The 144179-nt window shown below is 37.5% G+C and overlaps 7 protein-coding genes across 11 annotated transcripts in view; 4 read left to right on the top strand and 3 right to left on the bottom strand.

The window, feature by feature from the left end:
- The window catches only part of LOC131431740 (beta-1,4-glucuronyltransferase 1), a 333086-nt gene extending 312212 nt beyond the window's left edge, over window positions 1-20874 (top strand). For all 4 annotated transcript variants that reach the window (XM_058597607.1, XM_058597610.1, XM_058597608.1 and 1 more), the window contains 7 exons: window positions 10038-10387; window positions 10450-10629; window positions 10930-11092; window positions 11151-11416; window positions 11480-11655; window positions 11724-11857; window positions 18352-20874. In XM_058597607.1, the coding sequence (XP_058453590.1) occupies window positions 10038-10387; window positions 10450-10629; window positions 10930-11092; window positions 11151-11416; window positions 11480-11655; window positions 11724-11857; window positions 18352-18549 (1467 nt within the window). In that variant the 3' untranslated portion in view covers window positions 18550-20874. The remainder of the gene's footprint in view (window positions 1-10037; window positions 10388-10449; window positions 10630-10929; window positions 11093-11150; window positions 11417-11479; window positions 11656-11723; window positions 11858-18351) is intronic.
- Window positions 20875-40628: 19754 nt separating this feature from the next.
- Window positions 40629-72125, top strand: LOC131431738 (beta-1,4-glucuronyltransferase 1-like). Of its 2 annotated transcripts, XM_058597605.1 has the most exons (5): window positions 44025-44102; window positions 58670-58935; window positions 58999-59347; window positions 71285-71851; window positions 71931-72125. In XM_058597605.1, the coding sequence occupies exons 1-5, from the start codon at window positions 44040-44042 to the stop codon at window positions 72123-72125; spliced, it is 1440 nt and encodes a 479-aa protein (XP_058453588.1). In that variant the 5' UTR covers window positions 44025-44039. The 2 variants fall into 2 exon arrangements, with proteins under 2 accessions (XP_058453587.1, XP_058453588.1); XM_058597604.1 differs by lacking the exon at window positions 44025-44102 and adding an exon at window positions 40629-40971 and having other exon boundaries at window positions 71285-71938.
- LOC131431737 (uncharacterized) lies at window positions 41072-58442 on the bottom strand. Its single transcript, XM_058597603.1, has 4 exons — window positions 58127-58442; window positions 42172-42363; window positions 41377-42111; window positions 41072-41296 (listed from the first exon to the last, which is right to left on the bottom strand). The coding sequence occupies exons 1-4, from the start codon at window positions 58390-58392 to the stop codon at window positions 41146-41148; spliced, it is 1344 nt and encodes a 447-aa protein (XP_058453586.1). The 5' UTR covers window positions 58393-58442; the 3' UTR covers window positions 41072-41145.
- On the bottom strand, window positions 71865-81057 carry LOC131431739 (protein obstructor-E). Its single transcript, XM_058597606.1, has 3 exons — window positions 80881-81057; window positions 72849-72925; window positions 71865-72780 (listed from the first exon to the last, which is right to left on the bottom strand). Exons 1-3 carry the CDS (start codon window positions 80945-80947, stop codon window positions 72262-72264), a joined length of 663 nt encoding a protein of 220 aa, XP_058453589.1. The 5' UTR covers window positions 80948-81057; the 3' UTR covers window positions 71865-72261.
- Window positions 81058-88521: 7464 nt separating this feature from the next.
- Window positions 88522-91136, bottom strand: LOC131431736 (gastrula zinc finger protein XlCGF57.1-like). Its single transcript, XM_058597601.1, has 3 exons — window positions 90640-91136; window positions 89789-90588; window positions 88522-89729 (listed from the first exon to the last, which is right to left on the bottom strand). The coding sequence occupies exons 1-3, from the start codon at window positions 90811-90813 to the stop codon at window positions 88844-88846; spliced, it is 1860 nt and encodes a 619-aa protein (XP_058453584.1). The 5' UTR covers window positions 90814-91136; the 3' UTR covers window positions 88522-88843.
- Window positions 91137-101103: 9967 nt separating this feature from the next.
- On the top strand, window positions 101104-103715 carry LOC131427928 (1-acyl-sn-glycerol-3-phosphate acyltransferase beta-like). Its single transcript, XM_058591518.1, has 4 exons — window positions 101104-101239; window positions 101295-101499; window positions 101556-101689; window positions 103031-103715. The coding sequence occupies exons 1-4, from the start codon at window positions 101209-101211 to the stop codon at window positions 103588-103590; spliced, it is 930 nt and encodes a 309-aa protein (XP_058447501.1). The 5' UTR covers window positions 101104-101208; the 3' UTR covers window positions 103591-103715.
- Window positions 103716-111493: 7778 nt separating this feature from the next.
- Window positions 111494-139389, top strand: LOC131431734 (1-acyl-sn-glycerol-3-phosphate acyltransferase alpha-like). The gene is made up of 5 exons (XM_058597599.1): window positions 111494-112327; window positions 137915-138087; window positions 138161-138294; window positions 138362-138543; window positions 138601-139389. Exons 1-5 carry the CDS (start codon window positions 112301-112303, stop codon window positions 138913-138915), a joined length of 831 nt encoding a protein of 276 aa, XP_058453582.1. The 5' UTR covers window positions 111494-112300; the 3' UTR covers window positions 138916-139389.
- The last annotated feature ends 4790 nt before the right edge of the window (window positions 139390-144179 follow it).

Raw genomic sequence — 144179 nt, 5'->3', positions numbered from 1 at the left:
ACCACTACATGTGTTCCTAAAACAAGAAGCATTATCTTGTGCATATCGTCTTAGGGTTACAGGGCTTTGGAACAGTAACCCATTAGATTGTGCTACCAGCCACACTCGCTTGTGGTCTCAAATGGTTACGTGGGATGAGTATTTACTCGCTTCTAGTGACCTAACTCTCACATGCAGTTTTCCTTTCAAAACATTCAATGTGAGCTATCCTCTTCTTGAGGAATGATTGTCTGGTTATTTGGAGCGACAACTTGATGAACACATAGTTTGTTATACGGACGGCTCTCTGTTGAATGGTCGTGCTGGTGCTGGTGTCTACTGTCGTGAAATGAGGCTGGAGCAGTCTCATTCACTTGGTAGATACTGTACTGTGTTCCAAGCAGAAATCTACGCGATTCTGTGTGGAGTACAATCGGCACTTCAGCAGAGGATCTGTGGTAAACGAATTTATTTTTGTTCCGACAGTCAGGCAGCCTTAAAAGCAATCAGTTCGAATGACTCACGGTCTAATCTAGTGATCGCATGTCGAACTCAAATCGAGGACCTCAGCATTTCAAATGCTGTTTACTTCTTATGGGTACCCGGCCATTCTGGTATTACTGGAAATGAATGGGCTGATGAGTTGGCTAGAGCTGGTGCAACGAATGATTTCGTTGGTCCTGAACCAGCTTTACCACTTTCAACTAGTTGGATAAAGCACAAGATTCGTTCTTGGGCTGCATTCAAACATGCCAGCTACTGGCGCAGCTTGCAAACTTGCGCTCAGACAAAAGCATTTCTACCAAATTTAAATCTGAAAATGTCAAAGTGTCTACTGCATTTCTCCAAGAATCATTGCAGTATTCTGGTCAGAGCTCTGACTGGACGTTGCAAACTCAATTATCACATGGCTACTATTCAACGTGCTGAGTATTATTCATGTGATTTGTGTGAATGCGATTATGGTACTTCATATCATCTCATATGTAACTGTCCCGCATTGACGCAGCTACGTATCTGGGTTTTTGGTTTTCCATACATGGTTGAGTCTGTGTATGCGGAGCGTAAATTGAAGGATATTCTCTCGTTTCTTACCCAATGTGGTAAGGAGCTATAGTCAGATGGGTTCATCGTTCTTCCTGGAGTGAACGAATCCTTTCTGTATTCACCTTAAATAGGGTTTAGCAGATTGTCTGGCATTCTTTAGGGGTACCGAATTTACTTCTGCTCGTACATACTGCGAATCGTTCTGCATTCTTCCGGGAGTGCAGAATGGTGTCGCTTTTGTAAGACCTCTAAATCCTCTCGGGGGTTGGAGGTTTTATTAACAGCAGACTGTTCGGGACCTCGTAGAGGTTCAGAATTTACTTCTGCTTCCACTAAATGTGATCCTCAGGAGATTGTTCAGCATCCCTTAGGGGTGCAGAATTTACTTCTGCTTTTATGTGTTTTTGTGTCGTCAATTTTTCCCATCCTCCTAGTCCAGCCCTTACCATTTTTTTTCAATACTTCCCTCTTATATATCGGGAAAATGATGCTAAAAACAAATTTTTGGCAAGGCACAAATCTCCAAATGTCATGGGGAACGTGCCATTTGAGCCAATTTGTACTGATTCCTGATTCCTGATTCTACCGCAGGAATGGATGGAAGGAGTGGTATGTCCAGTCTACAAAAAGGGCGATAAGCTAGACTGTTGCAATTACCGCGCAATCACATTGCTCAACGCCGCCTACAAGGTACTCTCCCAAATCCTTTGCCGTCGTCTGTCACCAATAACTAAGGAATTCGTAAAGCCGTACCAAGCGGAATTTACTGGGATTTTAGTCCGTACAACTTTCTGGCTTCGCTGACGATATTGATATTGTGACACGTAACCTTGAGAAGATGACGGAAACCTACATCGGACTGAAAGCTGCAGCTAGGCGTATCGTGTACGGCGTACAATGTAGGGATAATGGCATAGGAACAAATCTCTTCAGTGGGCAATCTAATTCCGCTACGGCTAACACCAACACACCAGAGAATTAAAATTGTCCGTACAGTTCGAACCGGTGTCCACAACAGATTACCTTGGGTAGGGTCTGATTGAGGATCGGATCGATAGACAAATTTTTGTGGTTCTCTCGGCGGTGCTCCAGAACGGATGGACGAAGTTCGATAGCGACTCGGAACGCTGAAACGAACTATACTCGATGGCGACAGGCTCAAAAGCAGCAACAATCGGAATTCTCACTCAAGCAGCGGATACCAAACCTCAAATGGTGTTCTTTCGGTGGCAGAAAAGAAATTCCAGGTTTAACTCTTTAATTTTATTTCGCGATGTTTACTGTACAATGGTTACAACAATAATGAATTTTAGTGCGTGAAACGATTTCTTATATACTATTTTTCAGTTCGGCGTGTGCATTCATTCAGCAAGGATTAAGCCCCACCCTCTTTCAATACAACAACACGAATTGCGTGTTAGCAGAGAATGCTTGTATGGGGAGACTTTCCTGTGCGGACATGAATGGACATGATCAATGCGTGTGAATTTTAGGGATCAGATACAAGCTATTGGATTAAATTTGAGTTCAGTGGGGAATATGGGAACGGGAATGTATGACAAAACAATCATTTTGGGAAAAGACAAGACATGAGTGATTTTTTCCCTGCATTATGCGTTCGGTATCGAACATATCGGACTGGTCATAAATGCGTAGAAATCAAAATACATGAGAGGAAGAGGCTTTAGAGAAGAAACACTACGCCTCCCACCTCGAATATTGATAGACGGTGACGATATCGAGGTGGTTGACGAGTTCGTGTATTTGGGCTCACTGGTGACCGCCGATAATGACACCAGCAGAGAAATTCATAGACGTATTTTGGCAGGGAATCGTGCGTACTTTGGACTCAGAAAAACCCTCCGATCGAGAAAAGTACGCCACCGCACGAAATGGACCATCGACAAAACGCTCATTAGACCGGTTGTTCTCTATGGCCACGAAAGATACTGAGGACCATCTATGGCGGAGTGCAGATGGAAGACGGAATGTGGAGACGGCGTATGAATCACGAATTGCAACAACAGCTAGGAGAACCACCCAGAATATGTTCTGTTGAATTTCTTTCCGTAGATATAGGACTGTAAAAGTGAATGCCGTAGTAACCGAGCACAGCGAAGCATGCTTGGGTTCCGTCTAGTCAATTAGACTGTCTCTTCATGTGTTTTCGTATGCAGGGTAGTTTAATTGGTAAAACAATTTCCCCGGTTAGGAGTTAGCAACGGGTTCGAGTCCCGTCTATGCGATAACATTTTCGTGGTTCTCATTACATTATTGTATTCGTATGTCAGTTTTCCAATCTGTTCTCCCCGTTAGATTCTGATCATATTTAAAACTAGCTCAAGGCGGCTCTACATCTTAACAAAGACTTAACACACAAATCGTTGAACGTCTTACGTTGCTCCAGCGGCACAGTTGTCACATGACACGTTCTTTCGAAAAAACAGGTGGTTACTGTTTTGTTTCCGGCTCATACGTATATATCCATGAGTCGTCACCTGTTACGAGCTTATATACAGGGTGATTTTTTAAGAGCTTGAGAACTTTTTTAAACAATAAAACGCATAAAATTTGCAAAATCTCATCGGTTCTTTATTTTAAACGTTAGATTGGTACATGACATTTACTTTTTGAAGATAATTTCATTTAAATGTTGACCGCGGCTGCGTCTTAGGTGGTCCATTCGGAAAGTCCAATTTTGGGCAACTTTTTCGAGCATTTCGGCCGGAATAGCCCGAATTTCTTCGGAAATGTTGTCTTCCAAAGCTGGAATAGTTACTGGCTTATTTCTGTAGACTTTAGACTTGACGTAGCCCCACAAAAATAGTCTAAAGGCGTCAAATCGCATGATCTTGGTGGCCAACTTACCGGTCCATTTCTTGAGATGAATTGTTCTCCGAAGTTTTCCCTCAAAATGGCCATAGAATCGCGAGCTGTGTGGCATGTAGCGCCATCTTGTTGAAACCACATGTCAACCAAGTTCAGTTCTTCCATTTTTGGCAACAAAAAGTTTGTTAGCATCGAACGATAGCGATCGCCATTCACTGTAACGTTGCGTCCAACAGCATCTTTGAAAAAATACGGTCCAATGATTCCACCAGCGTACAAACCACACCAAACAGTGCATTTTTCGGGATGCATGGGCAGTTCTTGAACGGCTTCTGGTTGCTCTTCACTCCAAATGCGGCAATTTTGCTTATTTACGTAGCCATTCAACCAGAAATGAGCCTCATCGCTGAACAAAATTTGTCGATAAAAAAGCGGACTTTCCGAATGGACCACCTAAGACGCAGCCGCGGTCAACATTTAAATGAAATTATCTTCAAAAAGTAAATGTCATGTACCAATCTAACGTTTAAAATAAAGAACCGATGAGATTTTGCAAATTTTATGCGTTTTATTGTTTAAAAAAGTTCTCAAGCTCTTAAAAAATCACCCTGTACATCGGGTGATACACCGCGATCGTATTTTTTAAACATTTCATTGAACCAATCGACACGAACCCCCTTTTTGAGCGATTGTCAAATTGTGCGTTCCAACAAATGGTGCGGATCCAACGAGAATAAACCTTTTTTACGGCCAGGTGTTCATGCAATATTAAATGCACGCGTCCTGAGTACGGTGTTAAAAAACATCAAACTTTACTTTGGTGTTGCCAAATTTTAGCTATTGACATTAGTGTGGCCAGGTTACCGCTCAATTTTCTCAGGGATGGTTGAATCGATTTCAGCTGTTAGGCGCTTTCTAAACCTACTATTGCGCCATTGACCAATTTTCAAGACCAGATGGCCTTCACTTTGTTAAATATTTATTTTATTACAGCCCACAATAAAATAAAAGAAAACATGATTGCTAGAAAAACGCGTTTATAAACACAATGGAACTTTGTTTTGTGGCCTAACATGCAATCTGCATCTATCGAATTCATCTAAAAATCATAATATGCGGTCCTTTTCAGGCACATCAATTCACTCTGAAACTCACTTATCAACATCAGAATCATATCCGAACGACAATCATTCCAATTGTTTTTGTGATGTAAAATACACATACCAAAAATGTACGAGTGTACTTCGTAATATTTCTTAAAATTTGTCCTTACGCTAATATATATACAGAGTGCAACCTGTTTTCAAGAAATGATGACCGTCTGCAATAGATCTAAACAGAGCCGGTGAAACATGTTAAGCCCAGGTGGGTAATTATTCGTACCGGGGAGAACGACCCACTATTTTGAAGTATTATTTAGTCGACTTTTAAATAATATTTTGTTTCGATATAACTTTGCATGAGACGCGTAAATTCGAAGCTTGAAGTGTTTTCGATAATTTGTTGTAATACTTAAAAATTGCGCATTTAAGGGTTAAATACAATATCAAACTACAAAATTTCTGCCAATATTTGTTTGGAATATTAAGTCACCAGTCTTTTAGGTTCCGTATAAACTTATTTGTGTTTGCAAATTTTTGAAATTATTTCTTTGAGAATTTTTCTCGCATGAATCGAAAGCAATGTCTTGGCATTACATTCCTTCTGTGAAATTTAGCTTTTCTGTTTCAACAGACTTCGCAGCCGATTCTTAACATACAGAATCATTTTATGGCTAGTACTACGATCCTACTGACACTATGAATCATTCCACGTCGGGGCTCGAACATATGACAACTGGTTTAAAAGACCAGCGCCGGATGCATTGAACCGGAAACCCGGGCGAATCGAACGGTGCACAAAATAAATCCACCCGCTGATGTGCATAGCACATTGGTAAAAAAGTCCCGGGACCGACTGAGATGACGTTTGTAATGTCAAACTATCATCATCGTTCAGAAGTTACTTTTTGATTTACGACAACTTGAAAAAAAAAAACGTATTCCGTTTATTGATAAAACATTGCTTCCGATAAGAAAAAAAACCGGGCAAGTCCAGCAATGGTTTAAGAAGTGTTACCCGCACTCAGAAGAAAAGCAAAGATTTGTGGTATTCTGATTTTAACGAACCCAAATTAAGCAGTCATCCGGTAAAAATGTGAGCAAGTTTTGATAATCGTTATGGATGAACACAAAATCAAAGTTCGACTAAACTGGACGTGCTTTTATGATCGTATGCGAAAATCTGAGTATGAAAAAAATCTTTTCCAAATAGGTGCCTCGTTCGCTCACAATCTATCGAAACATGGATCTATCTTTTTGCTCCGGAGTTGTTTCAACATTTAGACGGGGGAAACGCAACAGGTAGCTGCAACAAGTATGACGTCAGTTTTAGGATGCTCGAGGTATAATTAACGTCGACTATCTTGAAAAAAAAGTACCAACAAAAGTTTTTAGTTATTAATGCGTTCTTTAAGTTGAATTTGTTTCTTCAACTTTATTTACATAGACAAACTTCTCGCGTTCATAATAACTCTTTTTCCATTTTTGTTGTAATTTAAACCTTATCAGATTGATCTCCTTGAGTATTGAACTCTCTTCAGCATTAGGAAATTCTTGAATTATATACTGTAAAATGTCCTTATTACTTCTACCAGCAATCATTAAATCCGTTAGCTTTTTGTAAGACAAAGCACTTCCTGAAACCCAAGTAAACCATTAGTTTGTTAAAATGAGTACATTGTATTTATTCTAACCAAAACTCATTGTGCGTCGTTTTCCGGTTGTCACAGGCTATTCGGTACACAAGTGGATGAGAAAAAAGGCGTCTCGGTACGATTTGGATAAAAATATTTGCGTTTCACTAACTTGCATCAGCTTGTTTGAGCTTTGGTTGTCAAGATAATGAAAATTTCTGTTGATAGATTTATCATGGCCAACTGCTTCGGAATAACCATATTACACAGTGTCTCTGTTGCTTATGTAGCGTTTACACTTCTGCTGGCTGCCAGCATGCTGGTGTCAGTGTTCTGCCCTCTTAGGAAAAAAACGTTCAACGGTGGTCCTTCGTTGGTCCAATACGTTCAATCATTGGACCACCGTTTAACGTTTTTTCTTAAGAGGGCAGTACACTGACACCAGCATGCTGGCAACCAGCAGAAGTGTAAACGGGCCATTAAGGTCAACTGAATCAGTTATTTTGGTAATAAATTTATTAAAATTGTTCAGCAAAAAATCTATTTTCGGCTGTAGTTTTTGTGTGTCTCATTTGTCGAATGGACAATGTATGGAACACTTGTAGGGCTAACTTGATACTATTATTTTGCTAAAGGAAGTATGTTGATACGTTAAGGCGTTTAAGAGCTATGCAATGTTTTTGAGTTTTTTCAAGGTATTTTTGAGACTAATTTAAATGAGTTAAATAAAAAACACCCTCCCAATTTTCTCTTAAATGTTTACTTATATTATGAACTTTCAGTGGCCGCATAGGATACATTTTTATCGATCTGCCATCTAATGAATTTTGATATTTGAAGGTTGACTAGTTTTTGATGAAAAAACAATCATAACTTTTTACTGGTAGCTCATATGAAAAAGCTTTAGTCAGCAAAATTATGCGCAATAATTATTTCAACAACTCTTCTGAAGACAAGTTTTTCATAGAACGTTTCACAAAAAAGTTATAACAAAAAAATCGATTTTTCAGGAGCCACCCTACTCTTACCCGGGACAATTGATGTAACTCGGTCAAATGAAAAGCTAGAGAGGTGCTTTTTTCAGCAAAGTTGCTCAATATAAAATTTCCTACAACTTTATTGTACAATAAAATCGTTTTTGAGTTCAATTAAGAAAGTTAGATTTCAGATTTTAATATAAATAAGGACCACCCTAGTAATATTTTATATCAAAAGTAGCGCCGTTTGATAACAAACAACTTTTGTGAAGACACCAACTACAAAAAACTAATATTTAATAGTGAAAATATTTTTGTCACGTTAATTTCCCGTTTCAAACCATAGTGCAATGGTTTGAAAAAAAAACTGGGAGAATTAGACATTGTTCGTGGTTGAGTTGTAGATTTTCAAAACCTAACCACTGTCTATATGGTTTTACTTCTATATTTTGAATTTGTACCTCGGTATAGAAAACAAAGACGCAATCCTACGTCAAAAGATTTTGAGTGATATCATTTATGTGAAGATAAAGAATGGAAAGGCGAGACGTGACAAGGTTGATTTTAACAAGCAGAAACCTTTTACTAACTTAACTTTCGCAAGAGGAGTTGAACTTAAGCATCTCATCAATGCAAATCACTCGAGTCTCTGGTATGCCGGAAAGTACTGATAAAGGTCTTTTACCACTTCCTATCCGAACCGACAAAAGAATAGTTATCAGAAGTTGTTACTTTATACTTGCGGCTGCATTCTCGTACACAATTAATTCTTCACTATCTCTAATAGTGAAAAAGTAAAAATAGCATTATGGGTTTCCATCAGGTAGCGGTGAGTGCAGCGCTACTGAATACCGCTTACAACCTAGGCTAAACAGCCAGCACGCTGTGACTCTGGGCACATAAGCAATAGTTCGAACAAACCTTTCATTCTGATGTTTCAACTAGCTGTATAAAGATTGAGAAAAATAAGAAGAACTCAATGTGTATAAGAATGCTGTCGCAAGTAGAAACTGGCAACTTCTGGTAACTTTTCTTTTACCGGTTCGTATAGTAAATGGTGAAAGAGCTTTTTCGGTACACTCCGGCATACCAAAGACTCGAGTGATTTGCATTGATGAGATGCTTAATTTCGACCCCTTTGGTTGAAGGTAAAAGTTAAGTCACTGAAAGATTTCTGCTTGCTCAAATGACCATTGTCACGCCTCACCTTTTTGTTGTATATCTTCACATCCTTGCTCTACCTTGAGTACTAGCATTTTATAATTCTGATTTTATTTATTATTCTCAGTTACAATAAAACTATTTTTATTGTTATAAATGATACAAATATTACTATTATTTTTCGTTAGAAATTTCAGGTGGGTAATTACCCACCTTTGGAATTTTCTGGTGGGTAGTACTACCCACCGTACCCATCTCTTTCACCGGCCCTGGATCTAAATGACCAATAGAGAACCAGCAATATTGAAGTAGCTCATCTGTGAAAGAATTGCTACCACTGTAGCCGGCATCGTAGCAAGCGAGTAAGGACTATAAACGGGAAGCGGTATTTCATATGGGAAACATAGAACATTTTTGGCATTACTCGATTGGTAGACTGTTCGCAGTAATTTTGTCGGCAGTTGAAAATCCTACGTTTTCCTATAGAAGAAAAATTTGTTTTCTCAATAAATGATTAGACAATAACAAAAATTAACCAGTGGAAATGCTAGCGGAATATTGCACTACCGCAGAATCGCGTTTCAGTAAATGTAGCAATTATTGTTAACAAATAAAATTCGTAGATCATTGAAAACTATGCACGTTCGTGACGTAGAATCAACTTCTTATCTCGATTCTTTATTCATAGAAAAAACCCGACGACAATTTCTCGACTATCTGCTCAATTCGATATTCTAGAATTGTCCTTCTAGGGAATGACCCAGCCAACCTTCAGTCCTCACCAATTATTCATTTCAGAAACAGTTTACGGAGTCAAATTTACTTCCATAAATAACACCGAGAAAAACGGAGCACCGCTTACTATTCGACCAATTTTCATTTAAATATATAGTTCAAACTGGCCTGCTGCGACCGGCTGGCCGACGTTGGTCAATCGAAAGCCCGAACCAATGACGCGTGATGAAGGCAATTTAGTTTAATTCCTGTACCTTTTTGGCCGGCGGATTGGAATTGATGACTGCTGCTGTAATGGGGAGGTGGTTGCGGTGGATGGCAATGGAGATGGTTGGTGACCAATGCCACAACAACAAGCCCACCACCTCCTGTCGAAAGGTTTGTGGTACGAGGGGGGAAGGGGAGCTACGAAATTGATCTTGAATTTAATGCCCCCTGCTAGGTGCATAAGCGCATAATTGATTCATCTGATGCTGACTTATTTGACCTCCGGCATTGATTTAGTAATCCCTTCTGAATTGCATACTAGTTCAAGTTTTGATTGTTTGTTTTTCTTGTTTTCTTTCACATTGCAGATCAGCGTGCAAGAGGTGCCACCGCATCAGCAGCAGCAGCAACAACAACAGCAACAACAACTAAACCAACAGGACCAGCTGCTGCTGGAAGCTGGACGCGATGTAGATAACACTAATAATAACATAAACTTAGATGATAGACGATTCGATGTGCCAACCGAAACTAGTAACAGCAACAACAACAACAACAACAACAACAACATCAACAACAACAGCCCAAGCGGGTCGAACAAGGCTGCCGAAGTTCTGTACCAGGACGGAGTGGCCGCCAATGGCGCCGGAGCTGGTCTCCTCAATGCTAGTGATATCTTCTCGACCACAGCGTCTGTCGATCTCGATATGAAGCTACGGTAGGTAGCGATTCGACGAATGTCTTTATTAGTATTTTTCATGCTCGGTATTCTCGGCACAGGTCGTTGCTGAACTGTCACGATCGTGACTACGAGCCGTACATCGGTCAGCGGGGTGACTTCTGGGTGCTGAAGAACTACATCCGCGCCGAACACGGCGAGCTGCGTTGCCATGAAACCATCACCTACACCACACATGCCGACTATACGTTCCTCGATAATCTGATCCCACTGCTGGAAAGGTAGGTGATGCGGTCAAGATCAAGGTTTTTATTTAGTTGGTCAATCTTCACTTCGGGAAGCACCTCAGCGTTCATTGTCTCAAATGGTGGCCAACGACGATGAGGACGAGAAGTTTGTTATTGTCATTATCAGCCGATCGTTGCTTCCCGTGGTGTTTGGCTGTTTGCAATTGATGTTATCAAGTTTGTTTATAATTTATTCGTAATACGCTATTTACCGGCCAATTTGAATTCCAATCACTGTCACTGTTTGTTTGTATAATTTGGCGAGCAAGTTTATGTACTCATTGCTACTTACAGGTGGAACGCCCCGGTCAGTTTAGCGATGCACGCGCCCGGCACTGACTTTGTGCCCACCTTGAATGCAGTCCGGTATCTGCGAGACTGCCTACCAGAGAGTCATTTAGTTCGTCAGTTTGTCACGTTTCATATTTATTTTAGTAGTAAACATATTCCAAAAAACGTAAGTTCATTGGTTTTAATGATTGAAAATTCCACTAACATCCGTTTTTTTGCGGTAGGTTCCTAAGTACGAGAAAGTATTAGAACTTCCCAGCAACTGTACGGTGCCGCCACCGTACTTCAACGTGTCGAGCTCGCAGCTGTACAAGACGCAGAAGAAGCTGCTGTATCCGGTCAATGTGGGTCGGAACATTGCCCGGGATGCGGCGATGACCCACTTCATCCTAGCTAGTGATATCGAATTGTACCCGAATCCGGGTCTAGTACATAAGTTCTTAGAGATGATAGTTAGAAACGAGCCGGTGCTGCAACGTAAAAATCCCAGGTAATTACCGTTATGTTCAACATTTTCCGTGCTTTTCTAAAATAATGCTCACTCTTCCCGTAGGGTATTCCCACTGTCGATATTCGAGGTGGACAGCAGCTCGCCCGTCCCGAGGGACAAAACCGAGCTGCAGGAGCTTCTGCGCAACGGCAAGGCGATCCCATTCCACAAACGGGTCTGCTCCAGCTGTCACGGAGTGCCTAAATCGAAGGAATGGATTGCGGCCAACGAAACCGACGGTTAGTGGCGTTTCTGGTCGTATATCTAAACTCAACAGATTAATAATAATTCGAAAATTCATTTCTAGACCTGGGTGTGTTCCACATAGGTAAACGTGTGGGTTACTTCGTCCACTGGGAACCGATCTACATCGGTACTCATGCCGATCCCCACTACGACGAACGGTTGAGTTGGGAGGGCAAAAGTGATAAAATGACGCAGGTGAGTTTTACAAAGATCCTATCCTACTGTGTTAACAAGTACAGTTGTGTATAGCATGTATGAGAATTTGAAATACCTAAAAGTCGCTACTAAAAACTACAACAGACAGTTCAAAGGAATTGTTCGACCTATTGACCTTCGTTCGGAACATTCTTGTTATGGAAGAACACATGTTTATAGTGTCTTTTCTAGTATTGCAACTGTTTTCAACTTCAAGAGTAAGGTACCCGAGCAGAGTGTGAGATCAAATAGAAAACTTATTTTGATGTTGTGAGGTTCGCATTTATCGATTACTTAATTTGCTGTTGTTTTGGTTGTTTTAAGTGGCAAAAAATCAAAATCGAGAGCAAAAAGATATTCCAATGATATCAAACAGAAAACTATTTTTGCTAACGGCGAAAGCAAACAGAAATCTAAATAAGATATAGATTTTCTCAAGTTGATAGCAAAACTTGTTCTCAATTTGAAGTTATTGAAATTTGAATACATCATTGGTTTGTGGCATACATCTTTTAGACACATTTTGCGTTCGATGAGTCTTCATATTTTTCATCTTGTAGCAATGAAGAGATTATTCTGGATTGGGATGCTTGTTGGTGTGACGTTTTGGGGTAGCTTTCAGCAACTCAGTCAGTTCAAGGCAGGTGCATGCTCCGAAGCTTCGTTTACACAGGCCATACTTCCAGCAACGTAAAGAAGAGTGCAGTAGAGCTGTAGATGTGAAAAAGATAAAGAGAGCACTAAATTTGAGCATTGATAGATTTTAAGAAGTTGTAGATAAGAGTCATATAAGGAAGATTCCGAGTTGCCAAGACGTCGCGGACTGGTACGAATTCGCGAGCATAAGCTAAAAATAGATTGGGCAAAAGACTCGGTATAGTATACCTTTAAGCGATATTACTTGCAACAACAAAAAAAAAGGCGTCAAGCACCAACCTTTATAGAGAAACTGGGTTTCGAGCCTAGGTGTATTTTGGATTCCGAACTCTATGCGAATGCTATGGACTGTGACGTTGAGCTGTAATCATATCACAAGCAGTGTTGATTCACAAAGCTGTATACAGGTAGTTTTAGCCAATGTACACTCGTTTCGTCGCATCCGTCCCGTAACAATAGTGAATAGCACTGCGGCCATTCCAATGACATCGTAACATCAAATTGAGTTATTTAATTGATCTCACTCTACTCGAATATGTAATCGCCCTTTGAAATACGAATTTCGAGGCTCACAAGACCGAGCGCTCTAGAGTGAAGCCTTTTATAACAAAGGCACACTGAGGACGTGAATTAGGAATCGGGCAATAAGCAGTCCCAGATCATATTTTATTTCGATTCCAAAATAAATATCTTACTTATTTCGACTAATTGGAACAATGAACATAAATCCATTGTTTCAATTAGTAGTCCACGAACAGCATACTGACTAAGCAAGTTTTTAGTTCTTGTGTAGACTAAAAATTTGGGATCATTCGATGAAGATTAATTTCTTAACAAACATTAACATTAAGCAATTCATTTGCTTGCTTCAGATAGAATGGGTTAAACATAGATAATTCATGGAAATCTGATTGTTTGGGAAATAGGGTTTTCAAACTAGTTTTCTAAGTGTTCCAAATATTAATGCACAATCGCTGTACTATAGGAGCCCGTGTGCTAAAACATGATCCACCTCAAAACCAGAAATCTTCAAGGTTTTTTTCTGAGGAAAGTTGTTCGGGATGTCAAGGTCTACATTGTGAAGAATGTATTAGTTGGGAATTCATTTGCCATGCGCTTCTACAGCGCTCGAAAGACATATTACGATATTGTTCAGTAACATGATGATTTAGAACGTCGGTGATTGGAGTGAATAAAATTCTTTCATTTGGTGGCGCTAAAATGTAATTCAATATTCAAACTTTCTGTGACCGAAAATCATACAGATTAAGTAAAACGGTTTCTTTGGAAAAGTTTCTGAAAGTTCTAAGACCTATTATATCAATTAGTCATATAACTTGACGAGAATCGATACGTTTTGAAGACCATAGAAACATTTTGTATACCTTAGATATGACTATACGAGGGGTGGATGTAGCAAGTGCCTTTAAAAAGAGGGGTGTAATGTTTCTAACGGTATAACTCCGAAACTACTGAACGGATTGCTATTAAACTTGGCACAGATACTTCTTGCTCTTCAGAGATGATCATAACGGTATTTTTTATGGGAAGGGGTTCTATCAAGGGTCTTTAACAGGAGATCATGAAAAAGATTATCTCATTGGACGAGTATCGATACTTTTTGAAGACCATACTTAGTTTTTGTAAAACTCAAACATGCAAAGGCAAAATGTTTCGAGATTTACGAAATCGAAATTTTTTGACAGGTACCGATATTTATTACAACTAAGAGATGATCGTTAGGATATTTCTTCGCGTGAAAAGATAGCAAGCGTCTATTGAAGAAGTTCTCAGCTCAATTGTTTGTAAATATCGGAATAATTCCATAACAACTCAGTAAATTATCACCAAACTTGGCAGAGGTACTTTTTGCAATTCAGAGGTGGTAATAAAGCTATTTTTTTCTTGTCGAGATCAGATATTCATTGCACAGATGAACAAAAGGTTAAAGTTTGTAGCAAGTCCCTTTAAAAAAAGGTTTATGGTTAAATTTATCTTATTTGTCGACAAACGAGGCATGCCGGAGGATATAGACTAGGAGAAAAGAGTGTGGGAAATAAATTTTCATCCCCCCCTCTCTTTTTTGATGGGCACACATACTTTTTACACTTCTCAAAGGGCAGAGAGCTGTTGAAAGTTCACTAACAAAAGGGGAGTTCAATGTAAAATTAATTCGACGAGAAACGATACTTCTTGATTAATACAGATACTACCTTCACATCAAAATAGATTAAAGGGTTATTTCAAGGAAGGAGTGTAGCAAACATGGTAAGTATAAAGTGAATTGAACGGATTTCACGAAAAAATCGTACTTCTTGATTAGTACTGCATATTTCTAGCAACTAAGTGAGGGTCTCAAAAATATTCAGAAACGGCAGGGGGAATAAATATTCTTAACCAAGGGAGGTAAAATTGATCTGAATTGACCAAGAAATCATAAAATGAATGTGCATTTTTTTATGAAAATTTAGAAAACTGTCGTACCGAGCTGATGAAAATAAGTTTACAATAACATTTGAATTAACTGAATTGATTTTCTATAGAACGAAAATATTATCTAACGTAGTTATGAACAGCCTTTCGTTATCAAAAAATCATTATCACAATCTTGAGCAACTGTGAGGAAATAAGTTGTGTTTCACTACACTTTGAGTATTTCTATGGTCAGGACAATTTCTAAAAAAAAATTTGCGGCCTTGTCTTCATGAAACATTTTCGAGCAACGCCGGGTAATTCAGATAGTATGATATAAAGATGAGCGTATTAGTCAAAGGACTTGTTAGTCCACAGACAATAACGGTCAAAACTGTTATTTACAGTGTAGTTTAGTACAATCGAAAAGATGTTAATGAACACTTTCAAATTAGCGTATAAACGATCGATGAATCAAATAAATAAACTGGCAACTGGGCTGAACTCGGTCGTGGAGTTCTTTTGAGTAACGTATAAACTTCAGTCATGTGTCGTTTTACTCTACCGAAATCAAGCTATAATCTGTACTCCACGCTTGATTAGGAGCACGAGACTTTTAACAAAGATTCTCTGGATAATTTCCTTCTGCCGTTTTACACCTTTACATATTAAGGGTCTGATAAAAAACAACAACCGAAAATAATAGTCAGAACATTTAACATCTTTTTTCAACTAAACGCGAAAACTGTTAGAGAATCTGACATTGATATTTAATTTCATACCAAGTTCCTGACGAAGGTCAGCGAGATGAGAATGCCCAAGCCGCTATTAGTCCTCGAAAGAGAATGAGGGGTTTTGGCCGGATCTGGTGAAGGTCCAGTATCCCAGGAGATCGCTAAAGGCGATGAACTAGCTTTTTGTATCGGCTAGTGGAATTAATCCTATTTATTCCACAGTTATTAAGTTGTTGCTTTTAAATAATCATTTTGGAGTTTCCCAAAATTTTCGCCTCGCAAGTTTTTTTTATCCAAAAGTAACAGCAAAAGGATAACGTAATGTGATATCAATTGAAAAATTGATGACCTGAGATCAAATTAAGATTTCAATGTGATGTTGCTAACATAATAAGATTTCGATGTGCTCTCGTTTTGATGTTTGACTTTGCTCGGGATAGCTCACACTTAGCTGATCTTATCGAATGCAGATCTAATTTAGTTCTCGTAACGGACCTAATTTGCTTCGCCAGTTACAATGCAATGTAGAAATCCTTTTCGATTTTTTCGTAGCATTTGTAAAAAAGGCAGGTTCTATTAATACTGCTTGGAATTTGCCGAATTCGTCTCCTCCTCCTTTCCACCGTTATGTCGGTTTTCAGTATCTTAGAATCCATTCTTGAAACGATGAAATCACTCACATTCACATTCCCTCAATTAACACTTCAAGTACCGAGCTTTAAAAAAAGTTGGAACCACAATCTCGAGCTGTAATAGCTCAGCTGTTTCTCAACGAGTTTTGAATAAATTTGACACTCTCGAATTCCGTAAAGTTCGTGCATTGATTCAAAAACTTTATGGCTGCCGTTCGGTTAAGAAAATACAATCTTAACGTGCAAAATATGCCCTATCTGCATTCCTTTTTTTTTTGAAATTTGTTTACCTTTGGAAAGGTACTACTTCTAGTGGTCCACATAAAATAGAAGCATTTGTTTCAGAACCAAATATATGAAAAACATTTTTATTTATTTTCATTTCGATTATAATTTATTTTGGTCTATAGAGATATGCTACAGCTAGTTTTTAAAAATGGGGAACGATGGTCGTAACAATTTGATTGTTAGTCAAGCTGTATGGCATGTTGCACCGTCCTGTTGAAACTAGTAGCCGATCAAACCATTTTCACGAACATAGAGCATCAGAAAATCATTTATCATGGCTCGACAACGATCGCCATTAACAGTTTCCGTTGTTCCATCAGGGTCTTAGAACAAATAGGGACCAATCATCATATCCGCACAAACGCCACACCAAACTGTAACTTTTTGGTCCTATAGAGGCTGTTTCTCAACTAATTGAGGGTTTCCGGTGGCATAGAACTGACAGTTTTGCTTATTAACGCAAAAAAGTTATTGGGTTGCTCGATGATGCTACTTTAAATGACCCACCCTTTATATCTAAACTTTGAAAAAGGCATTAAGTTACTTTTTTATTGGAGTCCATTGATTTAAAGTTAATGTAAAAAGATTTTTCAATAAAAAATACAATATCATGAATACAGATGATAAATACATCAATAATAAGGATACAACTTCTGTATGGCAAATACGATTTGAAATTATCTATTCAATAATGAGCCCTGTGATGAATATATTTGATGAATTATGCCATGCTTGTGGAATATGGGTACGGTTTTTTTGTGCCTAAATTGTATGAAAAAATGTTACCATCGACTTCAAGTCGTGGACGGTGACTCAGGAAAACGCCAATGGGTTCCTTGGACATTTGTACTCGTGAAACTTTTTGAGTTTATTGCCATTTATTAACTTTTCTGCTGAATGAACTTTTGTGTAAACCAAACAAAAAAAAATTTTTAATTCACCTAGCGGTGTAATGATGCCTTTCTCATATCAATCATACTATCGTATAAAATATTGTAGTAGTCTTCAAAATAATTTTTGATTAACCGGAATCGGTTTTTTAGGCCGTGTACTGATAATAAGTGCCGATTGGATTTGATTCGACACTCGGCCCTCTGGGCCTGGGTTCAAAAGTCGATTTTCACAAAGATTGCATCAATTTTTCATATCAGAAAGGCAAAAAACAAACTTTTGCGTATTTCACGCTTACAGTTTTTTTGAGTTCTTGAAATCTTCGATCTCCAGCCTTTGGATTTAGGACACTTGGGCTTCTGAGCTCTTGAGCTCTTGTATTCCTGAGTTCTTGAATTCTTTGTATTCAAGAATTCTTGGACTTTTGGACTGTTGGACTTCTGAACTCCTGAACTCTTGAACTCTTGAACTCTCGAACTCTTGAACTCTTGAACTCCTGAACTCTTGAACTCTTGAACTCTCGAACTCTTGAACTCTTGAACTCTTGAACTCTTGAACTCTTGAACTCTTGAACTTTTGAACTTTTGAACTCTTGAACTCTTGAACTCTTGAACTCTTGAACTCTTGAACTCTTGAACTCTTGAACTCTTGAACTCTTGAACTCTTGAACTCTTGAACTCTTGAACTCTTGAACTCTTGAACTCTTGAACTCTTGAACTCTTGAACTCTCGAACTCTCGAACTCTCGAACTCTTGAACTCTTGAACTTTTGAACTCTTGAACTCTTGAACTCTTGAACTCTTGAATTCTTGAAAAAAAAGTTTGAGTTTAAAATTTAAATAAGCGACCAGTTAATTGTGTTTTCTTTCTTTCACTTCCAGGGCTACGCTCTCTGCGTGCTAGACTACGATTTCCACATTCTGGATAATGGGTTCCTGGTGCACAAACCGGGCATCAAGGTGCTCAAGAAGGACCCGAAGCGGGCGATGCTGGCGGCCAAAACGAACCAGCTGATCAAGAAGATCATCTACCCGGAACTGCAGGTCATGTACGGTACCCGGAAAGGCTGTGCTGTATAGTTGAAGGGGAAACCCACGACCCAATAGTATAAGGACCGTAGCGGTAAGCCTGATGAAAGCGGTGGTGGTGGCGGCAATGGCGGCGGCGACTGCGGTGATGTCACGAGTAAGGTGAGCGTCCGCCATAGTATCGGAAGTGGCCACAGCAGTAGCAGGGAGCTCGTTTTTAGTAATTTTGGTGGTGGTTTCGAACCGGATGGGTTGTCCGGGCCTTCGTCGCTGTTCTCGTCCTCACTGGCTACGTCTGGCGGTGGGTTTCTGTTGGGTTCCTTCCGGGAGCGACCACATGTCAGCAGTCGCCGGAAGAAGGGCAAACGGAAGGGGTACGTGCGACGAAGGTAAGAGCGATATTTTTTTTTTTCTACACGTGTAAGTGAATGAAAGTGAGTGTATGACCGCGAGCAGCACTTGTGAAGTGTGTTTTGAATGCAATAATAGTCGTTTTAAGGACACAATCAGAAGCGAACGGGAGGAATACTGCAAGGCTTAGGTTCATAAGCAGAAAAGTGATATAATGTATTGTCGTAACATACTCTTAGGGTTAGGCAAAGAAGATAAGAAGGGCTTTTTTTTCTATCGTCTCTATCGCATTAAAATTGGTGTGGACAAAGTTCATGTTTCGAGTTGGTACACACACTCACACACTCACACACACATTTCAATTAGGATCCAAAGCAAAGACATGTCGTTTGATTGTTGGAATCTTTAGGAAAGAGGCGGAACAACCGAAGCAAGATAGTGTTGGATATTTTTTAATCACTTTTACACTGAGAAGGAAAACAGAAAGATCAATACATTTAGAGAACGAAGACACTAACGCAAACGCAACATGAAAACAACTAAACACGAACACAAAACAGCTAATGACTAATAAAACGAAGTAATTTAAAAAAAACCTAGTGTTACCACTTAGTGATTCTTGTAGCATTACTTCGTAGAAACTAGCAGTCGTAAAAAAATCCTACCCCTAACTCAACTACTTCTTCGTTCCAACGCTAAATTTTCCATTAATTCATGATTCATCGCTCTGATTGTTGTGATACGAACCTCAAGATATTGTAAAACAATTGCATAGAAGCCTCATTATGTTGATAATGTATTGGCATTCGAAATGTTTTACAAGTCAATTCTCTCTCGCTGAAGTATCCAATCGAGTCAGAACGTGAAGCATGATAAATACTTTCGGTTTTCGAAACGCCAAAGTTCCTCTTCCCCTCCAACTATTTTCTTTTTCTCGAAGAGTGCCTTATTGTATTAAACACACAGAAAAAAAAAGATCAAATGAACTAAAAACGAGTGTTAAAACCTAACAAGAGAAAAAAGCATTTTCGTACTAGACCTTAGGAAGCTACCCATCACATTTGTCTCTCACCACTCTGAATGTCATTTAGTATCACTCTACGAAAGCAAATCGTCACAATGTCGGAAAAAAATCGGAATTGAATTCTATTTGTTTTACCTTTTTTTACATTTTATTTGTAAATAGAAACCAAAACGTATCCTCACAGCTCACAACTCTTGAGCGGTTAAGCTTAGATTTAGCATTATATTTTGCCAAGCTGGTGTATGACTAAATTTTGGAACAAGTAGAACATGTGCTCATTTTATTCGTAGGTTTTGTATTATATTATACTAGGTGAATACAATTTCGCTTTAATGAACAATTATCAAACATTATTTCCTCGTATTAGTAGTGCTCACAGGAGTCAATAGAGTTTACCATCACACGTGTTTCGGTGAACTTTTAGAATTTTAGTTAGTTGGAATTATTTTACCTTCCGTCTAGAGTCTCAACCAACACTGGCAACACTGTACATTTACTCTGGTAGGTCGTAAAAGCAAAGTTAGCATGGCAGAAACCGCAAAAACCGAAAATACGAACTATTGTAGTATCGTTTTAACAAAGACAAACCTCTGTAGAATATGTCATATCCTACAAAGTAACACAAACAATATGTTAGCTGAAAAAATTCCATAACTTATTTATTACTTTATCGAACGATGAAAAAACCCCCGGAGCATTTCCGTCATCTCTCTTTCCACGCATGAGAACAAAAATCCACACATCCACAATCGTTACCTAGCGTTAGGCGTCACCCGTATTCGTATTGAAATATTGGATCGTTTACCAATCGCCCGAACAACAACAACAAAAAAATAAAGTATAGGAATAAACCAATATCTGTGAGAATTGTGAGAAAAATCTAAACTCTACTGTTTGATCAACTAAGACCCAAAACGCCCAACTCTTTTTATGTGAGCGACTACCAACCAATCCAACCAACCAATAAATCAACCATGGAGAAATAAATGTATTGAAAAATAGATGCTTTTCGTTGATTATGCTGAAAAGAAAGTATGAGAAATCCATGCGTGTAACGGATCCAGATCGGAACTGCATGAACTGTTGAACACTTGCCAGCTTCTCAGTCCACGGATAGTCTCCGCCTTCTATCCCAACTTTATTTTTATTTTCATATGGGTCTGCAAATTCAGCAGTTTGCTTTCCTAAAAGAAGGGAACTTATTTCTCAAAAATTGTTAGTAAATTTTCCTATTGTTCTGAATTCCGACGGATCCGACTTCCGGTTCCTGATTCACCGTATTATGAGTGTTTGAAATTTCAAACCGTCGCACAGTGGTTCGAATCAATAAAAACGTGGACATAAATAAGTAGCTGCCAAACCGTTCTTTTAATGCATATAGTTGCTTTGAAGGAATTATTTACAAATATATACCGCGTAATTTGATCCTATCATTAATTGTTCATGGGCTACTTTGACAAAAAATGTAACCATAACTTTTTTGTCTGAAGAGATAGAAATTTTTTTTCTTCTACAAAGTTTTAGAACTATTAAAAATTATTTACTTTGTCAAATATACCAAAAGTGTAGGTCGCACCGTTTCGGATATACAAAGCGTTTTTATGGCAACCCCCTTAAAATCAGTTTTTTATTCATAAATTGTTTCGAGTTATTTTGTTATGCATACTTTGTTTGGAATAATTTTAGAATTTATAAAATCGCATATTTTTGTTGAAGGTAGTGCATAGGTTTGTTCTTTCCTGGCAAAGTTATGCAACATTTTACCTTTTTTTTACCTAGGATAAAACCTTGCACCGAAGCGAAATATGCAACTTTATGCAGCTGATTTTTACAAAATTTGTAGGAAAAGATGTGCCCAATATCATAAAAAAAAATCTAAGTGGAACTCGGTGGAACTTTTTTTTTAGGTCTTTTCAAAGTTAGTTTTAATTACTGAATTATGGCAACCCCCTTAAAACTAGTTTTCTAGTCATAACTTGTTTCGAGTTATTTTTTTATGCATACTTCGTTTGGAATAATTGTAGAAAATATAAAATTTCATAATTTTGTAGAAGCTAATGCATAAGTCTATGCTTTTCTGGAAAATTTATGCATAATTTTACTTTTCACCTAGAAAACCTTGTGCCGAAGCGAAATATGCAACTTAATGCCGCAAACTTTTATAATACTTATAGGAGAACATGTACCTTATCCAATTTATTTTCCAATGAGAATATCTTGAGTACTATTCGTGTGATTCATTTTCACTATGGCCATGCTGAAACCATGAATGGTTAAGAAACAGAGGGCGTCACGCGTCTGCTATTTCTGTAACTCACTTATGCAGTGAGCCTCGCCCGATCAACATCTCGTCTTAAAAATCGTGTTGCTTCGCGATAACTCAATTTATTTACACGTTTAAACATGGAATCTCTTCGTAAAGGTTTGTACTTTAACAATACTTTATCATATTTTGTCTAGAAAACATTTTTCCATTTTTTAAATATGTGTTGAAGTTTTGATAATTTTTCGGCCGTGAAAAAACGATGACAGATGTTTTTTGTAGACTCCTAGTAGCGTCTGACCCACTGATTTCGAATATTTATTACTAACCTATCAAAACTAGAAAGAAATTGTCACTGGAAGCAATTGATATGCTAGAACTTACAACAGAACAAGAAATTAGCGATACGGAAAACTCGGACGATAGCGTGACTGATACTGATTGATCGAATGCAATGCGACTAAGTGCCATATTGTAATGATTTATTAGGTAACATTAGTTACCTAGTTGATTGATTAGGTTGTGAAAAGTATTGGGAAAAGTTACTCATTTAAATGCTAACTTTGTAGTAGATACTTAGGTAATAGAGATAAATTCTATGTAGGTAAATCCAAAAAAACTGTTTTTAAAATAAAGCGAATATCTCAAAAAATATTTTTTTACATTATTCAAATCTTCAGCAAAAATACTTGAAATGTTTTTTTCTTTGAAATGAGATAGAAAAAATTAATTTTTCGTCAAAAACAAAAATATTTTTTTTCGAAATCGGTAATACCCCCTTAACAAAAATTAAGGTGCTACTTTCAAAAGAAGCGTTATATAATTTTGTAAAACTTCTTCGAAGACACGTTAACTCTTAAAAATCAGTGAAAGTACAGACTTTTGACCGTATTTTTCCAGTTTTGGACCACTGTGCGCCCTCTGTTTCTTAACCATTCATGGTTTCAGCATGGCCATAGTGAAAATGAATCACACGAATAGTACTCAAGATATTCTCATTGGAAAATAAATTGGATAAGGTACATGTTCTCCTATAAGTATTATAAAAATTTGCTGCATTAAGTTGCATATTTCGCTTCGGCACAAGGTTTTCTAGGTAAAAAGTAAAATTATGCATAAATTTTCCAGAAAAGCATAAACTTATGCATTAGCTTCTACAAAGTTATGAAATTTTATATTTTCTACAATTATTCCAAACGAAGTATGCATAAAAAATAACTCGAAACAAGTTATGACTAGAAAACTAGTTTTAAGGGGGTTGTCATAATTCAGTAATTAAAACTAACTTTGAAAAGACCTAAAAAAAAAGTTCCACCGAGTTCCACTTAGATTTTTTTTTATGATATTGGGCACATCTTTTCCTACAAATTTTGTAAAAATCAGCTGCATAAAGTTGCATATTTCGCTTCGGTGCAAGGTTTTATCCTAGGTAAAAAAAAGGTAAAATGTTGCATAACTTTGCCAGGAAAGAACAAACCTATGCACTACCTTCAACAAAAATATGCGATTTTATAAATTCTAAAATTATTCCAAACAAAGTATGCATAACAAAATAACTCGAAACAATTTATGAATAAAAAACTGATTTTAAGGGGGTTGCCATAAAAACGCTTTGTATATCCGAAACGGTGCGACCTACACTTTTGGTATATTTGACAAAGTAAATAATTTTTAATAGTTCTAAAACTTTGTAGAAGAAAAAAAATTTCTATCTCTTCAGACAAAAAAGTTATGGTTACATTTTTTGTCAAAGTAGCCCATGAACAATTAATGATAGGATCAAATTACGCGGTATATATTTGTAAATAATTCCTTCAAAGCAACTATATGCATTAAAAGAACGGTTTGGCAGCTACTTATTTATGTCCACGTTTTTATTGATTCGAACCACTGTGCGTCGCACAGTGGTCCAAAACTGGAAAAAAGACGGTCAAAAGTCTGTACTGACTTTCACTGATTTTTAAGAGCTAACGTGTCTTCGAAGAAGTTTATATTACGCTTCTTTTGAAAGTGGCACCTTAATTTTTGTTAAGGAGGTAGTACCAATTTCGAAAAAAAAAATATTTTTCGCAAACTTTTTTTTCTCTCATTTGAAGAAAAAAACATTTGAAGATATAAATAATGCAAATAAAATATTTTTTGAGATATATTCACTTTATTTTAAAAACAGTTTTTATCTACGTAGAATCTACCTCTATTATCTAAATATCTACTACAAAGTGCGCGTAAACACGCATAAACAAGCTCATGCTTGCACGCGCAACTTAAGCAAATTGTTGGGATTTTGATTTTGTTTACTTTTTGACAATTAACAATATTATAAAAACGTGTTTAATCCACCTAGCAGTGAGATGATACCTATTTTTATCAATCCGCATGTGTTTTTTGCATGAATATTCTTCGGTGTTTAAGTTTTCATGACATTATTTTAATGACCGTTGTTTTAAGCGACAATTTGAGATTTTAATCACTCATTACTCTGTAATGTCGAAACTGCAAATCGGATCGAATTTGAATCTAATAGTGTGATTATCGATTAAACATACCATGATATATCGAAGTAAGTTCCACTCTAGAGTTTACGGTAATTTAAGGTACTTCCAGAGTCGGTATTCAGGAACCAGCATAACCCAAACCGATTCGTATGGCCATATGACGAATAAATTGCAACAGTTTTGAGTCCAACTTTGAAGCTTTTCGGGATTGTCATCTTCTATATCGGTTTGAATTTTAAAAATTCATCATCATGTAATTCGATAACCGGAAGTCATAATTTTATAAAATTAATTAATTTTTGCATATAAGTATGTTTTAATTTGAATTTTTGTTTCTGAAATTTGATTAGGCTTTTTTGAGAAAACGATTGAGCTTTGAGAAACGATTTTATACTGGAACCGGAATTCGAAAATCGGTATGGCCGAAGTCAGATAAATTCACCTGAGTAGCTATATAGTTTACATTTGTTTCAAAATAATTGAAAATCAGTTAAGATATCTTTGAGATATCATAGCAGGAATTAAATTTTTAGGTGCCTTCTGATCGACAACTGAATACCACTAAAACTGAAAAAAGTTAATTTTTTTATCGACTATCCAAATCTGCTAACCCGATAAACCTGATTAATTTATGTGGAATAGACATTTTTATGCTATCCCCGAAACCGGAAGTTGGATCTGACTGAAGAGCAAGATGTTTTAAAGAATCTTGAAACTTTTCATTTGCATCTTAGACGATTCTTAGATTTCATTTGAATCTTAGATTTGTTCAGCCATCTACGAGAAGAATGAGTTACACAATTTTGATTTCGTTTCATATATCATCCTGTAGTTCCGGAACCAGAGGTCGGAACCAAACATAATTCAGGAACTTTGTTTGGGAGCATACGACTTTTCGTATGAATCTGAATTTGTAGAAAAGAAATTTTCCGAGAAAATTAAGTGAAATTATTTGTCACACACGGATTTGCTGATCTCGACGAACTGATTCGAATGGTATATGGATGTAATGTTGTTCCAGCATTTATTGCTGTAAGTAGCTTAAAACAAAATAATTAAAAAAAATTCTGCCATCATCTGGTTTATATATGTCATATTCGAACGATTATGTTGCCAAAAACGAGCCGTGCTAAAATCGGTCCGAGGCTAAATGTCATGGAAAAGGATGCTGTACACAGTCTTTTTGGTACTTAGAAAGAATTGTATGTAACAGTATAAAAAATCGTGTTTTCCGTTGCTTCCAAGCATTTCTTTGTCATACAGCGCTCAAAACTCCTACTGCCGGAATGGAGGGAAAAGTCGTTTACACAAAAATTTCAATATCTCCGTTAAAAATGGACGGATTTTAACAATCTATGGCTTGTTGAGTAGGTATTATCGAGCGGAATCTAAGTCTGAAAACATATTCTGTTTTCAAGGTCAATTGTGACAGATACTGCCAAAAAACTGAAAATTTTGACATAAAACTTCGAATAACTCAAAAAGTAAACATCCGATCTCAAATCCATTCAATAGCGTTTTGGGTGACGGGGAGACCTTTCATTTGCGACTAGTTTGATCAAAATCGGTCCAGCCATCTCTGAGATCTCGACCTCTTAGTTGACAACACACATACAGACACACACACATACACACACACACACACACAGACATTTGCTCAGTTCGTCGAGCTGAATCGATTGGTATATGTCATTCGGCCCTCCGGGCCTCGGAAAAATTTTCTAAAGTTTGAGCGAATTCTATACCTATTTTTTATATATATATAAAAATAGGTAAAAATCTAAGTGGAACTCGATGCAATTCCTTTAGACCTTTCCAAAGTGAGTTTTAAATATTGAAAATCTGAAAAATTATCAAAAGTTCAACACAAATTAAAAAAATGGAAAAATGTTTTCCAATCAAAATATGAAAAAAGTATTGCAAAAGTACAAACCTTTACGAAGAGATTTCATTTTTAAACGTGTAAATAAATTGAGTTATCGCCAAGCAACACGTTTTTTAAGACGATATGTTGATCGTGCGACACTCACTTAGAGACGTGCGAAGCAGCTCATACCGGTGAGCAGCTCACTAAAGGGAATTGATTCAATGTATCAGCTCATCAGCTCATTAAGTTTCTTACTCCGTTTTTCTTTCATATGCTTGATTGAATTCATTGATGCACAAAGAACAATGCTATGCGAACTAACTTGTCTGCGAATTATTATTATGTCCTATTTGAGAATATCTGCAAAAGTGGCATCCCTGAATGTACCTTAGCCTACTGAGTGAGAGGTAAGATTTCTTATTGACAATAATGGCTAATTCAATCTGTTAAAGAAGAATTGATACACATTTGGAAGAACGAACAAAAACTCATGTACACATTTCTTCCCATTTATAACTCGCTCTTCAAGAGCCAAAGATCCGTTCAGCTCGTAGCTTGTTTTCACCTTACCAGTAGGGATGCGAGGTCATTTTTTCAAAAATCTGTGACCATCCAAAAACTCTCACTATTGCCTATCGCTCTGTAATTTTTGATGCTAAACTGTGATCAATATTAAAAATCTATGATCGATCTCAGAATCTGTGACTATTTTCCGAAATCTTTGAGAATCTGTGCCATTTTTGAAATCCGTGCAAAAGGTTGAAAATCTGTGAAACACAGATTAATCTCTGAACCTGGCATCCCTGTTTACCAGTGCTCTTTTAAAAAGAGCTGTGAGCTATCAGCTCACTTTAAATATTCAATTCAATGGAATAGCTCAGGAGCGAATTGCACATCTCTAAGCTCACTGCAAAAGTGAGTTACAGAAACAGCACACGCGTCTGCTGTTTCTGTAACTCACTTTTGCAGAAACGCCCTCCGTTTCTTAACCATTCATGGTTTCAGCATGACCATAGTGAAAATGAATCACACGAATAGTACTCAGGATATCCTCATTGGAAAATAAATTGTATTAGGAATATATTTTCCTATAAGTATCGTAAAAGTTTGCTGCATTAAGTTGCATATTTCGCTTCGGTACAAGGTTTCCTAGGTAAAAATAGGTAAAATGATGTAATGTAACTTTTACAGAAAAGAATAAACCTATGTATTACCTTCTACAAAATTATGGGATTTTATATTTTCTACAATTATTGAAAAAAAGAATGTATAAAAAACTAACTTTAAACAAGTTATGATAAGAAAACTAATTTTAAGGGGTTTGTCATAATTCAATAACTAAAACTAACTTTGAAAAGGCCTAAAAAAAGTTCCATCGAGTTCCATTTAGATTTTTTTTATAGTATTGAGCATATCTTTTCCTATAAATTTTGTAAAAATCAGCTGCATAAAGCTGCATATTTCGCTTCGGTGTAAGGTTTTATCATAGGTAAAAAAAGGTAAAATGATGTTTAACTTTGCCAGGAAACAAGAAACCTATGCATTACCTTCAACGAAAATATGGGATTTTTTATTTTCTTCGATTATTCCAAAGAAAGTATGTATTAAAAAATAACTCGAAATAAGTTATGAATAAAAAACTGATTTTAAGGGGGTTGCCATGAAAACGCTTTGTATATCCGAAACGGTGCGACCTAGACTTTTGGTATATTTGACAAAGTAAATTATTTTCAATAGTTCTAAAACTTTGTAGAAGAAAAAAATTTCTATCTTTTCAGAAAAAAAAGTTATGGTTATATTTTTTGTCAAAGTAGGCCATGAACAATTAGGGATAGAATCAAATTACGCGAAATATATTTGTAAATAATTTCTTAAAAGCAACTATATGCATTAAAAGAACGGTTTGGCAGCTACTGCTTTATGTCCACGTTTTTAATGATTCGAACCACTGTGCGACGGTGCGAAAAACTCTACGAGGAATATTGGTGGCAACCAAATGGATTTTACGCCGGATCCGGTAGTCTAATACATGCACACGCCGGCAGCTCAGTCATCGCCGACGAGGCAAAAAAAACGTACCAAGTAGCCCCGGACCGCCGCCCCGGCATAGTGCGAATAGACTTTTATCCGTGAGATCTTTGCAAAATCTGTTTGACGCGCAGATTTTGTGTGGAGATTTCACATGCATGCTTGATCCATGTGATTTGTCATTTCGAACACACTTGTGCCAGCGCTTGATCCAAATGGCCAATCTATTTGCAGCTTGCAGTTGTCTTCGTTTCGAAAAACAACCTCTTCGTTTGAATGCTTTTTACTGAATGAAACCCTGCACCTATGTTATCAGAACTAATTGGCTCAAGTGGCATGTTCCCCTAGTTATTTAGAGATTCGTGCCTTGCCGTAGCTTCTCATCAACTTCCTGATAAGAAGGAAAGGATAAAAGGAACATGGACGGGAATTGGGAATTGGGTGAGGTGGGAAAACAGCACAAAACATAAAGAAATAAATCGTCCTGCATTACCGAAAGGGTGATGAACGATCTGCAGGTGCCAAAATGCACGGTTAATAAAACCTCCAACCACCGAGAGGCCTTAGAGATTTTACAAAAGCGACACCATTCTGCATTTCCCGAAGAATGCATAACGATATCTTTCCGAATATGCACTTGAATTAATTTGACACTCTAGAAGACAAAAATACCTTATTTTCATATATAGCTAATAAATGACTTACATGATACGAATATTTTTCAATGAAAAACCCCAATTGTTATGAACATAATTTAAAAAAATTTTAAAAAATATCTTCTCAGCCTTTTTTTATAAACATGCTCGAAAATATTTTCTGTCAAATACAAGAAACAGATTTTTTTTCATTTGCCTCAATGTTAGATATAGCAGTTTAAAAATAACCTGTTTTTGAACTAGTTTTGCTCATAACTTCGGTTCAGAAAACGCTACCTGAATACGCCAGTCATTCAAAATTGGTTTTAACAAACTCTAAAAGATGTTCAAAGATACCTATACTTCCATCTAAAATACTAAAAAAATATATGTCATAAAATATAAAAGTTTTGATTTCATGTTGTTTGGCAAAATTTCGCTTTAATTTTTGAGTTATAAAAAAACATGTGAAAAAAAATGAAAAATTCATATATATTTATAAATTCATCGATTTTTTAAAGTTTTCTTCTGATAGTGCAAGAATGGTAGTTGAGCGAAAATTGTAGCTGGTATCGCTAGCAATCGAATGATGTGTAAAAATATATAAGTCAACGCTTTGAATTTCGAGATATTTACGATCATTGTAAAAAGTCTCATCTTTTCTTAGGTCATCTATCTACAGTTTTCATTACAACTTTGGGTAGACAACCCTATTTTTCGTTTTTTTCAGTGCATTTTTTTTCTGGAAGTATTACCTTTCCAATGGTGAACAAATTTTGAAGATCGGTTGACTAACAACAAAGTTATGACTTGGTAAAGTTGAAGGTCTCAATATCCGATTCGCGATGCAGGTGCCGCATGAATGCAGATAGGGCACATTTTGAGCTTGAAAAAAAAACTTGGAACGGGAAAAATCAGATTTTCATTAGTTTTTCCTAAAACATCATCAATAATGATATACTTAAAATAATCTACAAACTTCACAAAATTCGAGGGTGAAATATTTATCGAAATTGGCCAAGTAACAACTGAGCTATGATAGCTCAAAGTTACAGTTCCAACTTTTTTTTAGGCTTGGTATTAGGAGTGTTAATACGCGTTTCCCACGGCAGCGGAATTCAATTCACATATTGAGTGTTTTGCATTTTATCTAACAGATTCAAAGTCGTTTGCCGTATTAATTAAACATAAGCGCTTGCAACCCACAATTTATCCTACAACTTTTTTGAGACCTAAAAGATTCTGGAAAACTGGATATTTATGGCGAATTAAGCTCTATAATCAAAGTGTAAAAAATAACTTCAATTATCGTTATTATTTGAAAAGCATTTTAATATAATTAAAATTACTAACAGGATTACTATATTTAACTAGCTGACCCGTCGAACTTCGTTTCGCCTGAAATTATTTTTTTTAATTTGTGTTTTCAGACAGCAGAGTTGTCAAACGTTAATGCTTCTTTCCATTATTTTACTGATTCCTTGGCTTACAATAAATGAATTACGACAAATTCATATCCAACACATTAACTTCGTCCCGAAAAAGAAATATCATCAAGAATTATTGTGTTATCTAGAGCAACGAGGATCTACACGGCAGTGCAACGGAGATAGACAACAATTTCAAGGTAGAAGTTTTTTCTTTTCCTTTTGATTGAGTACTGTGTAGTGTTGGTTTCATTTTTTATTTTAAAGTTTGATTAAAAATTTTAATGTGATGGATGAATCCATGGACGTAAATCCTAGCATGAATCCGATACCCCCACGAACGAAAAAATATCAGGAGAGCTCTTCTGGGCCTTGGATAGTCTTTTTTAGACGTATATCAAAGCCATTAAACATTTACCAAATTTCTAAAGGTTTGACATCACGATACTCTTCAATCAAAGAGATCATAAAAGTAAATAACGATAAAATTCGTGTTGTGGTAAATAATTTGAAACACGCGAATGATATTGTCTCTTCGGAACATTTCATTAAAGAGTATAAAGTTTACATACCCTCCAAAGATGTCGAAATTGACGGTGTTGTTACCGAAGCGAGTCTTTCGGTAGATGATTTGCTCAAGCATGGTGTTGGTCGTTTCAAGAACTCTATGCTTGAGGGTGTGAAAATACTGGAGTGCAAACAACTGTACTCAGTAGTTTATGAAGAGGGAAAAAAAGTTTATCGCCCATCAGACTCGTTTCGAGTGACATTTGCCGGATCTGCGTTGCCGTCCCATGTCTATGTCGATAAAATTCGCCTCCCTGTTCGGCTTTTTGTTCCAAATGTAATGAATTGTACGAACTGCAAAAAATTCGGACACACAGCTACTTACTGTAGCAATAAACCAAAATGTATTAAGTGTGAAGGACCTCATAAAGATAATGATTGCAACAAGGAAATTGAAAAATGTATTTATTGTGGGGAAAGTCCTCATGAGGATATTTCAGTATGCACTGCATTTAAAGTGCACAAAGACAAAATTAAGCTTTCTTTAAAAGCACGGTCTAAGCGCACATATGCAGAAATGCTTAAAACGGTCATTGATGTCCCCCCTTTGGAAACCGAAAACGGGTTTTCAAATCTAGAGGAAACAGAGGACTCTGACTCTGACGAAAATAGTGAAGGTAATTCGTTTATCACTACCCAAGGGTCAGTTAAGAGAAAGAAGTCTTCTTCCAAATTACCAAAAAAGACACCTAAAGTTTCATCTTCAAAAAAAGATCCCCGTGTTAAACAAAAAAAGTCAAAACCAAAGACTGTGCCTCCTGGTTTGTCAAATTCACAAACCAATCCAGGATCTAGCACAGAAAAAGGTAATAATCCTGTGGGCTCCATTTCACAGCCACCAACAGGATTACTGAAGTTTTCGGAAATTGTTGAATGGATTTTCTCAGCATTCAATATATCTGAACCCTTAAAGACCCTCATAATGGCATTCCTTCCAATAGCTAGAACCTTTTTGAAGCAGTTATCAGCTCAATGGCCAATTGTCTCAGGTTTTGTATCTTTTGATGGATAATTTATCACCCGTCGCAAATGATACAATCACTGTCCTGCAGTGGAATTGTCGAAGCATCATGCCAAAACTTGATTCATTTAAAATATTATTGCATAGTCAAAAATGTGATGTATTTGCTTTATGCGAAACATGGCTTACTTCAAACATAGCTTTAAATTTTAATGATTTTAACATTATACGTCTCGATAGAGACTCTCCGTATGGTGGAGTGCTTTTGGGAATTAAGAAATGCTATTCCTTTTATAGATTAAACATCCCTTCAACTTCTAGTATAGAAGTTGTTGCTTGCCAAATAAACATTAAAGGCAAAGATATTTGCATAGCTTCGGTTTATATTCCTCCAAAAGCACAAGTTGGACAGCGACAGCTTAATGAAATGGTTGAAGCCCTTCCTGCTCCACGATTGATTCTGGGGGATTTAAATTCGCACGGTTTTATGTGGGGTTCCGTTTACAATGATAGCAGATCATCTTTAATACAAAACATTTGTGACAATTTTAGCATGACGGTATTAAATATGGGTAGCATGACACGGATCCCAAGACCTCCTGCACGCCCAAGTGCATTAGATCTATCTCTTTGCTCAACATCAATTCGACTAGATTGCACCTGGAAAATATTGCCTGATTTACACGGTAGCGATCATTTACCAATCATCATCTCAATTAGCTGTAACTAATGTATTGCTAATTCAGCTAGTATTCCATATGATTTGACAAAAAATATCGACTGGATTAAATACCAAAGTAGGATCTCTAGTATTTTGAATTCAATGGAAGAGCTCCCTCCACTTGAAGAATATGACTTCCTCATTTGTTCGATTCTGGAGGCAGCAGAACAATCCCAAACTAAACGCTTTCCTGGGCCAACGACTAACAGAAGGCCTCCCAACCCCTGGTGGGACAAAGAGTGCTCAGAGGCTAAACTCGCAAAACAAAATGCTTGCAAGACGTTTCTAAAACGGGGAGGAGGAACTCCTCAGAATTTTGAAAAACTTATGGTTTTAGAAACCAAGTACAAGAGCATACTTCGAGCCAAAAAATGTAGCTATTGGAGACATTTTGTCGAAGGTTTGTCAAGAGAAACCTCAATGAGCACTCTTTGGAACACGGCCAGACGAATGAGGAATCGTACCGTGGGCAATGAGAGTGATGAATACTCGAACCGATGGATATTTGACTTTGCTAGGAAAGTTTGCCCAGATTCTGTTCCTACGCAGAGCATTATACGGGAATCTCCTCCAAACAATGGTTTTATTAATAACCCATTTTCAATGATGGAATTTTCTATAGCACTCTTGTCTTGTAACAACAACGCTCCAGGGTTGGACAGAATTAAATTCAACTTGGTGAAGAATCTGCCCAACCTCGCAAAAAGACGTTTGTTGGAATTGTTCAACAAGTTTCTTGAGCAAAATATTGTTCCACCTGACTGGAGACAAGTGAAAGTTATCGCCATTCAAAAACCGGGGAAACCAGCTTCCAATCACAACTCATATAGACCCATTGCGATGTTGTCCTGCATCAGAAAATTGTTCGAAAAAATTATTCTACGACGTCTCGACACTTGGGTCGAGACGAACGGTTTGTTGTCAGATACTCAGTTTGGCTTCCGTAGAAATAAAGGGACGAATGATTGCCTTGCATTACTTTCGTCTGACATCCAAATTGCCTTCGCTCAAAAGCAACAAATGGCATCTGTATTTTTAGACATTAAAGGAGCATTTGATTCAGTTTCCATTGATGTTCTTTCAGACAAGCTCCACCAACATGGACTTCCAGCGGTTATAAATAATTATTTGCACAACCTTTTGTCAGAGAAGTGCATGTATTTTTCACATGGCGATTTGGCAACATTCAGAATTAGCTACATGGGTCTCCCGCAAGGCTCATGCCTCAGTCCGCTCCTCTATAATTTTTACGTGAATGACATTGACAGCTGTCTAGTAACCCCATGTACACTAAGGCAATTGGCAGATGATGGCGTGGTTTCAGTTACTGGGCCCAAAGCTATTGATCTGCATAAACCATTGCAAGATACCTTAGATAACTTGTCCGTTTGGGCTGTTCATCTTGGTATCGAATTCTCTGCGGAGAAAACAGAGCTGGTCGTCTTTTCAAGAAAGCATGATCCCGCGCAACATCAGCTTCATATGATGGGAAGAATAATCGAACAGGTTTTGACTTTCAAATACCTCGGGGTGTGGTTCGATTCCAAATGCACGTGGGGAGGACACATTAGGTATCTGATAACGAAATGCCAACAAAGAGTAAATTTTCTTCGAACAATAACAGGATCTTGGTGGGGTGCTCATCCGGAAGATCTAATAAAATTGTATCAAACAACGATACTTTCAGTGATGGAATATGGATGCGTTTGTTTTCGTTCCGCTGCAAACTCTCATATTATCAAACTTGAGCGAATTCAGTACCGTTGTTTGCGAATTGCCTTAGGCTGCATGCATTCGACACATACAATGAGTCTTGAAGTTCTGGCGGGAGTTCTTCCATTAAAAGATCGATTTTGGGAGCTTTCATCACGCCTGCTAATAAGATGTGAGGTGCTGAATCCCATGGTAATTAAAAATTTCGAACGACTAGTCGAGCTTCGATCTCAAACAAAATTCATGACAGTATATTTTAACCATATGTCACAGGAAATCAACCCTTCAAGATATATTCCTATCCGTGTCAGCCTCCTAAATGTCCCTGACTCAACTTTATTTTTCGATACATCCATGCAGCGCGAAGTGCGTGGAATCCCGGATCATCTACGTTCGACGGAAATCCCAAAAATATTTTCAAGTAAGTTCAGGCATATTGACTCTGAGAAAATGTTTTACACGGACGGATCGCGAATTGAAGAAGCGACAGGGTTTGGTATGTTCAACAATAATGTTTCGGCCTCATTTAGGCTTCAAGAACCTGCATCTGTTTATATAGCAGAGCTAGCAGCAGTTCATTATAGCTTGAATGTAATCGTCACATTATCTCCAAACCATTATTTCCTCTTCACAGATAGTCTGAGTGCAATTGAAGCCATTCGCTCAATCGCTGCTGGCAAAAATGAACCGTTTTTCTTGGGTAAAATAAAACAGTGTCTGAACGACATATTGAATAATAATTATCTAATCACTATAGTCTGGGTCCCGGCTCATTGCTCCATTCCAGGCAATGAAAGAGCCGATAATTTAGCCAAACGTGGTGCTATTGAGGGTGAAATTTATGAGCGACCGATTGCTTTCAACGAATTCTATAGCTCGTCTCGCCAAAGAACACTTGCCAGCTGGCAAGCTTCTTGGGATAGAGATGATCTGGGTCGGTGGATGCACTCAATTATTCCGAAAATATATACAAAGGCATGGTTCAGGGGACTGGATGTGAGTAGGGATTTCATTCGTGTGATGTCCAGACTTATGTCCAATCACTACACGTTAGATGCACATCTCCTTCGAATTGGGCTCTCCGAGACTAATCATTGTGCTTGCGGAGAAGGTTATCGGGATATTGATCATGTCGTTTGGACATGCGTGGAGTATCGTGATGTCAGATCTCAACTAATAAATTCTTTGCGTACCCAAGGTAGACTATCCAATATCCCAGTTCGAGACATTCTTGCTTGTCGTGACCTTTCATACATGAAACTTATTTATCATTTCATAAAGAAAACTGGAGTTTCAATTTAATAAAGGCCCCTTTCAAGACTTAGTTCTGATCCCAGCTGCGTCCATGAGTTCAACCAATAGCTAAATTAGAATAAAAATTATGTAATGATACAAACAAACTCGAAACAGTTTATGAAATTATCAACAAAATGTCTGAAAATAACAGCTTATTTTATAATTTATAGAAGTTAATCGTTTGGTTCAAATAATATTTCCGAGTAGATTTTATAATTAATGACGAGTTACCTAAGATGATATTTAAGCTATAAGAGAATATGTTTTAATAAATTCAAAACGTTGTTACTATGTTAGAATTAAATTAGGATAAGAATATTATGTAAAAGTGATGCTACGGCGAAGAAAAACTTATGTAAACTGCCTTAAGAAATAAACGTATTTATGGGAAAAAAAAAAGAATTATTGTGGATATGTTTAATGCTTTTCTTACGCCAAAAACTAAACAAATGCACCGATTGCCATCTCATCCTTCAAGTCAGTGTATTGAACAGAGATTATAGATCTCTCTCAAACTAAAGGTTTGACATATGGTATGATGGATTGGACTGAATCATATCTGAAAATTGGCGACTGCGTTACTCCATCATTCATCGTGAGCTCTGGCGTTCCTCAGGAAAGCCATCTAGGACCATTCATATTTCTGCTATATCTAAATGATCTAAATTTCGCATTGCAATGCATGAAGCTATCATTCGCCGACGATTTCAAGCTGTTTCATCTCATCAAAGATCTGAAAGACTCAAATCTCTTGCAGTCACAGTTGGATGTATTTTCTAACTGGTGCAACATCAACAGAATGGTTATGAACGCCTCTAAATGCTCCGTTATCTCCTTCTATCGTAAACGAACCACGATCATGTATGATTACACTATTTCGCAAGCTGTACTAAAACGGGAGACATCAATTAAGGATCTAGGAGTGTTATTGGATTCAAGACTTAGCCTCAAAGATCACATAGAATATACCCTCTCTAAGGCATTAAAGATGCTAGGTTTCATCTTTCGCATCTCAAAAAATTTCAATAACATATACTGCCTGAAATCGTTATATTGCACTCTAGTTCGCAAGTATGCTGTTGTCGTTGGGGCACCATATTATCAAACAGATAAGCTACGCATTGAAACTGTTCAGTACAAGTTCATTCGTTTTGCTTTGCGTCGCCTGGAGAGATCCATTTAATCTTCCAAGCTACGAAGATCGATGTAGGCTCGTACACTTCGATTTGCTATCTGTCCGCCGTGATACACAAAAAGCTGTTTTCGTCGCGGACCACATCCAATGTCGAATTGATAGTACAGATCTCCTACAACAGCTAAGTTTTGACATTCTTCGGCGTAATTTGCGGTTTAATCCCTTTCTCAGAATTCCTCGTGCTAGAACTAACTATGGCTTTAATGAACCGTTTTCGAGTATGTGCCGTGTATTCAATACTTGCTCTGATGAATTTGATTTCAATTTATCTCGTAACGCCACTATAACCCGTTTTCTCCAAATCTTTTCCCGCTAGTTTTATTAGGATAATTAGTCAATATGAATAGTTGTTAGTTAGCTTTGTAGTTTAAATAAGGGTAATTAAAGATTTCGTTATGTATCATTTGGTCAAATGTTATCTGTTGATACAAAAGATGAGAAGGTTTTATGCCTGTTGAAGAAGGAGAACCAAAATCTCAGCTCCAGCAGGCTTTTCCCTTGCTCCTAAACAAACAAATAAACAAATAAACGGATGGAAAAGAGATGACCAAGATAAATACTTTAAATTGATCCCACAAATTTCCAAAAGCAGTCCTCGGGGATTGTTGTTTGTCATTGGATGTTAAGATTTACTTGTACTGAAGACGTTTAAAAATTTAATAGCAGATCCTTAGGGATTATTGAAAGTAATAATTTGGTTTTGAACGGTTGTCCATAACCTGCTTCACCGCTAGTGATATTACTTAGTCGTGTTTGATGGATGTTCGTAGCATGATAATGACAGGATCAATTTTCAATTAACGAATTAGCGATAAAATGAAAAATTCTTGGACATTCGAAAGTTCAAATTACCCTTTTATTAAATATTGTGTCCATGGATTCGTTCAAGAATTGTATCAAAAGGCCTCTCATTCGTCGAGCCACCACATCGTTTTGCTTAGTATTCAGTCCTGAGAATCAATATTCTGTTCTAGCGGAGTGAACATGAGGAGTGATTATATAAGTGTTTTTCTTATCGTTAAAGCCAATGTATAAAACAGCAGATCTCACCACTAATGGTTCTTACATGCCACGATTTCTCCTTCAGATATGATATTCACGATTCCCATATGGTAATTCGTCAAATAATCCAAAATTCGGAAAATGAAATGATTTTACTTAAGCAGCTTACAAATGTCATGAATACCATCCGTTTTGAAGTAAACCACTCTTGAAAACTCACCCGAATCGGCTGAACAAACTTCAGCATGTTAAATGCAAGGAAAATATTTTCATCTGAACTCATTATTTCAACAGCAGAATCCTATCATTGATACGTAAAAATATCGTTACATAATTTTATTTGTTCAACTCACGCCCAGGATGGCCAACATAATTCATCTAACTTCATCTACTGGTAAATGACATTAGAACTTGTGCTTCTGTTTACGGTATAGCTAAAACAGTCATTTGGCAAGTAATGATTTTGATACCCTATTAAGCACGTGTTTCCGAATGACGAATCAATCATGCATGTAAAATCTCCACCCAAATCTACTCGTTGCGCGTCAAAAGATTCTTTCAACGATCTAGTATTCCTTTCTTCGACGGCCAAACACTTATGCAACTCGTTATGCGCCAAACACCTATCAATGATCTAGCAATCATTGGCGACTTTTTCAGTGGAAAATTCCATTGTCCATACAAAATAACTTTATTGGTTTTTCCCACTTTTCCGGTAAGTTTTCCTAATTTTTTTGATGTACGAACCCGGTGGGGGTAAAAACTGATCAAACAAAAAAAAAGCATCTCAATCCGTCCATCCGTTCTTACGTGATGCGATTACAAAGAATGATCTCTGCATTTTTATATATATAGATATATAGATTGTATATCATATTTGAATGGTTTTTTATGTATGACCACGCAAACAATTTTTAATGAATTTTAAGGTGGTGTTGAGTTCCCCATTTTTGAAAACCTGATCATTAACAATTGCGCCGTACGGCAAGGAAGGTAATTAAACGAGTCTTAGAAAACACAACTGCCAAAAATGTAAGGTTTAATATTCTTACAAAATTTTATAAATGTTATATTGTTATCGGGGACTTATCGGAGAGTTAAGTCACTTGAACCTCGTTCTTGGCTAAATGCGCTGAGACCGTACGAAACGTTGTACATTGATTTCTGCCGCGAACGAGTTTATGAGAGGCTTGCGCTTGGTTATCTTCTAAGAAAGAGAACAAATTTGTCTAAGCGCCATATGTATAGGGTCTGCTACTACTCCGTGTAATATACAGTTAGGGTAACAGAGGTATTTTGGCCCGCTTTAGGATCGATTTTATTTTGGCCCACTTTGTAAAAATATCCACCAAATGTTTTAATATCTTTGAAAAATCCTTCCGCAATAGGTAATTTAATGTGATTAGCTTCAAACTGATGCAACATGGGTTACCTAATGTCGTTTTCGTTTTTAAATTGCACTACACCGGTGTAGCGAAAGTTGCACCTAAACCGTTCGTTTTTACCAATTGCACTACACCAGTGCTACACTTTTTCAGCACCGATACCACTGGTGTAGCACTCATCAAAAGTTTGGTGTAGCTCTGTGCAATGGAATCGTTTATTGTAGTCAATGGTTACTGTTTATGTTTTCGTCATTTTTGTTCGTTTATTCATGCCTCAGTGTAGCACTGCACCGGTGTAGTGCAAATTAAAAACGAAAACGCCATAAGATCGATTGAATCCATATAGTTTGTTAGGTGGGCCAAAATATATGAAGTGGCCAAAATACCTCTGTTACCCTACCATAATTTAGGAAAAAAAATCAATTTTAGTTCTGTTGCCAAATTTCTTAATTCACGGTGTTCGGTTTTTTGATTCACAATCGGAAATCTTGATTCACATTTTCATGTGCAAAATGGGCTTATTTCCACCTCTGATACACACACACAGACATTTTGCGTATTCGACGAACTGAGTCGAATGGTATATGAACTCGGCCCTCCAGGCCTCGGTTCAAAAGTCGGGTTTTACAGTGATTACATAACCTTTCTATATGAGAAAGGCAAAAACACACCTACTTCGATTTCAACCTAAATATAATTGAATTGCAGGATGTTGATAAATTAGAAACTCCAATTAATTCTCCAATTAACCCTCAAATCGTGTCGGTTAGTTGTGGAACAGACCAGAAAAACAACGTGATCCAGTTATACAAATATGTGCATTCGGCATCACTCATTGACATGCATAAATTGGCTTCTCAATCGCATATAAATCGCTCTGTATAAACTGATTTTCTGCATGATCCCGAAACCAAACAGCAATGATTGTCACCCTCGGTTTTCGGTAATTGTTACTAGTAAACATTTCAAATGGGAAAACCGAGCAGATGGTAAGATAAGACTGATAAATGAATTATAATGGAGTGGATTGCTCTGAGAAATATAACTCAAATGCTTGAAACTGTAGTAGACTTGCATCTTTCGCTCATTCTGAAATTCATGAAAGATACCGAACTGTCGGAAAAAAATGTGATGAGTAAAACGCTAGACAACGGAACCCACAAACTTATATTGACTTCCCCACAAACAACAAACAACTTTTCGGGGTGCAAAACTGTGGCTTAAACTAGGACCACCGTCGCGCAGTAGATTTGATAGCGCTTATCAGTAGTAGCATTTCGATATAGAACGGGTTACATACCTGCCGAATGTGTTTAGTAATAGCAATCACCTCGAAAAAGTCTCATTGTGCTCTGAAATGCAGGCCACCAAACATTATTCATAGTCACACATTTTAACCGGTCGTAATTCGATTCTGCACTTCGAATCAGCGGTTTTTTCGCGGTAGGTCGTGAAATTGCCTAAATGCAAAAACAGTGAACCCGTGAGTGTTGTGAAGAGGCGTTCGATTCGTTGGATCACCCAAAAAAAAACCAAAGAAACGGTGAGTAGTTGTGATATTATTTTCTTTCGGATTTTTTTTTTATCTATTTGACTTATGGCTTTAGTGATAAATTAATTCAATTGTTATTGATTTATCAGGCTTTGGTGCGTTTATTCATGAGTCAGCTATTGGAAGCTAGGTCAGGTGATAGTAAAAATCCCCAGCGTTGCGATTCTACTGATGCTGCCGATCTTTGCTACAGCGAAAGGTTTTGTCACATTCACCGCCTCCCAAACCGATTATCATTGCTCGCAAACATCCCAGAATGGTACTTGATCTAGCCTCTTCCGCTACCATATTCCCGGTTAGCCAACTCGCTCCCAAGCTAGGGAAAAAGCAAAAAAAAAAACATTTTTACCATTAAACTGTATTCTTCAAATTTTTAACAACTCTATCCATACGTACTTCCAAACTGCCATCCAATATCGCTTGGTATATTTCAGCTCTCTCGAAAATCGATTACCCTTGCAGATCACCTGCTGAGAACACTGGCCCTGGTCTTGTGTCGAATAAACCGTTGCATCCATCGAGTTCAGTACCATCCGGGCGATGGCGTTGATTTCCCGCAGTCTCGCACCGTCCGATATCGGGAGTGATCTTGCCGTTCGTCTGCGGATCTCCACTTCCGCCGCACCGTCAATCTCTCCTCCGTCGACCGTCGGAATCATCATCATGTTGGCATCGGTTTTGGTCATTGTGATGCACATGATCACCTGTAGAATGAACATTCCGAAGGACAGAAAGGCCAACGTCGTCAGAGCAATATCGAACAGATCCCTCAGGCCGATTCCTTTGCCGACGCTCTTCTCTTCGATGTCGATCATCGGATGATAGTAGGAATAGTCTCCTCGGGCCGAATCGTAACTGGCTTCACCCAGCAGTAGCTCGTGCTGGTGGAAATCTTTGCTAAACGGGGCCTGGGGTCCATACACCGGATAAGGATTTTGATAAGAATTGAAACTACTGTGGTAACCAGGCTGAGGATCTGACTGCTGGACGGCGTAACCGGTTATGAACCCTTCATCAAAATAATCGTCCTCCGTAGCTCGTGGACTGTCTGTCCGGTGATGCAACGAGTTGTTGTTTACTGGTATGCTTTGGGAGAGATAGTTCCGGTGGATATCGTCTAGGGTACTGGTTCTGAAAATGTATTCAAGAGATTACGATTCAATTCCGATGAACTACGATTTTGAATCATACTTAGACAGCCAATCTTTGTATCCTGAAGAACCCTGGTCATAAAGCATTGAGTTTCGTACGTTAAGATAATCGTTTTCGGTCATCATTGGACTTGTTCCGGTTCGTTTTGAGAATTTGTCTGTCCGTGGCATTACTTCCGACATAAGTTGGTTGGCCAGAAACCCGTGGCATAGATAGCTATTTATCATTTTTCTAGAAGAAAATATTATATAAGAAGAAGGAAAAATTTGTCAATAACAATAATGTCTCCAGGTTTTGTTCAAATTAAACCAAAAAGTCTGCCATAGTTGTTATACTGCCAAGCAGATGTGCTCTAGTAATTTAATTTGAACTGCTCTGCACTGACGAGTCGAAGACGATTCATAACGATAACTGCGATTTGTTATTGCTTTAAGCAGTAATGAAAAATAAAATGTGATTTGAAATAAATAGTAACGGAAATAATAGTGTTCAAATTTGCCCCAGTGTCCCGCGGAAAAAAAAACTATCATTTTATCATTTATGTCTGCTGACTAGATTGTAATTCACGTTTGATGCTAAGCGATTGCTATGACGAAAAATTCAAATAGAAAAATGTTGAACTCGTTGCGTGCTTTTGTTTCACTGAAATGAAACCTACTGAGATTGGAACGATTCAAAAATCCTTTTTTAATAGGTTCATTACGTAATTGAACGAAGGCATACCGATGCTCCCAGCAGCCTTTGATCATAAATAAAATAAACCTAGATTCCCCAGTGTAATAGCACTGTAGATGAGCAACCCGTGACACCAAAAGCGCCGTCTGGTTTGGAATAGGTGCGTGAATGCTCCTGAAATGCATGTATGTACAAAGTTGCCTGCGCATTTAACACAACCACAGTAGTTAACGGGAAAAAGTACACCTGTTTAACACTTGAAGCGCTGTCAGTGTCACCGTACAGTGGGAAATCTAGGTTTACTCAATTTATGCTTTGATTAAATTAATAATGCGATAGGCAAGCTACCTGGTTTGGCGGTTCAGGGCATAGGGCGCTGGTCTTACAGGCCAGTTGTCGTATGTTCGAGTCCCGACCTGGAAGGTTTTCTAGTGTCAGTAGGATCGTACTACTAGCCATGTAATGACTACGACTGACTGTACGCTAAGAATCGGCTGCGACGTCTGTTGAAACAGAAAGGCCAAATTCCTCAAAAGGAATGTAATGCCAAGACTTTGCTTTACAAGCTACCAAATATAAATTGTAATGCGAAATGGTCCAATGAATTTTCATGAACAAGTTTTCCACTATGAGGAAAACTGTCAAGGCACACTGGTATATAATGATAGTGTACTTTAAACGATTTTTCAACACAACTGACAGAACTGAAAACCAGATTACTGTTCATTATTCTGTGAAACATTGAAATACAAATGTGCAATTCCATGCGGAATCGACTGGCAGTTGGCACGACCCCCTTCAATTTGCATGAAAATTTGCATGTGTGTTTGGTATAGCAAATTTAGTATTTTTCGCAGATTTGGAGATTTTTTTCACTCTAGCTGAATGTTTTAAATGGGCGTATGTGTTTTAAACCACATTTTTTTTAAACCATTATAATTCGAAATCTTATCCGGATCCGACTTCCAGTTCCGGAACTAAAGCGTGATAGGTGGAAAATTACCAATAATCATGAATATTTTTTCACGAACGAAGATCAAAATCAGGTTTTTTAGTCTTGGTATTACATTCCTGTAGCAGAATTTGACCTTCTGTTTCAACAGACTTCGCAACCGATTCAGAGTGTACTGAACCATTGCATGGCTGGTGCTACGATTCTACTGACACTACGAATCCTTCCAGGTCGCGGCTCGAACATACGACAACTGGTTTGTAAGACCAGTGCCTTATGAATGGAACCACCAACCCGGGACAAGTGTAATTCGCCTCAACGAGAGCTATTAACTGCAGTAAAAGTAATAAATATAACTTGTTCTTATGCTTACTGTATTGCACTTATCATACTATTTATTAAAATTTTTGTAGTACTAAACAAGCTTTCAATTTGTCGAATTTCGAAATGGTTCGTCTGTTAAGTAAAATTCAACAATTTAAAAAAGAAATAAATATCGAAATTTCAAATTTTGACTAAAAGTTTGAACTGTTTGCAAAACAGTTCACAGCAAGGAGCCGATCGCTTAGCACATGCACTTTAAATTCATAGACAATTTATAAAAATGACAATTTTCTTTCACGTTTCAACTTTCCCTGAGAAAAAAGTTAATGTGCAGATAATTTAAATGCAATGTCATGAACGCAATGAAAAAATTATCGCATCCAAAGTAACTTATAAAACACCGTTCATTTCATTTCAAGTTTGTTGATATGTTCTGTAGATCGCCTTCACAGAATTCGTGAAGATAAGCGTTTCAAAACTATTCATAACATTCAGGAGCAAAGTTAAATATTACTTTATACCTCTTGAAAGTGAAGACGATAGGTCTAAAAAAACGTGATTCTATATTATTTATAGGCGATACATATTTACTTTTGTCAGAAAATAAAACACAATAGGATATAAAAAAAGTTCACACCTCTATATGGGCATCATGCTCAAATGTTTTTGACATTTCATTTCTGGGTGCACGCTAAATGCAAACTATTAAACGTGACTGAACTAATAGCCGTTGTCGTCACGAGTTGGTGTTACTGTGATGTTTTTTCGATTTGTATTGGATTCGTTAAAGTGATCCATATTGATATATGATATATTTGATTACTCTCACCAGGACGCTCATTGATTGCCGATGCAATTGATATTATCTTCATTTCTACTGTCACTGCTTGATTACAATGTGACTAAATATTAATCAAACAGCATAAACATTGAATTATATTCGTCTACACCAATAAACTCCGGAGTGTGATGACATTTTGCAAAAACAATGAACTTGATCAAATCATGTTTTTATTAGTGCTCTCATTGATTTTTTTTTACTTCAACAGGGAATAGGAGAATGAGAGTGAACAAAAAAGTCTCCTGTTTTTTCATAAATACGTTTATTTGTTGTTAATTTCGTAACCTATTTTGAGTTTTTTATCAGCACATCATTTTTATTGAAATTTTTCTATTGGATGAACTAATGGACGCATTGGGAGTCAGAACTAACCCTCAAAAGGGTCAATTATTAAATTGATACTTCAATTGTCTTTATAAAATGATAAAGAAGTTTCATATAAAAAAGGTCACGACAAGCGAGTATGTCTCGAACTGGGACATTGGGTAGTCTACCTTGGGTACGCAAGGAATTTAACAGTTGAGATCTGACATCACGATACTCCAGGCATGTCCAAGCGGCATGATCAATATCGCGATAACCTTCGCCACAAGCACAATGATTAGTTTCGGAAAGTCCAATTCGAAGGAGATGTGCATCTAACGTGTAGTAATTGGACATGAGTCTGGACATCACACGAATGAAGTCCAGTCCCCTGAACCATGCCTTAGTCAATATTTTAGGAATAATTGAGTGCATCCACCGACCCAGATCAACTTTATCCCAAAAGTGTTCTATGGCGAGACGAGCTATAGAATTCGTTGAAAGCAATCGGTCTCTCATAAATATCACCCTCAATAGCACCACGTTTGGCTAAAATATCGGCTCTCTCATTGCCTGGAATGGAGCAATGAGCCGGGACCCAAACTATTGTGATTTGATAATTATTGTTCAATATGTCGTTCAGGCACTGTTTTATTTTGCCCAAGAAAAACGGTTCATTTTTGCCACCAGCGTTTGAACGAATGGCTTCAATTGCACTCAGACTATCTGTGAAGAGAAAATAATGGTTTGAAGATAATGTGACGATTACACTCAAACTGTAATGAACTTCTGCTAACAGATGCAGGTTCTTGAAGCCTAAATGAGGCCGAAACATTATTGTTGAACATACCAAACCCTGTCGCTTCTTCAATTCGCGATCCGTCCGTGTAAAGCATTTTCTCAGAGTCAATATGCCTGAACTTACTTGAAAATATTTTTTACTATTTCAGTCAATCTGGGATTCCACGCACTTCGGGCTGCATGGATGTGTCGAAAAATAAAGTTGAGTCAGGGGCCTAAAGCTACTCGCAAACACTGTACCTGTACCTAACAGCTATAGGCCTGGGGTGTCCTTTGCTGTATCAAGCATACGTCTCCACATAACTCGGTCCATGGCTGCTCGTCGCCAGCCACTCATCGCACGGATGCTTCTGAGATCACCCTCCACTTGATCGATCCACCTTGCTCGCTGCGCTCCTCTTCTTCTTGTACCAGTCGGATTAGATTCAAGAACCATTTTCGCTGGGCTGTCTTCCGACATCCTAGCCCTTGCTGCATTCTTCTCTTCGACCAACTGCTGACATTCGCCGTCAAACCAGTCATTTCCTCGATTCGATAACCTCGTACGTAGAACGGTTGCAGCAATGCTACTCACGGTGGACCTTATGTTCCTCCAGCCGTCTTCAAGAGTCGCCGAGCCAAGCTGCTCTTCCGTTGGTAGCACTAGCTCCAGTTGTTACGCGTATTCCTCTGCAGTACGAATGCTACGTAGCTGCTCGATATTTAGTCCCGTCGATAGTTTTGAGCGCATACGAACCGCGACAAGGTAGTGGTCAGTTATGTGAAGGTAGTATGACGTCGGAGAAGAATCGCCCATCGATGAGAACGTGGTCGATTTGATTTTCCGTATGTTGATCAGGTGATCTCCAGGTGGCTTTGTGGATATCTTTGCGGGGGAAGAAGGTGAGTCGAACTACCATTCCTCGGGAGGCTGCAAAGTTTACGCATCGTTGACCGTTGTCGTTTGTTACCGCGTGCAGGCTCTCCAGCCCGATCACGGGCCTGTACATTGCCTCCCGGCCTACCTGAGCATTCATGTCGCCGATGACGAGTTTTACATCCCGCCGTGGGCAGCTGTCGTAGGTTTGTTCCAGCTGGGCGTAGAATGCTTCCTTCTCGTCATCGGGTCTCGTCTCATGTGGGCAGTGCACGTTGATGATGCTGTAATTGAAGAAACGACCCCTTGATCTTTAATACGCACATTCTATCACTGATTGGCTGCCACCCAATCACGCGCTGGCGCATCTTGCCCAACACTACGAATCCCGTTCCTAGAACGTTGGTTGTGCCACAGCTTTGGTAGAAGGTAGCCGCTCGATGCCCACTTTTCCACACCTTCTGTCCCGTCCAACAAAGTTCCTGCAGTGCTACGACATCGAAGATATTAATTGTAGTACGCACAGGCACATTTATTTAGATTTGGATCTTCCAAATGATAATTTTCGGGAATAGTAATCCCTTTCCGGTAGTAAGGGGAACCTTCCCAATGGCTTTCGGAAAATCTAATTTTTGCTCTTCAAGAGGCGAACAGGTTTGCTCTCAGAGACTTTGCTCTTTGGTAGGTTCAAGTGTACATCCACAATCGAGAAGAGAGCGTCTCTTGGTCATGAAAAATAATTGTTATGGTTGGCGCTGAATGGCGGTTCTGTATTCTAAATGACGCTAGAATTGCATCTTCATGTATATCAATGATAATGATTACGGCGGCTTCCCATCGGATGTTTGTAGCAGTACAATACTAATCTAAAACTTAATCTAATTTAAAAAGTTTTCCCTAAAAAACCGCAAGAATTTAATGTTTCCATTAACTAATTATGCAATAAATTTTTACCAACTCCATCATGTTTTGGCGCCCCTGGATGTTGGCGCCCGAGGCGGTTGCCTCACTCACCTCACCCTAACTACGGCGCTGATCCTCAGTCTGTGCACGGTCGGTGTGCTTTAAATTTCAGTCTTTTGTTATTTCTTTGTTGCCGTTACCATGGTAACGATTTGCACATAAACATACGGCTACATAATGGTTTCGCAACGTCAAATAAACCAATTTTGAACTATTATTTAAAGGATAGCTGTGTCCAAAAATATGTTTGAATCGAGTGTCGGTAACTTATCATCTTTTGTAACCAGTTTCGAACATAAATAAACTTTGTTATAACAGTATTTGTTTTGAAATAGGCTCGAGGGGCTGGGGTCCACTAGGAAATTGATAGTACCTATTAGCTCTCTCCGGACAGTACTAGCCTAGATGCCGTGTGGAATCCGGCGGAAAAAATGAACCAAGAATAGATCCACTTGGTTCCTGCTTCCATGTCGTAGATGGCGACAATTGCAGGAGTTTCTTTTTCCTTTCAGTTATCAGATATTTTCAATGTTTCACTTCTGATTACTCTATTTTACTAAATAATCTCTTTGTTCAACCTACCAATTTCCGTCCAGCTTCGGAGAAAAGTTTTATTTGGAATGTTTTCTTCTTCCATGTTATTGATTGTCTTTCAGGATTATAAATTGAATGATAAAAATCAACTATTGCGCAAATCCGTTAACATTACAAAGTTAATAACAGAGATAACATATATCGGTATATTGAATATATAGTAAAAAAAAACACTTGATATTAATATTTCAAAAAATAAATTAATATTTTTCTCGGTAGCCGACTCCCCAGATCAACCAGTATAATTAAATAATAATTTTAGTAAATAATTAAAATAATAAAGCGGAAATAATAAAGAATCAAGACGCGCTTGAAATCTGTTAATTTAAAATGATTTCATAACAACTGCTTAGAATATGTCAATGCAATGAATCAACTATTTTGTCTAAATCCTATTCACTCGTTTATTTTGTATCACGTAATTTCATTTATAAAAAATAGGGAAGTTTTTATTCTTTACGCTCCTGGGACTTCAATATAGGATATTGTTGAAACGTTCACTCGAGAAGTCAGTGAGTTTAGTGGTGCATCTGAGCATCTTGAAGCCGGAACATACTGAATTGCGCGCGAATATTACCAATACTGAAATTTTTACTAACAAATACTCTTCTCCACACTTGTGGAGTGCGCAGTAGTATATGCGGCCTCTAGTAACAACAAGTGTTGGACTAACATCCCTTTCCATTCCTTAGACGATCTACGTTCGGGCCAGGCCAGCGCCGGTACTGATGAAGGAATTCTGGGATTACCAGAAGATGTACATAGAATTCCCATGTTGGATCATCTAGAAATTCCCTGTACAATTTCAGCTAATCCCGATCAGTAACGGAGTATCAACCAGGGGTGGTCGCTCAAGCTCGAGTTCAAGCTCAAGTTATGTCAAGTTAACATAGATTTAAATGTGGCAACCCTGAACGCTACACAAAATTGAACATAGCAGGCTGTGTGCTACACTCAAATAAAAATTCACGTTCGATTCACTTGAAAAATCACGTAAACTGGTTTCAAATGTCAAATTGAATAGTTTACGTGACGAAATTGAATGTTACACGAACATCCCCGAAAATGAACAGAGTCATCACATAAGATTTACGTGAATTGACCAAACGTCAAACAATCTACGTGAATTTCCAGTGTGAAAAACTGGGTTTTGAAAATGGCCCTCAAAGTGTGAGTAGTGTAAATATTTGCGAGAAATGTCATTTAATTACAATTTTTTACTACATCGACCGGACCATTCCAGTATAAAGTTTACATGTGTTCGACTGGACCTAGTGCCTGCGTGAGTCCGGAAGTGTGCCCGCTCCTGTCGAATGCTTGGTCCACAGAAAAACGAGTTCAGAATCGGTATGAAGCTAGAGAAGAAAGTAGTGTTGTGGGAGTTCTCGTATCTCGACTTCAGCTTCGGTTGGATGGCAGTGACAACAAAACGATTTCTGGAGGCTTGTCGAGGCGTCAAGCTCCCACGACGTTATTTGTTGCTTTTTATTTTCAGCCGTTAAAATTCTATGCTAATTTTCAGAAATCAATATTTTATTTTTCATGGCATTTTTCATTTCTTAGATTTATATAAAAATCTGAAACCTACCGTTTGACTTCAATCAGTATATAAAATAGTAATTCTCTGGTATCTAAATTTTATATGAACTGATAGGTAAATGTGATATGAGCAGTACATTATATTTTACCTATGAAACTCGTAGCTTTTACTGTATTCATTAAACAGTTTTTAAATGCCAGTCCATTAAAACCTACGGGAAAAGTAGGGTGGAAAATATTCACATAACTTTTCACGTAACTATAACATGATTATTATTTTGAGTGTAGTGTGAGCGATCAAGATCGAGCGCGCCCTTTACAAAACTGGAACCCTGCATGACAGCTACCGACGTCAGTATCTGATAAACAAGGCAATGGATCAAGACAGGCGAAGTTGTGAAGTTAACCACGCGTTTACAGGCCGATTTAATTTTTATATATATTATTATTTAAATATCGCGAATATTACTTAGCCTAACCTAACCTAACAGAGATAAGCCGAAACTGAATTCAGGCAATATCATTAGACGATTCATTGATTCTTAAAGGTAACATATATATTTGAAATGAGACGTAGAATATGCGTATTGAAATTTGAATCTCAATTAGGAGTCCGTCAAATGAACTGTTGATCGGCTAGGATTGTTCAATCACTTAGGAGACACTAAATGTAAGTTGTCAATTCACTACTCCGCTCAGTTGAACTAATGTTACACCTTCGCAGGATTTTAATAACTCGTCATCTATCGAAATAAACAGTTATAAAAACAGAACATCATTCTCCCGAGCGATCAATCCGCCACATCTTATTAAAATCATTTATCGACGATTCAAGAATGTCCGGTAAGGGTAAACAACTCAGCTCCAACCAAGGCGTCGGCCCCTTCGAAACCGATCACACTAGTGCAGACGGTAATCAATTACCACTCAAGACTGGAGCAGTACCGAAACAGCACACAGCTGGAAACTCAGCCGATACTACACCACCCGGCCAAAGCTGTAAGGTCTGTAGAAAAGCTGATACCGACCAAATGGTACAATGTGACGACTGCGACAAATGGTACCATTACGGATGCGCGAGAGTTGGAAGGGAAGTTGAAAATGAGAATGTTAAATGGAGCTGTGACAAATGCAACGACGCAAACGCACTCCTGCAACCAAACTCAACTACCAATCAATCTAGCTCCAAAAATGGTGCAGAAAAGCAGAGTGAGCCGTTGGTGATACAGAAATCCGTGAAGGTTCCGCTCATCACAGTTACAGGTCCAAGTTCAAAAGAAAGCAACTCACGCAGGTCGTATTCATCCAAAACGTCGTCGCGAAGATCAAGTAAAAAATTGATCGAATTGCAACTACAGCACCTGGAGGAGCAGCGAAAAATAGAAACGGAGTTCCTTGTTAAGAAATACAGTTTAATGGCCAATATCATTGAGGAGGAAGAAACCGTATGTGACACTGACAATGTTACCGATAGCGAGTCGGACTGGCTACGCAAAGCCTATTTGGAACGTAATGATAATGCTAACAAAAGGTGCCCTAGTCTCTCAAGAGAAAAGGAGGAAGACTCCATCTGCGACAGCGACCGGATTACCGAAAAGGTATCGGACTGGTTACGCAGAACTAATCTGGAATGTAACAAAAATGCTAACGCAAAGCGGATCTCTAAAAACCCAAAGGGCGGATTTACTAAGACATCACGTGCGGACGCCTCTGAAATACGACGCTGTACACGATACGACATAATCTCCCCCGCGATGAGCACGACATGGAAGCTTCTGGCATGTGTCTTTTGACTAGGAGCCAGTTGGCGGCTAGACAAGCCGTCTCGAAAGACCTGCCTATATTCGACGGACATCCCGAGAACTGGCCAGTTTTTGTGTCGTCCTTCAATCGATCAACTGAAATGTGTGGTTTTACAAACGAGGAGAACATACTACGGCTACAAAGGTGTCTAAAGGGAAGAGCATACGAAGCTGTTCGAAGCCAGTTATTGCACTCTTCAAATGTTGCCGATGTCATCTCCACTCTCAAGATGATTTGTGGACAACCAGAAGCAATAATCTACTCTATTATAGGGAAGGTTTCAGCGATGCCACCGATAAAGGCCGACAAGCTCGATACACTCGTCGACTTTGCTCTTGCGGTTAAGAATTTAACAACCACGATTGCTGCCTGTCATATGGAAGAATACCTCTGTAATATAACACTACTGCGTCAGCTAGTCGACAAACTACCAACGCTTCTGAGGCTTGAGTGGGGAACCCGTCTTCAAACAGTACGATATGCAAATCTAGCAGCGTTCAGTTCATGGCTGTACTCGAAAGCTGAAGGCGCGAGTAGAGTGATGCCGTTCACCATGTCTGATGCTAAATTAATGAAGGATGGTTCTAAAAGGGGGGCAGTTGTGAATGCACATCAGATTGATGCTACATCCGAAGACAATGAAGACGAGTGGCTGCCCCGTAAAACCGTCAACTCACATCTAGGAGTAATAGAAGCGAATAGATGTCCGGTATACAAAGGAGACTGTCCCGATCTAGGGAAGTGTGCACGGTTTCGAGAGCTCACATACGATTCAAGGTGGGCCTCTGTAAAGGAATTCGGATTCTGTCGACGGTGTTTGCGGCGGCATAGAGGAACTTGTAGATCGACAAAGTTGTGCGGCATCGAGGGTTGCACATTCAAACACCATGAACTTCTTCACAACATCAAAAAGGTACTCCCAATCAATCACTCTCGCGACATCGCACCGTGCCCGAGCTCCTATACAACTAACAATGTACACAGTGCTAACGAAGGTAAACCTCTATTTCGAATAATGCCCGTTGTTTTACATGGCCCCTCAGTAAGTGTTGCTACATTTGCACTGATAGACGACGGCTCATCCTTGACACACATGGATCAAGATTTAGCCAAGGAACTAGACGTTAAAGGGTCAGCTAATCCGTTGTGCCTGCGCTGGACAGGCGGCAAGACGCGCTACGAAAGAGACTCCGAAACGGTTAACGTACACGTGACCGGTACATGTGACAAAAATATCCTTCTCGAAGGGGTCCGCACCGTGAAAGAGCTACTCCTACCAATGCAATCCCTTAACTACTACGAACTTTCCGCTCGCTATCCTCATCTGCAAGGACTGCCAATTGAATCGTATGTAAACGCTAAACCCAGGATCCTGATTGGAGTTCAGCACGCACGCGTCGGAGCTGTACAGAAAAGCAAGGAAGGTAGAACAGAAGGACCGATAGCTATCAAGACCCGGCTAGGCTGGACAATATATGGAGGTGATTTCAGCAAATCTGATCATACTCCCCCCAGTGTCAACCTTCATATCTGCGACTGTAGTACAAACGATGAACAACTACATAGATTAATGAAAAAATATTTTTCTCTAGACAGCATGGGAATATCTCAGCCTAGCAAAATACTGTTATCAAACGACACGGAACGCTCCAAGATGCTGCTGAAAACAGGAACTCACTTACGCGGAAATCGGTATGAGACCGTACTTCTATGGAAGTCGAACGATGTGCGACTACCAGAGAGCAAATCTATGGCCTATCGAAGGTACCGGTGTTTAGAGAAACGTATGAACCGTGACACAAATCTCGCAGACACCCTCAACGCAAAAATTAGTGACTACTTAAAGCAGGGCTACATTCGTAAATTATCGTCAGAAGAACTAGTCACCGAACACCGAAGAATATGGTATCTCCCTGTTTTTCCGGTTACAAACCCAAATAAACCCGGAAAAATCCGAATCGTTTGGGATGCAGCTGCTGTCTCTCATGGTGTGTCATTAAATTCCGCCTTACTCAAAGGACCCGATCAACTGACATCCCTTGTCTCAGTTCTTCTTCAGTTTCGGGAAAACCGCGTGGCCATCTCAGGTGACATACGTGAAATGTTTCACCAAATAGATATGAATGAAGAAGATCAGCACTGCCAGAGATTTTTCTGGAACGACCGAACCAGTACAGAACCTTGCATATTTGTAATGTGTGTCATGACATTCGGGGCCCGCTGCTCACCTAGCAGCGCCCAATTTGTGAAAAATACAAACGCTCAGCGATTTGCTGATACGCTACCCGAGGCGGTAAACACGATCATCCATAAACATTATGTGGACGATATGCTTGCGAGCGTTGAAACTGTAGATGAAGCAATACGACTGTCAAAATCAGTACGACATATTCATCAAAGCGGAGGCTTCGAAATCCGTCATTGGAAAAGTAACAAGGAAACCGTCGTAGCTGCTCTGAATGAACGAGGTGTGAGCGAATCTGCGCTCGGGAAAGATCTGAATCTAGGAGAGAGCGACATAGAAAAAGTGCTTGGTCTATGGTGGTGCACGCGCACGGACACTTTCCAATTCAAGTTCTCGTGGGCGCGACATGACAGAGCTTTACTTACGGGAACACGTAGTCCGACCAAACGTGAAGTTTTACGGACGTTAATGGTCATATTCGACCCGCTAGGGTTTCTAGCACACTATCTCGTCTATCTCAAAACACTATTGCAGGAAATCTGGCGCACCGGTACTGGATGGGATGAGAGCATCACGAAGGACTCTTTCGTCAAGTGGAGTACGTGGTTGAACCTTTTGCCTCAGGTGGAAACGGTCAGAATACCAAGATGCTACCGATCCGCTACGTCCATCAACAGTACTACTCAAGTCCAACTGCACACGTTTGTAGACGCCAGCGAAACGAGTTTTGGAGCCGTCGCATACCTGCGGTTCTACGACCAGACCAGAAATAATATTGAATGCGCCCTGTTGGGAGCAAAAACAAGGGTCGCCCCGCTAAAATACGTATCGATACCGAGACTAGAGCTACAAGCAGCTGTTTTAGGTAGCCGCATGGCAAAATCATTCATCGAAACGCTATCTATCACAATCGAGAGGCGTGTCTTCTGGACAGACTCGCGTGACGTAATGTGCTGGATTCAGTCTGACCACCGCCGCTACAGCCAGTTTGTTGCTTGCAGAGTTAGCGAAATACTGGAAACAACTGAAATAAACGAGTGGCGGTGGATCTCAACGCGTGAAAACGTCGCGGACGAAGCAACGAAATGGCAGTATCTACCAAACTTCAGTACTGAAAGTCGATGGTTTCGCGGCCCTCAGTTCCTTTGGTCCTCCGAAAAAGAGTGACCAGCCCGGCATTCTAAATCCAATACCACAAACACGGAAATTCGCCCCCATCTGCTTCTTCATGAAACCGCTTTACCATTGGTAAACTTTACAGAATTTTCCACCTGGAAACGCCTAATGAGAGTCGTTGCCTATATAACGCGATTTCCAACGAACACTCGGCTGAAAATTGCTGGCAAACCAGTACATAATGGTCCTCTCTTCCGAGATGAGCTCGCTCACGCTGAAACAGTAATTTATCGTCAAGTTCAAATGGATGCCTTCCCGGATGAGATCGCCATTCTACGCTCCTCTGGTTGTCGTAGTAAGAATATTCAAAAGACCAGTGAACTAAACAATCTAAATCCTACCCTTGATGCACACGGTATTCTAAGGATGCGTGGGCGCATTGACGCCTGCGAAGTAGCCTGCTTTGATTTCAAAAACCCAATAATCTTACCGAGACGGCATCCCGTGACTGAGTTGATAGTAGCGCACTACCATCAAAGGTTCCATCATCGAAATCATGAGACTGTAGTGAATGAGATACTTCAAAAGTATCGTATCGCACGTCTACGGGTAGTATGTAACACCGTTCGGAAGAATTGCCAACACTGTAAGATTGAAAGAGCCGTTCCTGTAGCCCCGGCGATGGGTAACTTGCCCGCCGCGCGGCTCGCTGCGTTTTCAAGACCGTTTTCATTTGTCGGAGTCGACTTCTTTGGGCCCATTTCAGTAACGGTAGGCCGAAGAAATGAAAAACGATGGGGCCTACTGGTGACTTGCTTAACAATACGTGCAATCCATCTCGAAGTCGCCTATTCAATGAGTACGAACTCATGCATTTTAGCTCTACGAAACTTTATGGCTAGAAGAGGGACTCCCAAAGAAATTTTCAGTGACCATGGAACGAATTTTCTAGGAGCAAGTCGCGAACTGCGCGAAGCGCTAGAAGCGGTTGACATGAATAAGATGATGGAAGAGTTCATAAGTACAGAAACAGCTTGGAAGTTCATCCCGCCGGCGAGCCCTCATATGGGTGGAAGCTGGGAGAGATTGATACAGACGGTAAAAAGGAATCTCAACGCAATAAATCCCCCAAATAAACTAAACGACGAGGAACTATTAAATGTTTTCATCGAAATCGAAAATATAGTGAATTCGAGACCACTGACACACGTGGCCATAGACGATCACAACAGTGAGGCACTTACACCGAACCATTTTTTGCTGGGCACATCTTCTGGCTTGAAACCAGGAACTGCACATGACGACAGCAGCATGTTCTTAAGACATGGATGGAAAACCTGTCAGGTTATCACCAACCACTTCTGGAAGAAATGGGTGACCGACTACCTACCCACCATTACTCGTCGCACTAAATGGTTTCTAAATACTAAACCCATAGAAAAGGGCGACATTGTCATCATAGTCGACCCAAAACATCCACGGAATAGCTGGCCGAAGGGACGCGTAATATCAACGGCGCGAAGCAAAGACGGTCAAGTGAGGTGGGCTACTGTACAAACAACATCTGGTATCTACGAGAGGCCAGCAGTCAAGCTGGCAGTCTTGGACATCGGGCGCGAAGAAAGTACGCCATGACCAGAAGTACGACGTACTCGGGGGGGAGTGTGAGCGATCAAGATCGAACACGCCCTTTACAAAACTGGAACCCTGCATGACAGCTACCGACGTCAGTATCTGATAAACAAGGCAATCGATCAAGACAGGCGAAGTTGTGAAGTTAACCACGCGTTTACAGGCCGATTTAATTTTTATATATACACCCGAACCTCCATTTACGTAACTTATATATGTATATATGTATTAATATACGTTCGCATGTGTGCAAATATTTGTATTTCCTAATACATATAAATATTGGTGAAGTAAAAGTGATCATTTATATGTATAAATATAAACACATATACGCAAACGAGTGAGTGTGTAAGCATACATACATACATATATAAGGTTCGTAAATGGAGGTTTGGGTGTATTATTATTTAAATATCGCGAAATAATACCGAATCACTTTAAGTTAAATACTGAAGACAGTAGTAAGTAATTGAAATGAAATATCTAGATCTATTACTATTCTTTAATTATGAATATTACTTAGCCTAACCTAACCTAACAGAGATAAGCCGAAACTGAATTCAGGCAATATCATTAGACGATTCATTGATTCTTAAAGGTAACATATATATTTGAAATGAGACGTAGAATATGCGTATTGAAATTTGAATCTCAATTAGGAGTCCGTCAAATGAACTGTTGATCGGTTAGGATTGTTCAATCACTTAGGAGACACTAAATGTAAGTTGTCAATTCACTACTCCGCTCAGTTGAACTAATGTTACACCTTCGCAGGATTTTAATAACTCGTCATCTATCGAAATAAACAGTTATAAAAACAGAACATCATTCTCCCGAGCGATCAATCCGCCACATGTAGGCTGGTGTTTTCTTCTTCCGTACCAGCACGGACCGATGCGTACCGATTTTGTAGAATTTTGTATGACAGTTTGAAAGTTTTGACACTCATCGCCATCTAGTTTCGGAACCGGACGTCGGATCTGGATGAAACTGCACAAAATCTTTTAAGACACTGAGAGCTTTAATTTGAATCATGATTTGTGAAAATCGGTTTAACCGTTGCTGAGAATGCCAAGTGAGTTCCGTTTTTGTAGCTTTTCTTCACTATTACCGGTACTTTCGAAAATAGAAACCGGGGACTAATAGTTCCAAAGTAGACTTATATATCGACTAACTGACGAGGTCTAGACAAACTAGATGAAATTACCAGTAAGTATAATAATAATTTGCAACTTGTTGCGCCATCATTTACACAAAAAATTATGAAAATGAAAAATTTCATTTATCGCGCTGTAATACCGGAACCGGAAGTCGGATCTGGATCAATTTTTCGAGGATTGTGATTGTGAAGATACCTTAAATCTCAAGCCGTGCACGGTTTTTTTCAGCACACCCAAATCAACTTGTTACCTGTGAAATTTCATCGTTGAAAAAGCTGTTCCGAAGGTTCCATCATCGTTGGTCAAATTCGTCCAAACAAATGGTGAACTGTCGTTCTGCGGATTTGGCTTACTTTGCCCCATTGGATTTTCGGGGCCTTCCAACATCAGAAAAGTAGCCGGCATCAGGCGTTCATCCAAAATGTCGTTCATATCGATAGCGAAAATGTTCGGCTCCATTCCTTTTCCGAAGCACTTTTCCACTGCAAAAACTAGCACCAACAGCACAAGCTCCATTCTGTGTCACTTTATCAGAGAATTCCGCACTGAATGCGACCGTTTATCACTGTGTACGGTAGCGTAATGAAGATGCAGTTACAGTTTGATGATCATTTGTGCAATGTAAAAGCTGTGCAGATTCAAGCGGTTGATTTTTCCAATTCGATGCATTTGTCTTCTGTCTTCGCTGTTTTACTTACTGTCAGCTTTGCGAAACAAAAAGTGCATGTTAACGGTTTCGTGTATGGATGGCTACATTTTACATAAAAAAATCGTTCTATTTATTATATTTTAGCTCCGCAGCTCAGCAAACCATACCAAAGAGAACATCATGAGTGTGAAAGGGAATGTAGCATATTCTCGGTTAAATGCAAATCGAACGCACCGGAAATCAACAATTCTGAGAATAGTACTACCTCTAGTCACCTTATCCTTCGTCCTGTTTTGCACCGTAGGATATTTTAGCTCCAAACGTACTCATCACGTGTACAGTCCTCACCCCAAACAGTATCCTGATGCGAAGTCATATGTCAATCAATCCCATTTGATGGAAGAATTGAGGTAAGTTCAGTGAGTTTAAGTTTTATTGGTGGCATTGTAAGGATCATGCTTGATTGAAAATAGATTTCTTCTCAATTGTAAATCCGTAGATAGCAGCTATCGGATTGAACAACACGGCAGTTTTTGGGTGTTGAAAAATTTTATCACTCCTGTCCGAGCGCAACCGGTCCGGTGCTATGAAACCATAACCTACACAACCCACGGAGATCACCGATATTTGGAGAACATCATTCCCCTGTTGGAGCGATGGAGGGCTCCGATCAGTGTCGCTATGTATGCACCAGGTATAGAGTTCGATATCGTCGTTGCCAAGCTTCGATTTCTCATGTTTTGTCACCAGCGGTCGGATCTGATCGACGAGTACGCCACGATACATCTTTACTTTGACTTTGATCAACTGCCAGCGAATACGGTATGTATTTTTAAGAAATGTAACAATGAATTGTCAGTCGAGAATAATGAAATTGATGTGTTTCTGAGCTGAGTCGAAACGAGACGTAATTTAGATAATAATCTAATAATAAGCTTGGTTTGGGAAACTGTCGAAAAGTATATCTTACAAATTTTTGTCAAGTAACCACTTCACCACTTCAAGATGGCATTGGAGAAAAATTGGCTCAAATAACACGTTCTTTATTATATTTCGAGGTTTTTGTCTTGCCATAAATTCGTATATTTTCATCATTATATTTAATAGGAAGTGGACGGAATAAAAAAGAGGAAAGGTTTGGAATATGAATAGAGGAAAATGGATGGCACAAGAAACATAGTAAGAGTAGTAGATTTTGCACCCGATATTGGCCAAATATGTTAGACTGGACGACAAAATGTTTTAGTTTGAAAAACTTCGTTTTCTCAAAAGCTCCCATTCTGCAATATATGGACTGTTGGGAATTTAATAATCAATCTTGGAACAAAATTTCAACAAAATCCAAATTGCCTTATTCTTGTATGATTAATGAATTTTAAATTATTAAAATTGATTTTTTTCAGAGTGGCACGCGTTTTGGAATTTGTTCAATATTTTTGACGTGAGCTATGCGGTGCCTCTCCCAAATTCACTTCGTACAAGATTGGGCATAACCTAATCGTGAATATCTCTTGATGTATTTAACGCAATAACAGAAAATTTTCTTCATACTATCGGCAATATGTTCAGCAATATAGGAGAAAATTTTTAGCAGTATAAGATAACCACAAATATTTCAAATTATACTTTTCTAAAATGTTTGGTATGAACAAGCATAGGGTGAAATTCAGTGCCAACAAAGGGCGCGAGAAATTTCAACTGCAGGAACGAATCATCGCACAAAGCGTAGCGTGCAAAACCAATACATGGAAATACGGAATATTTTAGTGAGTGCGCGCAGTAGGCTTACGGTACCAACGATGGTCCATTTAGTCTTTCAATTTGTAACCAATAATATTTAAAAATAACAGCTAAAAACACTTTTGACATGTTCACTATTCTGTTCCTAATTTCATCTCAATAGTATTTTGTTCATCCTATCATTGGTCCTATTCGATTCTGATAGCAATCAAAACAAAATATTGCACTATCACACTCTCAGGTTCAAAATGTCCGAATTCTTCTCTAAAAGGGCCTAAAGTCAACTATGAGACAACACATGATATTTTTAGAACCAGTTTAGAATCAATTCGACTCTTCAAAATTATTGGGTCGTTTCCGTTTTCGTTTTGTTTTACATCTAAAATTTTACTGTAAAGTTAATCTGGATTGGCCCTTTTAAAAATATGAAAATATCATATGCACAGACGATGAAACACACACACACTTAACAGCGTTATATTGACATATATCGGAACGAAACCAGTGCTACTAGATTTTCCATAATGGTTATTTCATTAGTATTTGACACGCACTTTCTAGTAATATTCGAAGCGGAAATAATTTTATTGAATTATAATTATCAATAATGTAATAAATAACTCAATAATTAAACTAATCTCACGGATACTAGAAAGTACTTGTTGATGGTAATTTGAAGCAGAAAACATTTTTTTCGTAATTTAGGGGTTTTGGTTGAAAACCCATTCTTGTGCTGGAGGCGCACATTACCGATTTCAACATTTCTTTACGTCATTTCGTCTTAGGGTGAAACCAGAGTGGGCGCGACACGCGACGCGAAGCGATGCGATCATTAAAGTTCTGTATTTCGTTCATTTGCACGTCTCAGCACGTGCACAGTTTTTCATGCGATGAACGTTTCCTAATTTATCTTTGGTTAGGACGATAATTTTATTGATATCGAAGCTCAAATCGGAGCAGATTTTCAACGGAATGCGCAAATGTTGGGAAGAGGTTTCGAAAATATTAGAAATTACTGGCAAGTACAGTTAATGAAAGTGCATTAAGTGAGTTTTGAGAATATTTCGGGATAAGAAGGACACTACTTCTGGAAATAGAGCTTCGAAAGTTGAAATTACTGGAGAAAAAAACATCGCCGCGTGAGAAAGATTTGCATTCTGCAAAAAATGCTACAACTTTGGATAGAGCTGCGGCAATTGACACTTCAGCATATAGATGGATTAACTAAGAATGGATGCATGATTTTGTTTGATTTTGATCGGAATGTTCTTTTCAATAAATAGGAATATAAATAAATGATTTTGTTGGGTTACTACTATCACTTTGATGCTCGCTATTATCTCTTACAGGGTCCGGCACTCGAAGTGTAACCAATTAAAAAGGTCATAAATTCAGTTTGGAAAATTACTTTTACTTGATTCAAAGTACAAAATGTGTAAAAATAATACAAAATTCAGAATCAATCCACTTTTGCTCGATATGACCACCTTTTGCCTTGACTATGGCCTTGAGACGGTCAAAAAACGAATCGCAAGCTGCCCGAATGTGACTTGCAGGTGTACAATAACTTTTTTCAGCGCCTCGAGACTGGTGTATCTTTTAGTTCGGACTTTGCTCTCCAAAATGGCCCAAAGAGAATAATCCATTGGATTCGAATCAGGTGAATTCGAGAGCCATTGTGTGGACGTGATGAAGTTCGGAACGTTGTTTTTCAGCCATTCTTGGTTCACTCGAGCTTTGTGAGACGGTGCCGAGTCCTGCTGAAACGTCCATGGTCTGCCACCGAAATGTTTGTCTGCCCACGGCTTCAAAGCAACCTCCAGAATACTTTCCCGATAATATGTCGCATTTACCTTGACGCCAGGCTCGAAGGTCTGAAGTTGGTTACACTTCGAGTGCCGGACCCTGTATTTGAAAGCTTTCGCGTTACGCATCGCGTCGCGCGTCACGCCCACTCTGGCTTCACCCTAAGACTCGTCAGTGCAAAGCAGTTCAATTTGAACTGCTCTGCACTGGTGAGTCTAAGACTAAACGTAAAGAAATGATTTTTTTTCAAGACATTATGAGAAAACTTGGCAATCTCGCGATAAGAAATGAGATTAATTTAAAATTTTTCATCTTATATTTTTGAGGCAGTGTGCCTTATTAAATCTATGGTTGAATTAAAAAGATCTCATATTTTTGAAGATTTTCATTGCTTACCGGGTAATTTTAGAAGTTCTCAATCGTTGATTGAACAAACGAAAAGTAAACATTACTAATCATGAAATCATCCTAAATCAATAGTAGTTTCATATAAAATAGTGTTCATGTTGTAAGACGAATCGATTAGTAAATATTCAGAAATATGTTATGACGAACTGTGATACATTAGACGAAAATGTTTCCTAAATTGAAAAAAAATTTATTTTTAAACGGAAAAGACGATCGCAGAAAGGTTTAAAACCATTTTTTATGGGAAAGTGTGACAAAAACCTCAATAAACATTTTAAAACATTTCACAGTTTGGTTCAGGTACGTTGAAGGATATGATTAATGTTCAAAGTTATGAGATGGAAATAGAAGCTCAGATGAAATAGGAAGCCGTTGCCCTATTTCATTCGTTTCGGGAATTTAATCATGAATGGACGCTGGCAAAGTTGGAGGAATAACCATCCCAATATTTGAGTAAAGACCAGCTATTAATGCATCCCAAAAAAGTCACTGTCTAGTGTGGATTGTGGGCCGGTGGCATTATTCGTGAAATACCGGCCGATATGTTGGAGAAAGTGTGCCAAAACTGGACCTTGCGCATGAACCATCTAAAGCGGAGCCACAGTAAACATTTACATGAAATCGTCTTCGAACATTAAATTATGTTGATCGTTCTATAGATTTCAATGAATATTTCATCAATTTTTTTAAATTTTTTGTGGTTTTTTGACGTAGGACTACGTATTTCATTGCAACACGTAAGTGTAACGAAATTACTCCAGATTCGATTTCTTAATAATTTTTCCCTGCTTGAGTATTTTCTCTAAATCTTTCACGAAATGAATGGAAAAAGGTGTATCGGTGATTGTTGTTAATACCACGTTTATCTCGAAAATATTTAAACATAGTGAAAAAATATGTCCAAACACGAAACATCACGGATCTATAAATAGGTCCTGTTACATGTTTGCTAGCTTTAGTCCGTGATAATCCATGAACGAAGGCACATCGAATACGCAGGCCTCCATCTACGTCAAGACTGTGGAACTATAGTCGGCCTTATTCAACTGTTACTTCAGTCAATGGCGAATATGAGGTTCCATTCCTCAAATCTAAACGCAGAAAAACAACAACTAGTTCTTCTGTGAGCTTATCTGCTGTTGGACTTTCGCAGTGTGAGTTTCGCTTCAAACAAGAGCGATTGCGTCATCCTGCTGCTGGTCGTTTGCATCGTAGAAAAAGAAAACGAAAAGTGAACAACGATTGGGAACGTTATACAAAATCAGCTACTGTAATGGCTCTAAATGTTATCTTAAGAACTATTAATATTGCTTTCCCTGCAATTCAAAGGTAAAAATCAACAGTTTTGTGCAAATCTAGAATAATTTTGTAGGTTGTGAACTTTTCGCTGTGCGAAATTCTTTCGAGAAAAATGTTCCGAACAGTGTTTAATATCGTAGAGAATTAAAAAATTTTATCCTCCTAATGCCAGAAATGAATCCCGTACAGCATTTTGATATATTCTTTCAATGATGTATGCAAATCCGAAATGAAATAATCGACATAAAATTCTATGTTTTGCTATGTTTGTGACCGTTGGGACCGCCCATTTGAGAACAAGCTGCAAACGAAATCACATAAAAAGAAACGTCTTAACCAAAATTTGTTCAGTTTGGAGTTAATCAGTAGTGCGAACAGAAGTGTTGCGGTTCTTCGACAAAGCCAATTTCGCTTCAAACAAGAGCGATTGCACCATACAGCTTCTGGTCGTTTGCATTGGAGGAAAACGAAAACGATAAGTGGACAATGATGGGGAACATTATATAAAATGTTATCTAAAGAACTATAAGGATATTTTTCTTTGCAAATCGAAGGTAAAAATCATCAGTTTAGTTCAAATCTATAATAATTTGATTAGCTTTGTGCACTTTTCGCTGTTCGTAATTCACACCAAACGAGTGCAAATAGAGCCAGGATTTGGCTGCTTCGCATTCGAAAAAATGCTTCGTTCTATATCGTAGAAAACATTATCGCCCCGAAAAATGAAAAATGATAATCCGAAATGGAGTAATCAACCTCATTATTCTATATGTTGTTATATTTGTAGCCGTTAGAACCGTTTTTTTTTAATTTAAATCGATTAGGTTCATCCTTCGCTCCGTTGGTAGTGGGGCTTTCGCTTCAAACAAGTGCGAAAAATTCTTAAAAGTATGAACACAGCGGTAGTATGACTATTGATTGAACGGTTTGATTGAAAATATTGATTATTTAAATTTTGCGCTACCTTGTTCCACATCAATTGCTCAAACAACCTAATGGGGCTGATTCTTGCAGTTTTTTGCAGTTTCTTCTCACAAATTCAGTTGACACGTGTATCAGGATTATCGTCTAAAATTTTGTCATGAATACGACCTACTTTACTATGAGGCGCCTATCCAAAATTTACCCTATACAAGAATGGGTAGAACTTAATCGTTGTATTTAACACAGCAACATAATTTTTTCTCCATATCATCGGAAATATAGCTAGCAAATCATCATAAAAATTTCAGCAGTATGAGGTAACCACAAAAAACTCAATATTGAAGTTTTCTAAAATGTTTGGTATGAACGAGCATTAAGATGAAATTCAGTACCAAAATAAGAGCGCATGAATTGAACGAATCATCGCACAAAGTGTATCATGCAAAACCGACCGTTGAACAGACACTAATCATGGATGGTTATAAACCATGAGTATTTTTATTTGACTAATATAAGGGAGACATATTTGAGCATGTTGTTTAGGACGGTCAATTTAGTCATTCAATTTATAATTAAAATGCTTTTATAATTGATATTTGATTCAAAAAGTAAATACCGAGGAGATTCTAAGAAATGGTTTTCTGCTGTAACCTTTTATTTTATAATTTATGACATACATGATACAATAATTTGTCAGATATGTTTTGATATCTGATAATACAAAAACACGAATATTTTGAGTTATAAACAGAAAATATCCTGTTGAATTTCACTTGTAAGTTAAGCACATCTTAAGCTCCTATCAGATATTCTTACAGTCCTTGTAAACACTTTCAAAGGCCGATTGTAGACTATCAATAAACCAGAACAAAAATAGTGATAGATTGTTGTTTTGCCCTCCACACTCCCTCGCACCAAAGAGCTCAACGTTCGGAGCCCCCTGGTAACGGACACATACAATCCTCAGCTTGGAAAAAAATAAAACTTTACAAAAAATACAGACTACAACGCGATGTTAACAAGCTGAGGGTATTACAATTAACGGTTATTACAAGCGAAGTAGGCAATAAACTATTGTTACAAAGCAAGAGCACCCAGTGGAATGTACGATTCTTTTTAAGGGGCTCCTTTAAATATTTTAAAAACTAATAATAATTTACAACAAAATTTATATGCATTTATTTGGAGCAGGAAAAAGCTCCCTTGAGCTGACTGTTATACCAGTACACTCTCAAAAGGGCACAAAAACCTCCTCATTTTTCGTTACGTATGTGGAATAATATGTGAATAAATGAAACTTTTAGTGTTAATTAATGAGTGAGTGGATAATAGATGAGTATGTAAACGAGTCAATGCATAAGTGAATGAAAGAATGAATGTATGAATAAGTTAATGGAAGAATTATGGATGAGTGAAAAGGAATGAGTAGTTTAGTAAATGCATGCGTTGGTAACACAGTTTGACATCCCTACAGGTAACATAGTATAATAGAATCTAATATGCATTACACGGCTGATACACTTAAACGATATAATCGGCTATCTTCGACTGAGCTCCTGGTTGGTACAGTGCTCTGTGAATGAATATGATCGTTTGCATATCTCTCAGTGCCAATATAGAAAAAATTCTGTGGCTGACGTTCGAGTGCAGCAAAACTGATGGGGTAACCTGAATATGGTTTTTTCACATCTATTTTGCAGAACCTGTATCTTTTTGAGTCTAGTTATAAGTAATTATAAGTTATTGAATGTGATAATGGGTACAGGCAAAATAGAAATACATCAAAGCTTTCCTTGTAACAAAGTCGCTAACCTTTCGCAGTGCACCTGACAATGAAGCAACTTTTTTTTCAAATACCTTTATATGGATATCCCAAGAGAGTGTTGAATCTAAATGTATGCCAAGATACTTAAAATAGTTGGCTTTTTCGATCACTGTCGAGCCCAGACATGGATTTGCATGATTTTGTAGTTTTTTTTCGTGGGGAATGAAACACCATGTTTTTTGTTTTTGGTAAATTCAAAGAAAGTAAGTTCGCATTAAAGTAATTCGATAATATTTGAAGGTCGTATTGAATCAACGAGATAACTGTATGTACGTCATTACACGGATAAAAAAGCGCAGTATCGTCAGCAAAAAACCTTGGTATTCCTTTTAATTTCAAATTTTCAATATCGTTGATAAAAAGTAAAAATAGTAAGGGTCCAATGTTACTGCCTTGGGGTACCCCCACATTGATTGGACGGTAGGAGCTACGAGCATTGCCGAGAGATACAAACTGTTTCCTGTTCGACAGGTAACTTTTAACAATGTCGTTAGCAACCCCCCTGATCCCATATCGATCTAGCTTCTGTAACAGAATCTTATGGTCCAGTGTATCAAACGCTTGTCTAAGATCTAAGAACAAGGCACCAACAACTTTCTTCGAATCAATTTCATCAACAAGACAATTCACCAATTCGGTAATAGCTGTGGTGGTGTTACATCCCGATCTAAACCCGTACTGGAATCTATACAGGACATTGTTAGAGTTGAAAAAGTTAAGCATTCTGTTCACCAACAGCTTTTCCAGGACCTTATTGAATACTGATAAGGTGGAAATCGGACGGTAATTGCAAGGGTCATAAATATTTCCGGACTTGAAAACAGGCACAACGCGAGCAATTTTTAAACAGTCGGGATAAATACCAGTGCTCAGAATTTTGTTGAAAGCTTGTGCCAAAATCCGTACAAAAGACCATGGATTGCTTCTCAAGAGTTTAACGGGAATATTGTCATACCCATTACATTTGCTAGCATCTAATTCATGTATTATGGAAATAACTTCATTTGTGAAGGCCGGACGAATGAAAATTGAGTTTGTTACACAGGTTACATTGTTGATCGGATTGATATTATTTGAGTTCGAAATTGCGTCTGCCGATGTTGTTCCAATGCTTGAAAAATATGCGTTGAATGCTTCGCATACTTCCAAATCACTGGTTGTCTTTGTATAATCAATAATGAGCTTAATTTGATCCTTAGGTTTCGTTGCTAGTTGCTGTAGATGAGCCTTGTTGTACATTGTTTGCAGTTGCTGGTTGGTTGGATGGTAAGATGTTAACTGCAGCTAATGTACTTTGTTCTATAGGGGATACGTTTCGTTGAAGGGGGGCTTCACTGTTGTTGGTGACTGTCACAGGTGTACTGGGGTTGCTTTGGGTTGGTGTGACGGAAGCACCGTTGTCCTTTGGTGTGGTTGTCTCCTTGTCCAGTTTATCACATGGCTTACCGTAGTGAACAGCTTTTTGGCAATATTGACATGTGGCCGTCTGATTGTCATAGGTAACAAGTGGTTTGCACGGGATTCTTGTATCCTGACCGAAAGTTACATAAGAAGGTATAGGCCTCTTCAAGCGCATGCGTATCAAACGTACTTCCACTTTTCTTTTGCGATAGAGAGAATCTCTCCGTATTGGGACATAATTTTGCGAGTATAAGGATCGATGACGCTTGAGGGAAGATTATGCACACGCACTTCTATAGCACTATCGTCCATATATACTGGAATGTTGTACTTAATGTTCTCTTGCTCCACATAGTGCACATTGTTATTGTCTTTTGCGAATTGAATTGCATCCAACTCTTTATAAAACTGGATATAAACAACATTATTCGTCTTATTGCATTGAAGTAAATGCACCCTTTTAATGTCAAGATGCATTTGCTCCTTAAGCAAATCTTCAAGTTCTCGTATCGAAGGTCGAATTTTGCTCTGCCTGAAGTCAACAACAATTGTGTTCTTTCGTGTCGGCGGTAGCTTTTGTTCGTTTGGTTCACTCATTTCGAGATCGTTCTATTGTTCACTACAAAATACTGTACTTGGTTTCTTCTGTCCCGAACGTAAGCGGTTTTGTTTTATCGACTGACTTGGATGAGATGTGAAACCGAACTGAGACAAGGTTGTTGTTTGGCATGTTCATGGGTATATTAGTATCTCCCATAATGTAACATGCCTTGTTATTTTTTGCATTTGAAAGCCATGTTTCCCACAGCTCAAGAAATCGACTCGAATCGAAAGCGGGATGCCTATAAATATTAATGATATCTGAGCTGTATCCGTTTTTGTTGATTTCAACATGGATTGTATGTAGGCCATCGACAACTTCATTTTTCAGTAAATTTAAATTTTGTTCTATTTTTTTTAACCAAGTTTCGCCAACGACGATTATATCAATAGTTGATTCGCATTGGGTCAAAAAGTATTTTATGTTATCAAATTCTTCCACTTTGTTCATCCCCCGTATATTCCATTGAAGTATTCTTAAGCATTTTTTATTGTTATCATTATAACGTGCATTAAAATCTTCTAAACTATCATGATAAATGTTAACTGTACTTTCCATTTCAAAGAGAGAGAAACAAAAATATCCCGAGGCTATGATAATGTTTTAACGGTTTTATTCGAGCAAATTACCATTTCTTTTCCTCTTAGGAGAAGGCAAAATGATAGAGACTGAGTTGTTCATCAGACGTGTAAACAATCGGCTTAAGTCATCTCTATTACGAATCATGTCGGGTTTCGAATTGTCGTCTTTCTTCACTTCACACCACTCCCCCTCTACCTGACCATATGTATTTAATATTGAGAGCTTCTTGAGCTTCCCTCAATTTTGATTCACGGTTTTTCAAAATGATTTGGTTAAATTTTTCACGGGTTTTTGGTTTTCACTTGGTCTGCCGGAGCGTTTAGCATCTTCACACCGATTTGAGTTTAAAATCCGAGATTAGTTTAAAATGAAATGACTTCTGGTTCATCGACAGCCATTAAAAGATCTAAATTCTATCCGCCTCACGACCAGTATCTGATATAAACATCATTTCTGTTCATCAGACAAAAAAAAAAATAATATAAAAAACCTTAAACTTTTTTACTTTTTAAAGGATTTTTGAAGTTTTGGAATTTATTATTTTAAAAGCGATTTAGTCCCTTCACTGCTCTTAAAAATAATGATGCAAGAAAATTTTTTTGAACATTTTGTTTACACTCGGAATTCTCAAAACGAAATGACTGCATTTAATGTTTCAACAATAAGTTTGCCTTTTACAGAGTTTATCCAAAGAATTCGCTCAAACTAATTTCCAGGAGGAGAATTGGCATCACTGGGAGTGCGATGCGGTATCCTGATACTGCTCTTTAAAAAAAGTATAATTTCAATGTGTTGTTTGATACGTATAGTTAAAAAATTGGTTGAAATAGTTATTTTGAGTGATAGTGTGGCAAGTGTGTGTTTAATAGCAAGAGTGCTATTTATTGAATAATATTGATCCGCGAAACTAAAGATACTCAAGCGGCGGAAACTGAGAATTTACCGCCCCAAAATTCAACGATGTTAACCTGTTAATCGATCGAAGTGCCATCTGCATGTCATTGACGGTGTTGTCGGATTTCTATGGAATGTGTGAAAGTTTACAAATCGATCGAGTCTTTCAGACTGAAGGTCTAGGGTTTGTACTGCAGAGAACCCATTCGCAAGTGTTTTTATTTTATTCTTTCAGTGGTCATGTTTCATCTTGCGTTGCTGACAGCAAAGCGAGCAGGAGAAAACGGATACTGGTGAGATCGTTCCTTGCAGATATTTTATATTTTTATCGCTTATTACATTTCTTTTGAGTATCGAAAATCAGGTTTTTGTTGAGATTATATTGTTTACCAAAAAATATCCGGATCTCTTTCCCTCCCTACTAACAAATCTCCTATCCCGTGATGCTCGTGGAGATACAGTGGTACCCGCGGTCTCTAGAAACAACGAGTATCGGACTAACGTTCCTCCCTTTCCCTCAGTAGCACAGCCTTTGGTCGTGGCCGGCGTCGTTATTGACCATTTTATGTAAAGTTTTGAATCAGTAGGTATGCACAGTGAGAATGATTCGCCTCTCCCAAGCATCATTTTATTGGTTTATTGTACATTTCCACTCATTCGGTCAATCACGAAGTGCAACTACGGGCGATCGACTTCAGCTCAGCTCAGAATTCGCTCAAACTAATTTCCAATTTTCCCCGAAATGTGAAAAAACGCGACGGTTTTTTCGTATTCACGTCATCCATTTATGTCTTTGACATTAGCCACCCGTCTTTTTTCGAAAGTATAATTTTTTAACTTTCTTTTGTGAATTACCAACTTGATTTTATGTTTGGTGCCTAACTATTCGCATATTCCATAAACCAAAACCTCAAGCTTTCGATTGATATTGGCAACTCGCCCGTAGAAGTTTACCTTTGTAATTACACTGTGGCACATTTTCGGTTTTTTGGACGATTTTAGATGATTCATTCAGAGTAAAGAATCAGGTGAGATCGGCTAAATTCTGGTTTCTAAGAGCATTTGTCGAAATGAGCAAGATAAATCTGGAATATTGGCAACTCTGGTTGGGCGAATTGAGAGAATATTTTACTCTGGCGTGCTGTAAGCCAAATAGAAATTGTGTGATCACGACGAACTGAATCGAATGGTATATGAAGCTCGGTTCTTTGAATCATGATTTTTCTTCATGATAATTATTTTTTCTTAATTACTTGACATCTTCCAATCCAAATTCCAGATCGACTTCTACAGTGACGCCGTCCAAGATCCCCTCGATTGTTCAAGTAGTACTGAAACCCAACTGACCGAAGTCGAGTACATCTCCAACCGTAGCTATCCGGTGAACGTTGGTCGTAACATCGCCCGAGATGCAGCCCAAACCCATTTCGTGTTGGCGAGCGATATCGAGCTCTACCCGAACCCGGACTTCGTCGAGATGTTTCTCCGTATGATCGTCGATCCGGACTATCGCTACACGTTGGGCATTCCCAGTGTCTATGTGCTGCCAATCTTCGAAGTAACTGAGAATTCTTCCATCCCAGAGGATAAGATCGATCTGTTGAGGATGATGAAACACGGTCAGGCTGTTAAATTTCACGAGAAGATTTGTGAAAGGTGTCACACCGTGCCGAACTATGCCGAGTGGCTGCAGGTAGTAAAAGCTGATCAAACCATGGACATTCTGAGTAGTACCGAAAAGAAGGATCCATTCCAGCTGTGGGAACCAATCTATGTCGGTACGAAGCTGGATCCTCCGTACGACGAGAGACTCTACTGGGAGGGAAAGTTCGATAAAATGACTCAGGTTCGTCGGTCGGTCTGGCATCGATGTCACTTGAATTTATTTGACTATTTTATTGTTCTGTTTTATTTTTCTATTACAGGGATATAGTATGTGTGTTCTAGGCTACAGTTTCCATGTGCTCGATAACGGTTTTTTGGTGCACAAACCGGGAATAAAAACTGTCAGTGAAGCTACTCGACCAGAGCTGGAGAAGAAACAGAGAGAATTGTTCGAGAAGACAATTCTTTCGGAGCTGGCAATTTTATACGGCTCTGATGATTCTTGCAAAATGTGATCGACGAATAAAATAAATTTTCTGATCAAAAATGAATAATTTACGGTGGTTAGTTCTGCTCAACTAATACTATTGTCTACACCCTAATTGAGTATTGCGGATAGTTTTATGTACAGGATTGTTCCGAAATGCAATCCTATATTGCGCATCCAGTCACATTTTCCACTCCATCGCAAGCGTTTATTAGCTCGTTGAAGGCATAATCCGGACCGCAGAAATTAACGCGGGGCCTGTCGTCGACACAAATGAAGTACTTTTGGCAATTGTCCGGAGCCCGGAAGAATCGGATCGGTGCAATTAATCCTTCTGCTTGTGGTGGACATTTGAAGCCCAGGTACGCATCCGCATCGCAATCCTCAACCAAATCGGGCCAATCGCACTGGTAGGTGGCACTGTTGAAGGCCAACCCGAGCGGACAGTCCAGCACGAAACCGACTCCGTTGTCACAGTTCATAAACTGACCGCAATGGCTTCGGTCACCAACTTTGAAGTAACCGAACTGATGCGGACACTGCTCGGTCGGTAGCGCCGGTTGAGTTCGGGGCCGACCGGTGCAGTCTACGTCGATTGGGTACTGGCACGGGTACGAAAAGGGACTGGCCTTTTCGTTGAACAATAGACCTTCGGGACAGAGTTTACGCTCCGGTATGCCTTCCTGGAATATGCAATATGAATTATCGGCGGGAAAATCACAAAAAAAAACCTAAATAGTGGCAATCTTACAATACATTCGATGTAGGCATCGCACTGGTCAGGAACTACGTAGCGGCCGTAGCTCTCCGGACATGTTTGGCTGTGCACTGGACAGGAAGAGAAAAAAAAGATAAAAATAATTGTTTTGTTATTATCAAAGCGAGAATCGTATTTCCGGTTTATAGCATTACTATATGACACAAGCAGGGATGCAAACTGCCTCCCCTTTTTTATTACTGTGGTCTGTTAACCCACATTTACATTTTCTATTATTCGTACTGTACCACGCTGCTGCATCCAAACTAAAATTCTATTACAGTAGGCATGCGAAGCAGTTTCGCGGTAAAAACTACCGCCGAAATCACCGCCGCTTGAGTTAGGTAGAAATTCTATCTTTCTAAATTTTACTGTCTCCTTGTTCGCGCTACTGTAGCTTAAAAAATGTAGCTCGCTACGAGCTTGAGCTTGAGCTTGAGCTTGAGCGACCACCCCTGGTTGCTACTCCGTTACTGATCGGGATTATCTGAAATTGTACAGGGAATTTCTAGATGATCCGACCTGGGACTGGTAAATCATCCTTCAATGTACATCTTCTGGTAACCCCAGAATTCATTGATTAATACCGGCGCCGGCCAGGACCGAACGTAGATCGTCTAAGGAATGGAGAGGGATGTTAGTCCAACACTTGTTGTTACTAGAGGCCGTATGTACTACTGCGCACTCCACAAGTGTCACGGGAGAAGGATATTTGTTAGTACAAATTTCAGTATTGGTATTATTTGCGCGCGACTCAGTATGTTCCGGTTTCGAGATGCTCGGATGCACCACTAAACTCACTGACCTCCCGAGTTAACGTTTCAACAACATCCTATATTGAAGTCCCGGCAAGTCTTGATTCACAGCTCGTTTTCAAAATTTCACAGCTCTTTATACATGAAATTACGTGATACAAAATAAACGAGTGAATAGGATTTAGATAAAATAGTTGATTTATTGCATTGACATATTCTAAACAGTTGTTATAAAATCATTTTAAATCACCAAATAAAGGTCAACAGATTTCACGCGCGTCTAGATTCTTTATTATTTCCACTTCATTATTTCAATTATTTATTAAAATTATTAATTGGTTATATTGGTTGATCTGGGCAGCCGGCTGCCGAGAAAAATATCGAAATCATGTGTTTTTATTATGTATTCAATATACCGATATATGTTATCTATGTTATTAACTTTGTAATATCAACGGAGTTGGCAAAAGTTGATTTTTATAATTCAATTTATAATCCTGAAAGACAATCAATAACATGGAAGAAGAAAACATTCCAAATAAAACTTTTCTTCGAAGCTAGACGCAAATTGATAGGTTGAATGAAGAGATCATTTAGTAAAATAGAGTAATCAGAAGTGAAACAATGAAAATATCTGATAACTGAAAGGGAAAAGAAACTCCTCCAATTGTCGCCTTTTACGACATGGAAGCAGGAACCCAGTGGATCTATTCTTGGTTCATTTTTTTCCGCCGGATTCCACACGGCATCTAGGCTGGTACTGTCCGGAGAGAGCTAATAGGTACAATCAATCTCCTAGTGGACCCCAGCCCCTCATAAAAAATGTAGCTCGATACGGTAGAAAAATGTACTTTACCGCGGTAGTTAACAGTGGTATCGAAGAACAGTAAGCGCAGTACATTGCCCATGTTCTTCGCTATTTCAAGGATGATTTTCGCTTATTCAGAATGTTTATAAAGTAGAATTGCTAATATCATTTATTAAACCCCGGTTGTAAGCTTTTGATCCTTGCAGGAGGTATTAATGGTTGGTGTTGCCAGAGTGTATTAATGAAGTATTTTTCTCGAACCAAAAATGTTTTGAAATAATTCAAACCGTGATGTGAACAAAATAATAAAATCAATTAGTATTTCTCGGACTGGAAATACTCGGAACTCTGCCTGTTAGAAGGTTTTGATAACATGTTAATGGATTAATCAGTGCGGTTCATTCCCATTAAAGACTGTCCCTGAAAGTATGGACGCAACCAAAAACCGCTGCCATTTCGCAATGGTTCAGAATCTGTCAATTTTTATGGCTGCTTCATGTTGTTTACACTCTTCTCTCTAACCACTTGTGCAGTTGTTTATTCGTTTTCATTAGTTTGTGTCGAAATGCGTGAACTTTCAGCAGAACAACGTCGAAAAATTGTGTACAAATGGTGCACAGAATGCGGACTGTCACTGAGAAAGATAGCAAAAATGGAAGGAGTAAGTGAAAAAGCCGCGCGAAATGCAATCAGGAAGTTCGGTGAATGGCAATCAAAACAGAACCACGATCAATTTATTTTTCATTGCCAAATTTTCAAGATATGGATGTTGACGAAATATGATCTCAACAGGATGGTGCCACTTGTCATACTACGGCCGAAACAATCGACTTATTGAAAGAACATTACAACGACAACATTATTTCGAAAAATTTCGACAACATTATTTCGATTATGATTTGAAAATTATGATTGATGATTTGAAAACCAATATTCCAACCAAACACGCCCTCAAATGCTTCAAAAAGTGGTCGAAAATTGGACCTCCAGAATGCCTTTGTGCAGAATAATCGTGGCGGCCATATTCCTGAAATCATAGATAAATGTTAAATGTCAAGAAATTGTCTACCAAATTACAAAAAATTGGCCATATCATAATTCGGCAAGTGTTTTATTTAAATATCAAATCAGCAAGCTCCCAAGAAAATATAAATGATAGAAATGAACAGAAAAAACAAAAAATAAAAACTATCTTGCAATTAGTTTGGATGAAATTATTTCATTTCTAATTGCTAAAAATAGAGTAATTAGTTAAATTCTGAATGAAATTTTATTCCACATATACCAAATTTGCGTAGCATTGCTCCTATTTTTAATTGTATTGTATTAAAATATTAAGTAATTGACACGCAATACATAAAATAATCATACTGTGTTTATTTATTATTCCGTTTACAATTGATTTCTAACTTCAAGATATCGTATCAAGTGGCGATCGCTTGGAGTAGTGTGTCAATCGTAGCTTAACCCACATGTCAGTACTGCTCAGATAGCAATCAGACACTTGTTCCTCATAAATGACACACTTGAGCATATTTGTTTCCATTCTGAAGCACAGTAAGGATCCCTTCTGGACACAATAACTGCGTCGATGGCACAACCAAAAGGACAGTCTAAAAATTGTGGTTTTTGCAGACACAACACCGTTTGTGTTAAGCGACTCACTCTTGAAATACGCGATCTCACTAACAAAAAAAGAACCTGTTGCTACAAATGGTTATTACAACTTTTAGACTAATCTTGCGAATAGTAACATAAAAACGAGTTTTCACGTTAAACTCAAATTTAGAGTAAGTGTTACTCATTATTATTGATGGTAACTACTCAAATTTTTGACGTTTCCATGTATCATTTGAAAATGAGTAACTAGTAGTCAAACTCTGAATAACTTTTTCTAAGCGTGTAGAAAAGAGTGCCTTCAGAATAGAGATGGTCGGGTATAGAAATTATTATACCCGAACCCGACCCGTACCCGAGTGATCAGCAAAAAAATTTACCCGTACCCGAAAAAAAATAAAAAATTTTACCCGTACCCGATTAAAAATTACCTGTACCCGTACCCGCCCCGAATGAGTAGTAAAAATTTTACCAAAATTCAGTATGGAAAAATTAAAGTGTTTTAGATATCGAACCGTATCAGGCTCTAGTTGGTAAGTAAAATACATTAAAATGCTTGTTTACTTTTAAAAATATAAATACACTGTGAAGCATGAATACAGGGTCCGCCATGTAACTTTTTTTTAAACATGCAATAAAACACAAACGGTTCATTCGATTTCGAAATTTATTTTTTTCATATTAAAGTACAATCCTTCCGGTTAATTGTGGAATATAATTTCATTCAAATGGCTGCCTCGGCTGGCCGTCACTCTCTGAGGATGCATCGGCTTCTCCACGATAACGTGCGGGTTTTCCATCCCCCAGATGCGACAATTTTGCTTATTAACAGACCCGCCGAGATGAAAATGCGCCTCATCCGAGAAGATGATTTTTTTGCACACATTTCGCAACATTACCATGATTTTCAAAGTAAAACCAAAGATAAATAATAAAGACATGTACGTGCATATAAATATTTTTAAAAAATGTGGTTCGTTCCCGGTACCTTCTGAAATGACCGCACTCACCACTTGGTGGAGCGCGAGATTAATTGCATTGTTATCATTTCAATCAAAGTGTGCCATAAAATCTCAATATATACAAATGAGCTACCGAATCGAAAGGGTTCTCACGGTTTGACATTTGCATTATGAATGTATGATGGGAACTCAGCAGTGCAACCAATTTATCACTATTGGTGCCAGTTTCACGGAGGACCGTAGATGTGCGCCAAAAAAAGTTCGTGACTGTCATGTCTGGAAATTCGTTTGTGGTGACACCACCCAGAAGTGAAGAATAAGAAGAACTTCTATGCAGATTTTCTGAAATAAATGTTCATGTTTTTATGGTAAAAATGCTAATGATTTATATGAAAATTTTGAAAATCTCCAACCAATATTTAAAATAACAGTTTTCTTGTATCTGAACGTGATATGAGTACTACACTACATTTTATATATAAATCAAAAAAATTTTACTGGATTGTGCATTAAACAGCTTTAAAATGGCAGTCCATTAAAACCTACGTGAAAAGTAGATTCCGACCGCAACATCTTAGAGCTAAGGCAGTGTGTCTTATTAAATATGTTATAAACAAAGTAGGGCGGGAAATATTCACATAACTTTTCACGTAACTATGATTGATCGCTTTTTTTAATGAAGAAAAAAAATGTTTTTTTTGGAAATGTCAAAACCCCTTGAATCAAATTGTTTATTTTTCGGAAGAACTGTTTTGCAATAAAAAATTCTCGTCAACGTGTAAAGATATTTATGTGAAGTACAAATGGTCGGGTAATCGATCAGAAAAAAAAATTTACCCGTACCCGACCCTTACCCGAGTGAGCAGTAAAATTTTTTACCCGTACCCGACCCGTACCCGATTGAAAATAAAAATTTTTACCCGTACCCGACCAAAAACCCGTCGGGTACGGGTACGGGTCGGGTTTCGGGTAAAATACCCGATACCCGACCATCTCTACTTCAGAAACATCTGCTGCCCTTCCTCTGGTCCCACGAAGGGAACACTCTGTTTGGCCGCATCTGGCATCGTGTCATTTCGCGAAACCCAGAGCCGTAGTGAGTGTTTCTGGTGCCCGAGTAAACTCAAAAACATTCGAATTCACCAATTTTTTAACGAACACTATGAAGACGAACACCTTATCTCATTTTTCGTAAGGTTATCCCAAGTGAAAGTTTTAATATAAGTAAATACATGAAGCAGTCTTGATTGTTACATCATTCTTCTCGCATTAAAACTGTAAACTGTCGTATAAATTCCATAGTAAGAATATCTTGAATTTTATTTATGACGTTGAGGCTTTCTCTGAATTAAAAAGAACGTGCGCATTCATTTTTATCATGAATGTATAGATAAAAATAGGGACTATAACTAATTGACTTGCGAAAGTCTGCATGATTTATAAAACACAAAATTTGTTTGTTGTTCATCGTCATTGCTGTATGAATAAGTTTCGTTGCGTCAAAACTTATACAGGTGTTGTGATAAAACATAACATGGAACATAAAAGCAAATTGAATTTACTTCTTGTCGTGAATATGACTTACCTACCTTTGCCCTGTACAAGAATGGGTAGAACTCGATTGTGAATATCTCTTGTAGTATTCAACGCAGTGATAGAATGTTTTCGCCATATCATTGCAAATATAATCAGCAAATTCTGATGAAATTTTCAGAAGTATAAGATAACCACAAATAACTCAAAATCAATAATAATTCATAGTTTTAGAGTTCGTAAAATAGAAGATGCCGGTTTTCGATTTGTATAAATTCTTTCAAATCGCTATACAAATTGTATTTTCGGGACGGGTTTGACAAGTAAATTATTGAAATTATTATTGTTTTAACTCCTGATTTCAATTTAGAAATCCTAAATGATTTGTTGTGGATTTTTCAATTCATGAATGAATTTGAACCTTGTATTGTATTTTAATCGATCTTGTAGCCTACACAACGCCATAATTTTATGCTTCCGCGTGTTTCGCCTTATAATTGTACCGTTTTGCAAGTAAAGTATTGAAAGCTTGCAAAAATTACACTATCAATCATTTAGTGCGTGCGATAATCGGATGTGTGGAAAAAGCATGTCACTTTTATTCGTACTTTCGTCATCCAGTTATGTGTCTGCCTTTATCCTCCCGACTTTTCGAAATCAATGCGTCGAGCATAAAATTTTCGTTAATGTGAACCCATTAAAGTCACTATTAGTGAAACTGTCATCCACAACACACACACACACATATTGACACAAAACTTTTTTTGTGGAAAAATTCAATCAACAACAATGTTTGAAAGCAATATTGAGAATTGTGCACTGTTTAATTCTCGATCATATCAGTCATTTTATTTTTGGTAAATTGCAATCCAGGTAAAAAACCAACAGTAAGACATGAGTGTTGCTAACTATTCAGTTCATGCAAAAAGTTTTTTTTAAAGCTTTAAAACTACTATATTACTTGTCAAAAGCGGACTATTTCAAATAGAAATTCTTCTGAAGACATGAAAGCTTCAAAATTAACCCCTGAACCACAAATAAAAAAACGCGTGTTTTTACATAATTGGGACCACTGAGAATATAGAAAAATTCTGAGCGATTATAAAGGGCAAGCTCTGAAAAACAGGGAAGGTTTTCAAAAACGACAAGGATTTGAAGAAGAAGAGGATTAAAATATGTAAGTAAAATGGCGCAAGTGTTGCACAGTATTTAATGGGTGGCGTTAACTTCATGGTGCGAAAAATTAAGCCTAGGAGACGAGGTCATAAAACATTATGTTTTTAGAAAAATGTATTGAACAAACTGATATTTCTCTTTTAAATTTCCGCTCAACGATAGCGACGCAAACTGCTTTCGTTTCGCTAAGAAAGTAAATTGCCTCCTCATATTGATTTTTGGTTATCATTTTCATTTGTCACATTTTTATCGCATGCAGTTTTTATTCTGTTTATGTATAGCTTATAGCCAAGACAAACACGTCTTCGTCGACTACTTGGAGTGGAGAACGGATTGATGAAAGAGAGTGCTTTTCCTTGAACACATCATACTTTAATATGTGACACCTCTGCGAAATCTGGCCGAGCTCACATCAATGTGGTTATGTCGCTTACATTACCAACCCGACGTTTTTTACGAATTTTTACGCTGTTTGCAAATACATAGACATAAATTTGCGTTGCGAAATTCGGCCTTCAGTTTCAACAGATTTCTCAGCCGATTCCTATACTATTGACACTAAGAATCATTCTTGGTTCGCTAATACGAGCAGAAGAATCATTCTAACCAACGATAAGAACTCAATCATAAGTGCAATAAATTAGTATTATTGATCATCCGAATTTCGGTTCAAATCGTCGAATGATTTATCAGACACTCATTTGCATATTTTCGTTCATTAGTCACTAGTTCTCACATTTAAAGGTCAAATAACACCAGAATCGCCAGCATCACTTCCTCGTTCCAGTCGCACAGCCACTGTTAATCTAAATATCAACAACAATTAGATCTTGGCAGATCAAATATCTCTTGGAGGCGGCAAACTTGATGGGAAAAGCCTATACACGTATCTTCATCCGAGATGAACAGAGCGTCAAGGTGAACCGCTCATCTTCATATCAAATTCACTGAAGCAGCGTGATCTGATCGTTAGCCAGTTACACGACCTTCGCAAAACCGTTGAATGAAACGATAAACGTGCCTAGGTTCACATCTCATCAATTTCAATTTCATTACGCATGGCCACTATGCAAATTTGAACTAATTTCAATGCTTTCGTAATCGTAATCAGTTGATAGGAATTCATCTCTTTTCGCACGTTGAATTGCTTAAAAACAAAACTATAATCATATTACCGTAAATGCCAAAGAACAGCGCTACGATGACAGTCGTAGTTATGGAAAGAATTCCGGTCGGTCTCATCCTTGAGATGATAATTATTCTTCTGCCCGGAATTGGGTTCTAAATCGAAAGTTGTTTTCTTCACTCAAACCGTTCTCACCGAAATCTGAAGTAAGACTGATCATTTGAACGATCGCAAACCCAAACGAGTCGAACTGTTGCACAGTATCACAGAAAAAATGTGTGATCTTTCACACGAGATCAACGCGGGGAGGGGATTCCACCTCCGCTTGAGGGTGGGTCACATCTCTGCATTCAGGCGACATACACGACGACATCGGGGATGTCGTCACATTGTCGGAATGACGCATGTCGCCTTAGTATTTTTCTAGAATCCGAACTCCTTATGGGAACAGTTCAGAGTTCATCTGATCCTTTCGGAACGGATCCTTGATCGGACCGTCCAGCAGAGATTACTAATTTGGTTGGTGAGACAAATAGGTCCGACCGTTGAGCATTTTATTCACGATGAGCACGCGTTTTGCAAACAATAAAATTCTACTGCTGCTCAACAATAAATATCACAGCGTGATTTATGTGGGATGTTATAACCCGACCGAAAGGTCATGAAGCGATCGTGCAAAATATGAATAAATTTTGATTTTTCATAGGTTCATAAAAGTATCAATGCATTCAATGAAATCCTCTGAATTGTGGTCTCGTGATAGATACTAGAAATTGTATCAAAAGTCATTTTTTTACATCTTATTGATCGGGACGGATGACATCTTCTAACTGGCGTGGAAGCAGAATGCGCCCGGTGAGAGAAAAAAAAAAAACTTTGAAATGCATCACGCGCTGAACTTCACGCTTGTTTGTCGTACAAACACGAAAAGGTGACTGCGACGACAGTACGGAATACTGTCGAACCTGTTTTTTACCGGTGGCTGACAGCACAATTATTTAGGCGCATAAATAATTGCAGCGTCTCCGTCTCCGGCGTAGATTCGAACTAAAATGAACGGAAATTTATTGTTTGTACTTCTTTGCATAGCTTTGACAGCTGAAAAAAAATGGCTTGATAGCGTCGCCTACTGCGATGGCGTCCTGCCGATAGGAACGATATTTTAATTGAAAATATCTCATCATGCTGCACTGCAAGTCTGTCAGACTCAACGTTGCAAGGTATATGAGGGTTGTTATTTATGTATTTAGCCTAAAAATGAAATCAGTATTATATTTGATCGGAAATTGTTCTATTGTTTTTCAGAATATTTCCCTAGATGATCCATCTTTTTCACTCTTCTTGAGGTACCACCAATACATGGTTCTTGAACGCTTCAACATCTACTTTAGCAGTATTAAACTGCTCTCCACGCAGTTTATTCTTCACGGAAGGGAACAAATAGAAGTCGTTAGGTGCTAAGTCAGGACTATGCAGTTTGTAGCCCATCAATTCGACGGTTTGGGTGCTCAAATATTCGGTTGTTTGAGCCGGATGTGTGAGAGCTTGCTTTTCCGTGACGAAGAATGATTTTGCGTCACTCGTTCGTTATCCTTATTTTCACGGAAAACTTCTGGCAAACAAATGATGGTATACCAATCAGATTTGACGGTCTTACGATACTCTAAAGTAGTGATTCCCAAAGTAGTTCCTACAGCCCATCAGTGGGCACTAGCTAATATTTAGTGGGTAATAAATTCCAAACTGTCAACATGTGGGCAAGGAGTCGCAAATAGTGAGCTTTGCTTCTCAAAAGGAATCTATCTGAGAAAGGCTCTGATCAAATGTATTCATTACTAGTTTATATAGATTTGTGAGAAACTTTTCAATAAATCATTGCTAATTACAATACAGGATCTAGCCAATCTATGAGTTGCAAACATGATGTGAATTATTCATTCATTGTGAGATTTCTAAGAAAAAACGTGCTTAATCCACCTAGGAGTAAGATGATACCTTTTTACCTTTTTTATAAATATTAAAAATAGGTATAGAATTCGCTCAAACTTTAGAAAATTTTCCGAGGTCCGGGGGGCCGAATGTCATATACCAATCGATTCAGCGCGACGAACTGAGCAAATGTCCGTGTGTGTATGTGTGTGTGTGTGTCTGTATGTGTGTTATCAACTAAGAGGTCGAGATCTCAGAGATGGCTGGACCGATTTCGATCAAACTAGTCGCAAATGAAAGGTCTTCCCGTCACCCAAAACGCTATTGAATGGTTTTGAGATCGGATGTTTACTTTTTTAGTTATACGAAGTTTTATGTCAAAATTTTCAGTTTTTTGACAGTATCTGTCACACTTGACCTTGAAAACAGAATATATTTTCAGACTTAGATTCCGCACGGTAATAGCTATCCAACAAGCCACAGATTGTTAAAATCCATCCATTTTTAACGGAGATATCGAAATTTTTGTATAAACGGCTTTTCCCATATTCCAGCAGTAGAAGTTTTAAGCGCTGTCTGGCACAGAAATGCTTGGGAGCAACATAAAACACGATTTTTTATACTGTTACATACTATTGTTTCTAAGTACCCAAACGACTGTGTACAGCATGATATTTTGCCTCGGACCGATTAACACCCATATACCATTCGAATCAGTTCGTCGAGATCAGCAAATGCGTGTGTGACAAATAATTTCACTCAATTTTTTTCGGAGATGACTTAACCGTTTTCTACAAACTCAGATTCATATGAAAAGTCGTATACTCCCAAACAAGGTTCCTGAATTATGTTTAGTTCCGACCTCTGGCTCCGGAACTACAGGATGAACGAAATTAAAACTGTGTAACTAATTAAAAAAATACGAAATTAAAACTGTGTAACTAATGTTTCTCGCAGATGGCTGATCCGATCTAAGATTCAAATGAAATCTAAGAATCATCTAAGATTCAAATGAAAAGTTTTAAGATTCTATAAAACATCTTGTTTTTCAGTCAGATCCAACTTCTGGTTTCGGAGATACAGGGTGATTAGTATAAAAATGTCTATTTCACATAAATTAATCAGGTTTATCGGGTTAGCAGATTAGGATAGTCGATAATTAAATGAACTTATTTCATTTTTGGTTGTATGCAGTTTTCGTTTCGGATGGCTTCCAAAAATTTAATTCGCACTACGATTCCTCAAAGATGTCTACACTTATTTTCAAACATTTTGAAACAACTACTCAGGTGAATTTATCTGACTTCGGCTACACCGAATTTCGAATTCCGGTTCCAGTATCGAATCGTTTCTCAAAGCTCAATCGTTTTCTCAAAAAAAAAAAGCCAAAACGAATTTCAGAAACAAAAGTTTAATTTAAAATAAATCCAATTTTATCCAATTCTGACTTCCGATTCTGGAATTGTAGGATGATGAATTTTTAAAACTCAAAGCGATATAGAAGATGACAATCCCGAAAAGCTTTAAAGTTGGACTCAAAAATATTGCAATTCATTCGTCATATGGCTATACGAATCGGTTTGGGTTATGCTAGTTCCTGAATACCGGCTCTGGAAGTACCGTGAATAATGATGAAAAACTCTAAAGTGGAACTTATTTCGACATCTTATGGAATGTTCAATCGATTGTCACACGTTAAGATTGAAATTCGATACGATATGCAGTTTTGACATTACAGAGTAATGAGTGATTAAAATCTCAAATTGCCACTTAAAACGACGGACATGAGAACAATGTCATAAATACTGAAACACCGAAGAATATTCATGCAAAAAACATATGCGGAATGATATAAAAGGTGTCATCTCACTGCTACGTGGATTAAGCACGTTTTTTTTATCATCCGCATGTGTTTTTTGCATGAATATTCTTCGGTGTTTTAGTTCTCATGACATTATTTTAATGACCGTCGTTTCAAGCGGCAATTTAAACCATTCAATAGTTGACAACACACGTACACACACGGACATTTGCTCAGTTCGTCAAGCTGAATCGATTGGTATATGACATTCGCCCTTCCGAGCCTCGGAAAATTTTTCTAAAGTTTGGGCGAATTCTATACCTATTTTTCATATATATAAAAAGGTAAAAAAATAGTGAGCAGATGAAAACATAAGGGGTACTATATACGATCAAAAATTTGTCAAACAAGAATGAGTGTAAATAGTTTAAACGATTTATTAAAAATTTAAATCATGTCTACACACAACAAAAAAAAACAATTTTAAATCTTACGAATGGTTATCGCAGTTTACGCAAAGTTTCGTGCAAGAACATGTGATATTGTGTGATTGTAGAACTCCATGACACGAAATCCATTGGAATATTAAAATACTGGTAGGAAAAGCGACGACTTGAACAACCGATTTGACACAACAAGCATTATGCTTACTGTTTAATTTTGATATTTGCTTCTCGGTTGTTCAGTTGTGGCATCAAAGCAAGAGTAGCAATGCGTCAAAATTTTGTTCGCACATCAAGGAAATTCCAGCTACTCGCACGCAAAGTAGTCAGTCGGTCATGCAAGCAGCTGGTGAGGTTTAATCACAAGGTACAGTAATATGAAAGCTCTATCAAGATTTACAGAACAGGAATACTATAGGGCAACTAACAATTCCGAATAGATTACCACTATTCAAGTTACGAGTTATTCTTGCTGTTTTAAAGTTAGCCATTGTGGTATCCTGAGTTATGTGATAACTACAATGAGATTGGCTATGTGGATGTTAGCGTGTAAACGGTCTGAACGGCAGTAAGTGGAAGACAGAGTGAGAGAGTCGAGGTTTGTGATGAGTCAAAGACATCATATTATCAATATATCAAGATCTCACATTTCACGATCAAATCACAGGTAACATCCTTTTTTGTGAGCATTTCGCCCTCAGGCGAATTCGCTTCGTATATTGTACAAACAAGTAGTTGAGAAAAATGTCAAACTCGTGCGCGCTAAATTGGCAGCACTGCGCACCCATACAATTGGCATGATATGTTCAATGTGGTCCCCTGCGATGGCATTGCTGAACTGAAAATTGATTTCGCTCCAAGCTGACAGGTAAAACGTTGTTCGTCGAATACCTTTCCATAATGCCAAGATGACAAATCCGGCCAAAACAGAACGCAAACAATTGTACTGCTTGACGAAAGGAAGCAAACGATTTTCCAAATGCATAAGTTTGTTGGTTGATAATTCCTCTTCGAGGCCATTAGAACAGATGACTCGGAGAAAATTATTCGCGAATTTCGACAGCTCAAACTATTGGAAAATTTCTCTTCCAGTCAGTCCTGTACCCAAAGGGGAGGCCCGAAGGGCCCAGGTCCCTCCCGACACCAAAAACAGGCATATAATTATTTAGCTGAGACATGTGTTACAGAAATAACAAGAAAATAAATGTAATACAATAATAGTTGCATTGGAAAAATTTAAAGTTTCTGTTGAAAACCCGTAAAAGGCACACCGACAATTAGATACACAAGCAGTCTTCAGTAACATAATTTTTTTTATTTTTGGGCCCCTCCCTAAACGAAATCCTGGCTACGGGCCTGCTTCCAGTGGCCCTATTGTCTGGGACATTTTTTTCAACTTGGAATGCGAAGGGCTAGGATTTTCACGGTGTGCGAGCATCATTTTGACGGTGACATACTTCACATTTTTGAAATGTGGTTTTTTAAATTGCTCACTATTGTCGAAAAGCGTAAAATCAATTTTCGCCACTATCGTTAGATGAATCGCCGTATAAACATTTTCTTTTGAAATAATGAACCTGAAATCTCTACGTGATGGCTCTCAATACTTCACAGGGAACTGACTGTTGAGTCGATGACTGACGTTTTATAAAAAGAGGGTTTATTCAATTAATTCGAATGCTTTTATAGCGACTGAAATCTGGCAACTCATTCGAGATTACCTTATTATCTTTTTACCGTATCATTTAAGCCGACTGAAAAGGTGCTATTTACATGTTACGAACTACTACAGAACCCCTAATACTACAGCAGATAAAATTGCTTTTGTGCTCCCTTAAGGGTCTAACACTTTTGAAAAATCATTTATTATTTTCTTTATATTTTCTTATAGTGAAACGTTTGAAGAATTTTCTGTGAAATTTTTAAGCCTATTGGAACGAAACTCTGGAAGTTATGGACATTTATCTATGGTTATCTCATTCTACGAACAAGCAAGAGCTCGGCGCAAAGGCCCAAGATTTCTACTTCGATTGACTTCAAAACTTGACAAAACATTCTTGAAATAATTCGTTACAATAAATTATGAAAGAAAAAAATATGTTTTTTTTGAAAATGTTAGACCCTACGGGCTCCCTGGAGTATTTGATTGTTTCCATTGATTTTATAGACAAAAACCTTTGAACGCGTTTTCCTCGAAAGCAGGTTTTGAAAGTCCGTGTCCATCGTCATTCAAAAACTACTGCACCAATTTTTTTCAAATTTTGCACACACTTTCTACATATAAAAAACCAGACCCCAACGTTTTCCTTTTCGCTGTTTGTTACTTTGGGAAGGTTTACCAGCTACAAAATGGTGGATTTTTTTTTTGTGAAAAATCGTAGTTTTCATTTTGAACCGCCACCAAAAATTTTAAAAATTAAAAAAAATCAAACAGAAACGTTGGGGTCTAAAAAAAACTTCTACTCTAACCATGTTGCGTTCATTTGTTCACTTCTGATTAGTCTGCGCTGAGATACAGTGGACATCGCAAATCATGATTTTTAAGAAGCGTCCTCAAAAATACCTCTTCTTATTTCTCCATGGAAAAATTACAAAATGTTCGAATGATGCTTTTTATTATACACAACATTTGAATTTATTTTGTTGAACGATAGTTCTGAAAATAATTCTTAAAAATGATGATTTTTTTCATCATTTAGACCCTACCCCCCCCCTTAAGTAACAATTCACAATCTTAGGAAAACAGCCATTGTACCAAAACTCAAAGCAGTTGTGCTGAGTGGGAATTCAAAAGAAAAATATCAGTTCATTTTTCTAATTGAAATTATTTTTTTTCCACGAAGATCTAGCAATAGTAGAGAAAACTACTTTTACGTTTTTCATCAATGGCTGGTTTTCTTAGATTGTAAGTAGAGCCCTGAAACATGATGGAAAAATTCCTTAAGTTGGTAATCAAATGTTCAGATACGATGTTTCAAATATTCTATTCAGATTTTCGTGGACTTATTCCTATTCTGAACATTTCAGATGGAAATACGAGATTTTATTCCGAATCATAGCTTGGGATTCTAGTTGTAATTTTATATGGCTTGTATACTCTATTGACTAATAATTTTACACCCTGTTCAAAATGCATCAGGACTTATTGAATAAAATTAATACTTCCTAAGCATTTCATTTGCATCTTTCACATTCTTCTTGATCTTTTAGAGTTCCTTTTTCGTCTTGCGCCGATAAATTTTGTTGGACCAGTTCGGAGGATTTATCTACTTTGGAACAAAGAACACCGAATTTCAGCATTCCTTTAATAAAATAAATAGTGATATGGTGCTAAATCCTACCAAAATAGTTTTTCTCTTGTACTGTACGAAAAACTTTATCTGATTTGGTCTTTATGAATGTTAAAAGACGGTGATGACGTCGAAGTGCTTGATGAATTCGTTTTTGCCTGTCTGCGAAATAAAATTTCTGCTCAGAACGACAGATGGAATTTCTCTGAATTAAAAAACGAACGAAGTTTAGAATATCTCCATTTATTAGAGACGACATCCAAACGAGAGATATTTGAGACCAAATTTACTTAGGTTTAATAAATACATCCTTATATTGAAAACTTACAGCTAAAATAGATAGTAAAGTTTCCGTGACAAAATATCCGCAACCCACAGTCAGTCACAGCCAAACAACTGACTAATCTGCATCAATTCGTCCCGGTGCTCATAACTCAGTCACTCAACCGAACCTAAACCGGTAACCGGACCAGCGATACTCTTATCATCACACAAAAACACAGTACGGAATTCCTTGGGGTAGGAAAAATAAATCAGCACTTCTCTCGCTTACATCAGAGCGGACGGTTCCACTGAACTAAACGCCACATCCTCGGCTGAATAGGACAACATATGATCCATCAGCAGTTGATCCTGCTGGTCCTGATCGATCATGATAATCACCTCCGACGAGGGATTGTCCGTGCGGATGGCGGCCGCTGCGGTGCAATGAATTTTCGAATGGATGGTCAGAGCTTCTTTCCGCAGAAACTTGGCATCACAAGCGTTGCAGGAGAAGAACTTATCGTCCCGGTGGACCCGTTCGTGGCGCAGCAATTTATCCTTACGTGAGAATCGCTTAGCGCACTGTTTGCACTCGAACGGTTTGTGATTGCTGTGGACGGCAGTCAGATGGCGGTCGAGTTCCCGTTTTCGAATGAACTTTTTATCGCACGTCTGACATCGATAATTCCGCACATCCGAGTGGATGAGCTGATGCGTGTGGAGGGTATTTTTCGAAAGAAACTTCTTCGGACACTTCTGACAGGAGAAAAATTTCGCCTGCAACGGCGAAGTGTTTGGCTGGTTCAGTGGGAGAGTGATGTTGGAGAAAGTGGAGATTGCCGAAATCGGAGCGGCATTCGGAATGCCCGGATCGTCTTCGGTTTGGGTGTGGTCGATTTCTTGGTAAGGATCCAAAGCGATCACCATGTTTTCCGCGTCGAACTCGGCCTGTGTCATCGAGGTGGTTCCAATCGGAATAGCCGTCGCCATGATCTGGGCGATTTGTTGCTGTTGCTGTTGCTGCAGCTGCTTGGCATAGCAAATGCGCTCGTGACTGAGAAGCTTGTCCTTACGAGCGTACGTGTTATTGCACTTGCTGCACGAGAATTGTTTCCCCAGGGACATGTGGATATTCTGATGCCGCACCAGATCTGCCTTGTTGGCAAACGACCTAAAATTGGAAATCTTCCGTGTGGTGAAATATTTTTTAGATAATCAAAAAATGTATACCTTGGACAAGTATTGCATATATGCGGCCTAAACCCCGAATGAATTCTCAAGTGTTTCGTCAGATTAGTGTTTCTCGAGAAGCTTTTCCCACATTCGTGACAGGCAAACGGACGAACGCCACTGTGCACGAATGTGTGCTTTTTCAGATCAGATCTTCGATGGAATCCCTTGTTGCACTGGATGCAAATGTACGGTCGATCGATTCCATGCACGTCTCGGATGTGTGTTATAAGTATACCTCGGTTAATTGTTTTGAACTCGCAAAATTGGCAAGCGTACGGTGCCAGTAAATCATGATCCTGCGTTTCGTGAACGTAACAAGCGTTAGACATGGCAAATGCCACATCACAGTACTTGCACATGTGAACCAGTTTCTTAAGTTTGCTGTCCTCCAACAGATCTTCCGACGAATCGTTCATGTTGGCCACCTTGACACTTTCGTCAGCCGTATCTTCTACCGGCGGAACGTCTGTATTTTCATCTTCGTCGGTGAACTCTTGCAAACTTTGGTTCGAGCTTTCGTAATCCTTTGTCGGATCGACAACAATCGTTTCTGCGGCGTCTTCCTCCTCCTCCTCGATCTCTCCATCGTACTCCAGTACAACTTCTTCCCGCTTCAAATTCGTCACTTCTGGCTGAAGTTCTACCTTTGTTTCGACTTCATCAGGATCATGCACGGCAATCAACTCTTGCAGTTTCTTCTCGTTTCGTATACAATTATCTCGAAAATCGGAACAACTTTCTGTTTGAAGCAGACAAAGCTGACAAATACGAGTTGGAAGAATGTCATTCTCATTAATCTGCAAAGACTCTTTTTATCAACGCAATCAACAAAACAAACCACGTCCTACCTGTACTTCGAAGAATCGAAAAATTTTAACATTAAGCGGTTCTTTGCCGGCTTCGTTGATACTTTCATTGAACACACTGATCAGTTCGGTTCCATCACGGCCAAGACAAAGCCGACAAAAGTCCAGATCCAGAACGGTAGCAGTTAGGCCATTATGCAGCGCGATCAGTTCCATCGGCAAAGTTGTCCTGACCTGGAAACCGTTCTATTCCGATCAACGATGTTGAAAAAACACGACATACGCAATGGAAATCGTTAGCGGAAAGTCTAACGGGTCGAGTATTTGTGGTTTGCCACTGCGACAGATTGAAGTTTCAACACGAACGGGAATACAGAAAACACAGTACCGCAAACCAGTGACTTTATCTGACGCACAAAGTAATCAAACCGCGAAATTACTATCGCAATGAAATTAAATGTACTGAAATCAGGTTTTGGTACAAATTTGTTTAGTAAATAAAAATCGATTGTTTTCAAAGATATCCCATCAAAGCGTTCAGTCAGAGAACTCCGAAGATGGAGAATGTTTGGTAGACGGAAAAACGATAAACGATAGTTCAACACTGGTAGATGGATTCTACTGTAAACGATATTTTAGAAGAGCTGGATTCTCAATAAAATACACGGAGAATATGCATGGAATCAATTCGTTATTTTACCAGAAGAAATATTTTTTTTTAAATGTTCAGGGTTTAAAAAGAGTTTTGGTTCGGTTTAGTAAGTTATTTCATGATTTTGAGGATCTAATATATTCAGATTATAAAATAATAATTATCAGATAGAGAACATGAACAACATAAACTTCACGCAGGAATATCCCGATTATTTAAAACAACAAAACGAATTGGCACATTGTCGCAAAGCTGATTTACCGGTAGCGACACCTGCCAATGAAAAATTGAATCAAGAACAGGAGGATTCTTTCGGAAATTTTCATATCAGCAGTAGTGATTTGGAACATTTTTATCGTTTATTCAAGAGTACAAATAGATATCAGCAATAAAAGTACACTCGGAGTAGAAGAAAATCGATTTCAAAGTGATTACTACTATTTTTTTTTAGTGTAAACTACGATTAAAAATGGAAAATTTTCAGGAATGTGTGAAATTGGGTAAGGTTAGGTTTTTTTTTCGGATCAACACTTTTTTAAACAGAAACCAGTGTAATGTTGATTTCTCGAGTACTAGAATGTTTAGCGATCGAGTACTACTTATTTTGGATACTTTATTTGTTATTTCCAGGCATTTGAAAAATGGTATCAAACCAAGTATAATGCTCTATTCTCAATAAACGGTAGAATTCGCACAATGAACTAAGATCAACATTACCACCTCAGAGTAAAAACTTTTTTTTCAACTTCTACTATGATTTTTCAAATGAATTTTCCCGTTTTCGTAAAAAATCGTTGAAAAGGTAGAGTAATTAGAAATTTTCCTACCGATTTGACAGCTCTTGCTGAAAGTATCATCTCTAAACAAGCAGTGCCTCTGCATTTCAGTTTTTCGACAATATGCCAATAGTTCACACTTAAAACCAATTCTCGAGCTCGGTAAAGTAAAATGTAATCAATATTATGATCTCCGAAATTCGTTCAAAATATTTACTGTTTTTTTGGCAAAGTGCATCTTTTTCCGAAATTTCGTATAACTTTTTGCTGAACTCATCAGTGAAAATATAAGTTAGCTTTTGTCGAATTCCGGCAAGGCAACTGTCATTTACGCTTTACATTTTTGCTTGGAAGGAAGCAGTTACTTTCTGATGCAATATTTTGCAGAAGTTTTCCGATGGCCACTCAAAAAATGGAGCATATTTTGAAAGTAGTCCAGAAGGAAGATGTGAGAATCTACTATCTTTTCAGTGAGTACAATAACTACAAATTGTTATTTATAGAAATCGTCTTCCATAGGCTGCTTTTACTGCCAAGAAGTTATTACGGGATGCCGAATTACGAGACGCCACGACTGGTAGTAATATCAGACGAATTTGATGAAGGTGATTGCTCCCTGGTCTGGAGAAATATCGAAATCCTTTTTGAAGAATCCAACCAACTCTTTTGCGATCGCTGCGCTGCCCGAGTGGCGAACTTTGAACTAAGCGATGGTGATAATTTTCAGATTTTGCTTGAAGATTCGAACAAAATGCAGGGTTTTTATTTTTTGGCATTAAAAATGCCTTACTCTTCACTATATGGGGCCGGGTGTCAATTAAAAGTTTCAAAAATAGTCGCGTAACCTTTTTGTGTCATAATTTTGAACGTTAATAACTCGGTCATTTGTTGATGGATTGTTATAATTTAACAACCAATCGATTCGGAAACTTTTAACTTAAACATGTATGACGACGTCGTTTCAGTATTTCAATAGCATACTATTGAAAAAATGGTTAGAATCGACCTATGTTTTCATCCACCAATCCCCGCTGTGCAAAATGACGTCAACTTCTTGTTCGGCATAGGAGGCTTTGCGTCATGCATAAAAAACACCGCAACGTTATGCGTAGTATGAAGAGAAATCTATAAATATAGGCTGCACAATATTTCTTTGCCTAGTTGATGTTTGACTGTGAATGAAACAAGTAGCTCGTCCAGTGAGCTGATGACTGGATTGTATATGCGTTCACTTGCTGGATTGTCGCTTTTGCATTATGTGTTGGTGAAATTTCCTGCTATCAGCGCAACACCGTTTTCGCTTGAGTATCTTATATATCATCCAGTATTGAAGAACCGAATTAGCGTGGTTACCGATTCTTTTGAAATATCCCTTGTATTCAGCAAATTTTTGGTCGATTTTGCCATTAAAAATGCCTTACACTTCGCTTCCCGAGGCTGGGTGTCAATTTAAAACATGCAAAACTAATCGCGTAACATTTTTCTGTCATAATTTTAAACGCTTATAACTTAGTCATTTGTTGATGGATTTATATAATTCAACAACCAATCGATTCAGAAACATTTAACTTAAACTTATGAGATGACGTTATTTGAACATTTCAATTGCATACCTCGATGATTTGTTAATGGATTATCCTAATTTAAATGATTCCAAAGCTTCAATATTGTAAGCTTGAAAATCTTTTAATTTGTCAACGGATCGGTTTGCATACTTAAATCTCCATTCCCATACGAACAAAACGGTGGCGCGAAAATGGATTCAGTATAAAGTTGTGTTATGATGATAATCATAGATACTTCTTCTTCATTATATGTGACTGAACAAGTTGTTGTCTCACCACGCGTTGTAACTATGACAATGTTCATTCATATGTTAATAACATCAAGTTACAATATTAACAAAATTTCGGAATTTTGTTGCGTATCCATTCCGTATATTCCTAATATGCCAAAGCGAAAATCAATGTAAGTAACTAAATATTTTATGCGGACTGTTTCACATGCTTCCTTCCTCGTATTGTTGCCATATTATTTACCGACATTTTCCGAAGATTATTGACGATTTTGAAGAAGGATTAATAAAATTACACTATTACTGAGTTTACGGGTACAACATCTTTCGTTAAAATAAATAAAATCTTTTCTTGGATCAATTAACTGTTTATAAAATTAATAAGTTTGTACGTTTCTCGAAAATTATTATCATAAAATAAAAGTTTTATTTGTTCAGGTTTAAATGTTTAGGTTGTTTGTATCTAAAATTGAGCTTTCGGGTAACTTTGAGTTCATCATAATTGACTTCTAGTTAAAGGACGTTATTCAAAAACTTAACAGTGTAAAATTTGTGGAAAGGGATCAAAATTGAATAGAATCAATAATCAAGAAAGATTCTAATTGTCAATTTTATCATTCGCTAACAATCTCAGCGCTTAAACTAGAGCAAGTTTGTAATTAGTCAATTGAATATATTTTTAGTCTAGTGTGTCATCATCATTATCATCTTTATTTTTGTATTAATTATGAAGACCCTAGAAACGTTTCATTTTTAATGTTATTGTGCTCGGTCGTATCTTGAATACAACCCTCTAATTTTTTTCTTATGAATCGAATACTAACATACAAAAAAGTGTGAAAATTTGATAAAAAAATTGATCATTAATGATTCAGTAACTTTCCGTGGTATGTTTGATTGATATTTACGGAGAAATCGTAACATGAAATACCAAATTCGAAGAAGTGAGGTTGGGTACTGTTTTCATATCTGAGATATTCTTTGTTTTTTGGGTTGGATTTTGAGATTAATTGATAAATTATGATCAAAAGTTTTATGACTAGTCTATTTACTCATGTTTTATCATCTAAATCAAATCTGTATGTGAATTGAAAATTTCAAATTTCATCCAAGGTTGTCAAGAGTATAGGACAATTTGAAATCATATGTTTGATGACAACACGTGAATAATCGTTTTTCTTACCCATATTTGTAAGGTTTTGCATCTACATTCTTTCAAACTCAAGTAAATTGAAAAATTCGTCAAAATTTCTCTAAATACATGGGATATGTCGAAACAATCACCATAACACTATCTCGTGGTGATCACGCTGATTGGATTGTTCAATTGGATAGCATATGTTCTGAATTTACTGTTTTTTGCATGACTTCTACTCTGTTTTGCGTGAAATGCAACCCAACAGATGAACTATTTTTATTTTTTTAACACTGTTTGTTTCAAAGTAGAGGTATTGAGTACTACCGGTAATAAATTCATTACTCTTCCTAATATTTTTTTGCATCTTTTGTATTTTGTTTACGTTCATACGAGAATAAAACGAAACCTTGACATTGCCATCGAATATTTATAATTCCGAAAAAATAGAACCGATTTCTTTTGTTCACTTTCAATAGCAGGAATCTCGGTAACTCATAAATTCCACTTGAACATACAGTAAAAGTTTTGCTGAATGTACAGTAAACTTTTTGCTGGCAATTTCTGTAATAAGTGACGTTTATCAAACTTGAGGTTGACGAGACTCCGCCATTTTATCTTTTGACGAGATGATTACCGAGTACTCGGCTGTGCAAGTCTCGGCAATTATTTTGTCGAGATTCAGCGAAAAAAAAAAGTGTGTTCCCCATCAAAATGATAAAAAAGTCGATTCAAACATAAATATTGGCACAATGACGCTGCAATCAAATGTAGGCGCTGCTTGTTTAGATATGATACATTCAGCAAGAGCTTTCCACTCGGTAGGAAAGTTTTTAAATACTTCACCTTTTTAACGATTTCTTATAAAAATGGCCAAATTCATTTAAAAAATCTTAGTAGAAGAGGAAGAAATAGTTTTCACTCTGAGGTGGTAATGTTGATCATAATTTATTGTGCGAAAACTACCGTTTATTTAGAAATGAGCATTACTCTTGGTTCAATACCATTTTTCAAATGCTCGGAAATAACAAATACAGCATCCAAAATAAATAGTACTCGATTGCTAAACATTCTAGTACTCGAGAAATTAACATTACACTGGTTTCTGTTTAAAAAAAATTTGGTCCTAATAAACCTAACCTTATCCAATTTCACACATTTCTGAAGATTTTCCATGTTTAATCGTAGTCCACACTAAAAAAAGTAGTAGTAATCACTTTGAAATCAATTTTCTTCTACTACTTCTAGTTTACTTTTATTGCTGAGTATTACTATTATTACTTGTACGATGGAATAAACGAAAAAATCGTTGCAAATTACTGCTGTCGATATGAAAATTTTCGGAGTATAACGCAAAAGTAATTTTACTTGACGTGCCATCTAAGTTTCATTATTTGAACCATTCTTAGGACGACGATTGAAGTTCACACGGGCTCTTACGGGGAATTCATATAATTGCAATTATATTGTAGAATTTTGGGATCTGATGCAAGAACTGTTCATTTGAAAATGTAAGAAAATTGTTTTCTTTTTTTTCGTGAAATCATTTTTGATTTTATAGATAGAAAGAAAAATATCGAGATCCGGAATTTGTTTCGGTTCGGCGGATGTTATTTCGAACGCTAGAGAAATAAATCAAAAGGCGGTACGGTCCTTCAAGTGTCATTTCATGATGCACGCGTCGAATAAAATCATTTGAAAATGATCAACATAACATTTTCTCACCTGCTAAAATTGGAACTAAAAATTTTCATAGTTTAAAACAGAATCTCGGGTGCTGCAAAAATAACAGGGGTGGAAAATGATATTTCTCGCACTAAAATTAACTTTTCGCTTGAACAAATTACGTTGTAAATAAGTTATAAATTATTTTACTAGTGGAAATTGAATTTCCCTTGTATTTTGACAGATACATCCTTGCACACGTACGCTTCTAGCTGTGAAACATAACGTTGGTCGCCCATAAGAAGAGAAATATTTTTCTGTAGAAAGAAGGCAGTGGTCTTGTCCTAGTCTGATAAACAATTGCTTTTATCGATTATTAAGCAGGAATAAAGGAACCACAGGAGAAACGTTTGCCTCTCCTAAAAAGTTCAGCAATCTTGACTGCATTAAACGATACAAATAAACGATATATATTATTGACAGCTTTACTATTTTTGGTTTACAAACTTATTCGGGAAACAAATTTTTACCGGGAAAATCACCCAAAGCTCTACATGAAATTTCTGTGCAAAAATTACTGAAATCTATAAAATTTTCTGAGTGTGTAACTTCGAGATTAACTTTCAATATAATTTTCTAATTTTTGATGCAAAAATGTGCGATTCAGCTAATTGCTGTGGTTAAAACATAAATTTTCGATTACCTTGTTCAAATGGACGTGAATAGTCGGTATATTTCATGGCTAAAAAAGATTATGCAAGCAGCATGAAAGCTAGATTTTCAACCAAGGCCATATACAATTCGACTCAGTTCGTTGAGCTTGCAAAATGTGCCAAGTAATCGTGACGCATTTCAACCCAACACTATTGCAGCTTGAAAAATTCTCGTAAACAAATTGATTAAATGCCATTGACAGGTCTCATAACTTTTTCTATGGAAACAATTTCAACTGTAGATTATAAATGTCATGAAGCAATAAGAGTACTGAAATAATGTTTTACAAAACAAAATTCAAATATTGAAAAAGATATTAATTATTCAAAGAAAATACATGCATATCAATATTAATACTTGTAGAGTCAAACTTCGCGACACTTTCGGACCAAAAATAGATTACTCGATCATTTACTTCGTAACCAGCAGTTTATTTAATTCCGTTCGATGCCGTGATTTCGTCACTCTTTTTAACTGATCGCATTTAAAACGTTTTTTGCTATCCAACCGGAACTTACCCCTTCCTCTTTTGTATTTGACATATCTAGTAATCTTTTTCATAAGCACGTATCTATACTCTACAATATCTACAGTAATGTTTTTCATAAGGACGTATCTATACTCTAAAATACTGTTTATGGCGCATTGTTTCTACATTACATGTTTTTATCGCTCCAGTCTGAATAAAACTTTTACTTTGATTGGATTTTAACCCTGGCTGTCTGATTTCGTAGCTCGCTAGTATCACCTGGAACTGTCAATGCACTTGATTCTTGCTATGGTTTGTTCAGAAATAAGAATGTTACTTTGTCACTTCAGTGGCATTATAGTGGTTTCACATTTCACATATGTATATATGCTACCAATACATAATTCCGAAGTAAATGAAGAGCCGTTGGTTTCCGTTGATAATATCACTTCTGCACTACCGACAAATAGGGTAAGGGCTCCCTATTTCATCTCATTTGTAAGGACGTCGCCTTCAAACCTCGATTAAGCCACTAAAATCACTATCACTATTTCATATTACTGCTTCATTCGCCTTGCTCCACATTGAGATTTGATTCACATTCCTTGGAAATTAAAATAATGTTCATAAAACAGCAAAAAAAAAACTCTTATGAAATGTTTACTACTCTGCTCCTAATTTCATCTCAATGGATTTTTATCCATCCTATCGTTGATCCTTTATTCATCCTATAAATTAGCAATGGCGACAGCAATCAAAACGAAATATTCCACTATTACACTCTCAGGTTCAAAATGTCAGAATTCTTCTTAAAAACGGCCTAATGCCAACTATGAGACAATATACGACATTTTTAGAACCAGTTTGAAATCATTTCAACGTTTAAAAATTTTTAACTCGTTTCCGTTACCCCTCGCTTTAAATTTTAAATTTGACTGAAAAGTTAATTTGATGAACTTTAAATAAAAACAAAACTGTGATTGTTACTATTTATTCATTAGCCCCTCTTATAACCAAGTGTAGAGCCAGAGATGCCATTTATACAGATTTATATGTATTGTATAGATTTTTGCGTTCGCATACTGGTTTAAATCAAAGTACCGATTTTGTAAAGATTTCCCAAATTTAATACAGATTTGTACAGGTTCATATAAAGAAAAAAGTAAAAAATTAGACTTTTCTCTCTGAGTATCTATTAGTATTTGATTGCAGTGATTCTTTAAAAGTTCATTAATCAACGGACAAATCACATGTTAAAGTGAAAATCTTTCATGTAGATAATTGATTATGAACACTGACAAACATTTATATTAAAATTTGGAACCAATTTGAACTATTTGAAGCCAGATACTTTCATAGAATATGTATTACGTTGCATAGAAAGTCTATATCTGGTCTAACTGTTTTCACTAATAAAATGATGTTAACAGATTTTATTAGTGAAAACAGATTTAACATCATTTTATTAGTGGAAACAGATAGACCAGATGTAGAGTTTCTATGCAACGTAATACATATTTTCTATGAAAATATCTGGCATCTCTGTGCACAGCCGATGAAACACACACACTTCACAGCGTTATGTTAACGTATAGCGGAATGAAACCAGTGCTACTAGATTTGCCACAATGGTTATTTCATTAGTATTTAATATGCTCTTCCTGGTAATATTCGAAGCCAAAACAGTTTAATTGAAATATTAATATCAATAATATAATTAAACTAATGTCACGGATACCAAAAAAAAAACTTTTTGATGAGATTTTGAAGAAGAAAAACAATTTTTGTTTTGTAACATTATGAGATAACTTGGCAACTTTGCGAAACCAAATGAGATGAAAACAAAGCGCAATCAAGTGAACTAAGTGAAAAACTTTCATCTCATATTTTTAAAGACTTTTATTGTTTGTCGGGTAGTTTTTGAAGTATTAAATCGTTAATTAAACAAGTAGCAAGTGAACATTACTAATTATGAAGTCATCCAGCATTCAATGGTAGTGTAATTGTGCGAAAAAGTGATCATGTTTTGAGACGAATCGATTAGTAGATAATCAGAAACATGACGAACTGTAAATCTTGAGACGAAAATGTGTCCTAAATTGAAAAGTGAGGTTATTTGAAATGAAAAAAACGATAACCGAAGAACTTAAAACCATTTATTTCAATAGGAAAGTGTGACAATAGCTTTTATAATTATTTTAAAACATTTCACAGTTTGGTTCAGGTAGGTTTTAAAATATTATTCATGTTCAAAGTAATGAGGTGAAGGGAAGAGATGGAAATAGGAGCTCAGATGAAATAGGGAGCCGTTACCCTATTGGTACATAAAGTTAAATTTAGACTAGTTTTCAATTATAGAACCAATCAACTTTTTATTCACAATGATGCTAAATAAGGAACAATGCTTCTAAATTTGGCTCAAAACAGTACTCTTCTTGTACTTAACGCAGTAACATATTTTTTCGTCATACCATCGAAAATGTGATCAGCAATTTATGATACAATTTTCAGTAGTATGAGATACCTAAAGTAATTAAAAATTCAAATTTTCTGAAATTTTTCAGTATAAACGTTGGAAAACTCATGACGCCTGTGTTGACCATTTTCTGTCAGTCGTCGAGCAAGCATATTATTTGGCTTATTACTAGGCCTACAATCAATGCTAAAAACAATGTTTGGGTGGGAATGAATAATACTTCTGTAGAAGTGACGCAAAAGTTCGATACGATTGCACCTATTTTCATCATATTCATCTTTAAACCAATGTATTAAACAGAACTGGCGAAACTTATTCGGATTATACTCTGGAACATAATTTTGAAACTTAATTTTGAAATTGAACTCAGAACCTGGATTCTGGTTTACCTGAATTTTGAAATTAATTCAAAGTTTAGAATTTAGCTTGAAAATTTAATTACTCGTTAGTAATGTCAGAACTTATCTCTCGCGTGAAGACCTTTATTTAATTTCATTTTGAATAGTTCGAACCTCGGTTGCTTGGATGAGCGTTTCGTTTCCTCAAAAGATGCGAAAGAAAGTTATCATTCCGATGCGATTTAAGTATTCTAGCCAAAATTGACTGTCAACAATGTTGTTTCATGTAAGAATCATTAACCACGACGAACGATGGCGGAGTGCGGGCAAGCATCATCATCATCGTCGCGTTATCATTGCCGGCGTCGACATCATCGATGCCGCCACCGCCATACGCTCGGTTATCACAAATTTGGCGGAATGAACTGATTATCGTCTATTGTTATTATTGCCAAATGAACGACAATTCGGGTATGTCTTAGAAGTTTCGAAAAGTGGCCTGACAGTCCGTATTAGACGTTTGCCAAGATAGAACCGAAACAGTTTATTACTTTTGTTTTGAACTTTGAACACTGAGCTGTCTAGGCCAGAATGACTGATTGCACAGTTTGTCAGTTTGCCGGTACGTTAGGTCAATCAATAAACGGGTGCTCCTAAACTGATTTTGTGAATTGCAGGATTAATCGTGCGATACTACCTTTACGCATGGCTCGTAGCAATCGGAATTTGGATCCTGTTGATTGTGGCTACCAAAGTAGGCGCAGATGGAAATAAATTCAAGTACTACGCAAAATATGGAATGATTTATTTTGCGACTCAGGCCTTTACTACACTCTATGTACCGATTTCGTTGCTAAGGCCACGGAATCCAGCAAATGCTCGGTAAAAATATGTTCAAATTTGATCCGATTTTGTTCTAATGTCCGGTGAAATTTTAGAATAATTTCAACCATCGTTTCGCACGCGTCATCACTTCTACCGATAACTTGGGAATTGCGAAATGCTGAAATTTTGAAGCAAGCCAAAGGAGCAGTAGTGATGGCCAATCATCAGTCGTCAATGGATATTTTGGGTAACGTATGAAATAAATAACTTCAAGGGTAATTCATCTAAATCCATTCAGAGGCTCTTATCGATAGCAGCGATAACAGTCAAACGAATTCAGCTACTGTCGAGCCTTAGAATGTTTGATTAGGTTCAATCGCAACCGCACAAGATAAGGTTTGGTTTTTAGTTAAAATGCACCTGAGAGGTACAAATTATGCAACGTATTTTGTCAACGTGCGTTGCAACTGCTGCTTGGCTGGAAGGTATTTCTTCCAACAAAAGTTGTGTAAAGATTTCAATGCATAGGCATTACAAGTTGCCATTAGTTTGCGCAAAAGATTGGTTTAATTTTTCCATATTTTTAATTTGTATCCTTATTTGCATAGAAAACAAAACGTAGTCCTACATCAAAAATACTTCATCCGTGCTGTGTTGTTTGGTGCTTTCTCATTCACGTCATAGCAATATTTAAGAAGTTAAGAATTGTTTTCCATTTCCGTTTCCAGGTGCTTTTCAAAACTGAAGTATTTGTTACTCACCAAAATTAAACCAATTATCGGATTGAAATTTCGTTTCTCACCTTTTCTTCTCTCCGCCAATTTTTTTTACAACCGATTTTATCAGTGTTCATCTTGTTTATTCACCAATTTTCTTCAAATTCATCCCTATTTCAATGGTTTTGGGAAGTTTGCGAAGTTCCGTCTTCACTTAAACTATCACTGACAGACAATTTGAACTTTTTAGCTATATTTTAAATTGACATATTTTGACGGTTCTTTCTACTATCAATTGGAGTAAAAATTGAATTGTTTTGATATCCTTATGTTGCGCTTTTCAGTAAGCATAATTGAAATCACAAAACATCAATGATTGACGTTGATTCATGTTTTTAAAACCGGATCTAGAAACGGCAAGGGAAAACGACGTATTCTTGCATTCTTTATTTCGATAAGAATATTCCGAGAATGAAAACGCACTGAACTGCAAGAAGTATTTTTTTCACTTAAATGTTTAAAAACTCAACGCTTACTCTAATATATGAATAAATGCGAGAGAACTTATGGCAACGAGTTTATTTTACTCAAATCCATACTCAAATTTTGAATTATTGTTCCAGTTTATGAATTTGAGTAATCGCAACTCAAATCATGAGTTATGTTCAAAGAGCGTGTAGATCCTCGGTATGAATAACTATGAAACTTGACAGATTATTTGATTGATTAATTTTACTGATACGGTATAGTAGATTTTTGGTGTCCCATTTTTATCGAATACATCCTTTACTTGTAGATAGTACTACGTTAGATACACTGGAATATTTACTTTCAAAACAGCTCTAGTAATTTCGTTTCTTAATTTTTTTCAGGTCTTATGACACTCTGGAGCACCCTGCGAAATGTTATTTCGATCGCCAAGAAGGAAATGGTTTACATTCTTCCTTTCGGTCCATCGGTTTGGCTGGCCGGAATAACCTTCATCAATCGTCAGAACCGTGTATCGGCCATGAAAACATTGGACGGCTGTAAGCGCGACATGATCGAGAAAGGTTACAAAATGTATCTCTACCCGGAGGGAACCAGATATCCGGAACGGGGTATGTTACCCTTCAAGAAGGGTGGTTTCCACACGGCCATACAGGCCGGTGTTCCCATCATTCCGGTGGTGTTCTCCCATATGTACTTCATCGAGTCGAAGAAGTATATTTTCAAACCGGGTCACGTAATTATCAACGTGTTGGAACCGATTCCTACCAAAGGGGTGAATAAGGATAATCTAGATGAATTGATTGAGCGGACCCGGACTGCTATGTTTAATGAATACGAGAAACTGTCGGCCGAAATGGATGCCAACCTAGCCGATCCAAGATGGCTACGAAGCAAATGCCCAAGGTTAACTATTTATGATGGCGATAAAAAGTCAAAGTAGGTTAATTTGTGATGGACGGGAATTCGCTTTGCTACTTCTGCCGTTTAAGTAGTCTTACCAATAATAATAATAATAAGGATTTGAAGCGGTTACAGATGATGGTTCAATTTAAGTTATATAGTTCTAGTAAGATGTTGAAATAAACGATTGAAATTTAATTGACTTTTTTAATTCAATTGCCAAGCCGTGTAACGAAACTGTTGTTCTTAAGAATTAAATTGAGAGTTACGCATGATCCTACCGAGGTAAGGTCAAATAAATGGAGAAATATAAATTTATAACATTTGTAGAACAGATTAAAGTAGACAACAAGTAAGCAGTATGTAGCTCCAAAACTTTGAACAGAAAACAGAATAGTAGATATAAGCAGTTGTAGCTCTTGTTCCACACAGTGTAAATCCTAAGAACAATCTTCCAAGTAATTCTTGGACCATGGAACATCACATATGGATTCACAGGGTTTCAGATCATATACAGATTATCCTACATACTTTTGTGTATGAACGTAGTTCGATTTTACCTTATGATAAAAAAAGAACCTGAATTTTATTAAAAAACGCAACATTTCAATTTTTAATAAATTTCTTTATTATCGCCTTCAAAGTACTCTCCTCCTGCGGCAATGCATGCCAATGCTTGATCCAATTTTCCATACAAGTTTTATAGGCCGCCGAAGGTATGGCCTTTAGTTCACGCAGCGAATTCTCTTTTATGGTCTCTATGGTCTCAAATGTTGATGTTGTTGGGCGGCCAGGAATCTCATCATGATCCAAGCTTGTACGACCACCTTTGAAGCGTTTATACCACTCGTATGCCTGTGTTTTTTCCTAGACACGATTCACCAAAGGCCTTTTCTAACATTTTCAACGTTTCGGAACACTTAAATACATTTGCAACACAAAATTTGATGCACGCACGTTGTTATAAATTTTCATCCATTATAGAAATCGCCACACGAAAATTTTTCAACTTCTTTGTATAGACGCCAGACAAAAACTAATCGTACGATATGCGTCAAAATTTGACAGAATGTGTATAAAAGTGTTGCCAACGTTGAGAGAATAAAAGTTTACCGATTGGACAAGCGTGAGAATTTTAAAACGAAAATTCCGGTTCTTTTTTTATCATAAGGTATATGTTAGTTATACTTAAATCAAATGAAATTTATCCTTATCTACGCGCGAAATCGAAATAACGAAATTTTCATTCAATTTACGTGGCTCGCGTAAATTAAATTGAAGTTCCTTTGCGCCGACATAATTGAAATTAGTTTACTTGGTCATCGACTATCGAGATCTGTAAATCAGAATAGTTTATTTTCCAATTTTAAGGAAATCGCTATTCAGCACATGGTTGCCTACGAAACTGACATTTTCAAACCATTTACCCTATATCTTCGGAGCTGGAAGTCGGATTCAAATGAAATTCAGATACTTTAAATGGGATCTGTCACTTGCATATGAGTTTGTGAAAATCGGTTCAGCCATTTCCAAAAAAATGGGGCGACAATTACACGCAGAACTCTTTTTATGCTTTTAAAATAATTTTGCTAAGTCGACTCTCTGGGACTTTCATGTATTTGCAAAATCTTAGACATCAGATTGTTTTTCCCTAAAGTTGATATTTCCAAAACAAGTGTATTAAGATAATACCTGATTTAGACGTTTCTAATGATGTTTTAAATGAATCTAGCGAACAAAAATTTTTTCTGAATTCTGAGTTTTTTAGGAATGAAGCATGAAAGATGATTTCAGTGTTTTTGTTACACATACGCGCTGTTCTCGGCGAACTCATTCGAACGGTAGGTGGTGCTGAGCGCACTTCGTCCGTGTCCCTTGCTGTCATTTTTTTTTCAAGTAGCGACTCGTCAACAATGCTATCGTTTTCCATCGGTTTATATCTCATTACTAACTTAAATTGTTTTGTAATCCTTTTCATCCACTGCATATTTTATGTCGTATGCACGTGAAAGTGACGGCATTGTAAGGGAACACGAATCCACAGGGAGACGCCCAGCGAGCCCACCAATTTTCTTACCGAACAGACTGTATTGAAGCTTATTTCAATGCTTACATGACCAACTAGGCATTTGTCCAATAGAATGCAAAAGTAAAAAAGAAGAACGAATTAGTTTGAGTAGATTAATTTTTCGAATATTAAAAGATGATTTCGCTGGAACGAACTTGCTGAAATTTAGATAGGGTAAGGGCTGTCCATTTCATCTCAGCTCCTATTTCCATCTCATGCCTTCACTTCATAACTTTGAACATTAATTATATCTTTAAACGTACCTGAACAAAACTGTGGAACGTTTTAAAACATTTATTCTAGGATTTGCACACTTTCCAATTGAAAAAGAATAGTTAAAAAACCATCAACGATCGCTTTTTTCATTTAAAAAAAACTCACTTTTTGATTTAGGATCCACTTTCGTCTGAAGTTTTACAATTCATCATGTTTCTGAATATTTACTAATCGATTCGTCTCAAAACATGATCAATATTTCACATAATTACACCACTATTCAATGTTGGATGACTTTATAGTTAGTGATGTTCACTTTCCACTTGTTTATTCAACGATTAAAGACTTCTGAAATTACCTGATAAGCAATAAAAGCAATGAAAAATATGAGATGAAAATTTGCACTTAATTCACTTGATTGCGCTTTGTTTTCATCTCATTTCGTACCGCAAGGTTGCCAAGTTTTCTCATAATGTTAAATAAAAATTTTTCTTCTTTAAATTATCATCAACAAGTATTTTTTGGTATCCGTGACATTAGTTTAATTATATCATTGATATTTATATATAAATAAAACTGTTTCGAATTCTAATATTACCAAATAGAGCGTGTTAAACACTAGTCAAATAACCATTGTGGCAAATCTAGCAGCACTGGTTTCTTTCCGCTATACGTCACCATAACACTGTTAAATGTGTGTGTTTCATCGGCTGTGCACAGAGATGCCAGATATTTTCATAGAAAATATGCATTATTTTGCATAGAAAGTTTATATCTGCTCTATCTGTTTTCACTAATAAAATGGTGTTAATCATAATCAATTATCTGCATAGAAGTTTTCCACTTTAACATGTGATTTGTCCGTTTATTAATAAACTTTTAAAGAATCACTGCAATCAAATACTAATAGACACTCAGAGAGAAAAGTCTAACGTTTTACTTCTCACTTTTTATGAACCTTTACAAATCTGTATTGAATTTAGAAAATCTGTAATCTGATTCAACGAACGCGAACGCAAAAATCTATACAGTACAGGTAAATCTGTATGAATGGCATCTCTGGTTCTACATTTTGTTTTTAGAAGGTCTAATGCCCTTGTTTCATAGTTGGCATTAGGCCCTTTTTAAGGAAAATTCTGACATTTTGAACCTGAGATTGCAATATTTTGGTTTTGATTGCTGTCGCCATTGCTAATTTATGGGATGAATAAAGAACCAACGATAGGATGAATACAAAGCCTTTGAGATGAAATTAGAAGCACAGTAGTGAACATATCAGAAGTGTTTTTAGCTGAATTTTTAATTATTATTTTAATTTCCAAGGAATGTGAATCAATTCCCAATGTTGAGCAAGGCGAATTAAACAGAAATATGAAAAAAAAAACGTAGTGGTTTTGGTTTTTAAGGTAACGTCCCTACGAATGAGATGAAATAGGGAGCCCTTACCCTAAGTATGTAAGAAAATTTCACGCACTACCACTACTATACTATTACAGGAGTATCTCTTTTCTCGATTTTGGTTGATTTTTTACTAAACTATTTCGTCGTTCAACATATATACTTAAAAATATTTATTTTTATATTTTCAAAGAGAAAAAGCTTACTTTTTACCCCCAAATTTACGCTAGGAGCACATACCCATTTTCAAACTTTGTTTTACGTTTCGTCTGTGACTTATCAGTGGGTAGCAGTTTATGTTGAACTGCTAGCGCGACCTGTACGACTAGCTAGACGAAACTTATATCGTCCGAGACATCTTTTTAGACATTACACATTTAGTATATTGTATTAGCAAAAGTGTTTTGCGATTAGCATTCACTTATGTTAACGGTTTATGTTGAGCCGCCAGGTCGCGCTAGCAGTTCAATATAAACTGCTACGCACTGATGAGTCAAAGACGAAACGTAAACCAAAGTTATTTTTATTTAATTTTCGAGAAAAAATCTTTCTTATTGATTTTTGTTAGTATCTAAAAATTCACAATTTCATTTCTTGGAAATGGCTGAACCGATTTTCAACAACTTTACGAACGATGCACATACCGTGCTTTGTTTAATTTAATACACAAAGCAAAGCAAAGTCTTGGCATTATATTGCTTTAATGGAATTTGGCCTTTCTGACAACAGATTCTTAGTGTACAGAATAATTGCATGGCTACTACTATGGATCCTACTGACACTAATGGCGTTTTTCATTAAAAAACACTGGTGGGGTGGATTGCTCTGGTTTTGCAGACCGGCTGCTCGGCCATCCATGGAAGTTGACCATCAATGTTAACTTCCCTCTCTGAGCAGCCTAGATAGCCGTGTAGTGTCGGTAGCGGTTTCCCAACTGGCTAAGAATAACGCTACGGTCCACCTGTACCGGTGGTATAAGTCCACCAAACAGGTAAGCCGTGTGGCATCCGGCGGAATTATTTTTTACCAAGAATTGATCCACTGGTTTCCTGTTCCATGTCGTAAAAGGCCACAAAAATAGGAACTCCTAAGTCAAGGTGTATTTCCGTGCCGATGGCTGAATGGCTGCAGGAGGTTAAACATTGCAGTTGTAAACGGAATATCTTGGGTTTTTCCCTTACTGGATACACGCAATGCTTAGCAATCAACTTCTTTGATCATCGCTTCGGCAGGCCAGAGATTAGAAAGCTGAGTGTCCGTGGTGGTGTACTATCCCCACTTTTATGGAACCTAGTCGCTGATGGTTTGTTAAGGAAACTAAATAACCTTGGATTTCCGACTTATGGTTTTGCCGACGATTATCATATATTGATGACCGGTATAAGCATTAACACTCTCTTTGATTTAATGCAGCAAGCCCTGCGATCTGTTGAACAATGGTGTTGTCAGGTTGGATTGTCTGTAAATCCGGGCAAAACATCAATGGTGCTTTTCACTCATCGTAGGATAATCATAGAAGCTCGTCCATTACAGTTCTTCGGTACAGAGGTCACTGTGGTTGATCAAGTTAAATACGTCGGAGTTATTCTTGATTCAAAACTGAATTGGTCTGCTCACATTGACTTCAGGATTAAGAGGCTTGCATGGCTTTCGGCCAATGCAGACTAGCTTTTGGAAAATCATGGGGACTCAAACCCAGATACATTCAATGGATCTACTCAACTATTGTTAGACCAATTTTAGCATATGGAAGTCTTGTATGGTGGCAGAAAGGAGAAGTCGCAACAGTTCAGTCAAAGCTAAATCATCTCCAAAGGATGGTCCTTATGGCGATGACAGGAACATTCACGACAACTCCTACAGCTGCTCTAGAGGCGCTACTGTGCATTAAACCACTTCATGTGTTCCTAAAACAAGAAGCATTACCTTGTGCATACCGTCTTAAGGTTACAGGGCTTTGGAACAGTAACCCATTAGATTATGCCACCAGCCACACTCGCTTGTGGTCTCAAATGGTTACGTGGGATCAGTATTTACTCGCTCCTAGTGACCTAACTCTCACATGCAGTTTTCCTTTCAAAACATTCAATGTGAGCTATCCTCTTCGTGAGGAATGGTTGTCTGGTTATTTGGAACGACAACTTGATGAACACATAGTTTGTTATACGGACGGCTCTCTGTTGAATGGTCGTGCTGGTGCTGGTGTCTACTGTCGTGAAATGAGGCTGGAGCAGTCTCATTCACTTGGTAGATACTGTACTGTGTTCCAAGCAGAAATCTACGCGATTCTGTGTGGAGTACAATCGGCACTTCAGCAGAGGATCTGTGGTAAACGAATTTATTTTTGTTCCGACAGTCAGGCAGCCTTAAAAGCAATCAGTTCGAATGACTCACGGTCTAATCTAGTGATCGCATGTCGAACTCAAATTGAAGACCTCAGCATTTCAAATGCTGCTTACTTCTTATGGGTACCGGCCATTCTGATATTAGTGGGAATGAATGGGCTGATAAATTGGCTAGAGCTGGTGCAACGAATGATTTCGTTGGTCCTGAACCAGCTTTACCACTTTCAACTAGTTGGATAAAGTACAAGAATTGTTCTTGGGCTGCATCCAAACATGCCAGCTACTGGCGCAGCTTGCAAACTTGCGCTCAGACAAAAGCATTTCTACCAGATTTAAATCTGAAAATGTCAAAGTGTCTACTGCATTTCTCCAAGCAGCATTGCAGTATTCTGGTCAGAGCTCTGACTGGACATTGCAAACTCAATTATCACATGGCTACTATTCAACGTGCTGAGTATTATTCGTGTGATTTGCGTGAATGCGATTATGGTACTTCATATCATCTGATATGTAACTGTACCGCATTGACGCAGCTACGTATCCGGGTTTTTGGTTCTCCATACATGGTTGAGTCTGTGTATGCGGAGCTAAAATTGAAGGATATTCTCTCGTTTATCACCCAATGTGGTAAGGAGCTATAGTCAGAAGGGTTCATCGTTCTTCCTGGAGTGAATGAATCCCTTCTGTATTCACTTTAAATAGGGTTTAGCAGATTGTTTGGCATCCTTTAGGGGGTACCGAATTTCTGCTGCTTCTGCTCGTACATACTGCGAATCGTTCTGCATTCTTCCAGGAGTGCAGAATGGTGTCGCTTCTGTAAGATCTCTAAATCCTCTCGGGGGTTGGAGGTTTTATTAACAGCAGACTGTTCGGGACCTCGTAGAGGTTCAGAATTTACTTCTGCTTCCACTAAATGTGATCCCCAGCAGATTGTTCAGCATCCCTTAGGGGTGCAGAATTTACTTCTGTTTTTATGTGTTCTTGTGTCGTCAATTTTTCCCATCCTCCTAGTCCAATTTCCTTTCAATCCTTCCCTCTTATATATCGGCAAAATGATGCTAAAGGCAAAAAGGCAAAATGATGGCAAGGCACAAATCTCCAAATATCAAGGGGAACGTGCCGTTTGAGCCAATTTGTTCTGATTTCTGATTCCCATAAGAACTATGCAAAATGTTAGCTCGATCGGAGAAATTATATTTTCGCGTCTGAGGATTAAAGTTTACATGGGGTTTAGCATGGGGAAATGGGATCTTTACCGCAAAACAATCCGACATGTGTAGAAAAAACTTTTAAAGTAAAATCGACATAAAGACTAAAAATGGCTCATTCCTTAATATAGCTAGCACAACTGCTGCTAGTAGTTGTAATATGCTTTGAATTTATTTTATTATGCTATAACGATTGATCTGAGGGTGTTAATGCCTTCACGATAGTTACTCAGCTTAGTATGAAGATTCTTTTTAAGTTACAAACCATGTTCCAAAACTTACTGCTTACTTGATAGCATAACAAGGCGAAAAGGTAAAAACCGTTCAAAAATTGCGTTTAAATACAGAACTGGGAGTACAAAGTTCTTTCTGTAATTATTGCTGTAAAAAGTTTGAATCGATCTATTTTTAGAAATGTTTTGAATTCGAGAATACTACCATGCTTATAATATCATACCACGTTATATTGAAGTGGTTGGTTATGTCACCAAAAACTAAAGTCATTAAAATAGGGTAAATTTTTCTTATAGTGTCAGCAGTACTACCCAAGTAACTGACAGAAGGTAAACGGAAACGAAGTATACCTAAGTACGAGAGTGCTTTGGTTTCATATTGTTCACACAATGTTACACTTCGTTGCCACTGGATATCACCCTATAAATATAGAATGTTATCTTTCGTTAGGCCGGCAAGCGGTAAAAGCTGAAAAATTTGCGAAACGCTTCGTCAGTCGTGATTTGCCCGTTGTGTAGAAAAGACTAGTCTCGTCTGGTAGTGCGGTTCACTTTTCCTACAGTCCTCCCACTGGTGCTGCGTGCTTCATAAATATGACGTAGACCATCACAATAGTAGTACACCGTCGGTACTCGGCAGTGGATTGGAAGCGCATGCGCCTGCCTACCGAATATATGTCAAACACGTATAGAAACCAGCCGGTTTGCGACAGGAAGTTGGTACGGTGTGAAATATTCAAACGCAAGAGGGAGATAGTTAAGGACCACAACGCGACAACGACGACGACGGCGACGGCGACGTCGGGTGCGGAAGTGACCAACGGTGGCGCATGGAGGAACTCGAATGTCAAAGCCAAAGGCAAACATTTTGTATCGAAAGCGGGACGAAAACTTCTTGGTTGATGTTTGTGTGTTTTGATTTTGGTGCATTGTGATGTTCATTGTTATCTTCGCAGCTTACAATACAGTGTTGATGGCAGCGGTGTGAACAGATTCCGCGTTTTAACGTTGTAACAAGCAGACAGGAGTTCGGAACCAGTAAAACAAAAATAAAACAATTGATTTTTAGTCCCTTCAAAAGTGCATCTAGGTCATAGTATATAAGAGTACAATGATTAAATGTAGTAACAAGTATATTGGCCAGTATTGGAAAAAATCAATGCGACAGTTCTAAATGCGACGGTCCCGGCGTTCTGCGGAATCGTTTTATTTCATCGCACTTACAGAGTACTCAATATTGATTCACGTGCTGCTGCAGACAACTGGAACGAGGTAGCAAGCCATGGATGCTATGATTGATATGATGAAGGTAAGTTCACTTTTATCACTTTAGTGCGTTTCCGTCATAATGTGTATATCAGAGTATCGATTCGCATTAGTAGGGTGGTTCAACATGTATTGCCGGGAATGCGTTACAAATCGTTTGGATGAAAAAAAATCTCCCCTCTACTCTTTCTATTCGTCAACGTTTAACATAATGCAAATTTTTCTATCACCTTTGTCTAGACACTCTTTCTTAGATTTTGTGAAATTTTGCATCTCGGAATGTCGCTATTTTCGTTCTGAGACAACTGACAACGTTCGAAAACAACTTTTATCTGAAAAACCCAATGCAAGCAAAAAACGAATATCAACCTATTGAGCTTTTGCATTTTGGTGTGATCTCGCTGTAGGAAAACTGAATCGCATTATACTCTGTAGCTGTTTCTTTTTTTTCGGAAATAATTTTCTGCTGACGAGACTTTCCACGACACCTGGAGATTGTTCAGCACTGTTAGGTATCTGAATAATGACGGATGTCCGATGCCGGGATGATTTTCCGCATCAAACTACAGATTAATTATCTTTACCCGGGTTAGCAATATTCTAGACCGTTTCCAAACAAACACCAGCATAACAAACCTGCTCCGGAATCCACCGTATCCATCGCTGGTCATAGTAATTAGATACTGCCACACGGAGAACCGAACAATCACAAACTTACTATATGGGAATAGCTGTTTTTTTGCATTGACTGATACAACTTACTTTTTTCCTTGGTAAATAAGATGAGCTCCAATTGTACTGAATAATTTTTTTAACAAAATGCAATAATTGTGCTTAAGAATAATTGGGAAAAAAAGGTCACTCAACATTCGATTGCTGTCGAAATGAAACTACAATAATCTTTTGATTTTTGTTTTGGAAAATGCAACATATTGAACATGATAATTATTAAGCATTTTCTCGTCTCTGTTAAGTACACAGATGCAGTTTATACGGATGTCACTGTAAATGGAAGAAAATTTGTGTGCGAATCGCAATCGGGTAACAGCTTGACAGTTCACATTGTTCTCAACGGTTACCAAAAATTTTGGTTGTCTGGTTTTGTCAAAACGATTTATTACATTTCAAAAGGGCGTTGTTATGATTTGAGTGAACATATATGTTAAGTGTTCAAAAACAACTTCCAATTTAGTCATTTCGTAAAAAAAATTAGCATCGTGAGTTTCTGTTGCATTAATTGCTGCGCACGGTTAAAATCTCTTGCGAGTTTTTCCATACAAAGTTTTAAGAAATAATCCACACATAGTTTTAATAGTATATTACGATGATTGTTCAATACTTTTGTGCCTAATATATTTTCGGATGTACCATTAAACGCACATGTAACATAGTTCAATACTCGGAATTACGCTGCCTTTTGTGATGAATAAATGTTTATCCGTTGTTTTACAAATTGTATCAATCTTTCGGCATAAGTAGGGCTACCACCTGCACGGGCCTAGAAGTAGCTGCCGGGCTGTTGGACTTACAAAAAATCTGCCGGCCCGCTGCACGATCGACGACTTTTAAAGTTTCACGCTTAACTATCGATCAGTACCCAATGGAAAATGGTGGATGATGAATTGGGAAAAAAAAAAAATAAAAGCGTTTAACTCAGAGATACGACTTGAACTGTCTAAACTTCTTCTGAATTTTTTTGAAACTGTTCTTATGAATTTTTCTAAAGTTGAACTTGAATACGACATTCGAAATTGTGATGTTGGAACTTTATATTCTACATTGCGTTCAGGTTCATCCTTTTTAAATTCGCATATCTCCATCTGACATTGATAGTATTGTACAGTAATGAGTAATGCAAGAAAATATTGTTGTTATAGTTTTCTAATACAATTTTGAAACGACATTGTCAGGCCTTCAAAATGATGTATATGGGTTTATTGTTTAATCTATCTACACTGAAGATAATCTGCACGTTGCTTTCGATAGTTTTACACTTGATTTTGTGCTATAAAATTACCCAGTTGAAATGCATATTCGAAACACCTGAAAATCTACCAGCGTGGCGCACAACTAATTCAACAGCAAAGCACGTTCATTGATCGTGTTTTACACATAGAAATCAATGAACCCTTCTCTCCGCAAACAATAACATTCTTTAATTAAATCAATGTTGTGTTTATTTATTTTGGGAAATTTTCTGTTTAATTTCGAACAACATCTGTTTAATTTCGAACAACATGGCATTCATAGGCGAAACACTTGAGTTTAAACATCATAATAAACTGGCTTCAACTGAATAATACTAGATTGCAACATTTTGATCACATAAAACCTTATGTTATGTTTTTCAGATGGTACTGTTTAATTTACTCAATAATAGAATGATATGGATCAGGGTTATTTCGCCGAAAGCCATTTCGCCGAAAGCCGTTTCACCGAAAGTCATTTCGCCGAAAGGGTTATTTCACCGAATGACATTTCGCCGAATGGATCACTTCGCCGAATGCCATTTCGCCGAATGTCATTTCGCCGGATGTCATTTCACCGAAAGGGTCATTTCGCCGAATCCTGAAATCGTCTTGAAATCGTAATTAGAATTGATTTAAATTAAAGACAAACGAAAGATGATAGCGTTAGTAAGCATCAAAGAAATTGCATAGGTGTATCTACCAGGCAAATGTAGATGGTATTTTCCGTTTATTAAGTGAAAATGAAAAAATACTAATGCGGCTACGCCACATCGTTTCAGTTCATGTGCTGTCCGACCTCACTACCGCTCGTTAGGATCTAACTAAAGTGAAGAAACCTAGCTTTGAGTAGACCGGGCAAACGAGGGCACTTCCGACGGCGGGTCGGCGGCCAACTCAGCCATCTCGGCTTCGGATATGTGACTGCGCCACATCAGTTATACAGGAGGAATAATAACACAAAAAAATAATTTGATGTATTCGAAATTACCCTTTCGGCGAAACGACTTTCGGCGAAACGACTTTCGGCGAAATGACTTTCGGCGAAATGACCTATTCGGCGAAACGACTTTCGGCGAAATGGCTTTCGGCAAAACGACTTTCGGCGAAATGACTTTCGGGGATATGACCCGCTCCCGAATGATATGCAGTATTCTAAAGTCTTTTTATTGTTTTACATATGGGAAAATTACAATATGTTCCTAATGCGAATAATGCTTATAGCTAACCTCGATAAAAAAATGTATAGATTCATTGCTTATTACAAATCATTTTCTTGAAACAAAAATTCGTATCTCTTTCTAAAATATAATGTATCCTTGCAATAATGTACTGTTACAGGTGGACCGTCAAATTCATCTAAAGGTTTTATGAAATATAAATGCGTGCGTTTCATTACCGTAAACGCTTGATAATGCTCATTAAACATACCACATTGCCACAATACACCAACAATGTACAAACATGATTTGGATTTAATTATTTCTTCAAATTCATATAGTTCAGTTACACCATTTCTCGTTATGGTTAGGAATAGACCACGCTTATAAACTGTACCGAAATGCTTGCAATGGTGGGTATATAAAACATCTAAGTCGAAATTCGTCAAATCAAAATAAATCAATTTCTGATAATAGTATCTTGCTTTCAAGTCAATTGCTGTAAAATTATTAGTGGTAGTATTTTTGAAAAAAATATTTTCACATAGATCGAAACTAAACGAGGCTTTAACTGCTATGGTGTAACAAATATTTTTTTCGAGATAAAGTCATGTGGGCGTATTGTATGAACTGTATGTGTTTCTCTCCTCTCCTCCTCTGGGAAGATAATAAGGATTCTGTAAAAAAGTTAAACTAATTAAATATAGAAATTGATACAGCTAGCTTTTAGTGTTGGGGTAATACCAGACTGAAGATCATTCTCGGTTGTTTTCGAGCGATTGACTAGGTGCCATTCAGCAACAATTCCAGCAAGTTCTAATTTACGAGCCTCGGATAAGGGTGCACCTTCCTTTCCAAGTTTTAATAATACTTGTCCCAAAATACTGCTTCTTAATGCATGTACTAAAATTGTAGGTGTCAGTTCTACAAGTTGCTGTTGCCGCAGTCCGTCTCCTTTTGGTAGACACAAAATATATAACAATAACGACTTTTTAAGCGGTCGCAAAACAAACATGATATTTAAATTCGTACAATGTACGAATAATAATCTTCATTGCAGTTAAGATGCATATTTCGGGAAACGAATGCGAAGACAATCCGGAAGTAGTTGGTACATCATCCAAAACAAAATCTTCTGTACTCTCAAGTTCAAAATCTATGGGAACGGTTTCTGATGAACGAGCAGCTGGTTCTGTTGCTTTCGCAGGTGACGAACCAGATTCCGGTGCTTCGAACGACGGAAATTCGTCTTTCTATCAGTAACGACACATTTGTAATATAACATACGGATTATTATTATTAGTATCTTTTACTCACCTCGAATATAATCGTGGTTGAATTTTCTGTCTCGTTTGATACCAATAGCGCTAACTGCGAATTGGCTAAAATGTGGGGAATCTACGTTCCATCATCTGGGTTAACATTTCGATCTAGAAAGATTGAGTTGTGAGATTAAAAAAATTGCTTACCCAAAAAAAATCTGCAAAATATGTTCCGGAAAACCGTATGATTCAAACTTTTCGAATGCAAGAGACTGTGGTGGTTTGTTTTCAGCCATTTTGATTCCATTAATCACAGGGTCCTTTTTGAATTATAGCACCATGATCCATAAAAACAAAGTGTATGGCACATGAATTTAAAAACAAAAGTATTCAAACTCCAAGTGTCAAGTGTATTTAAAATTGAATACACGTGTGCATTTGAATGGAACGTGCGGTCCATTTGAGAAAAATGTGTGCAACATATAGATTCGAATGTTGTCAATTTTAATATATTTCAAACTATCAGAGCATTTAGAAGTGGTGATTGTTGCATACGACACTCAAGATCCCATGTATTGAATTCTGTGTACATGCCAAAACTGTTGAATTGGATGTATTGAGTTCATATTAATTATGAGAAAAACACTTGAATATGAAGTGCTATACGCGTTTGAACGTTCAAATGCAGCCCGCACTTGGATTGAGCGTGAGGATTATTTTCAGTGTAGGGTTAAATTACCATTATTGTTTAGCATTTCTGCTTAATTCGCCTTTCTCAACATTGATAATCGATTCACACTGCTTGGAAATTAAACTTATATTCTAAAAACAGAAAAAAGACTTCTGAAATGTTCACTACTCCGTTCCTAATTTCATCTCAATGGATTTTGATTCATCATCCTATCGTTGGTATTCATTCTATTAATTTGCAATTACGATAACAATCAAAACAAAATATTGCACTATTACGCTCTAATGTTCAAAACAACAGAATTTTTTTTAAAAGGGCCTTATGCCAACTGTGAGACAAAACACGATGTTTTAAGAACTATTTTGGAATCAATACGACTTTTAAAACACCCGATGAAACACACACTTAAGGGCATATTCAGTAGTGCTCTAGTTCTAGATGCATAAATTATATCAGTTACATTTATATACATTTGTTTAAGTTTCATTATAGATCTTCCATATAAAACATCTAGCTGCTGAATTTGCTCTAACAGCGTTAAGTTGACATATATCAGAATGAACCCAGTGCTACTAGATTTCCCATAATGGTTATTTCATTAGTTGTTAAATGCACTTTCTTCTAATATTCAAGGCCGGAACAGTTTTATTGAAATGTAAATATCATTAATATAATTAAACTAAGGTCACGGATACCGTATGTTCGAGCCCCGATCTGGAAGGATTCTTAGTGTCAGTAGGATCCATAGTACTAGCCATGCAATGATTCTGTACACTAAGAATCGGCTGCGAAGTCTGTTGAAACAGAAAGGCCAAATTCAACCAAAGGAATGTAATGCCAAGACTTTGCTTTTGCCCGGATACCGAAAAAGTACTTGTTGACGGTAATTTGAAAAAGAAAAAAAAAATCATGACTTTTGAGAAAACTTGGCAACCTTGCGATACGAAACGAGAAGAAAACAAAGTGAAATCGTGCAAAATTTGAACTATATAATTTATGAAGATTTTCATTGTTTAGCGGGTAGTTACTGAAGTTTTCAATTAATTGAAGCCATCCAACATTGAAGAGTGGTGTAATTATGTGAAACATTGATCATGTTTTGATATGAATCAATTAGTAAATATTTAGAAACATGACGAATTGTAAAACTTGAAACAAAAAGGTTTCCTAAATTGGAAAATGTATTTATTTTTTAATGGTTAAAACTATCTTTGAAGGATTTAAAACAATTTTTCAATGCGAAGATGTGACAAAAACCTCAACAAACATTTCAAAACACTTCACAGTTTAATACAGACACGTTAAATGAAATGATTCATGTTCAAAGTTTTGAGATGAAGAAATGAGATCGAATTAGGAGCTCAGATGAAATAGGAAGCCGTTACGAAAGAAGTGACGGGAACGGAAATTTCGGTGCGTCCGACGCGCACGCCTGCTGCGATTATTTATATTACTCGAAAATAGAAAGATTAGGTTTTGCAAGAAGACGTCAAGAATGAACTCGTGATGAGTAAAGATTAGAGGTTAATTAGGTTTTTAGTCGTTATTGGTTTTACCTTGCTTTAATCGCGGCATCACAAATGATCTCAGCTTGACAGTTTAGTAAGACTGTTCACACTCAAGTTGTCTAACGAGGATGGATTATAAAAATCATTAAGGTAGGCAGTGACGATGTGAAACCTAATGTACTCCACACCTCTACTTTTATCAAATATTGAACAAAGTTACCTGGCGAGAATGTAAACTGTTTTAATGCCATGTCAAAATAATATGATTTGCTTTGGCGATAAAAAGCCTAATTTAGTGCTTTTAAATTAAACGGAATTTCGGTCAGTTTATTGATTTTTATTAATCAAAAACTCTTTCTTTGAGATTTATTAGAACTAAACTTATTAAAACTACTTAGATGGCTTAGATATGTTCAATTGATTCAATCAGGGTAGGTAGTTGTGAGAAAAACATAAATAATTACAAACAAGTCAATAGAGAGCTCCCATGTTACAGGATATAATTTTAATTATTCAGATTTCAGAGATTGCTTTCTATAAAACGATATATCGAATAATGTAAGTATAGAACTAGACCAACTAGATAAATGACGGATGGAATAAAACTTTCACGGGTTGGGGCAGAATTCCCTACCTTGCTCATTCTATACTCTTTTAATGTTTCGACGCAAAGTTATTGCCTCTTCTTGTCCCGACGACATCACGATAACGAACCGCTGTGACCAGCCCCCTGCTATGACGTCATGAAACTGTGGCCAGCATCATTCTGCAAAAACCAAAACAATGAAGAAGAATGACTAACAAAAAATTGGATATTACAAACTACTTGTTTATTCAGTACTCTTTACCGCACTTCCCCGCAAATTATCGATCAGAATATCATCACTACGATAAGGAAATTAAGATTTTACTCGATTTGAAATGCTCGAATGTTTGTTTAGCATACTCTGAGCGCTCTGATTGCCCACCAAATGCCCCAGATGTTGGCAACGATAGCACTTGCTGGAACGCCCTATCCTTGCCACCGGGCTGGCTGTGACCGACTGTGACGAAACTCCGTTGCCGGCTTAGTCCACGCGCGCTTGTGTTGAATAAAAATAGTGCAAGCGACTGTGCACAGAACGCAATTAATTTCTGCGATGTTTACTACTACTGCTGCAAAGGTCGGTCACCGGCACTGGCTAATTTTACACTCGGCCTACTATTGTTAACCTTTGGCGTCGACATTTTGTAACGAAACGCATGTGGAGACGCACGGTTACCTACTGTTTACTTTCAAATGACACCTCCAGTGTAACTCTAATCGTGATGGAGGCAAATGAACTTGACATACCATAGCTGTTGTTTTTGTTTTTGTTGTTGTTGTTGTCATTGTTGACAATTAAGAGAGTACATTCTCTTGATAGCTACTGCTACTGGTATGCTGCTATTTATTACAATCTGTCTCTCTTCCTGTATCATTCTGTAGGGTCGGTTTGAGTATTATTCATTTTTATATGAGTTTCGCTATGGTACTGAATGTGCCATGTTATGGATAACGGTTTCAAATCAATACATCGCGTATACGCCGAGTCACAATTATCGTGCTATCGGTCTGGCTAGAGTATAAAATAGACTTTCTATTTGCGTAATTTCAGTGGGGGCGAAATGGATCAAATAGTAATAGCAATAGTTAGTTTTGAATGGTTTCCAGGACAGAGTTAGTGCTAAAACCACAAAATATAGAGTAAGCCACCCAAATCGATTTTTATTGACGAAAAAATAGCATAATTAAAGTAAACAATTCAACGATTTATTATGTTGATAAAATTACCTAGAAATTTTTACCAACCAATGACTTACCCAAAAATTATTTGAAACAACCACATTTTAGCTCTAAAAAACCGAATTTTGTGAAGAAATTGCTCACAATGGTAAGCCTTGCGTTAAAATCCCAAAAACGCTATCGTCAACCAAAGTCAAAGACAAGGAAAGAGATTTACGATGTTTCTAGAACTGGAATCAGAAGTTTTACTGACCATTAGCAAATAAAACCTATTTATCGAGACAGTCTTGAAAATTTGCTATGTTTTTTCGTGGTTATTTTAAATGGTTTGAAATATTTAACAATCACTACTCTGTAAAACCTGAATTGGAAGTCGAATCTGGATAAATTTTAACAGACTTTTCACTTGAATCAAAGTTTATGAAAATCGGTTCAGCTATCTAACAAATAGAAAACAGCTACATTTAAGAGTTTTATTATCACAATTTCCGGTACTTTTAGAACCGCATACTGGGAACAGAAACAGCCAAAATCGATTCGTTTAGTTATTAATCAACAAGACCATATTGGAATTGTCTTTAGCACAGTTTAGTTTCTAACGATCCTCCCCTTTTCAATACTTTAACCGGGAATCAGATTCGGAGTAAATTAAACTGTCTGGATTGTGAGAACTTTAACTTGAGTCTAAGTTTATGGGAATCGGTTTTGTTTCGGAGAAATCGGCGTAAGTTCCATTTGAATGCTTTGGATCACTACTTCCGGTACCTCCGAAAAAAGATATCTGGTAATTTGTATACCTGAAGTAAGTTTGTTTGGTAATCAACTCAAAAAGATCTGCAAACAAGAAAAATTTATTGATTAATTTTACGAAATTCACTTCTGTTTACTTGGTCTATTTAGGTAAAAAAACCCTTAAGTGATTTTTTTTGTGTTTCCGGAACCAGAAGTAGAATTTGAATAAAAGTAGGATTTTATTTTGTGGAATCTTGATATATATCATTTGAATCTAATTTTATGAAAATCGGTTCAGATATCTTGGTTCATGCATCTTTATTTAATTTTAACACATATCACTCTGTAATTTCGGAACCGGAAGTCAGATCCACGTGAAATTCAAGAATATGTGATTTCAAGATCATTCGTTTGACTCTTAGTTTGTGAAAATCGAATAATAACAACAATAACAACAATAACAACAATAACAACAATAACAACAATAACAACAATAACAACAATAACAACAATAACAACAATAACAACAATAACAACAATAACAACAATAACAACAATAACAACAATAACAACAATAACAACAATAACAACAATAACAACAATAACAACAATAACAACAATAACAACAATAACAACAATAACAACAATAACAACAATAACAACAATAACAACAATAACAACAATAACAACAATAACAACAATAACAACAATAACAACAATAACAACAATAACAACAATAACAACAATAACAACAATAACAACAATAACAACAATAACAACAATAACAACAATAACAACAATAACAACAATAACAACAATAACAACAATAACAACAATAACAACAATAACAACAATAACAACAATAACAACAATAACAACAACAATAAAAACTATAGAGCAATTCCACGAGAAAAAGATATACCATCACTCAAAAATTCGTAATATTTAGTACATTGAAAAGTATTAGACCCGCATCTTTTCGTTTTGCCATTAGGGTGACCATTTCCATGTTAGGATGGATAAAAAAATCAATTTTTCCAATTTTTTTGAAAACTGACTTCTGTTGTTAATTTTATAATTTGATAACCACTGAACCGATTTTTTTCAGTTTTCGGATATGCTATCTAAAAATGCCAATAGCTGCTAAAGTTGAAGTTTTGAAGGTTTTCAGAAAAAGGTGCTATAATTTTTTTATTTGTTTTAAATACTTCTTCTTTTTGCCTTTCTCATATAGAAAGGTTATGCAATCACTTGAAAAACCGACTAGTGAAAACTGGCCCGTAGGGCCAAGTGTCATATACCATTCGACTCAGTTCATCGAGCTGAGCAATGTCTCTGTGTGTGTATGTGTCAAATAATCTCACTAGGTTTTCTCGGAGATGGCTGAACCGATTTTGAAAACTTAGATTCTTATGAAAGGTCTCGTGGTTCCATATGGAATTTCATCCGGATCCGACTTCCGGTTCCGGAGTTATAGGGTAAAGTGTGTTCAATATTGTACTCCGTCACTTAAACCTGCGAAACAAAAACCGTAAAAAATGTTGTAAACTGGACTCAAAACCGTTATTCCCAATCTTTGGCTCAAATGAAAGGTCTATGGTCCTACCAAAAATTACTGCATTTTTTTGGATACAACAAACATTTAAATCGTCATTTAGAGTGCGATGGCAAAATTGTATAAAATCTTCAAAATTTGTATAAAAACTAGTAGAGTTTGTACGTCATTTTAGTTGGTGGCCGTACGAACCGACTTTGATTATACCGGTTCTCGGGTTCCGGTGCCGGAAGTGCATATAATAGTGAACCCACTTCGTTTTCTTAAGGATGATCTAGGCAATCAAATCACTCAACGATTTTGTTTTAGGCTTTGTTAAGACGTAAAGCCGTCGTGAGTTAGTTTTAAGTATGATCAGTATCTAACAAGGAAAACAGATTGAAAAAAATAACAACTATGTCATGTAAAAACCGCAAAAATGTTACCGCAGAAACGGGACTCGAACCCGTAGCTAACTCCTAACCGGGGAAATTGTTTTGCCAGTAAAACTACCCTGCATATGAAAACAAAACAAGAGACAGCCCAATTGACTAGAAGAACCAACACACACTACATCATATGTCCATTTTCACTTCTACTTTGCCATCAGACGCTAATTTTTTCCACGGAATTTCTGAACAACAACAACAAATTACTTGAATATAGGTCTCGAAATTTTGTAGCCATCTAAATGATTAATTTAATGCCCTCCTAATGTTTTTATAAAGAAGTCTAAGAATAAGTCAATAATAAAGACTGTCCCAGAAAGTATGGACTCACTTTGATTTCGCTGTAAATAATTCACATGTGTTAGATATTCAAATTTTATTCGATATACTGATAATATTAGACTACAACAACAGAATATTATTCTCAACATTTGCTACTTAGCCATTGTAGACTAGCTGGCGCACCTTCTTGCGAACGTTCCTCATTAAATTCCGTACAGATTTCTTGGCGACAAGTTTTGACACTTTTTTCCAATCTATTTCGAACTGTTGAATGGTTTCGGCTGCCGAGACATGTTTCCAAAGATGTGCCTTCGTTAATTCCCAAAATTCCTCAATTGGTCGAAGTTGTGGGCAATTTGGTGGATTAATGTCTTTTGGGACGAAAGTGATATTTTTGGTAGTATACCATTCTACCGTTGATTTCGAGTAGTGGCAAGAAACAAGATCTGGCCAGAAGACAACAGGATCCTTGTGGCTTCGAATCATGGGTAGAAGTCGTTTTTTGTAAACATTCCTTGATGTATATTTCGCTGTTCATTGAAGCAGTGGTGATGAAGGGTTTCGAAATCTTACCGCAGCTACAAATTGCTTGTCAGACCATAGCTTTCTTACCAAATATTTCGACTTCAATCGATGTCTCGGACTGGTTCAACACTTGCCCTTCTCGCACCGTATAATATTGTGGTCCCGGCAAGGATTTGTAATCGAGTTTCACGTAGGTTTCGTCGTCCATGATTATGCAGTTAAAATTTCCAGCAAGAATCGTATTGTACAGATTTCGAACCCTCGGCCTGATCGATGCTTCTTGTTTCGGACTACGTTTTGGTTGTTTCTGCTTCTTATAGGTTTGAAGATTCAAACGTTCTTTAGCACGAAGAACATTTGACTTTGAAGTGCCCACTTTTTTGGTTACATCCCGAACTGAAATCTCCTTCTTTTGCTCGAACGCCTTCAGTAAACGTTTATCCAACTGAGGGTTAGCAGGACCTTGTTTTAGACCCTTTTCGGTTTATCCTTAAAGGTGTTATCCTCACCGAACTTCCTGATTGCATTTCGCACGGCGTTTTCACTTACTCCTTCCATTTTTGCTATCTTTCTCAGTGACAGTCCGCGTTCTGTGCACCATTTGTACACAATTTTTCGACGTTGTTCTGCTGGAAGTCCACGCATTTCGAAACAAACTAATGAAAACGAATAAACAATTGCACAAGTGGTTAGAGAAGAGTGTAAACAACAGGACACAGCCATAAAAATTGACAGATTCTGAACCATTGCGAAGTGGCAGCGGGTTTTGGTTGCGTCCAACATAAAAACTGTTTTGAATCAATTTGTCCTTCTATTAAAATTATCCGTTTTTGTTTTCTATTCTATCGTTCAGTTTTAAGTACTATATAAAACGGAATCAACTGAACATTGTTAGGATAAGGCGCTTTACAAAACAAACCTAGGTAAAATCTATGGTTTCAAATTTGTTGTCTAGTTCGCTTTGGTAGCTCGTTCAACGTAGTTGGTACAAGAAATTACTTTAGATCGGGACAGCAAACCCAACGGACAGAAGACACGATTACCAAGCTCAAACGTTATTGATTATAAAAGGTGTCACATTCGTGGTACGTTATATGGAAAAGAAACTACCAGTGCTGTAGAACTTCATTCAATACAATTGAAATCGAATGTTTGCGCACACTGACGAGCACTGTACTGCAGTAAACTTCACATTCTAACACACACCTTTCGCAGTCGAACCGAATGGGCATCATCCCGTCCTTCATTAATTTCTCTTTCTAACGAAGCTCAGTTTAACCACCGTCAGTTTATCTCTTGAAGTAACAAAATATCTCTCACAATTGGATGAGAGAGTGGCCTTCAAGTGAGGTTCATGTAAACATTCAAATTGGTTCAGGATAATGGATGAAAGGTAAACCAGTCATGATAACTAAAATATCAATTACAAAACAAATATAAATTAATTGTTCCCTCTTTCAAATTTTATTTTTTAATATTTCGAAACACATCTCAATACATTTCAAACAGTCAAAATTATCGATTTAAACTTGCTGGTGATAATTGAACACACAAATGAGAACCGCCACCCTCTATTTATCATTATGGTCGGAGAAAGTTTTGTGTTATCGAGTTGATATTTCTACCTATTCATTCGTACTTGCTCACTACCCACAGTGAAGACAAGGAAGACAATGAAACAGGTAAACTACTTGGCACTACAAACTGAGCAAATAAAACATCAAGTAACTAGGTACTGTTATTCAAATGACGATGAATTCTGGGAGCTTCATCAACAAAAGTTTCTATTTTACTTCTGAAGGGATATGCTGACAGTCAACGGCCAACGGTTTCAACTGAACGAAAGTTATAGTATTATAGTATTATAGTTATTCTTACTGGTACTACTGACGGAATGTCGCTGTACTGAGAGAGTTTGAGGCTTTTGATAGCTCATAGATCATAAAAATAACAAATTATTTTCGGAAAAAAAGTAAAAATTTGAAAATATTCGTGAGGTCCGGATTTAGTTAAAACATTGTCTATATTTAGCACTAGTTAGTGAGTTACCTAAAAATGAAACGGTAAAATGCACTTTTTTATTCTTGATGATAAATTGTTCGGCAAATTTCCATTACAATCTTTCAACCGTTAAAAAATTTTTCATCACCAAATAGAATGAGTAGGTTGTATTAACTGCCTGAAATAATATGTAATGGCACATCAATATATTATCCGTTGTCATTATCGAAACCAGTCAGTTCACGGTGCATTCACCTTTCCGAATTTTTCGATGCTCACAAAGTAGAACTTAAATGCCGTAACACCGACGGTTTTTTGTGCCCGGATTGAAACGAGTAGCACTTTTTTCTGTACTGAAAGAGGGGCATCATACCAGCGGAAGGCATAGATTTCATCTGAAATGGATTCACTCTGAGAGGAAATTAAAATATTTTGTTATGAAATTGTTATTGCCAATTAAAAATCGATAGTTATATACTCACAATTTGAGTCAATTTCGAACCAAAGAAGGAAAAAGCCCACATCTCGAAAGCAAGAATTTCACACAGTATCAATGTAGTAACGGCTCCCATATTTCCAAGGCTCTGTTGAAAGATTTTCTTGAAATTAGATACACCATTGCCAATCGACAGTTTACCATTGTGATATAAATAACCAGCAAACACCACACCAGAATACAGCCAAGAAATTGCGCCAACAAAATTGGACTAATCAGCTCTTCCAAAATCTCCGCGCATCTGTAAATCTCGGTAGCAAATTAATTAGCACCCAATTTGAAAACAAAACAAAGGCCCTGGGGAGTGCCGTTCTTACCTTAGGGCAAAGTAATGATGCTGAATAACTAAATCCACCTCCCGCTCCAGATCCGAGTCCCGAGCGGTTTCCCGTGGCAACCGATCCAGCAGCCGGATTCGTTTGACTACCAGTTCGAACATCAACGAAACATACTTCATTAGACTGTAGTAAACCGACGATTTGAGTGCTAGGAAAAAGGCACTCAGTAGAAAGATTGGCGCAATTAGTATCTCACAAATAACGTAATGCCAGACGTTGAACGGATCGAGGTAGGGCAATCTATAAAAGTTATTGATTTGGTTGATGCTCGGTAATTAATTAGTGCATAGTTCGTTCCGTACTTGTTTGGGCAATTGAAGCGAAATGGATTTGCTTGATCACTCCAGATGAAATATTTGTAGAATGTTAACAGGACTGGTATGACAATGTACACGGGAATGTTACCGCCGGTGTAGGCAAAGTAGAATCTACAAATATTCCGCACGAATTTGTTGGTGTTGATGACGGCATTTCGATAATCCTGTGGTTGATTTGGTTGGCAATCTTGGGAATAAAAAAGAAAACAGCTTTCATAATGACGGAAACAACTCTGACTAGCAAAAGTAATCATACGATATGCCAAAGACTTTTTCAGCATGTCCACCAGCAGCACCATCCTGGGCAGTTTCCACACGTACACGAAGAACACCGGATAGAGCATTGCCACGAAAACGAACTCGCCGAGATTTCTGACCAGGGACGGCACATCACTCGCATCCAGATAGACGATGAGGGGCACAAACCGGACACAGAAGTGAAACAGGAAAAATCCGTACAATCCGTAAACCCGCCGATGTTCGTCCCAGGCGTTGAATGCTTTTAGCCAGCGGATCACGACGGGAAAAACTTCTTCCAAACTGCCGAACATTATCAATTCTTTCAGAGACTTCATTTTTAGGGTTTTAAGCGGAACTAAATTCAGAGTGAAATCTTCGTCGAGCTTTAAATACTTTGTTTTTTTCGGAATCGTGGGAATTCCATCATGCAGACAACTTGCGTGTGCTATCCCAATTATTAGTTGAAGTCTTACACTATGATTAAGGGATAAACATGTTCGATTGATTAACATAATTGAATCTGTTGTCTATTGAATATTAGAGCTAAGAGTTTGTCATTCATAACGAATTTCTAATACACTGGTGATATGCTTGGTGATATTGCTAATGAACAATTTATTCGAAAATTTAAACTAATGGTTTATTCTTCATATTCTAAAAATTACGGGTATGTAGAACAAACTTTTCAAGGGCACTAATGTGGCAGCAAGGAGCACAAATGTGCTTTGATATCGTGTAGCATTAAATATGCTGGTAAGTGTTTTTAGTTGTAACTTCTTCATTTTCAAAAAGACGCTAATCGCGTTTACGTCGTGTACATTGTCACGAAATGATAGTGAAAATTGGAGACTGTACAATCTTACCATTCGCAGTTACCTCTGGGGTTCCTCAAGGAAGTCACCTTGAACCGTTTACATTTTTACCTTATATCAACGATCTAAATTTTTCGATCAAGTGTATGAAACTATCGTTCGACGATGATTTCAAATTATTTCACATCATCAAATTCACAGCTAACGCATAGCAGTTGAATAATTTGACTCATTGGAGTAATATCAACAAAATAAATTTGAACACCTTAAAATGCTCCGTCATCTCTTTTAGTCGCAAACAGTCTGTAGTCAGTTTCAATTATAACATTTCACAAACTGTTCTGGAACGTACATCGCCTGTGAAGGACCTTGGTGCCATCCGGGACTCTAAGTTAAATTTTATGGAGCGCATTGAGTTTACTATATCCAAAGCCTCCAAGCTACTAGGATTAATTTTCCGCTTTATTAATAATTCGATGCCGTACATTGCTTGGAAGCATTGGAAGATAATTCATTCAAAACACTTTGAAAATCCGTTTTCAGTAAAATTCAAATTATTTTCATCATAGCTAAATTGATAAAGAATAAATGTCACTCTCATTCCTTAATATTATTCGTTCGTTTACCCGTTTTATTCGGTTTTGTATGAAAATACTGTACTATGCAGTATCGATGGTTCACTGAAATATCGAATCAAGAAAGAGTCCGTATTGTGTTTGCTACATTATGGCACATATTTCACCCAAACCTCCGTTTACGTTAACTTTTTTTACGTTACCTCTTTTTACGACAAAAATCCCAAACAACGTAATCTTTTTTTACGTTGAAAATTAAAAATAACGCAAACTTTTTTAAAGAATCTACTTCGTAAAAAGAGGTTTCTGCATACAATGAAAATCGTTTCCATTTATATTTATATTCCATGGGAATTACTACAATATGGGTATTTTCGGAACGGGTTTGATGAGCAGATGTCGGAAAACGATGTTTGAGGTGGTTCTGAATTCCAAGATGGCGAATTCCGGTTCATTGATATTCTTTGAAAACCCTTACAATATGGGTATTTTAGGAGCTGGTTTAGTGCATATTGCGTAGAAAAATAATGTTTGAATATTACTGGATTGCTGGTCGTATCCTATATAGTACTAAATGGGAAAAGTCGCTTACAACAAATTATGTTGTGCCTCTAAAAATCATGTGATATACTGTGAGTCCAACTGTTCCACTCTGTACTCCAGAAAATGGAGGTTTGGGTGTATTTCCACCTTTACTTGAGAACTGATATTGAGCTACAGCCCCTTTTATGGCACAGTGAACCTTAAACGTCTCGAAAAAAACATGCAAATAAGTAGGCAAGCAGCATTAGTATTTAAAAGATTTGCACTGTGTGCAGTTCACGCAGAGCTCGAATTGATGCCGCGAAAAAAATTTCATCAATATGTTGCTGATTCTGCGCAGCCATTTCTAATGAAACGTCTGGGAAATATATTGCTATAATTGATAGATTTGCTTAAAATCTTTCATCTTAGTATTACAAGTAATAAGAAAAAAAGTCAGTTCGCTTTCACATCTCATCCAAGTCAGTCGATATAACAAAACCGCTTACGTTCGGGACGGAAGAAACCAAGTACAGTATTGTGTAGTGAACAATAGAACGATCTCGAAATGAGTGAACCAAACGAACAAAAGCTACCGCCGACACGAAAGAATACAATTATTGTTGACTTCAGACAGTGCAAAGTTCGACCTTCGATATGAGAACTTGAAGGTTTGCTTAAGGAGCAAATGCATCTTGACAGAAAAGTGGAAGAACTTTTTCCCCGGTATTCTAAATGACGTACGTTTATTACGCATACACTTGAAGAGGCCTATACCTTCTTATGTGATTTTCGGTCAAGATACAAGAATTCCGTGCAAATCACTTGTTACCTATGATAATAAGATGGCCACATGCCAATATTGCCAAAAAGCTGTTCACTACGGTAATCCATGTGATAAACTGGTAAGTAGACAACTACACCAAAGGACAACGGTGCTTCCTTCACACCAACCCCAAGCAACCCCAGTACACCTGTGACAGTCACCAACAACAATGAAGCATCCCCTTCAACGAAACTATCCAACGTATCCCCTATAGAACAAAGTACATCAGCTGCAGTTAACAACTTACCATCCAACAAAGACATCATATTAACAAGATATTCAGCTCTCACATTTCCCGAACAAATCATTGGCAACAACATTTTTTACGAGCATGGCGCCCTCAGGCGAGTCTGCATCGAATCTCGTACACAGAAGTAGGGGAGAGAAATGTCAAATTCGTGCGCGCCAAAATAGCAGCACTGCGCACCCATACAATTGACATGATATGTTGAATGTGACAACGTGCGATGGCGTTGCTGAACTGAAGATTGATTTCGCTACAAGCTGACAGGGTCTGCATCCAACCAACCAGCAACTGCAACCAATGTACGCAAAAAGGTCAGAATAAAAATTTTATTGTAAAAAAAGAAAGAAAAAAAGCGTAATAATCCCCCCAGTCTGGTTAGCTTTAATTTAAATAAAATCGTGCTCTTATTTCGCCGTTTGTAATAAAAATTAAAAATTTTTTAATTAACTATACACACTTATTTTTTTGCGTTGAATCTCGTCAAAATAATGCCGAGATTTTCACCATCGTTTACTCGGTAATCGTCTCGGAAAAAGATAAAATTGCGGACTCTCGGCAATCTCAAATTTGACAAACGATAGTTGTTTCCGAAATTGTCAGCAAAAACTTTACTGTCTGTTCGGCATAAGTTTTACTGAATGTTCGGTAAAAGCCACGAATTTAAATTTATGAATTAATTTATTTTTTATTAAATTGTAAACATTCAATTTCGAATCCAAATTCATTTATTTCTGTGTAAACATACATAAAATAAACATTACATTACTTTCGTTTTGAGGACGTATAATTGTTAAATATGCAATTTGGACTAAACATCGATTGTCAAATATGGTGGTATGTCGTTGAAGTTTTTCGACATATCTTATAAGGGGCTGTCCATAAAAGACGTCATGTTTTTTTTGGCAATTTGTGACTCCCCCCCACCATAAAAGACGTCACGTTTTTTTTTGGCAATTTGTGACTCCCCCCTCCCCCCTTTGTCAAATATTGTCACAGCAGCAAAGACCCCCCACCACCCCTAAGTCACATGTCACGAATTCAAAATAAATAAAATTCATCTCAATACATACTCAACATGTATGACAAACCATACAAATATGAGGGCAAAATCGATTTATTATATGCTGTCATTAGATTAAAACCTGTTTTAATCCACCTAGAGGTGTAATGATGCTTTTCTCATGTACATCTAATATTGTGGTATTCTATTCGAAAAAATTCTCTTCGAGTTTTGAAAGAAACCAAGAGATTGTTTATGCATAACATAAAGAATAAAAGAGTGCTTTGATTGCGTAAGCCATCCTTAAGAAAACGAAATAAGATCACTATTATATGCACTTTCCGGAATCCGGAACCGGATACCGGAAACCAGGATAGCCGGAAACAGTTTATTTAGTTGCCTACTGATAATGACTATCGATTTGTATAGTTTTGAGACCAGTTTAGAAATTTTTTTACGTTTTTTGTTTCGCCGGTTTAAGTGACGGTGTACAATATTGAACACACTTTACCCTATAACTCCGGAACCGGAAGTCGGATCCGGACGAAATTCAGGAATTCCGTATGGGACCACGAGACCTTTCATTTGAATCCTAGTCAAAATCAGTTCAGCTATCTCCGAGAAAACCTAGTGAGATTATTTGACACATACACACACACACAGACATTGCTCAGCTCGATGAACTGAGTCGAATGGTATATGACACTTGCCCCTCCGGGCTAATTTTCACTGGTCGGTTTTTCAAGTGATTGCATAACCTTTCTATATGAGAAAGGCAAAAATATCTCCAAAACTACAAAACCATCGAAATTGTTTTATTAATATAAATAATAATAATTTAACAAAAGTATTTGATTGGAATTGATGAAACATTTAAATCATCTGTTTTAATTCTCCTAGGAGTACACAGATATATTATTTCTTTAGCTAAGGAATAATATTTCCTTAGTGTAGCATACAGGGCTGAAAAAATAAAGTTCAAAATCTCATCAAATCGAGATCACTGCCGAAGAAGATCGCTTGTGATCTTTCCCAATAAAGATCACTTCTGCTCGGTGATCAGTGATCTTTAAATCACATCGATCAAAATCGGTACGGATCTTCCGTCACACAAACTCGTAGTGATTTTGAGCTAAAATGCTTATTGATTCATGTAAGTTCAATGATTGGATAATTCAATCAGCTTTGAAATTGGTGGAAGAAAATCACATATGATCAAGATAAGACATGACATAATCTACGTCTGAAATCGTTGATCCCCCGTTGAGGGGTGTGAAAATTAGTAATAACAGCAATTCTACAGGAATTTATACCTAAGGATTACGCGTGTCAATGAGCCTTTTCCAAAATCATGGAACATTGTCAATTTTGTATCTTTGGGAAATGCTCGTTTAACACTCTTTATCAACAGAGTTGGGGAAAATACCGGTTTATGTAGTTCCGTAACGGTTTACGTAGTTTCATAATATATTCTCGTTCGATGCATCCCTTGTTCGATTTCGCCACCGTTGTTTCATTCGCAATAAAATGAATACTAGATTAAGAGAAAAAAATGCTAGATGAAAATTTGACAGCATTCTCTACGCAATAGCAATGCTCCCTGCAAAATTAGTTTAGAAAAACATTTCACACCACATAGTAATTAGAGCGACAAAAGACTTTGTTTTACTTCCAGCTGGTTAATGCTGGTAATGATCTTTATGATGATGCACTATTTTGATTAAACTCAATAAAACGCTTTTTGACATGACATTGACATTTATGGAAGTAACAGGAGCACAGGGTTTGAGCACACAGCAGGCGCTGCGTTTGAAAGGCGCGTTTGAATTGCCCTAGCAAAACTTGCACTCCCCTCGGGTGAATAGTAAACGAAAATCAAAATAATAACAAAAATTACCATCATATCTTGTCTTGATGTTCTTGTGCTGTCATAGCAATACTTCATATTTTCTTGATATTTAATCGAAGGAATCTTCTTGATAGATCAGACAAAATCTATTTAGCATCAAGATTTGTTATTATATCTTATTTCGTTATTGATGAGACTTACCAATTTCATTAAGTACAATTGATCCAGTGGTTCCTTTTTCATATGGAATACAATTGAATAAACTGCATCAGAATAAGATAAGAGAAATTCTTATTCTCAAAGCTAGAAAATAAAATCACTGCAAAATTCATCTTTTATAAATGTTTTGCTCTTGCTTTAATGTTACAATGGCAGAATATTATATTTTGTAGCTATTTTCTCATGCAGACTTTGCAATGATTTTTGATATTTTAACTCTTATTTCAAACTAAATAATGTTATTTTCTGTCATTGAGATGTTTGGTTTAAATAATTGGTTTGCAAATCACTTCTACCCGGGCTGTTACTTCTGTGTATGATATTCAAGCTAAACAGGATAAATTAATCAGCTGCTTGACATGCTTTATGATTGAACATGTTTTCTTATCATTATAATTATTGATAATCACAACATATAATATTGATAATCACAACATATATCCGCCAATATGGTATTGCTGAATGAATTTTAAACATATCAAGAAGCATGAAATTTCGATGCGACCGACCAAAACAACTTTTTGAAATTCTTTCATTCTATGTGTGGTTTATATTCAACATCTGCTTACTACCTATCATAAGATTTCCGAAAGTTAAAAAATTCATGATTCCAACTCATATACATTGACTAAAATTGTCAATGCATAACTTAAGTTAAACCGTTTGAAGGTATCTTATTTTTACTTATAAAGGGTGATTTTTTAAGAGCTTGAGAACTTTTTTAAACAATAAAACGCATAAAATTTGCAAAATCTCATCGGTTCTTTATTTTAAACGTTAGATTGGTACATGACATTTACTTTTTGAAGATAATTTCATTTAAATGTTGACCGCGGCTGCGTCTTAGGTGGTCCATTCGGAAAATCCGCTTTTTTATCGACAAATTTTGTTCAGCGATGAGGCTCATTTCTGGTTGAATGGCTACGTGAATAAGCAAAATTGCCGCATTTGGAGTGAAGAGCAACCAGAAGCCGTTCAAGAACTGCCCATGCATCCCGAAAAATGCACTGTTTGGTGTGGTTTGTACGCTGGTGGAATCATTGGACCGTATTTTTTCAAAGATGCTGTTGGACGCAACGTTACAGTGAATGGCGATCGCTATCGTTCGATGCTAACAAACTTTTTGTTGCCAAAAATGGAAGAACTGAACTTGGTAGACATGTGGTTTCAACAAGATGGCGCTACATGCCACACAGCTCGCGATTCTATGGCCATTTTGAGGGAAAACTTCGGAGAACAATTCATCTCAAGAAATGGACCGGTAAGTTGGCCACCAAGATCATGCGATTTGACGCCTTTAGACTATTTTTTGTGGGGCTACGTCAAGTCTAAAGTCTACAGAAATAAGCCAGTAACTATTCCAGCTTTGGAAGACAACATTTCCGAAGAAATTCGGGCTATTCCGGCCGAAATGCTCGAAAAAGTTGCCCAAAATTGGACTTTCCGAATGGACCACCTAAGACGCAGCCGCGGTCAACATTTAAATGAAATTATCTTCAAAAAGTAAATGTCATGTACCAATCTAACGTTTAAAATAAAGAACCGATGAGATTTTGCAAATTTTATGCGTTTTATTGTTTAAAAAAGTTCTCAAGCTCTTAAAAAATCACCCTTTATTAGGCAAAATTTATTAATTTCGTTAATTTACTTGCCCCTCCGTGCACTTTTGCTGATCACAACAGAAGTGATTTCCTGAATCATTCATTTCTCGAATTATAAGAAGAAGCTTTTACATCAACAAATCCACGTTTTCCTATATAATGTAAACATTTATTGTGGAGATTTTTTTAGGAAATAGGCCAAAGCAGTAATATAATTAGGTATTTCAAAAATGCGCTCATTGAAAATATTTGACGTCACATTTCAACAACCCTCCCCCTTCCCCCTGTCACAAAAGGTCACGTTTTGTGAAACACCCCCCTCCCCCTTGCGGCGTGACGTCTTTTATGGACAGCCCCTAACGACTTCCCTGCAGTGAAAGCAGGATCTGGAAGAAGCTTTCTATAAATAATTAACAATAAGTTGTAGTTATTACACTTACTGAATAGATCGTAGATTTTAAGGTCTTTTTTGTTGAACTAATTCCTTATTTTCTAATGACCACCGGAAAATTTCTCCGAAGTATTTCGTTAGATAATAACTGCGTAGTGCCAAACGAAAATGTGAAACGTAAATGACATTTGTTCAGCCGAAATTCAGGAAAGCTAACTCATTTGTTGATTTCGGGATAATTGGTAAATCTTGAGCTTGAGTTTGAGCTTGACCGACCACCCCTGGTTGCTACTCCGTTACTGATCGGGATTAGCTGAATTTGTACAGGGAATTTCTAGATGATCCGACCTGGGACTGGTAAATCATCATCCTTCCTGGTAACTCCAGAATTCATTGATCAGTACCGGCACCGGCCAGGCCCGAAAGTAGATCGTCTAAGGAATGGTAAGGGATGTTAGTCCAACACTTGTTGTTACTAGAGGCCGTATATACTACTGCGCACTTCACTCCAGTGCCACGGGAGAAGGATATTTGTTAGTATAAATTTCAGTAATGGTAGTATTCGCGCGCGAGCTAGTATGTTTCGGTTTAAAATGCTCGGATGCACCACTAAACTCACTGACTTCCCGAGTGAACGTTTCAACAATATCCGACACTGAATTCCCGGGAAGTCGTAATTTACAGTTCTTATTCGTGAAAACTAAAAGACAATTTGAAATACTATCGCGTAACGAATAAAAACTTTCCTATTGTTTCTAATTTTAATTATCGGCTACAAAATAAACGAGTGAATAGTGTTTAGACAAAATAATTGATTCATTGTAGTGACATATTCTAAAAAGTTTTTGTAAAATCATTTCAAATCACCAGGCAAAGGTCAATAAATTTCACGCGTGACTTGATTGTTTATTATTTCTGCTTCATTATTTAATTATTTATTAAAATTATTAATTGGTTATATTGGCTGATCTGGGCAGCCGGCTACCGAGAAAAAATCATTAATTTTTCAAACGAACAAGTTTTTTTTACTATTTATGGAATATGCCGATATATGTTATCTCTGTTAATAACTTTGTAATAGTAATGGATTTTCACAATAGTTGATTTTTATCATTCAATTTATAATCTTGAAAGACATGCACTGACATGGAAGAAGAAAACATACTTTCTTCGAAGCTAACCGGAAATTGATAAGTTGAATGGAGTTGAACAAAGAGATAGTTTAGTAAAATGGTGTAATCAAATGTGAAACTGAATCTGAAAGGAAAAAGTAACTCCTGCAATTGTCGCCTTTTACGACATGGAAGCAGGAACCCAGTGGATCTATTTTTGGCTAATTTTTTCCGCCGGATTCCACACGGCATCTAGGCTGGTACTGTCCGGATGAAGATAGTATGTACTATCAATCTCCTAGTGGATCCCAGCCCTTGTTTGGGATAATTGGCCAATCTCGGCAAAAAGATGCACTTTGCCAAAAAATCAGTAAATCTACTAAACGAATCTCGGTAATCAGGATATTGATTACTGAGCAATCAGTGTGTGTTGTCGATCTGTGTTGGTGGTTCATACAAAAATTCATATAACTGGACATGAATCGTTACGTTTTGTACTGACCCGAATGCCACAAAGATGGTAAAGTGTCATTATTTAAAATAAAAAAATAAATAAAAAAATTACGTTTTGAAGACCATAGAAACTTTTTTGCACAACTTAGGTATAATTTTAAGGGTATTCGTGGGGAATGGGTGTAGTAAGTGTCTCTATAAAGAGGGGGGGGGGGGGGGGGGGGGTTATAATGTTTGTAACGGCATATCTCCGGAAAATTTGATTTCGGAAATGGCAATTCATGCATTTCTAAGATATTTCGCAACAAAAAGTTTTTCTCTTCAGTTTTGAGTTTTTTTTGCGCGGATTACCGAAGTTTTTTTCGCGTGGTTTCTTCACGCGGCCTATTGCCTGACACTAACCCTCTTTTTTTGTTCTCTCCTTGCATTGGGGGTCGATGAGAATTAGTAAGTGGAAATCATGAACTGTTGAGTTTGTGCGATTGACGATTGTGAGAACGCAGGTTTGAATCCTGCTCGAGTGAATATATTTTGTCCAATAGTTTCTACATGATGTCAAGAGGTTGTTTCGTTCTCAAGCTATCACTGTTATTCAGGCAATCGGAAAAAGGTTAGACTTACTGTCTGTCGTATGAAGTTTAAAGTATATATATAATTGTGGCCCTATTGAATCTTATCTGATTATTAAAAAAAAATATTATTTGAATATTGGAATCTATTACTAACTCCAATCCTATTGCTTCCCCATCGTTCCAGGATGGCTCCATGATACTGCTGCAATTCATCGTGGCGTCCATTTTACTTAGTCTGGTATGGCCAACGTACAAATACTACGCGAAAATTATGGCAATAATGACGGTTTCGTCTATGGTCCTGATAGTGCCGATACCATTATTTCTACTTAGACCTCGGCGGCCTTTGAATGCCTTGTAAGTATAGAAGCTCCCACGTTTTGGATTGGATTGTGATTTTGTTTTTTCATTCGATTCTCGTTCGTTTCAGAGTACCAGGAATGGTGGCCTGTGAGTTTATCCGGTGGCTCGGCGTGGAGTACGAAATTCGTGGTACCGAAAATATTAACGTGAAAAACGGCGGGGTTGCACTCATCAATCACCAAAGTGCGATCGACATCGTCCGTAAGTTCGTCTGATTGGTCTGATTTACAGTACTAATACGATTAATTGCCATAAATTGACTTTCCAGTACTCGCCCGACTTCTCCGTGAATTCCGTAACATTGTACCGGTGGTTAAAAAGGAAATTTTCTATGCACTACCTTTCGGAATTGGATCCTACCTGGTGGGAGTGGTATTCATCGATCGTAAAAACACTGCCTCGGCAATGAATGTGATGAAACGCGAGGCCGTGGCCATAAATCGGGATAATGTAAGTCCAATCAAGATCCAGTTAAGGGCGTTAATCGAAAATTTCGTTCTGTTCCAGCTTAAACTGGCAATCTTCCCGGAGGGAACCCGGCACGATCGAGACACACTACTGCCCTTCAAAAAAGGGTCATTTCATGTGGCAGTGGACTCACAGGCGATAATCCAACCGATAGTCGTCTCCAAGTATGCCTTCATCGATCACAAGAAGAAACGCTTCGGCCGAGGACGAGTTGTAATTCAAATTTTGCCGGAAATATCGACCGTCGGTAAAGGCAAAGACGACATCCACGAGCTGGTGGAACTCTGCCAGAACACGATGCAGGCACAATTTGATGCGTTGAATGCGGAATGCAAGCAGTACTGCCAGATGTAGAGGGATCGAAGGCAGACTAATACATAGAAAACGAGCGAATTGATATAGTGATTAGATAAAATAACAAGAAAGCTTATGATTAGGATAGTTACGCACCAGGGGTTATGCACGTTTATCATAGTAATTCGTCAAAGTATAACAAAACAGATACGTTGAAATAAGCACAGTGAAACTTTGCAGTATCTAATATCTAGTCTAAATTAGTGAAATCTAAAGTATGACCATTGAAATTCAGGTTAATTAATCAAAATAAGAAATAAGTTTAGAGAAAACATTTAAAAGTTAGTGACTGTTAATCCTTCGGAAGGACGACTGTGCATTTTAAGAAACAACAATCGAACTCTTTCTCAACCTTTTCGTATATGAGGAACCTTCTCTTGTTACGCTTTTTCATCGACTTAACTCATTATCGAACGTAAGTTACAATTACGGTTTCGTGAATAATAAACTCGAGTTTCCAATAATTTCTGACGATAGTTACGGTGTGCTTAATTCTGTGAATTCGGTCCTCCGTTACAAATCGGTAACGTAGGTAGAAAACAAATTTCGAAATAGGGCTTGATCTATTTCGAAATTTGTTTTCTCGAAGTTGGATGTACCAAGACTGTGTTCATGTTAAACCATGTACCTTCTGATCAAAATTGACTGGTCGGACTGGTCCATTTAAATTTCTTTGATCTAGACGGAACAGAATCATTTTTTCGAACAATTTCCGAATACGGGAAAGCATAGCAATCGGCCGATACGAATTGTGATCGGAGGCTGGTTTCCCTGGTTTTTGAATGGCGATAGCTCTTACTTGTCTCCAGTCATGTGGGACAATATTATCCTCAAGAAACTTATTGAATAAATTCAATAAGCGTCTTTTGGCAGAATCAGGCAAATTTTTCAACAAATTGAATTTGATTTTGTCTAAACTCGGAGCTTTATTGTTACATGACAAGAGCGCAAGTGAGAACTCTACCATCGAAAACGGTGTTTCGTTTGTATTTGATGTCGCGGCGCGAGAGATCTTCTGGTCCGGAGCAGAGTCTGGGCATACTTTTTTAGCGATATCGAATATCCAGCGGTTAGAATATTCCTCGCTTTCGTTCGTGCGGTTTTGGTTGCGCATTCGTCGGGCTGTGCTCCAAAGAGTGCTCATCGATGTTTCTTTTGTTAATCCATCAACAAACCGGCGCCAGTAACCGCGTTTTTTTTGCTTTAATTAAGTTCTTCATTTGCGTGTCTAACGTTACGTAATTATGGTAATTATCAGGTGTTCCATTGGCTCTAAACTGTTTGAACGCTGAGGTTCTTTCCGCGTTCAGTGATGAGCACTCTTTGTCCCACCACGGATTGGGAGGACGGATGTTAGTTTTCGCGCCGGGTACACGTTTCGTCTGAGCTTGAATCGCGGAGTCGAGAATCAAGCCAGCCAAAAACGTTTACTCTTCCTCCGGAGGAAGTTCTTGAGTTGTTTCCAGTTTCTCAGACATCGAATTTGCGTAATATTTCCAATCAATATTTCGTGTGAGGTCATACGAAACATTGATTGTCTCCGATGGTCTTAATTCGCTGGCGATTGAAATCACAATAGGTAGATGATCGCTACCGTGGGGATCAGAGATTACCTCCCACTTGCAATCCAACCGTAGCGATGTCGAGCAAAGGGATAAATCCAGCGCACTTGGTCTTGCTGGTGGTGCAGGAATCCGTGTCATTTCTCCCGTATTCAATATTGTCATATTGAAGTTGTCGTAAATATCATGGATCATAGCTGATCTATTATCGTCGTGAAGACAGCCCCATCTCGTACCGTGTGAGTTGAAGTCTCCTAAAACCAACGTCAGTGCGGGAAGGAGCTCTATGATATCACTGAGCCGCTGATGCCCAACCGAGGCTCTTGGGAGAATGTAGATGAAAGCAATACAACTACTTCAATGCCTGATATCGAGGGGAGGTTAATTTTATAGAAGGAATATCACTTTTTGATTCCCAAAAGTACTTCTCCATAGGGGGTTTCACGATCCAAACGAATAATATTAAAATTGTGGAAGTTGAGAGATATTTCAGAAGTTAACCAAGTTTCGCACAATGCAAATGCATCGCAATTCATGGTATATAATAGATGTTTGAAGGAATCAATTTTTGGGATTATACTTCTGCAATTCCATTGTAAAACAGTGATCAAATCTTTGACCTCAATGGATAAATTAGCCATCGAAGGATACGATCGCTGAAAGAAAGGGCCGTTTTCCTATCACTTATGGTGAGCTTAGCATCAAGCTTATCGCACAGAACTTTAACTAGGTTAGAATTTCACCCTTCGAACGTCTTAATCGCGAACGATAAACGAGCTCAATAATCCGCCGGTTTCAATTCCTGGATGATGACGATCTCATATAGATGAAACGACAAATCTTCCTCGACCATTCGGTTGAAAGAAGGACAAGAAATTTGAAGAGCAGCACGTGCGCGGGCTATTCACAAGAGCTGATCGAACTCGTTCAGAATTCACTGGTGTTCGGACAGTACGGACGTGGCCCGGGGGTTTCATTTTGGTCACAGAACCTGTTTAAAAAATTTCATCCACAGTTTCAAAGTATTTCGCGAAGGCACCGGCATTTTCAGTTTTAATTTAAAAAGGTTTTATTTTAAATCACGAATAGTTTTCATGTACGACTGATTCTTCAAAAATGAGTTTAAAAAAAACGCGATGAGCGACACTTCAGTACTCCATGATGAAAACCTACTAGACGAAAATAAATCTTCATTCTTCTACTTTACGATGCCGTATTCGTTTTCTCTCTCCCTTGTATGGTTCCAGTGTAACCAGAAAATAAAATGTGTCAGGTTCCTTTGCGCAACCCTGTATAAGGTGATGAATGATACAAATTTCTTACCAGGTTCCGGAAGTACCGAAAATTGTGGTGCAATATTCCCAAACGGAGCTCACTCCGATTTATCAGAGATTAAAATTTAGATTCAAATGAACGGTGTTATGGTCATATTTTTGAAGAATCCCTCAATAATATATATGCATACTGGCGGACCCCTGCGAACTTCGTAGCGCAATAAAATTAGATTAAATATAAATAAATCAAAACTACTTTCAATGAATTTTAATTGCTACAGAAAAAAAACAGTGGTTCCCAACCTTTTATATCGCGGCCCACATGTTTTGGGAACAGCTGCACCGTGATAGACAACATTTTCTTGTTTCTCCATTTTGGGAAAAAATATATAAAACCGAACTCATAATTCATGACATTAATTCCTAACGATTGCCCTAGAGATTTATTGACGGTAACAGAATAGCTAAACGAATGGGAAATTGTTGTTTAAATATAAATAAAGACTGTCCCAGAAAGTATGGACGCACTTTGATTTCGCTGTAAATAACTCACAAGTGTTAGATATTCAAATTTTATTCGATATACTGATAATATTAGACTACAACAACAGAATATTATTCTCAACATTTGCTACTTAGCCATTGTAGACTAGCTGGCGCACCTTCTTGCGAACGTTCCTCATTAAATTCCATACAGACTTCTTGGCGACAAGTTTTGACATTTTTTTCCAATCTATTTCGAACATTGTTTGTTGAATGGTTTCGGCTGCCGAGACATGTTTCCTAAGATATGCCTTCGTTAATACCCAAAATTCCTCAATTGGTCGGAGTTGTGGGCAATTTGGTGGATTCATGTCTTTTGGGACGAAAGTGACATTTTTGGTAGTATACCATTCTACCGTTGATTTCGAGTAGTGGCAAGAAGCACGATCTGGTCAGAAGACAACAGGATCCTTATGGCTTCGAATCATGGGTAGAAGTCGTTTTTGTAAACATTCCTTGATGTATATTTCGCTGTTCATTGAAGCAGTGGCGATGAAGGGTTTCGAAATCTTACCGCAGCTACAAATTGCTTGCCAGACCATAACTTTCTTACCAAATTTTTCGACTTCAATCGATGTCTCGGATTGGTTTAACTCTTTTCCCTTCTCGCACCGTATAATATTGTGGTCCCGGTAAGGATTTGTAATCGAGTTTCACGTAGGTTTCGTCTTCCATGATTATGCAGTTCAAATTTCCAGCAAGAATCGTATTGTACAGCTTTAGAACCCTCGGCATGATCGATGTTTCTGCTTCTTATAGGTTCGAAGATTCAAACGTTCTTTTGCACGAAAAACATTTGACTTTGATGTGCCCACTTTTTTGGCCACATCCCGAACTGAATCTCCTTCTTTTGCTCGAACGCCTTCAGTATACTTTTATCCAACTGAGGGTTAGCAGGACCTTTTTTTCTACCCGTTTTCGCTTTATCCTCAAAGGTGTTATCCTCACCGAACTTCCTGATTGCAGTACTATCGTCGCGGGTACGAGAAATGCAAACACGCGTCATCAATACTCGCTGACACCATGCATTTAAGAAAAAAATTTTTTTTTGAATTATTTGTGGTTATGCCATACAACTGAAAATTTTATCATTACTTGCCTGTCATATTTCCGATGGCATGTAGCAAAAATTATGTTGATACGTTAGATACAACAAGAGATATTCACCAAGGGTTTCCAACAAGCCGCAAAGGTAATAATCCAGGATTACTCTTATTTTTTGCAAGTAATCCAGCAATCGGTGGATTACATTAGGAATCCAAAAGTAATCATTAGCAATTGAAAGTAGGTGTGGCATCTGTATTCTGCGTATCTTTCAGTATAGCCTCACTTGTTTCACACGGTAAAGAGATTACACCACCGAAAAATTTACTATCGTTGATCTGAGTTTTCTAAAAAAGCTCTTGTTGCATTGATTGTTTTGAAACGGGGGTAAAAATATCTCCGGACAGTTATTCTGACGACAATACATTATAATTTTAATCATTCCACGCCCATTTGATTCGATGCAGAAATATGAATTGTTTGTGACGAAAAAATCGGTAACGGTCAAACTCATATCTACCAGCCAATCATACCAAAACCTGAAGCAATATATGGCATACCACATAGGAAATATTCTTTCATCAGCTGTTAGATGAAACTTGTTGAACGAAGATAAAGTGTATCGTAGTACTTTCAGGAATAAAACAGTGCCCTCACTTTGATAAATATGTTTTTTTCAACGCCTCGAACACTTTTGGATGGATTTGCTTGTGAACTATTTTGAAATTCATGCAATCCATATCCGTAATTGGGCAGATTCGAGTCAAACTTGGAAATTTTTTTTTGTTTCTTCTTGCAGCTTCTCTCTAAATGCCGGCATGAAGTTTCAAATACACCTAAC

This window comes from Malaya genurostris, chromosome 2 (assembly GCF_030247185.1).
Source record: "Malaya genurostris strain Urasoe2022 chromosome 2, Malgen_1.1, whole genome shotgun sequence".
NCBI lineage: Eukaryota > Metazoa > Arthropoda > Insecta > Diptera > Culicidae > Malaya > Malaya genurostris.
Note: the sequence above shows the minus strand (reverse complement) of the source record. Positions and strands in the feature narration are given on the sequence as shown.

What these genes read in the sequence shown, in the direction of transcription:
- LOC131431738 (XM_058597605.1), top strand. Translation starts at nt 44,040, where the DNA reads ATGGAACCACCAACCCGGGACAAGTGTAATTCGCCTCAACGAGAGCTA. An exon ending in CATTTGATGGAAGAATTGAG is followed by an intron (nt 58,936 to 58,998) that starts GTAAGTTCAGTG and finishes GATTGAAAATAG; the next exon opens with ATTTCTTCTCAATTGTAAAT. An exon ending in AGTTCGATAAAATGACTCAG is followed by an intron (nt 71,852 to 71,930) that starts GTTCGTCGGTCG and finishes TTTCTATTACAG; the next exon opens with GGATATAGTATGTGTGTTCT.
- LOC131431737 (XM_058597603.1), bottom strand. Translation starts at nt 58,392, where the DNA reads ATGGAGCTTGTGCTGTTGGTGCTAGTTTTTGCAGTGGAAAAGTGCTTC. An exon ending in TCAACGATGAAATTTCACAG is followed by an intron (nt 42,364 to 58,126) that starts GTAACAAGTTGA and finishes ATTTTCTTCTAG; the next exon opens with AAAAATGATAAATAGCTATC. An exon ending in TACAAAGATTGGCTGTCTAA is followed by an intron (nt 42,112 to 42,171) that starts GTATGATTCAAA and finishes ATACATTTTCAG; the next exon opens with AACCAGTACCCTAGACGATA.
- LOC131431739 (XM_058597606.1), bottom strand. Translation starts at nt 80,947, where the DNA reads ATGAGACCGACCGGAATTCTTTCCATAACTACGACTGTCATCGTAGCG. An exon ending in GCTGTTCTTTGGCATTTACG is followed by an intron (nt 72,926 to 80,880) that starts GTAATATGATTA and finishes CTTCCTGTCCAG; the next exon opens with TGCACAGCCAAACATGTCCG. An exon ending in ATGCCTACATCGAATGTATT is followed by an intron (nt 72,781 to 72,848) that starts GTAAGATTGCCA and finishes TGCATATTCCAG; the next exon opens with GAAGGCATACCGGAGCGTAA.
- LOC131431736 (XM_058597601.1), bottom strand. Translation starts at nt 90,813, where the DNA reads ATGGAACTGATCGCGCTGCATAATGGCCTAACTGCTACCGTTCTGGAT. An exon ending in TTCGATTCTTCGAAGTACAG is followed by an intron (nt 90,589 to 90,639) that starts GTAGGACGTGGT and finishes GAGTCTTTGCAG; the next exon opens with ATTAATGAGAATGACATTCT. An exon ending in ATATGCAATACTTGTCCAAG is followed by an intron (nt 89,730 to 89,788) that starts GTATACATTTTT and finishes TTCCAATTTTAG; the next exon opens with GTCGTTTGCCAACAAGGCAG.
- LOC131427928 (XM_058591518.1), top strand. Translation starts at nt 101,209, where the DNA reads ATGACTGATTGCACAGTTTGTCAGTTTGCCG. An exon ending in CACAGTTTGTCAGTTTGCCG is followed by an intron (nt 101,240 to 101,294) that starts GTACGTTAGGTC and finishes TGTGAATTGCAG; the next exon opens with GATTAATCGTGCGATACTAC. An exon ending in CGGAATCCAGCAAATGCTCG is followed by an intron (nt 101,500 to 101,555) that starts GTAAAAATATGT and finishes GTGAAATTTTAG; the next exon opens with AATAATTTCAACCATCGTTT.
- LOC131431734 (XM_058597599.1), top strand. Translation starts at nt 112,301, where the DNA reads ATGGATGCTATGATTGATATGATGAAG. An exon ending in CTATGATTGATATGATGAAG is followed by an intron (nt 112,328 to 137,914) that starts GTAAGTTCACTT and finishes CCATCGTTCCAG; the next exon opens with GATGGCTCCATGATACTGCT. An exon ending in CGGCGGCCTTTGAATGCCTT is followed by an intron (nt 138,088 to 138,160) that starts GTAAGTATAGAA and finishes CGTTCGTTTCAG; the next exon opens with AGTACCAGGAATGGTGGCCT.